The sequence below is a fragment of the Pyrus communis genome, chromosome 8 (genome assembly GCF_041283825.1).
Source record: "Pyrus communis isolate YQ-2024b chromosome 8, ASM4128382v1, whole genome shotgun sequence".
In the NCBI taxonomy this organism is placed as follows: domain Eukaryota; kingdom Viridiplantae; phylum Streptophyta; class Magnoliopsida; order Rosales; family Rosaceae; genus Pyrus; species Pyrus communis.
The window spans coordinates 10,850-126,502 of record NC_142572.1 but is presented as its reverse complement, the minus strand read 5'-3'; the positions used below and the strand labels follow the sequence as shown (position 1 = coordinate 126,502).

Genomic DNA, 115,653 nt, shown 5'->3' with positions numbered 1-115,653 from the left:
GAAACCCAAACCTTATAGGGCCTCATCGCCTCTCTGTTTTCATCGTCTTCCTTACATCTGTCAGATCCGTCCTCGTCGTCGGTGTCGGAGTTGTCTTTGTGCATGGAGCCTTTAAGGTTCCCTAAGACCTCTTCCTTGACGAGCAAGAGCCTTCCGCCTCCACTAACTTCATTTCCTTCCTCAACAGTGTCGCACCCCATGTTGTTTTCAGCACATCCTCAGCCGTTGTCGCCGCTCGCGGTTGAACCTATCTACCTCCCCCACATCGTAATTAGATCGTGCACTAGGCGAAGATGGTATAATAAATTTGAAGTTTTTGTCATATAAATATATGTAGGGTGGATTTTCTTGGTAAATTTGTATGGATTTGGTGTACCTTCTTCGTTTTGATTTAGATAGAAAAATTCATGGTTCTTGGTATATCTATAAATCAAACTTATGTCCCTTCATTTCTTCATTAAGTCATGTAGCATATTGGGGTCGAGCCCGGGGTACATCATTGAAGAAATCTGGGGCTAGGGTAGGTGGCGGTGCGGCGGCAACTATAGTTGTGGTGGGGAAAATGGTATTGGCACCACTGTGGTTTAGGAGGAAGGGGCTGGTGAAGTGAGGTAGGTCAGGAATGGAGGAGAGTGGAGTCGAAGAGGGAGGGAAGTGAAAAAAAATTTTAATTTTATAATATCCACGTGGACCCATATTAACACGTGACATCCAGTCATTGTCCACGTGAGCGTCACGTCACAAGTTAACGGCTCACTTAATACCTTAACAGAGGTATGAAATTGTCCCAAAATTATGACTTTAGGTACCACTCTGGGATGAAGAAAACTTGATGTATCAAATGTTGAAAACCAAGAAACTTTAAGATAGTAAGCTGAGATTAACCCTATTTTTTATTTTTTATTTTTTGTTGAAATTTTTAAGATTGAAAAATGATTTTGAATTTCATACCAAATAGTTTTTAGATTTTAAAATTACTAATTGAAAACATATATTTTTATAAAGAATAATAGTTTTCAAGTTAGAGTTTTTGAGTATACCAAACGGGCCATAATATTCTCGAGTTAGGGAATGAATCAGTTCTCAATTCTAGTTAGCAACTCTGAATTAAAATCAAGATTTGAGGAAACTAAGATTTAGACATGATGAGTATCTATTAATATTTTATCCAAACAAAACTATACATCGTCCGGAAAAAAGTTCATTCAGTTTTACGTACCCTATGAAACACATAAGTATAAATACACAATACATGTTGTTTGTACCATACTTGACTAATCCCGAAACTACCAAGCACGGGTCAACTTCATACATTCAAGAACCCAGTGAGGGGTCCATACTGAGGCACCCTTGCCGAATCACAAGAGTTTCCCTCTACCTAGGAGGTCAATCACAACACGACACGTGTCACCATTAGAATAAAGCTCCTAGAGTCCCACATCGACTGCGCATGAAAGTCGGAGATTGTCCTCAACTATAAAAGAAGATCATTTCTCCCTCAATTAATAACTAATGTCATTATTGTACTTAAACTAGTCATTAGAACCCACTAATGATGATTATACTTGAACCTATGTATTTGTGTAAACCCTTCACTATTAATGAGAACTCCTCTACTTCGTGGACATAACCAAACTTACTGTGAACCACGTACATCTTGTGTTTGCTTCCCTATCTCTATCTCTTTACATATTATTATCACTAGGTGACCGGAGGAATCGAGCGAAGGTCACAAACTTGACACTTTACATTATTCCAAAGTCTCGCTGATTTTATGCATCAACACAAGTAATTAAGTCTTACATTCTAAAAAAAATCAGCCATCATACTCTATGTTGAGTAAAAATTGCAAAATATTTCTTGAATGAGCCTTCACCCAATATAATTCTAGTCTTGTTTGTTATAGTCTTATTGACTCAAGTTTTTAATAATTTTAGGCACGACTTATTCAAGATACTGTGTTTCTCAATTACAATTACTTGTTAAAAGGGAACATGCTTTGATTCTCCTTTTTCCTAGTTAGAAATACCCTTTGATTCCAAGTATGAATAAAATGTAAGTAGGGGTTTGGGTGCTTATTTAATTTTGTGGTTGAACTTAGGTCGAATCTTAGGTTGTTTACGTATCTCTTCTAAGTTTGAGGGATCAAACCACTCGTACTTCTTGAATGTTTAATTTGGGATTTTCAGTGAATGAGTGGTCCACTACAAAGAAGAAATTTGTGGAGAATTTATTTAGATGGGTATTTGGATGAAATTGGTTAAATAAACCAAGAATTCAATTTGTTATTGTGAGTGCATCTAGATTGAGTCTTTAGGTTGCCTACATGCCCTTTGCTGGGCCGAACCTTCGTTAACTTGAAATTTGTTTGGGATTCATCTGAAAGGGTTTTTTTTATTTTTTATTTTTTTTGTTTTATTTAAATTTAGGCCCTATCAAAGGTATGAAATCAATTTTATTAGCCACCCATATCATAGGTGTGATATCAATTTGCTATCTTCTGAACAAGATGTGTGTGATACATCATCAACCATATAAAAATTAAATGTAAGGAATGCTTTACTTGATGTCGAGACCCACACCGCAAAAGGGATCTAAGTTGGAAATGTTGGAGTAGAGCAAATGATGTGGCAACACGTCCATGGTTATTCGTGACAATCAAATATCGAGTCATTTATGACAAGGGCAAGTGAGAACATCCATTAATTCAGCACGTGACCTAATAGCGGATTAAGAAGGTTCATTTTTTATTATGGTGAGTCTGAGGAATACCTTCAGTTGTAGGGATGGGATAGGACAAAAGTTTCAATCCTAAGATACGTACCCTGTGAATCTTAAGTCCTAAATTATGTACCTAGCCATATGATGACCAAACGGCAAACCGAACATCCGCAAAGGCCGGTTTATACTGTATTCAATAGTATGCGTCAGACTAAGCATGTAGCTAGTGATCACATAGAATCAGTGTCTAAAATATCCTGGAGACGCTCGATATTTCCACGGAAGTATCCAAAAATTCAAGGAATGATATGGAAAGAGGGTGTGAAGTCTAAACTTCACCCATATCTGCGATATTTCTGAAAATCAGTCAATTTCCTCGATATTTTCGATATTTTAAGGAAATATCGAGGGCCTGTAGACAATTTGCAAAAAGTTGCAGGAAATATCCATGGACCTATGCATTCTTTATTTTTTTAGTTTCTTTCTTTATGGTATTAGTTTACTTCAATAAAACTTGTGTTGCTTTCGTGACGAAAATTTCAATTAAGTTATGTATAATTTATTCTTTCTAGTGAAATGCTTTATTTTATTACATGTCATTAAAAGGAAGTTTTTCTTCTCACATATCACATACTTACTGTTTACACAATATCTAATAATTAATTCTTGATTCATACGTATGTTGTGGCTTCATATGACATTCCCTAAAAAATCATTTAAAATTAATTTTCATGTTTTTGAGCAAATTTTCATCATTTCTATTGAAGGCAATCGATATCGATATCAATATTTGACATATCCATTGATATTTCCACAAATTTGCCTATCGATATTTCCACCGATATCGATATTTAAACACTACCTAGAATAGATATAAAGGTGCTTATCTATGGGATCGAGTTCACTGAACGTTGACCAACCATAGAAGTGTTAGAATAGAAGATTACCTACTTGTCAATTGTACCACACTTCAAAGTTATGAATGTAACTAGTTCTTTGGCATAAGGTATAATTGGCTGTCTCATATTAATGAATATGATCTTTGGCCTCACTACAAAGCCCTCAAACGATAGTAGAGCCTTATAGTGTGAGGTTCAGTATCATGTACATTAATATGGAGATACGTGAATGCACAATAAGGAATATGTCACCTTCTAAGTAATCATGAAGGTAGATATTCATGTAGCCCCTTGACAATTTCAAAAGTCTTTGACCAAAGCAACGTACAAGAAATACATCAGGGTGATCATATCTATATGTAGAATTTGACAAATGTACCATGCTCTAAAGTATGTGATCAAAATATAGTAGACAGAAGAACTGAATAGCATTGTAACCATAACTAAGGTTCAAATATATGTGCATGAATTTAAACATATTTTAATTAATTTGGATAGTCAAAAGCCATTGCTAGATGTTACTATTCGGTTTGTGAATATTCTTATAAGGCTAAATTAGAATGGTTTCTAATTAAGTAAAAATTAGATTAAGCATGCATGCAAGGATTTACTTCAACATGCAATGCCAGTCTTGTAGAAAGACCCAAAGAGCGAAGAAGATCTCATTAGATCAGATTATGAAAAACGCTATTATATGAGGAGGGTAAACAACCGCTCAAACATTATGGAAGACCAAAGAAGGTTCAGACGCCTCATATCCCCCACCATGGCCCAAAGCACGAACAATAAAAAAAATCTACCAAGATTGTTAGCATCTCCTCCTCCTTCCATGGTAGAGCTTCCATACCAAGCCCAAGATCTACCGAAATGAACTAAGCCGACATAGAACTCCACACCATAAATCAATACCGGAATTAATTAGAAGAGGCTAGATGATGGAATCATCATAGATCCGACAAAAAGCGCCAAAGAGAGACCCTAAAACAACTATGGAACGAAAAGCAAAACCTAGCAAATGCAAGGAAAATGTAGAACTAGCCAAAAAGACTAGGGGAAAACCTCTCCACAGAATTTCAACTAAAATTCAGTCTCCAAATAAATTGACTGTATCCTAATTATCTGTTATGACTTAAATATGTTTTGATGTTGCAGTTCTAATGGCACAAAATTGGGTGTTTCTGTTGTCGTGACTTTTTAGCAACGTACAAAGAACTGGAGAGGCCAACAACTAACTAGGTCACATGAAGAACTAGAGAAGCATTGTATTTATATTTGCGCTGTGCATTGCTCACAGTAAGAGTAGTGTGCAATACCAGTACCAATCTAGCTAGCGTGGCTCTACCATCATATGCATGGATCTGTCTAAACTAGTCTCTCTAACAACAAGAGAAGAACTTGTATGGAGAGTGCTGGGCATTGCACACAGTTACAGTGGCTTTTCTGTGTCAATTATGCAATGATATGTGGAGAAAATTAACAAATTATTGTATTATTAATATAAGAAGCCATCATGAGTCCATGATGGTGTAGCCGGATATCATAAGTCTTTTTCCTCTAACAAATCCACGAAAGCCTAGCTCAGCATGATGCACATTCGCCCGCAAAGTTGCACTCACCTGCTAATTCACAGTTACACTGTAATATTCAGCTCTAGTAGTACTAGCTATAGTAGTCCAGTACACCACTGCGCCTAGACCAGATCCCAATGAGAATGCTGGCTACTGATGCCTATACCGGCCCTACCCCCTTCTCACATGCTTCGGATGTAGTGTACGTGTACGTGAGAGACGGCCTGAATCCAGCTTCCTCTATATATCACATGAAGAATAATACATCAATGAACACCCTAAAAATTAATTATAATATGACGAATATAGGAGGCTTGGAGTTGCACTAGAATGCAGGCCTCATCCATGCAACTCCGACCCATCAAATAATGTTTGATTTACATCTTCTCCTTACAATTTATATTCACACACACGCCCACGCACATGTATTATCACAGCACCGAGAATAAGTGAACCTTCTTATGTACAGTCACGGCTGCTGGATTTTTATAGCAACTCAAGTATCATGGCAGTGGCGGAGGCCATACGTGCTGGGTTAGTGGCCTGTGTGGAGTGGGGTTTCGATATGGTGGAGGAAAAGACATACGCAAGGGCGGTGATAGATATGTTAACGTCAGCGGGACTACGGAGATGTGGGTGGAAAGCATTGTCCATGACATTCGTTTTCTAGCTAGCTTCCCTTTTGAGGTCCGTTGCACTTAGGTTCTATCCTCAGAAGTGTACAAAGTCGCCCCTAAGGTGGTTGCTTATGTTTTTAAAGAGAGTGGTGTGTTTCACTGGGATAATTGGAAGCCAATTTGGCTCTTTAATATCCTAGTTGTTGATGTTAATGTTTTGATTCGTATTTTATCATTAATAAATCAGTTTATCGTTTGGAAAAAAAATATCTCGGTAATATAAAAGTATTATAGTGTAATATAAACATTATCAACCCTGATATTAATCAATGTAATTTAAGATTGTCATCACGCCTCCATTTTCTGCTCGGCACTCAATAGCCAGAATACAAAGTATAGGTGTATCTCACATGTTTATATATATATAGTATGTATCATAATGCTTATAAACATACATATATATACCTATAATTTTCTTGTTTTTTTTTAATTATCGTCATTGGAAATAAACATTTACACTTTGAATTGTACACAATGTAACTTTTGATAAAACAAAGAAGTGATGTTGAGGAACTTAGAAAATAACACATGGATCGGGATCCCTAATCATCACTTGATCTCCAATTAACTTGTTCTTTATTTGTAGGAACTCTGAACTACTTGAAATCATAAAGAGAATAAAAGACGACGTTCACAAAAGGAAAAAGAAGATTCACCCATACGATTTACTTTGAAACCCTAATTAGTAATTAATTAAGCACCTTCACCAATGCATGCAGTAGTATGGTACTCATATATTAATTAATCCAAACACAGTTCTAAGGCTAGCGATATCACATATTATAGAGTAATGCTAGGGAGACCGACTATTTAGATCAAATTTATAAACTATATAACGTGGTTAGTGATGATTAATTGGATTATTACTCAATTGTTGATTAACGTGCTTATTTTTTTATTGGTGAAACAATACTGGTTTGCAAATTTAGTCTAAAAAGTTGGTCTACTTAGCATTACTCTTATATATATAGTGACATAAACAAAGGGCAGTTGTGAATTTAATACTTTAACCAAAAACCCTGAAGAGAAACAATGAAACATATTATATATATAAGTCATAACATTAAAAGAAAAAAATCAAGTATATATAAGCTTAATGAGCTAGAACATTAAGCAATTAGATTACTAGACCTAGAACTTATTAAGGGGCAAGCTAGCTAGCTAGCTAGATAAATCATTCATTAGAGTAGCTAGCTAATAGCATAACTAATTAAGAAGTTTATCGATGGAACTATTATGGATCTATATGTAAGAATATCCATGGTAATCAGTACTATAAATATGTACTGATATAATTGGATTACTTGAACAGATTGTTGTAGTCCGGCCGGGTTGGCTCTGATATTGGATTCCAGTCCCATAGGCGGTCAGAGAAAGCAGTCGGAAGTGTGTTGGAGGGGAGCTGCTGCTGCTGTGGCTGTATAGTTGATAGTGCTGCCGCTGCTGAAGGGAAATTTGTTGAGAACAGGTTGCTGGGTTGGGGATGATGATGATGATGATCATAGTATTGCACTAGATGATGATGTACATATTGTTGATGTTGGTGATGATTGGAAGCAGCCTGCTGCTGTACGTTTAGAGGTTGGTAATTCAAAAGTCTATGAAGATCATCAATCGCATTCATATTGGAAGACAAAACAGAAGAAGAACCACTCGTGAAGAGTGCTGCACATGAGTTGCCAGTACTCGAGATCACCGAAGAGCAATTAGCAGCAGATTGCTTTGAGTTTGCTGAGTGGTGCGAGAAAGCAGCCATCCCTTCTTCCTGATCCACAGGATGAGTTGGAGCACCCGGTTGTCCAAGTGCGGCAGCGGTACTACTCTCAATGTTGTGGTGCTGGTGGTGGCCCTGAGGGTACGCTTTATGCTTGGAAAGCCGCAAAACTGTTGTCACATCAGAATTTCTGCTGCTACCTTCAGTTTCGATGTTCATCTTTTGATCCATCTGATGTTCATGATCATGATGAATCTGCTGCGATTGGCCTTCATTAAAAGCTTGGAGTTTTTCAATCACACTATCAACTGTGTTGATATTATTGGTGTGCTGCTTTTTATTGTCTGACCTGGTCGTCGATTGAGCCACTAGTACTGATGATCTAGATGTGGATGCCCTGGATGCTGGGAGACAACGAGGGAGTGATGGGTGGTCTTCAACTCCGGCTCTCTTGTATACTCGGCATAGTGATATTTCTCCCTGATATTTTAATTTATGCAAATTAGACGTCGATCCACCCAAAGCAGAATCGAAGGATCAATCCATATATTGAATAATTAGGAAGCGATATTGATTTATTTGGAGAAAATACATGATGTATATCAAACTAGATCGTGCATGCTAAAATAATTAATTTATATAACAAATAAGGGAAGTGATGATCAATTTTGAGCTGTGTTCTTAGAAATTTTCTTATCTTGTTTCTTTGCTTGTAAGCTGTACCTCTTATGCCCAATTATCTGTGGTGTATATAAAAAAGAATTGGAATAAACTCAAGATCTATAATTTGGAGACTGAAAACTAGCTAATTATATTAATTAAGCTAGGCATATATATATATTGAGTAAACTGATCAAAGTTTAGGCTTAGTGAAGACAATATCTCTATGTAGGTAGGTATCTCTCATATATGTTGAAGATTGTGAGTTGAGGTATAACAAGGAGCAATCCTACTCGCTCACCATCAGTACTCGAGAAGTCCCAAAGGGTCTGTAGGTAAATCGAGAAAGAAGTCCCAAAGAGTAATCATTTCCAGATGAGTTTGGAAATTTAGTTTTAATCTATATGTATATATGTACCTTTTGATATCGTTCAGTTTCATGATGCGGCAAGCGATATTCGTTCATGATCCAACTAGTTCGAATGCCTTTGGGAGCTTTCCCGGAGTAAAAGACTAGGGTTTTCTTGAGGCCGATTGAGCGGAAGTTTTCGCTTCGAATCATGCGGTCGGCTCCAGTTGCCTTCCAATACCCAGAAGTAGTTACCCGGTTTGGCCTATCGCCGTTGCGGTACTTGCGGTCTCTTGGCACATAAAAGAACCATTCCTTCTCCCCAATTGCTGCCATAGCTGTACACAATCATTCATACAATTTAAATTACTGCAATAGCTGCACACAATCATTCATACAAGTTAAGATAAAATAAAATTATCTTAAAGAAGGTCAAGGTGTTGAATTTCACATATATGTACTGCTTTGTATATGGCGAATCCAAATGACTATTTGGATCGATCTGTGTGTGGTTTATACCTGGAAGTTCCCAAGGGTCATAGCGATAAAGATCGAGAAAAGTAATGAGTTCAACATTGAAGCGCTTGCCCTCAACCTTACGGCGAAGGTAGAACTCTACAAGTTCCTCCTCAGTAGGGTGGAAGCGAAAGCCCGGCATCACCATGTCGTGCTCATGTTCATCAACATACTCATCATGCTCATGCTCATGATCATGGTCGGCCTTGTTGGAGTCGTCGTGGCTCATTGTTGATGATGATGAGGTTGTTGTTGTTTCTGCAACTGCCATAAACTGATTAGAAACTAACTAACTAATTAAAGCTAGCCAGTTCGTAACTAATTAAAGCAAGCTAGTTCGTCAAGCACTCAGTACTAGTAATTCCTCCTATACCTAGATTGGGCATCCCGCTGCCCTCTTTATACCAAAAACTTTTGTACGAGTTATTAACTGGTATATGCAACTGCGCGCAAGTGGTAGGCGAGATAAGAGAGGTTAATATGTCATTCCATACCCTTAATTAAAAGTTTCTCTCTCTTTCTTTCTCTGTCTCTCTCTCTCTCCAGTTTAACAGGGTGAGGAAAGTAACAAGGAGGGAAATAAACTAGAGAGAGAAGCAGAAGAAGAAGAAGAAGGAAAAAGAGCGGAGTTAATTGAAATATCTACAAAGCTTTGAGGCCCTACATGGAAGATGTATGCGCTAAGGTGTTTAAGATGAGAAAGTGACATTTCAAAAACAAGACAGGGTGGCCACAGTCCCCTTAGCGGTGCCCCTGGACTTTTCCTTCATCGTCATTAGAAAATTGATTTTATATTTATAATTCCTTTCTTTTCTTATTATAATCTTCAACAAGCAGAGAGATTTGAGAGATTTTTTAATACTTACAATACAATACACCATATATTATTATATAAATAAAGAATTTTTTTTTTTAAGTATTTCTTTATATATGATGTACCGTCCCGTGTTTGTTATATTCTGAACAATCTCTCTAAAGCTAGGCCTATTTTTCACTCTGCACTTGAACATGCTCAAAGCGTAATGATGCGATGCTAGGGCGGTTTTACGAACAGGATCCTCTCCAGATTTTTTTTGGTGAGGATTATGGGGATCCGTGAATCGTATTCATTTATCGTACGATTAGTTTTTATCAAATACTATTTGTATTTAATTTTAAATAAAAATATTTAAAATGATTTTTGATGCACGATGCACGATGAACGAACACGACTCACAAATCCTCGAAATCCTCACAAAGAGGATCCGGATTCACGGTTTTATTCTCTATACATAGTGTCACGGTTGATGTGTATAAGAAAGTTACTGACTGACATAACTAACATGGTTATTTATATATATTTAAGATTACTGATTATTGAAAGGTCTGCAACAAAAATTCAATGCAGCACAAGATTTTAATGTGAATTTTTTTTATCCTACTCAGGAATAATAATCTAATTTACTTAATAAGGTCCAGAATGCAATATCTTCATGAATCATGCCAATGTTTTCCTGTCAAGGCCACGTAAAAAGTTGTAACCAGGATGTGATAATCTTTTTATGCCCATCATGACCCGCCACTAACATTATATATAAATACATTATTTTATTGTATTTTTGATGCGTTGTCACACAAAAAATCAAATGAGGATTCTTTTCGGATCCTCTTTGTGGGGATCCTAATAATCTTTTTTGTGAGGATCTTGAGGATCCTCCAATTACATCTGTTTATCGTATATCGTATATCGTGAGGTCAGAAATCATTATAAATCTTTTTATTTAAAATTAAATATAAATAATACCTAATGAAAATTGGCCGCAATGTACGATGAACGGAATCCTCACAAAGAGGATCCTCATTCCAAAAAATTAATTCTCACATCGAGAATTGGTCAAGTCATTATACTGGAACTAATATCAATTTTTTTGAGAGTCTAGTCAATATTTAGTCATAGAGTTAATGCCAATCTTTTTGAAGATGTGGTCATCTAGTAGCCTTAATTTGGACCTAGCACAACTTTTTCAAAAGTACAACTTAAGGAGATAAATTCAAACCCAGTAATTCAAGCTAGAACGTATCAAAGAAATAATCTGATCTGATACCATATAAATTTAGGCCCATCATTGTCTATCAATAACATCGTCAATGTTGTCTCAACTTAACCACATATTGCTAGGTGTTGGATTTTATCACAAAAGATATTAAGTATAAAATTTTCATTTTAAATTGCATATTATGTTTGTAACGTCCCACATCGCTCAGGGGAGTGATCCTTAAATGTATATTCTCATCCCTACCTAGCACGAGGCCTTTTGGGAACTCACTGGCTTCGGGTTCCATTGGAACTTCGAAGTTAAGCGAGAAGGGGGCTAAAGCAATCCCATGATGGGTGACCCACTGGGAAGTTGCTCGTGAGCTCCCAAAAACAAAACCGTGAGGGAATGGTAAGCTCAAAGCAGACAATATCGTGCTACGGTGGTGGAGCGGGCCCGGGAAGTGATCCGCCCCAGGCCGGGATGTGACAATTTGGTATCAGAGCCTAACCTGGTCGCGTGTGTGCCGACGAAGACGTCGAGCCCCTAAGGGGGGTGGATTGTAATATCCCACATCGCCCAAGGGAGTGATCCTTAAATGTATATTCTCATCCCTACCTAGCACGAGGCCTTTTGGGAGCTCACTGGCTTCGGGTTCCATCGGAACTTCGAAGTTAAGCGAGAAGGGGGTTAGAGCAATCCCATGATGGGTGACCCACTGGGAAGTTGCTCGTAAGTTCCCAAAAACAAAACCGCCAAGGGAGTGATCCTTAAATGTATATTCCCATCCCTACCTAGCACAAGGCCTTTTGGGAGCTTACTGGTTTCGGATTCCATCGGAACTTCGAAGTTAAGCGAGAAGGGGGCTAGAGCAATCCCATGATGGGTGACCCATTGGGAAATTGCTCGTGAGTTCCCAAAAACAAAACCGTGAGGGAATGGTAAGCCCAAAAAGGACAATATCGTGCTACGGTGGTGGAGCGGGCCCGGGAAGTAATCCGTCCTGGATCGGGATGTGACAATTTGGTATCAGAGCCTAACCCTGGTCGCGTGTGTGGCGACGAGGACGTCGGGCCCCTAAGGGGGGTGGATTGTAACATTCCACATCGCCCAGGAGAGTGATCCTTAAATGTATATTCCCATCCCTACCTAGCACGAGGCCTTTTGGGAGCTCACTGGCTTCGGGTTCCATCGGAACTTAGAAGTTAAGCGAGAAGGGGGCTATAGCAATCCCATGATAGGTGACCCATTGGGAAGTTGCTCGTGAGTTCCCAAAAACAAAACCGTGAGGGAATGGTAAGCCCAAAGCGGACAATATCGTGCTACGGTGGTGGAGCGGGCCTTGGAAGTGATCTGCCCCGAGCCGGGATGTGACAATGTTGTTATATTTTCGACTCTATTCTTTAACAGAAATTAAGTAACAAATATTATAGTTTTGTAAAAAACTTGGTGTTCCTTTTTTAGACCATCTCCAACTCTTGGGTTAAAACCTAATATTTTTAACCTAGAAATTTAGGTTTTAACCCAAAAATAGTTTTTTCTATAGAATTATAGGTTTTAACCCATAAATAGTTTTTCTGCTCTAACTGTTATGGGTTAAATTTTTAGCTTGAAATTATTAAAGAATGAATTTAAGATAATTTTTTTCTTAAAGTAACTTTTTTGTTAAAAAAAAATTATGTAGAATATCCTAATTTAATTTTATGAACATTTGAACTTAAAAATATTTAGATTTGGATAATTATTGAAAAATCACTAAACCGACACCATGAAACTCGTGGAACACTATTAAAAAATATGAAACACATGAAAGAATTTTTTTTTAATTACTTTAGTCGTTGAGTTTAAATTTGGACCATTAGATTCTCTCTTCATATACTGTTGGATTCAATGAATTTATAAATATAAAACAAAAAAAATACACATATATGATGGCTCAGCCCACTAACCAATAGGGGAATCATAGTCTAAATTTACCCAAGAAATGGGTTTTGGGTCAAAAGTCATATTTGCCCCAAGGGTTGAAGTAAGTTAGGGTGTGTTTAGAACCTAAAATTTGAGTTTTACTCCAAAGGTTGGAGTAGGTTCTACAAATGTTAATTGCTTGTATGAAAATTTCATGACGCTATTCGGCTAGCCATAATTTCGATTAATCAATAATTGTTAAAAAAAATCAAAAAATTTGTTAGGCGGTGCCTAGACGGGCACTTGACGAGCTAATCGGGCATGTCTTTGTCTCATCTATTTTATTATATAAAAAGTGAGTTAATGAATCAATTTTTCTTTGGGTTTCTTTTTCTCTTCTTCCCAGCCTCTCTCTCTCCTCACTCTTTTTTCTCTCATTCACAACCTATCTCTCTTAGTAATCAGCTTTTTTTTAATTTTCTAATTAATATACAAATTCTTTATATATCCTACTATTTTTTTTTTGTTTCCCAATACAACTATAATTTTTTGTTTGAAATATAAGTAGACATTTATTTATGGATGATTTTGTATAAAATCTGTGGATGCAAATTTTCACCTTCTTCCTCTCGGACGAAAATGCACTTGCAAAAAAAATTAACACCTTAGGTCAAGGCTAAGAGTCTCACGCACCCATGATTAATGGGGGGGTGCTTTGGGCGAAGAACCTCCAATGCCAAAGTTAGAATTTGAGGGAAAAGTGTTTAGATAAATTTAGAGAATTTTGCAAGAGAGTTGGAATTAGGTTTTTGGGAGAAATGTGAGCTATTTATAGGGGTGTGGCCGCTATTTGGAGAAAAGGGGTACAACCACTTATGGTGGTTTTTGGGTGTAATTGCAAGATATTATGTCAAAATAATATCTTGCAATCAATTAGAAAATTAATTAATTAAGAAATTAATCAATTAATTTAGGTAATTAATGCTATTTTGAATGAATAATTTGTGGGGAGGATTTGATGAGGATGAATGAAATAGGTTTTGAATAAATACCTATTTTGATCACATTTGACCTTGATTGAGTTGTGATTGTTTGTTGCTTGTGCGTAGGAGTTCCGGTGTTCCTCAAAGGTAATTTTGTCTTTTTAACTCAATAATTCAAGCGTCGCCTTCATATTTTTCTCGATTATTTTTTGCTCCACAAAATCAATTAAAAGTCACAATATTACAATATCTCAACAATATTTATATTAATTATAAATAGGTCAATCATGTATTGTGATACCTAAATGCCTTTAAAATAAACAAAAATTACAAAATCTACCACTACAAATGGCACCCACCTCAACTGACACTTGTTTCTCATAGTTTTTATATTTTGGAATAAGTCAATACGGATCAGACACTGCAATGATTCTGTTTTGTACATTTAGATTCAAACACTGTGTTGCATTGTCCATTTTCTGATTTCATTTTCCATCACTCACACACCTCCATGTCCTTTTTTACATTTGGATTCAGATACTACAATGCAATGTCTGTTTCCTGGTTCAGTCTTTTACTGTTGGATTCAAACGTTGCGTTGCAGTGTTCATTTCCTAGTGTGTTTTTTTTTTCTTTCTTTCCATCACTTACACATCTCCTACACTTCATATCTCGCGCAACTCTTGATTTTTACATTTGGATTCAGACATTGTAATGCAGTGTCAATTCCTAGCTCTATTTTTTACATTTTGATTTAGACACTGTAATGCAGTGTCATTTCCTTTTTCTTTTTCTTTTTTTGTCTGAAAAATGGAATTTATTAGATTCTAATTGAAATGTTTACATCTTCGCTATGATATTGAAAATAAAATGTGGGCCAATACAATACCATAAATGGACACTTCCATCCTTAGAGACATAAGAGGCAACAGCACGAGCAGCGTGGTTGCACTCCCGATGGGCATACGTCAACGTTGCATTTTGGAATGTTTGAGCGAGTTTCCAGATGTCATGAATGATATCCTCCAAAGATGCTTCTGTTCCAGTTTCCTTATTGATCATCTGCATGATTGTCTTTGCATCAGTTTCAATCTCAATAGAATGGATGTCTTTCTTTGCACACTCCTGCAGCGCTGCCCTCAACGCGGTAGCTTCAACAATTTCAACGGAACGGTGCAGATTTTCCCATCCTCCTGCAGAGTGCAGCAGGCCGGCAAAGTTCCTTATAACCCATCCCACACCACCTTTGTGTGATTGTGGATTCCAAGCTGCATCACAATTCACCTTAAGTGTCCCAAACTGTGGTATTTTCCATGTCACCTTTCTTCCTGCAAATTCCAGTTTATTGGTTCCTTCAATTGCATTTATGGTTGTTCTGCTTCCCCGTTGTGCTTCCTTACACTTAGACATTTGGATTCAGTTTTTCACATTTGGGTTGAGTAGGCTCTTCCATGTAAACAAAAGGGGGGGGGGGGGAGAGAGTGGTAGAATATTCATGTTCTAACTAATTATAATAGTTTAAAGCCTACATTACATTCATAGAGAGAGACAAAAAGATATAAGAGTCAAGTACTAAACATTTGCAAGTGACTCTTTACCACAATGGTAAAAAGGTGTTGAGCCATGCATGACGGCGTGGGTTCAACCTTATTAGTAGCTAATATAACATTTAATTTTGTGAAGGGAATTTCTCCTTAAAACACTTTCGTAGGCAATTTATGGAATTTTGTGATTGTGATTATAACAGCTTATATTTTAAATCATTATTTAAATATTATTTTTGTAAAAAAATTGATAAATATGAGATATTTTAGTTATCGAATTGTATAAAGTAGATGGTCAAAATCAGTAAAAACTTTCAGAACCATTTACTTATATGCTACAGTTTATTAAATAAATGTATAACCTTAGTTAAATTAATTTTTCGTAAAGATAATATTTACATAATCTTTTATTATGTGAACAGACAATTTTGTTCCTAGGTATAGAGTTTTGTAAATCGATCATGAAGTGTTTTGAAGGAGAATTCACTTACAATTTTTTTTTTAGTCCAGCATTTTCAAAAAAATATGCTTTTGACTCACGTGCACAACTTAAACCATGAGCGTTACTCGTTAAAAAGTAGGATTTCCACTCCTAATTTTTTTTTTTTTTGTGCACTTTTGCTTTTAACTTTATATTTTGACTCACCTTTCATTCATTGATTTTCAAAGTTAAGAAAAATAAGGCTACGAGTGCACGGAAAGAAATAGAAACAGATTACAAAAGTCACATCACAATGCGAAAACACACATAATGTCCCACATCTATAAATTGAATAACTCCTCAAGCTTAGTTATTATCATTATCTTTTCTGTTTATGTGTAACGTTATTTTTCTTTTACCATTTTCTTTATGGAACATTGTCGTATCTTTTTATCTTCATCAACAAGGGTGGGGCATTAGAGCTTGGTATGGGAATATAAATTGCCAAATCAAGAACTAATTGATTACAAATGTTGTAACTGAAACTGCTTCCAATTTCAATAAGAGAAATATGATTGTAAGTTAATTATTGACTATGTGAATTATGCAATGTAATAAACTTACAAAACATTATTATTCTGTTTAACGGGTAACATAAGAGTTAAATTTGAGATCTCTTACAAAATGAGTAGAAAAACCAACATAATTAAGAACAAGTTAGCAAGTTACTAAGCATTTATGCATATTTACTAAATGGCTATACTCACACGTATACTCATGAACCCGTGAGTATAAAGGGCTATACTCACACATGTACTCATGAAGTAGGAAGATGCATATATACATGTTAAGAATAATCAAGGAATATATCTCGTTTCTTGCATCCAAACTTGTCTGAAAGTAATTGGCTGGGAGGTGGTGATGTGGGGCTGGAGAGGAGTAACGCATGCATAAGCATTATGCATAGGTTGGGGATGGGACATGTACATATAAGGAGGTTCATAATGTGGGATAACTTTCATATATTCCGGGCGTCAAAATATTTGGCGTTGTGGGTAATAACATATCTCAATTTTATTACTGTTTATAGATTGAAAGAAAGTTGAGGTTTTATTAATTAGAAATTGAGAGTAGTTTAACTGTTTATAAGCATATGTAAGGTTCTGTTTTATTTTTTTGATATGGGAGTCATAGTCTCAACATACATCCTCACGTATGTTGAATTTTCAAGCTTAATACGTAGACAACACTAATTGGGTAACTTGAAGCACGTGTAGCTGTTAAGCTTACACATGAGACAATTTACTTTGATACTATAAAAAAAATTGAGGTTCTACCATTAAACTAATTGGTTATACACGGTTAGAGACTTGGAGTGGGTCTTATGTGGTCATATATATGTTTTATTATACGTAATTGTGATGATATGCTGAGTGCATATATGTGAGTCAAGCGAAACGCGTGACCATTCTCTTTTTCCTTATGTCTGATAATAACATACGGTATTCAGATATCGAAATTACAGTATATTATCTAATAGTAATAATTTCTCAAATAAAAATCTAATAATAATCGAGTCATAACCACAACAGTATTAACCTCTGTGCTCGAGTTATATATAAACTTCAAATTCCTCTCCTTTACTATCATTTGTAGGCCGTTTAGTACTACAATTTAGTGGTATTCATTTTCATTTGTAAGTGAGAGGTCTTAGATTCGATTCTCGCCAAAAACGAATTTGAACCACATTATTATGGCTCATCTATTGTGAGGCTTAGCCCACTCTTCCACTCCTTATCAGCTCATTGTGAGGCTTAACCCACTCCCCCATCTCCTTAGTATAGATAATATCGCTTGTTAAAAAAAAAAATGTTTGTAAAGATATTTATAATAAAGTTATAGAGTCATATTTTCCGATCCCACAATTACTTTGAGAGTTCTCATATCTCATATGATCTTGCAACACTAAATTTCCGCCTCTTTCATTTTCTTGCTATATCTGATATGGGTATGTTAAGAAGACTAAATTTGAAGATAAAATTTACAAACTAAATGATGTGTCACCAATAGAAATGAGCACGTTTACTAACTTTTAAGTAATAAACTAATTATCAACTTCTATGTCTTTTAGTTTTCAAAATTTAGTTTATAAATTCAGTCTTCCTAGCATTACTCATGATATTATCATCGTATAGTTTCACATCTTTATTTGCAGGTTCCTATTGGGTCATGTTCTTCATTTTGTGCCATTTTCATGAATGAAATAAAAAGGCCAGAGTCATCTAATTATTGTCATTAAAATTATTTTTATGAAAGACATGATGTCTTTATATGGGGTTATATTAGCAATGTTGTAAAGAGTATTAGGCAGTAATCGGGCGGCGAGTAGAGGCCTAACACCTAGGGCCCAAACTCTTTTCTAAAAAATGGCTTAAATAACCGCTTAGGCGTTAGATTCCTAAAAGGTGGGCAACTGCCGCAATTAAGTCTAATCAGGCCAAGCGCCTAAGCGGTAGTCAGGCAGCAAATAAATAAAAGTATATAACTCGGGAGAGTACGTAAGTTTGTTTCGAAGGCATAGCGAGGACAAATCCCTCTTCAGACTTAGCAAGGTCTGAACTAGATCAAGAATCATCCCACAAGATCAGTAATGAGATAACAATATATCTGATCTTCGTTATGGCGATCATCCACCATTGGAACTCTTATTGGCATCATTCATCACGTTTTTTCTAATCAAACAGCTAATTGACTTGATGGGCGAGATATAACTGATTTTAAACTATTCAATCATAGTATACGACGCGTGCCCAAATGAATCATCTTCAAGCTTAATCATATCAGCATATATTATATATAATTACATGGCCTCTGACCATGAGAGGTAACTGTTACTCTATTAAGATACTCAAGTTCTTAAATTCTCATTCATTCTCTAAGTCTAACTTAAACATCAAAGAACCCTTGAATCACGTGACAACAATGTGACAAGGTCTATAAGTCTACTGCTTTCTTAGTTGTAGAGATATTCAAGTAATTCAACGCTTGTGTAAAATTCATGCCCCGGCCATAATATATACTTCATCGAGTTTTTTATGTTAAACGAGATCTAAAATTGGAAACCACACAACATGTGATGGGAAATTCAACAAATAACTGTAGGAAAAAAAAATCAATGAATAAGATTTTGACAGACAAATGTAGGGAATGTAGTAGTGGTCACATACTTTAATACCGACCATTTGTTCGCCTAAGTCCAAAAATTTGTTAAATTAATATTGGACTAAGGGCATGTTTACTTAACCGTAATCAAAATTAAAAGGAGAAGTTGAATTTCGATTACGAAATATTCCCGTATTTACTAAATAATAGGAAATAAAAAAGGTGGTGGAATTCATATGGATTTTGAAATTGAATTCCTCATTTAGGAGTATTTGATCTCCCTAAATATAGGTGGTAACCCTATTCCGGCGGATGTGGAGATACGGAATGGAAGCCTTTTACGCTCACTCGACTTTTAAAACTCCAAAATGCCACTTAGTGCTATGGTCTAGTGATACTCCTCTTCACTTCTAAATGAGAGATCTTAGGTTCAATTCTCGCCAAAGGCGAATTTGAACCACATTATTACTAGCCCATTGTAAAACTAAGCTCACCCCACCGCCGCAGCCCAGCGACACCCCTGCCTTTCCCTGACCACCGCAGCCACCCTAGTCACTTCTGCTCCTGCACATGCCCAACACCGCAGCCACCTATTCATGGTTGACAAACCTGTAATTGTATATTCGCATTGGCTTGGATTACTTTATCTTATTTGTTTGTTTATTTACTAATTTATTTAAATTTTTTATAAAAAAATTAGGTCTACGTACATGTTATTTTGGAAATTAAAATGCATTAACTAACACAAAAATGAACTTATTTAGAACATGGACAGTTTAGTAATTAAATTAGTTTTAATTCCAATTCAAGGTGTTTGATAAACAGCTTGTATGGAAGCAACATCATTTTTACTTCAATTTCAAACAATTTAGTAAACAACTTCAATTAGAAGTTAATTTTGATTCATCATCAATTTAACTACTCCTCAATTCAATTGCTTCTCATTTTGATGACGGGTTTGTTAACGTGCCGCCCTAAAGCTAACCTTAATTTGTTGACAAGTTATGAATTCACTGCAATGACCACTTGCATGATGATGAGTCCTCGTCCTCATCCTATCCTGTCCTGTCATCATCAACATCACCATCTCTCTTTCTTTCTCCAGTGGATGCATCCAGTCATTTACAATTAAGTTTGGTAAACAAAACTTTTTGGGTTTTTGTTTTTAGCCTTTCTATGTAAAAGCCAAACCGTGTCGTATTAGAGGACTAAATACATCATAAAATGGGTCCGGAGGAATCCAAGAAAAAAGAAGAAAGGGCAAATTATAAGCTAAGGCTACTCTGGATATCTTAGTAGTGATCGATTTTCTCATAGCTAGCTAACTAGCTAGCTACAAAGTAGACACCCAACAATTTTGATATTTGAACGCGTAAAGAAGAAGTGAAGAAATCTTGGAATTAGAGGGGTGGTTATGAGTTATCTCATCTGCAACAATGGAACAAGCGAAATGAATTTTGTCCTTTTCTTTCCAAGTCGCAAATGGGTTGAAAGAAAATAACGATGCCTGCCTTCCAGAAAGATCACTTGACTCTTTCACCGTGGGATCCTAGGAAGCTGCAATGTACATGCATGTACGGTACCTTAGAAAGAAAACATATATATACCAGCACCCTTTAATTTGAACGATGACAATCACATCTACATACTATAAAATCTCTATACAATCATATTGAGACCAAATCAACTTTCTTATCATTCGGAGGTCATCACTTAATTTTAGTTCTTTACTTAATTATTCTTATGAAAATTTTATGGATGCAAAGCACTACATCAATAATTAATGAAGCACACCAATTTTTGAAATGTAACTTTGCAAAAATAGAGACACCTAATCTTTAAAGGCATACCAAAAGTTACATACCAAAGAATTTGTGAACATACTTGAACCGTTGGAAACATTTTAACTTCAACAAAAAGATATTCATGTTGACAAGGTATTATGTACCTGCAAGCTCAAGGACGTAAGATCAACTCTTAAACAATAAAGCATTATCCCAACAAAATTTAGAAAAAGTATTTTGGTTATCTAAAACTTTTATTTGTGACGTTACATACTTTTGGACTTATTGACAATTATTACTGTGGAGGCAAGTTTCCTTAAGATGTGATGTAGAAAAATTATAACTTATTACGATGTGGAGTTTATTACTATATATAACTTGCCCAAGTTGGGACTAGAATTTTTTATGATTATTAGGTGGTTATTCATTTAGAGTATCACTATAAAGATGTTTTACTGTATAATATCTTACTTTGTTAGTCCCTTTACAATGTAAACACCAACTTTGTCATAATAATACCTATGTAATTTTTTTTATTAACTATAACCCTATTATTAATATGTTGCCTTGGACTATGAACTTTGTATGTGACAGTGTAACGTTACACGTTGTATTTAGTGTGAAGTTAGGAAGCCCAAAAGTGAATAAAGATGATCCATGATTCTATGACATCCACTAACAATAATAATTTACGTATGCATTGTAACAAGATGAAGATATCCCTGGCATAATGATCAACAACATTGGCAGTGTAATACATTTTGTCGCCTAGCCATTATTATCTAATATGTGAGACAATAAACTTTGACGATTATAAGATAATCTTATGTTTGACAATACATTTTGCCAACTCCTTGTTTAATTTAAAGAAGCAAAGCTTAATATACAAGGTTTGTGGCATTCTTTTATTGTTCATCTGAGGTTTGTGGCATTTGGCTATGTACTTTCTTATTTATTAGAAAATATGCAATCTAAGTTTTTTTTTTAGTTTTTTTTTTTTAATAAATGATGGATCAGGCGAGTCGAGCTTCACAAAAAGCTAGGGCATCAGTTTATTATTGCCACACCCCAATTTTGGGACATGACTAAAAACAAACCATTAGTTCAACAATGTAATAACATTTTATTTTATTTTATTTCATTATATGGCTGCACCTAACCTTCGGGTTAGATTGCCTATGTACTATGTGAATATATCAAGCCAATCATAGTTCTCTATTTTGTTAAGCATAAGAAAAAAAAATCAATCTTGTATTTGAAATGACTTCCAAATTTCTCATGACATTAACTAGCAGGAAAACATAGAGTTCTAGAATCACTCAATGGAACTTAACAAGCATGATTCATTAGACTCTAGACTACTCAACGAAACCATCTAACAACTAGGATTCCAAACGAACTCAATGGAATCCCAAGAATATAGAGTTCAGAACCAACTCAACGAAACCATGCACAAAATAGGATCTACACCAACTCAATGGAATCCAAAGAATAGAGGGTTTCAGACCAACTCAACTGACCTATGCACGAAGTAGGATCCCATACCAATTTAGAAATCCAAAGAATATGATGTTTCGGGTCAACTCAACGAAACCATGCAGGAAGTAGGATTCCAATTTCCAGACCAACTTAATGGAATCCAAAGAATATAGGGTTCCGGACCAACTCAATGAAACCATGCATGAAGTAGGATTATAGACCAACTCAACGGACTCCAAAGAATATAAGGTTTTGGAACAATGTAACTGAACCATGCACGAATTAGGAATCCAAACCAACTTAATTGAATCCAAAGAATATATAGTTCTAGACCAACTCAATGAAACTATGCACAAAGTAGGATTCCATACCAACTTAAATGAATCCAAGGAATATAGAGTTCTAGACCAACTCGACGGAATTATGCACGAAGTAGGATTTTAGACCAACTCAATGGAATCCAAAGAATATAGGGTTCCAAACCAACTCAACTAAACCATATTTGAAGTAAGATTCCAGATCAACTCAGTGGAATCTAAAGAATATAGGATTCTGGATAAACTTAAGGAAACCACTCCTAGAATGCGTATAGGCCCCCAATGTGGATTAACTGAACATGACCATAGACATAAGTACAATAGTGTGGTCCTCTAATGCATATTAACCAAGCGAGACCATCCATGTACCACATTGCTACATGCAGTCTTATTATCACGCGTCATACATTAAACATCAACCCACAAGGTTTGCATGATAAACAGTTACCCTATCATACACATGACAAACAAATATATGGTCACACAGACGTGTAAGTTATATGGAATAATTCTATTATGATCCCTTCTCATCTCATCATACTAGCAATTGTGCAATATCATTACTCTCATTTAGAAGCCTAATAAACATGTAAATCCCAATAAAGTGCCAGTTGTACGCAAACTAAGGTGCACGTCCCTTGGATGGCACACTGACCAAGGTAGTAGGTCTTTAAAAATGCTTGCTAACCTTAGCATTTTTAGAATGATTCAGAACATGTTGACAAAAAGTCAATCCTCAATTAAAGTGATTTCCGCTAAGGTCAACCCTCCTAATTATTCTCATTCGTAAGATTCGCACATCGGACTTCTGAACCACAAGTTCCTAAGAGCAACACATTGTTTACACAACAACATACTAAAATTCATAACAATCCAACGATCGGATCTCCGCCTACCACAGAGGTCAAATAGTAGTCATTTAGGAAACTAGGCCCAAATAATGGAATCACATCAAATGGATTCAAGGCATCAATATTAGCTTAGAAACACAAGGTTGAGTCACTGGCCACACAGCGCCACCACATGTCACTGCACGTTGTGATTGGTGGCCGAGCCTCGATGCAATTTCCGACCAACTCCAAAATGGCTTGAGTTTCACCAGAAGATTGATTACAATGAGTGGAGTAACTTTCATACATTCGATAGAGCCTTGTTGTGGATGAAAGACAGTGAAAACCGTTGTGAAAGTCACGGATCGTCAGAACTTCGTGGCCTTACCTCACTGTCGTTGTTGCACCGATAAGTGATCGGGACCCAATGATCTCCTACTGGGTTACTAGGTTGTCAACTGATGGTGGTGTTGACATCGGGGTGGCCAAAGACGAGCAGTTTGCCTTTGAGGAGCTCGGACACCCTTTGAGTTTGACTCACTAGAAAAATGTCCAAACGGGGGCAAGGTTAGGTGGAAAAGAAAGCTGGAATGATGCTAAGTCGATCTAGGGTGGTGGGTAGGTTCATCATCATCGAAAATCACCGAAATCGGCGTCGAACAAACTCTAGGAACGAGTCATGTTTACGGGTCAAGTACAGGTATCGAGGTCGCTTTTCCAGAAATAGAAAGGTTGCTCCAACTTTGCAGCTTTGTTGGGGCCTTCTATTTATGGCAGTCCAATGATGAAACTGCACATGCCTTTGCTTGCTTATTTCTCTTTCATTATAACTTCGTTTCGCCAACAGTTTTTGTGTACGCGCATGTAGGATTGAGCTGTATTGGAAAATACCAGGATTGACCTTGAAAGGTTTACAAATTTTTCATGGATAACCAAGAAAAATCGAATTCAACTAACTAATGAAAAAAACCAAAAGTTATTGAAAAATAATAATAATTCCCCAAAAATATGAAATTGGAAAAATTGAATAGTGAAATCTGAGGACTGGATTTCACAACCATAGTAGCCATATTCTCCAAATCACACAAGAGAGAAAGAACCAAGACCTCGAGGTTTAGCTATCAACTATAAAATAAACTGCTTCCTTCCCGCTTAGAGCAATTAGAAATGGCTGACTCTCCAATAGAACGGCCCTCCTATCCTCTATCTACGTAATTTTTTATTACATAATAATAAGCAATAATAAACAAATAGAAGCCGGCCATACCGAATAGCATTTATATGAAGAGCAAGACTGACCAATTTTATTGAACTGCCCTCGAAAAAACCAAGTTCACTCAAACCTTGCTTCGCTCTTCCATCACAAAAATTGTATCTTTACTAATTTAATAAAATTTGAATGTTTTCCACCAAAACACAAAGAAGTAGAGCCCAGCAGCGTACATAATTAGTAAGAAGATGAAACTATAAATATTGATTATTATTATTGTATACTGTACTGGAATAAGCTGAAACCTAGCTAACGAATCAGCAAGAAATCAGTGGTAAGAGGCCTATATATTTTTCTAACTAGAATCCATAGGTATAGAGATTTGGTTACCAATTTGGTGATATAATTGGCTATCAAATTGCAGGTAGGTGATGAGCTTAATTTAACAAAAATGAAGAAAGTTAGGCTTATAATTTTCACCCACTTCCAATGTCATATGCATCACCAAGCCGATCAACATTGACTTTATCTTAATGCCACGAATTATTATATATACTTAACCTAATACCATAGTCTATATAAATAAATAATACACACACACACACACACACACACATATATATATGCACTCGAGTCCTTTTCAGGGTGGACCGACCATTTGGCCCCCCTACTCAGATACAGATAAATCTTACATTCTGTTATATGTATGAAATCTTGTCCTGTTTAGTCCTCACTGGAAAGTTGTAGCGCTAGCTGCCCACTTGTTTAATTTCTTCCAGATCCAGGCCATTGACCTCGCATTTTCTCACCATTTTGTTTATATATGTTTAACTTTATTTTGATGATTCTCTCTTTTCCTTTTAACGTTTTAGATATTTCACATACACATGCATATAGGATATTGACTTCATCTACATGCATGATGGATGGAAACACCAAGTCAGAAGGCTTATCATCATGATTTAACATTACTTTGGGATTTAACAGTATTTTCAATTTGTCATTTTATGAATTTACACCTTCTTGATTAATATATATATATATATATATATGCATATATAAATACAATTTAAAATATGTTTGGTGAATTCTTCTTGTACTTGGTATAGAGTTGAATTGCATGTGGCCTTTAATTTAAATTTAGATAGGTAATTGCAAGTCATGAGCTCGTTACGTAAAAGTATAAATATTATTGTAAAACTAAATGAGAGTAAGTAGCTAGATTTCTCTCATCTTCCAGACATATGATATACTTATGATCCTAGCTTAATTAGGGTTAGGTTTAGCCAGGGATGCGCCTGCGCTCTCTTGCAACTAGCTGATGCTTATTTATGGGGCCGCCCTTCTAGCAAGATATATATACGGAGTATGGACCCATTTGGGTTCATTCTTGGGACTTACTATTGACGACTGAGGATACATTATTAATAATTTTCAACACCACAGGCATCTCGTGGCTTGGACCAGTTTGGCGGTTGTCAACCCACTTCTTTGGATGGGCATGTCACCAATGTGACTGAGACTGACCGAGATTCTAAGAGCCATGCATATTTCATATATGTACAAACTATACAAACCACAACTTGATCTTGATGTATATATCTCTATATATGTACATATAACTAATTCTAATAATGTCATAAAAATAAATGAATAATGAAAGTTAAACGCATCAATCACCGACCATATATATATGAGAATGAAAACGCATGCATGGCGCTGCATGTCTTTTCTAGGGTTTTGGCTTTAAACCGTCTGCCCAATCTGCTTTTGTAAAGGACGCTCATGATCCTGTCAGCCACACGATAAAACAAACAAAACCAAAACCACTATAGTACTGTTTTCTTCTTTCTCTTCAAATCAAGATCACAGGAGTTTAAGTGTGAATCTACCCTTTTTTTTCAAACTTGATAACTTTCGTTAATTAAAAAAGTTAGTACACGAGATAGAAAGTTAAAAGGCAAACCAAATACAAGTATGACCTAAAAGAAATTACAACAAAAAGCCCAAAGAGGCAACCCCGACAATAAAAGCTCTAAATTTGGGATCAGAATCCTCTCCTGAGCTAAGGGTGAGGATCTTTCTGAGCAAGCCCATGGGGCCGTTCAAATTTTATTCAATGGTTACAATTATTATAACTTTTAGAGGGACCCCATGTTTGTAGTCGTTAAATAAAATTTGAACGGCCTAATGAGCTTGCTCAGAAGGATCCTCACCCTTAGCTCAGGAGAGGATCTTGATCCCTAAATTTGGAAGACAACTGCCACCACCATAGCAGATGTGTCGCCGTCACAGATGTGCCCCCACCATCAAGAGGAGGGACCCACAAACAAACTGGATGAACGAAAAATGGGGGTTAACGAGCCACCCGCTCAAACAATGCTCATAGTCCTACCAAATAGTGTGAATAGTACTTTAATAACCATCCAACACCAAAGAGCGCCACCGAGAGGAGACACACAATGAGCCAAGTAGCAAAAGTCGGTGGCGAAGGACTGACCACGGGAAGACACATCTGAGGAAGCAAGGGGCATGAAAGCCCAAATTTGAGACAAGTTCAGGAAGTTGAGACAAAGGATCAAAGAACACTAGAAATTGAGGATCAAAAGGAATAGAAATGCAGAAGGCAAGGGAGAAGAGGAAGAGCCGAAGAGGTAGCTGGGATTGTCATTAAAAAGGGGGGGCTGCCACCGACCCCCACCCAAGAGCAGGAGTCGGCGGCGAGAGGGGAGCTTAGGGTTTTTTGGCTATCGCGGAGAGAGTTTTCTGACTTTAGTTAATTGTGGTTAAGTGTGAATCTACCCTAAGTTATATATATCTACCACTGCGTTTAAAGTTTAACAACTACATGATAATGCATGTCAAAAAGCTCCCAACGAGAGGGCTAAGACGCGCGTTTGACAACATGATAATATATGCATTTCATGCACCTTTTAGGGTTTAGGGTTACAGCATGAGTTAATACTAAGCTTCACCGTGAGAGACCTCCACAATTTTAGGTAAAATATACGCACAATGTAGTGATTAAGTGCTACAATTTTGGCTCCCTTCACGATACACTTTAAGATCCAAACTATTTATGTTTCTTAGGTCCTTGCTGAAAGATTATTACTGCATAGATTCACTACAAGACAGCACCACATTTATCACAGTTAATTCACCACGGACATAAAAGACTTGTTGTAGAATATCCAATATTACCAAGGACATTTAATGTCCGTTGTGAGTAAATGGTTTTAACAACGGGCAAAACTGGCCCGTAATAGAACATGTTAGAATAATAACGCGCAAGTAAAGCTCGTTGTAGTTAATTTATATGACCACGAGAGTAGCCCATTGTTGAAATAAATTTAATCACAGCGCCTTCTTGAAATCAATCACGGTATATGAATGTTGTAGGTTAATTTATTTAATATTACTCTCAAATTTGTTATCAGAACCAACTCTATCTTAAACCCAATCTATATACCAATTCCAGATCTGATAACACCAACCACCCAGTCTCACCCATTCGCTTCCTTCGGCGGTTTCTCTGAAATCTCCAAACTACTCATTTCTCTCTGCAAAGCCCTGCCCCCCTCTTCTTCGAAATCGCAACCGTCTTATGCAATTAAAGTGTAATTATGAATAAGTATGTTTTTTTTACAATTCGATTTTGGCTAAATGTGATAAAGATTAAAGCTTTACTTAGTTTTGGTTCAATACGATAAGGTGCAAGAGAAAGGGATATGTTGATAACTAGGAGGCAAGCATGCCTTCTCCAAGCATAGAACGAGCAGTGTGAAATTTTTCGGGGTCGAATTGTGCCCTGACAATGTGGCTGTTGTCATGGTATTCTGTTCAAGGTGTCCTAGGCCTTGCAGGGCTTGCTGTCAGTTTTTAACTTTCCATTTAAAAGATGATTTGCATCTCGACCTGACTGAGGTACATTTACATTCACACTTTCTGTTGTTTTTCGGAACTGGTTTGTTATTAAAAGTGGCATTCTTGATGAATTGTGAACTTAAATTGACGTTGGTATGCACTGATTGGTAAAGAATTTGCTTTGAGGATTCTGATTAGTATGAAAATGGTGCTAACCGGGGTACGATAATGGGATTCTAGCTTTGAATTACTGATGTGAGACATTGTTTTTCTTTGATAAGTGAATTGTTTGTATAGTTTTGGTTTCTGACAAATTTATATGTGAAGGATCTCCCTCAATTTGTCCCGCTCTCATTTTCAATTTTGATGTCCTCGAAGACTCAACGATGCTATCTTTGAACCTATTTTTGTTTGTTCCTAATTTTTTGGCCTTTTGTAGGCGAACTGCTATTATAGTGACTAATAGAAGTAGAAAGAAGGAAAAAGGGGTTGAAATTTGGCTAATTCTGCCAATATAGATGTTTTGCAAGTGGCTGGGTTTTGCTAGTTTAAAGGTCTTAATGCTTCTTTTTCTTTTACTGTTGCTTTTGTTAATTCAGGGTTATTACAATTTGCAAGTTACTCTTGAATTATTAAGCTTTCATTTAAAAAAATAAATAAAACAAGGAAGGAAAAACAATGAATTGAGGTATATTTGATATGTATGCTATTTTGCACTACAGTGAATCATATAGATCAATTAAATTTTGGGCGGCGAATCTTCACCATTGATGAAATTGTGATTCTATGTTTAACTTCTACAAGTGCGTCCTTTGTATATTTCTATAATTTCAATTTCTCAATTTGCTATTGTTTATTAGATTTTACTTTCGATATGGTTATGGTTTATAAAAAAAATCTTTGTTTATGGCATTGGTTGGTTAATCTTGTATAGTATATATTTGTAGAATTATACGTAGTGGCTTTATTTAGTAGGTTCATAATCTAATCATGTGTTTATCTTTTCTCAAGGGACTCCTCTTATTATAATTTTGTAAGAGTTCAATTGCAATGGAATGCATGAGTAGAAAGGTTTAGAGGCAGAAACTCTATTGACTTTTTTGATTGAGATCAAATGTACATTTCCACCTATACGAGTACAACATTTTTTTTCTTGTGATCCATATGCTTATGTCCATGCAAATAGAGAGAGGCAGCAATTGTTGAGGCTCAAGTATTAGTGGCAGTAGTTCACTCTCAAGGTCCTTTGTTTGGTGATGTTGAAAGAAATCTGAAGTCTTCAAGTGTTCTTGTTATTGGAGGCCTATTTGATACTTTGTGGATAGTTTGATATCTCTAGTATATAACTCATCGTTAGCTTTAGTGTGCAGTTTGTAATATTTAATTTTGTGATTTGTTTATGTAATTATTATAGTGTAGTAAATTTGTTTATATATTATATGATTTATTATTATTATTATTTTTGGAAATTTTTTTATGACGGTCAATCTACCACGGGCACAATCTATGTTTATCTCATATTTGACAACTGGCATAGTCCGTGGTAGAAACTAAGACTTTTTATCACATCCAAATTACTAAGGGCACAGTGCCCGTGGTGGATTGCAATCTATCACGGGTATTGACTGTGGTAGATGAACTTTTTTCTAATAGTGATTCACCAAAATTGAAATAATATATGTAGTTATGGACGTATGTACTTGTAACCAAATAAGTGGAGAAACAATTCCAATATATAGAATGAACTAGTGATACTATAATAAAATGGCTAAGTATTGTTTTTTGCAAGGATTATCTTGACTGAGGACATATAGAAAATGAATTATGGAGTGGTTCATTGTCCAAAAAGAAGATTGTGAAGTTGATGAAAATGAAGTGATATGTACGTTTTAATTGTAACTTACTAACTAGTCTGTATTTGTGCACTACAACATACACATAATTAGTATATGACCACAACTTAATTGTTATGTATATGAAGATCTTTCCTACTTTTTTCGTTTGTTTTGCGTGCTAGATCGTTCCTCTTTTTTTTTCTTTTTTTCTTTTTTTCTTTTTATTTCGTTTATATCCGATAACTTGTGGTCACGCATATATTTATAGATTCATCTTATTTCTATTAAGAAAATCCGCTTTTCAAACACCTCTTTTTTCAAAGTTACAAATGTATATGTAGCTACATCAAGATAAAAGAAGACAATAAATAGAACGAGAATCAAATAATAAACAATAATGTTTCATTTGAAAAGAGAAAACTTTTCCCACCACTCATTCTCTCTTCTTTAATGGCATATCCATTTATTTAGAGAAATTTTTTTTTGTATTCGTAACACAAATGGTACACCACATGTTATTATATAAGTGGTGAAAATTTTTATTTTTTATGTTACTAATATTTTAACACAAAAATCTTACCACTTGTATAAAGACACGTGGTGTACCATCCTGTCTTCTGGTTGCATTGAAAAATCTTTCATTTACGAGGAATGAGTTCGAGAAGTATGGTATCATTTTATTGACATCTTGCATTCACTAGCACGCAAAAATTGTAAAAGTAAATAAGTCTCATGTTAAAATTAGTTATGCGACATCCAATTTTAATCCTGTATCATTATCAAGAGGGGTTTATCCCATACCTGAGAAACTATAGGTATCATTCTCATACATTAGAAAATAAGTAAACATGCTCTTAACTTTTCCAGTAGAGATAGAAAGTTCAAAGCATCTTTAATCATACTTTCTATTTTAAGTCAAAATTTAGTTAAAAATACTAAAAATTTTAGGAGCTCTCTAAAAATTTTCTACTCCAACCATACTTTGTAAACTAGGTAGTCATAGTAGTTAACCGACAGAAATTAAGTTCTTATTTAAAATATTATTGAAACATTCATAACTAATGCTAAAAGCTTATTTCTCAGTCCTTAAATTTGGGAGCTCCTAAATGTTTTCCTATCCTTCGACCAAAAAAAATGTTTTCCTATCCTAGGAGCATAATAGAGAATATGATATGAGATGAAATTTTTAACTTCTATTGTGATTAAGGAGTCATGCTAGGGAGACTAAATTTAATAAACCAAATGATATGAAAGTTGATGATCAAGTTATTACTTAAGTGTTAATTAATGCTTATTTCTTATTAGTGACACATCATTTAGTTTACAAATTTATACATTTTTCGATTAATTGAAAACAACAACCTTGCACAAATAAAAGAGAGATTTCCTTACCACTTAGTACTACGGTCTATTGGTATTCCATTTTACTTGTAACTTGTACGTGAGAGGTTTTAGGTTCGATTCATGCCACAGCCGAATTTGAACCAAATTACTGCTAGCTCATTTTGTGAGGCTTAGTTCACTCCCCACCCATCTAGTGTAGATAATATAGATTGTTCAAAAAAAGAAGAAGAGAGATTTCCTTATATGCAAAGCTATGCAAAGCCAACCTAAGCACGCGCCTAAGGCTGTTTACAATTTAGGCAACCAATCTCTCATGAACACCTCATGTATAACAGGATAACTGCTATTGTGGCAATCCTATCATTTTACAAACAACCAATGACAAACAGACACTTGTAAATATGTTAACAACCCCCCCCCCCCCTCTCAATCGTAACTAGAGTAACCTAGCTTAAGATTGGAACATTGTTTAGCAAAAACATGGCTGTGAAGTCCTTTGGTAAGAACATATGCAATCCACTCTAAAGTAGCAAAAATTGAACCACTAAATTTCACCTTTTTGTACTCTTTCCCTGATAAAATTTTAATCACAATCCAAGTGTTTAATGTATTGAATTTCAATTTTCACGTATCCTTAAGCTTAAACACCTCATTGAGATTTTGGATAACTATCTGCACTTTGGAAGAATTGGAACTTGCCAGTATAATAACATCAACATATATTAATGGCACTACCAGATTATCACCATCATATTTGACAAATAGACTAGAATCTGATTGAGAAGCCTGAAAATCAAGAGAGGGTAAATGACTAGTAAACTAGGAATTCCAAGCATTGGTGCTTGTTTAAGTCCATAAAGTGATTCGACTAACTTACACTCGTGATTTGGATGTTGATAGCATTGACAAAACTTTGTGGTTGCCTCATATAAACTTCCTGTTGTAATTCACCAGGTAAGAAGCATATGTGAAGATTCTATAGAGACGAAGAACATCGACATCGTCCCCCAACTCACATATGACCACATGCACAACAGTACATGTGTAGAATTTCATCAAAATGGTATCAAAAGTGAAATTATTCATTATATATATGTATTTATTTATTTATTATGCGAGGTTTTTTTTATTCTTCAACATATGCATTGTGGTTAATCATATTTTAAGAGAAGCTAACATGACCACATATGCATAATTTTGGTAATTAATTTGACACACAATTATAGCCAAAATTGTATTTGGTTTGATAATTTTCATCACAAATTGTTTTTACTTCCTAGGTTACATTTTGACAATATGATTTATAGAGAGTCCTCTATGTAAGAATTTTTTTTTCTTAAAAAAAATACAGAGCCTACAAAGAAAATGAGCAAAAAACAGTGCGGGAGAAATTATTTTGTTCTTTATTTTATGTTATAAGACCATTTCCAACTCTTGAGTTAAAATATAAAATTTTTAACCTAAAAACAGCTTTTTTGCTCTAACCCTTATGTGTAAATTTTTAGTACAAGATTATTAAAGAATGAATTTAGGATAATTTTTTTTTCTTAAAGTAGCTTTAAAAAAAGTAAAAAAATGATGTAGACTATCCTAATTTAATTTTATGAACATTTTAATTTAAAAATATTTAGATTCTGATAAATATTGAAAAACACTAAACCGACACTATGAAAAAATTTATTTTAATTTTTTTAACCGTTGGATTTAAATTTGAAATAAATCTATGTGGGGATGCACATCCCTGTAGTAATAGCCAACATCATTACATCAATGCAGTCAAAGTAAGAGGTGGAAGTATGGTTGTCCTCGCAGTATTTTAGATATTAAAGATTGTACAAGCTTTGCTAGGGGAAGGGATCGGTGAAGTTTGGTAGTATCATAATGGCACTTAATATATCAAAGTTTGGTAGTTCACTTCTAATCCCAGTCGTCTAAGACCACAGCTTGGAGCCAATTAATCACAATCCAAACGCGGTGACGAGAACCCCACCAGGAAGACCAGACCTGACTGTTGAAATAAATGTGTGCGCAATCCATGCACATATGCCCAACAAAACTGCAGAATTGGAAAACAAAAGGACTTGTCAGTTACAAAATCACTACCATATATATTTGTACGCACAACTTCCTCGTCATATATATATGTGTGTACACACACTGACACACGCATGAAGTAGAGGAAAAAGAGGAAGCATTCTGTAGTACAATAGTAGTTATCTCCTCTCTTTGAGATATGTCATTGTACGTACGCAGAGGCGTAGCTCTACAAAATTATAATAATAATAACTTTATCATATATCTGCCGACTAATAACTAGTGCACCTCTGCAAATGGACTGCATTGATTTTGTGCGGTGACCAGTGGAGTGGGGGTTGCGATTAGATACCCTGTCCCTGTTGTTGCCATTTTATACATACATACACTGATACACAACCCGATCGAACAGAAAGATGCGAGGACAAAAAACAAAAGACCGGGAAGGTGACTTGACAGGTTATGATCGCGATCAAGAGAACATGGGAGGGTCCACAGGCACCGTTTGATTTATCCATCTATCCATCCAACCATCCATTCATCCATTCATTTATTGGGTATTTATAGACTTAATTAATTAAACAGTCAAGTGCTTGTTTGACCATCTGACCAGAGCCAGACCCTGATCTCGTGTTGACTTTCTGACAAACCATTTAAAGTTGTTGTTTGGGCTAAAAAAAGGTGCAAGCAACCTAACTAAGCAGGCCGAGGATCGATATCAATCTTCTTGCTTTTTCGGAACCATTGTAAGTATTGAGAAATTACCGGAGGGAGCGATCGGTGGCCTCTTTCGGTTGTTTGTTTTGTTAATAATATATGCAGGTAGGATTCCCGTGAGTTTTATTTACAGCTTTATGTTAGGATTTTTTTTATTTATATATTTTATGGATTAGGGTTTCTCTACTAGAATGAAATATGACATCTTCCTTTTTTCTATTTGAGTTTAGGCTTGCTTATCCGTTTTTCTTCTATTTTTTTATTTTTAGAATCAGGTCTTTATAAAAACACTTTTTGCAACTCTGAAGTAAAAAAGTACTGACAAAATGCAATCTTTTTGTAATATATCATGCGATGAACAAATTTTGTACAAGGGTAGATTACTATTGGGTACCCCTTACACCAAGAAAGAAAAGACAAAGTCTTGTCACATTGAGAAGCTATGAATTTCTTGGTTAAGGAACGTTATCCCGCATGAGGGACACCATTAGGTGAGGCGTGGAAAACACGCTAACCTAATAAAGGTGTAACCTTTGTTGAGCGTAATTTACGGAGAGACGTCCTCTCGCATTTAATGATCAACCAACACAATGATTAAATGCTAACGAAACCCTATAAATAATTTTGTTAACTAGGTCTGCTTCAGTACTCGTGGCCTCTCCTCTTATACCAGTAAAAGTTGGTTACCACTATTGGTCTTAGCAGATACATAATATTCTTCCTTCATTTGTGTCAACAGAAGAATAATTTATAGTTTGTAATCAATTTTTTAACACTTGACACTGCTATACCGCTGCATTGCTTGGCTTCCTCCTTTTTTGCCAATTATACTCCATCGGTATCATGTCTTTTCTCATGATGCAAAGTGTGATTAATTTGTACTAGCAATGTCAACTTGACAGAAAATGTCATATTTAAATCCAAAAATCTGGAGCTGATGATGAACTGACTTACCCTCTAGGCAGTTTGTTTAGCCAGGTTTGTGTTGATTATATGTATACAAAGCAATTAATTACTTTTGTAGGAACGTAACTACTGCTTTTTGTAGAAGATCGAGTAAAAAAGATGATTGTGTTGATATGTATACATCATGCCATCACCACCAGAACACACTCAATAATGAAATGTTTTCTTATTACAATCAAAATAAAATTTTAATTTGAACAGAAGTATTGACATGCAATATAAAAAAGAAAGAAATAGTTGAGAGCCATCGTGGTTGAGTTGAGAAATCTTTCAACTAATTAGTTTACTGGTTAGTGCCCTTAAAAGTTTATGTAACTTTGATCGTTTTTAAATGTACGTATATATACGTAGTCTCTTAAGTCAGCAGCTTAATCTGCATGCAGTGAGTAGAGAAAGAGGATGGTGCTGATTAATGCAATGCCGTTTCATCCTTAGATATTGTTGGTAAGCATCGATCCTGATGATGCTGATGATTCATAAATGGTTGAATCATCAGCGGTAGTATAGAAAAACTTCACAATTGCAAATTGAATACAAAGCATACCTGGTTTGACAGCCAAAAAGAAGCATTCATGAATTCTCCTAGCAGCGGTGGTGGTAGTTTCTCCTCTTAAATTAATGGGCCTAACTTGCGATGTGAGGGACTAGCAGTGTGTTTTTACTTTTCTATATAAAGTTCATTAATTATTGGTGGTCGAGACAATAATACTTGACAACCATTTAAAAGGTGAAGCCAATAGTTTTTTTCTTATATAATAATCTGTACAAGAAAGTGGAGATATATGCTAAAGTTATACGTGAGAGTCTAACATAAGATTTCTCATTTATAAGTGGAGGAGGATCATTTTAGTGCTAATGACATGGTTAGTCTCACACGTGGAGTATATGTCCCGATCAACCAAAAAAAGTGAAATTGGTCAAATAGCAGTTTTGGTTGTTGATAGGATTTTTACCACCTGCAAAAGTAGAGATAAAAACACTTAAAAATACTTGTAAGAGTACAAGGTAGTTGTAGTATAAACGGCTAATTAAGGTCGTTTTCCACAGGGATTGAATGAATAATTTGTGTTTAAAACCAACTCTTAATTAATTATTTAAAACAAAGTTTGGAAAATATTACTTTTGAGATTTAAAATAATAAAAACGAATTTAAATAAAATAAAATAAATCAACTAGAAACCAATTTAAAGAAACACTAGGGTTCCGCCGTCACCTTAACAATTTACTTATGAATTATCCATGCATATTTGAAGATCAGGTTTTCCTAATACATGTCCTACTTGGAACCTCTAACATAGAACGTATATCTAACATGCAATCCGTCCGGACGTTCAGATCAAATATGAACATGAAGGACTCATTAAATTTTATGAAAACTCTTTGAAAAACCATGCAACCCTTAAGACGTGGTGTTCATCCTAAGTGAAATTACAATTATTAACCACAAGAAGCCAGCGTCAATTTCAGGGAACCTTCCGACCAAAATTGCATCAAATTATTTTTCTAAATATCCTAATGGTCGCAAATCACTAAGACACTTAGATAGTTTAAAACGGTGATTAATAATTCAAAACATGCATGCATAATATCATAAGCAAATTAAAAAGAAACTAGTTACGAACAATCATAAAACAAAATATTATTAAGAACATGGAAAGAAAACACCTTGAAAATAAACTTCAATCGTCAATCCAAAATACTGTGTGTGTTATCCTCCTCTCCTTCTTTAAAAACCTAATGGCTAAATATCTTTATTTATACTACTACAAAATAAAACCCTAAAAGATCTTCTAAAAACTAGGAAACATAATAGAATAAGATAACTAGGAAATACATTCCTATACTAACTTTGGAAAATCTACCCAGCCACAAAGAATTCCACGTTTCTGGATCTTTAGGGCTCCAAAACAGGCCCAAAATGGCTAGAATTAAAACTTAAGATGTCCCGAACATAATTTGCAAAAGGCCTCGAACACAAAAGACATCATCATGGATGCTAGAAAGCTCAAAACGTCACTTTGACAACATTGCGCATTGCTCATTTATTTCATCGCCATAATTAAACCGCTTAATATAAAAGTCTGAAACTTTGACACAAACACGTTGAAGGACTAACGAATATCCTCCAATTGGAATCACTCCAAAATTCATCTGTTTGAATGCTTTATGCTCAAGAGGAAATCGAATGTCCTACATTGGAAATATAATTCAAGGTATCAAAATTTACACAAAATAACCAATAAAATAATATTAAAATTAGGGTAAAATATATAATAAAATATTGACTCATCCGTTGTTCTAGAACACGTGTACTTATGTGATAACTATATGCCCCTCCGCTTCAATTTACTAACTAATATATTGTAGAGAAGACATGAACAAATCTTACAAATAGAAATAAGCAATTGTTGCTAGAACTTCAAAATAGTCATTTGCACGTCTTTTTGGTCATTATTACTTTTCAGACCAGGAAGGAGTTTGGTGACAATAATAACTCCCGAAAAACAAAGAAAATAGAGTGATTCAATTTTGATATGAAATGATGCAATCTCAAGCATCAAGCATGGTGTAAAAAATGGAAAAATGATGCATTTTTGGGAATTTTGGATTGCTCGAGAAATTTTCAGGCAAAGATGATCTTTAGCAAGATCTAGATTTGATTCTGTTCATGAGATATATTTTTGGGGTTTCATGTTTAAGTCAACTTTTTTTTTTATTTCCAGACAATATTACTAGCACATCTTATTACCCAATCGGGGGATGCAAGTTTTACCCATTCGGGAAAAGAACAGAATATTAGAGAGGGATGAGCCAACGGGAGGATACCGATTGAATTTTCCCTTCACCAAAATCCTGAAGGATCCTTTTACGTTAGTTGTTCTGGCCCCTTTGTCCGGTCCGCCTTAGATTCACACCGTTTTGGTCTTGTTTTTGTTCATTCCTGGCGACGTTGGGCCTCAAATGAAGTTTTCTCCGACCCAAAGATTCTATTCATCTATCTTCGGAGCAAGAGAATAATGCAACTTCCAAAACTAGTCATTAAATAAGGGACAAGTTTACTTGGTACCTAATCAATAACCATCTTCCAACTTGTACAAAACAAAAATTTCCATGTTTTTTCCGAGAATGTGTAGAGAGCACGACCAATAACGAATGCTTGAGACGATATTTTTCAGACAAACTGGAGATCTTGAGATCCTACATATGGTTGCTTTCCAGCCAAATGCGTTCAACTGAGACCGCAACAACTATAGCAAAGGATTTTCCCATCCAATGAGTCAAACTGTTTAACACAACTAACCCAAACGTTTCGACCCTCGTCATCCAACAAAACACATTGGATAAACGCTTGATAGCATTATTTCCCAAGTCTAAAATCAATTCACAGAGCCTTTCTCAAATTTTTACCAATGCCACTAGATTTGTGTGGTTTCAATCAAACTTAATGGCAGTCTTGGCAGAGCATTCAAAGTGACGTCCCTACGAGTTTACATCCCAATTCAAAGCTATTGCACATACTGTACCGCTGTCAAAAAGAGAAAGATGATGAAGGAATCAACAAGGGGAATTTTACCGACAAACATAAACATGCAAAAGGTCAGTCGATGTTAAGATTTCCATAAACTAGGGCAGATCACTACACATAACTGCAGGTTAGGGTCACAAATGATAGTTTCCTAGAGTGGGGAGTCGAGACATCATGGCAACAAATACTACTAGTCTGCTACCACTTTCACCTCTGTAAATGTCTCAGGAATAAAGAAAGAGGTAATGACATCCCACGAAGATACCTGGAGGTTTGGAAGGCCTGTCGACCCATCCTGATTAACTTATGCAATTTCTGACTAGAGAGAGGACTTAGATCGGAGAGCAGCAGCTCTTTTCTTTTTAACAAAAAGCAGTGATGAATGGGACAGAGCTGCTACAATAGCTTCAAGCTGGAGCTGCTTTATGTATTGGAGCAGAGGTGGCATTTCAGATAGCAGCAGGAGCCGGACCAGCAATTACAGAAGAAAAAAAATAAAAAATAAAAAAAAACTAGAAACCATTACATTCCAAATCATCCAACGTAGTCAAGCTTTGATTCTTTCACAAAAGTCATCGCAGAACTTTTCTAAACATGTTTTACAGCAAATCTTGTTGAATCTAAAAAATATATATAAACCATTAGAAAGAAACAAACATTTTTAATACATAAACTAGGATTACATATGTGTGTGTCTGCATGTATGTATCAGGAGGACCATTGCTATCACATACATACAGAAAACATATCAATACTACAAACACAAATCACCATATGACTCCTTATTGTTGTTCTTTTCATCCCTTGTTCTTAAAGCCAGTATCCGATAATATATCACTCTGTTCAAACTGGTTGAACTCTTTAATAATCAGATGCACTGTAATTAGATCCTTTTCGAACTATAATCCGGTAACTGCAAGCCAATTAAGAATATTTATACAATTTAGGAACATCTGAGGTGTGTGCAGCAAGTATAGAGGCGTAGTATATGCCAACACATTACATGCTAAGGTTTAACTTTAAATTAAAGTACCCATACTACTCTGCAGCTGCTAAAAGCTCAAAAAAGTTAAACTAGAGGTGTCTCATAGAACGTGTATTATAAAAATAAAAGAAGAAAGTACAAACCTCATTGTACAAACCCTAAACCACAACATCAAACAGCAGCACCACAAAAAGACTACTCAACATAACAATTAACAGAAAACTAGAGCACTGATCAGCTAATAGAAGCTTAGATTGAGAGTCTGAGACATAGACTGACTAAAGAAGCCGAAAATCCTACGATACCCCCACAAATCTTTACTCACTTGGCTCTTTATCTTACTTTAAGCCTTTAAATTTCGTTTGTCATAATATAATTTTGACATAAAAACAAAACATATTTAACTTGTATGAGTAAGACTAGTAGTATCTGCTAAAACTTCGCTCCTGGTCATTCCTAGTGATGAGGTAGTATAAACATATTCAAAACATTGATAATCATGCACTGTACTTTCAACCTTTTGCTACATTTAAAAACTGCATAAGCTCCTCTATTATGAAGACATCCAAAAAAATCACAGCACACTCAAAACATTGATAATCATGCATGCATGTTAGGTTGGATTATAAGCACAAAAACAGGGCATTTCAATGAAAACTGGGCAATGTTCAAAATCATTGGTACTATAATAGCAAGATGTACTAATACAACCTAGTAACTGGTGTGAATCCAACTGCAAAACTAAGATGACAAATCAAAAAGTTAGAGTTTGCAATACCATTCCCTACAGCAGATATTCCGGCTTCCAAAGACGAGCTGAAAAAAGTATGACAAGTTAATTTTTAGTTCTCGAACCAAGGTTAGGCAAGCTGCATTACAACCTAATGCATCAGCTCCATTCTCAGCCCGGAGCCGCCACAAACCTTCAACTCTTCAAAGGCCTTTACCAAACTCAGCGTCTCCTTGTAAGTGAATTTTTGTGCATGTCCAGCAACCTTTCAAGGGATGCAAGGGACCAAGTTTCCTCTGTTTGGGCATATACCTTTTGATTTAGAGAGTCAACTATTATGCTTACATTACCAAAGCCATACATCTGATGACCATTATGCATCCTCCCAGGCTTAGGCCTAAATAGCAGGCCATGCTGCTGCGCATGGGCTTCAATAACATCTTTCAAACTCATCTCGTGACCAATGCCATCCATTTGAGCAGTACCACCCAAGTTTGCCTGTGCTGCTGCTGCTGCTGCTTTCTGATGTGCCTCAAATTGCCTTTGCTCAAGCACCCTAAAGTAGCTAATATTCTCCTTCAAACCAGGTTGGACCACCTCCATACCCTCAACAGCCCGATTCATCATGTCAAGACCACAATTAAGCTGATACCGGATACTTTCATTAGCATGAAGCTCCTCAGGAATGAGTTCCTTCCAACCTTTATACCAATTTAAAACCTCTTCAAAGTTCGGGTTCGAACATAACCAGTGATACAAAACCTGTAGCCACTTGGTGAAGAAAAATTTCTCCATCATATCTACCATTAGATGAATTGGAATGGCAGAAGCCCAACTCATCACCCAATTATATTGATCAAGCGTCTGATCTGCAGGGTTCACTTGGAATTCTTGTAAGACAAGCTGCAACTTGGGCACTATAAATCTATACATAAGCTGTTCCCAACTTGCGGCATCAAACACCTTCTTCCACGGTGAGAGTATAGTATAGGCAGATCCATCACTTGGGTGCCAAGCACCCAGAACATTACTCAACTTGAATCGTATTGTGTGATATAAGTCTTCCAACTTGTGTCCCAAGAATGGTAGCCACGGATGCACCCACACATGGATGGGAACAGTGTCCCGGTGAGGTTCCCACAAGTCAACTGCGTCCTTCAATTTAGGAAAGATTACCATATCCAATAAGGAATCAAGGACAGAAGGAGGCAGCAATTTCTCCCAGGACTCCAGAAAGCGAAGCATGGGTTCAGGGTCCTTGGGCTGCCATGTATTCACGCCAGCAATCCTAACGGCAGGTACTACAACCTCGGAAAGCAATTGGGTGTAAGGGGACATTGCGTTATCCCAAATATCCAAGTACTGTTCTCTCTCCCCCTCTCCATGAAGCAAAGCCTTCCAAGAAGATACTAAATCCAACCCATGCGAGGGGTTTCTAAGAGGATTCCAGCCCTGAAACATCCTAATAAATAGAGGCAGAGCAAAGGAGCAGGCAATGCAAGACAAGTTACATAACTTATAGTCATCAGCGTATCTCTTCTGCAGGTCACCAAAGCCCTTTGTCAGGGAGTCCAGCGTCAACGTTCCCATGCTATTCTCTTCTCCCAGTCGATCCAAGACGGTCCTAATATCCTCCAAGCTATCCAGGTATTGCTTCTGCCTGGCCACCTCCGTCTTCAACCTCTCTTTCTCCTGGTTCAAGCTGATGGCCGTGTCCCGCTCAATCCTCAGGTCCCTATCAATCTTCTGGATATCAAGCTCAGCTAAGTCCAGAATCAACCTGACGTTGTGCTGTAGCTCGGGCATGGGAACGTCCTCTTCCCTGGCTTTCTCTTCGGCATTCAAATTCTCCAGATTGGTCAAGACTCGAACCTGAGGTCCTCGCATATCAACCACCTTGTGCACAAGGACCTCGGTGCCCTCTTCCTGCTTCTGGGCTAACAACTCCTTGGCAGAGACATAATGGTCCTTGTCAGTCTTGTCGGCAGCGGCCCTCTTCTTCCAGGAAGGCTTCTTTTTGGCGGAGGTCGCATCCGGCAAAGGCTTGCTCGGCTTTTCAGTTTCCAATTCTTGCAAGCTAGGCCGCTTGACTTCCGTCTCCTTGTAATCATTGAAACCCATGCCCATATTCTTTGGCCTCAACTTGGCTTCAATAGGAGCGAGAATGCCTTGCTCGTTCTTCCCAAGTCCGCCTCCTTTGTAGCCCATGTTCTTAAGCATCTTCATTCCAATGCCCTTGGTGTGCTTCTCGAAGGCCCCCAAACCCCCATCCCCGCCGCCCTTTGCTCCTAATCCTGCAAATTGGCCTTCTTCAGAACCTCCTCGACCCTGAGACTGACTACTAGTCTGCTTGAGCAATTTCAGCTTTTCCCTCTCCTTGTGTCTCCTCTCCGCTCCCTCCTTTATCTTCTTCCCAAACGCTGTCGGCAAAAAACTCTGCTCGTCGTCGTCATCCTCCTCCTCGCCCCCCAACGGATCCAAATTCGGAACTTTAAAACCTAAACCGGAACCGGTAGCGGCACCAAAGCCGAGGCCAATGGTGGCGCCGAGGCCAGGCCGGTTATCATCGTTTTGCTGCTTTGAATTGTCGTCGACCTCCTGGTTGGGCATGACGATTCCGGTGGGGATGAAACTGACGGGCTTGGTGAGGTCGACCTTTCGGTCTTTCCTGCGTTTTCTGGGGCCGTCGTTGTCATCGTCGTTGTCGGAATCGGCAGTGAATATGCCGTAGAGGACGTCGTCTTTGGTTTGGACGCGCTTGTCCTTGCGCTTGCGGTAATAGAACTCCCCGCCGATCCACTGGCCGTCCTCGTAATCCTTCTCCATTCCAAACCTCTCCATCTCCTGATAATCATCCATCACCCTCCCTGCCCTAAAATTGTACCTCTGATTTCGATCACCAAAACCCTAACACTGGTGATTGGGGAATCAAATCATAATAAATTTTGACCAAAAAATAAAAATAAATCCGAATAAATTGGAATAAAAGTGTAAATTCAAAGAAAATTATGGATGCAGTGATTTAGGGTGGAAGCATAGAAGTTTCGGTGGCAGTCTCGGCCGTTCTTAAGAGATCCCCAGAGACATTAGGCTATGTTTGCTGATTACACCAACTTGTCGCCGTTTTTCCTTTTGTTTTTTTATTTATTTATAAAAAAACTACAAGATTTTCAGAATGAAAACTTTTATTTGAGCCCCGTAGACCTTTTTTTTTTCACATTCAATTTAAATTTAAAATATAAATTATTTTTTTTATCTTAACTTATAATTTACAGCCAGTATAATATGACATTACTACCAATTAAAAAAAATATATTAATAAATTCATTTTCATGCTAAAACGTTAAAATAAAACTCCACTAAAACTCCATCTAACTTCACAAACCTTCAAAATGACGATTGAATGCAACTCCTAAGTTAATGAATATTGCTCGTTGTGATTTAACTATTGGATTAACAAGTTTACAGAATTCTGTTGTTATCTTTCAAAACAAAGCAACTCCAATTTCAAAGTATGACATTCCACATCGCCTAGGGGAGTGATCCTTATATGTATATTTTCTTTCCTACCTAGTACGAGATCTTTTGAGAGCTCACTAGCTTCGGGTTATGTAGGAACTCCAAAGTTAAGCGAGTAGCGCGCGAGAGCATTCTCAGGATGGGTGATCCATTCCGAAGTTCTCGTGTGAGTTCCCAAAAACAAAACAGTGAGGGCGTGGTTGGGGCCCAAAGCGGACAATATCGTGCTACGGCGGTGGAGTCGGGCCTGGGAAGTGGTCCCGCCCGGATCGGGATGTGACAATTTAGTATCAGAGCCTAACCCTGGCTGTGATGTGCCGACGAGGACGTCGGGCCCCTAAAGGGGGTGGATTGTGACATTCCACATCGTCCAGGGGAGTGATCCTTATATGTATATTCTCATCCCTACCTAGCACGAGGCCTTTTAGGAGCTCACTGGCTTCGAGTTCCGTAGGAACTCCGAAGTTAAGTGAGTAGCGCGCGAGAGCAATCCCATGATGGGTGACCTACTGGGAAGTTCTCGTGTGAGTTTCCAGAAACAAAACCGTGAGGGCGTGGTCAAGGCCCAAAACGGACAATATCGTACTACGGTAGTAGAGCGAGCTCGGGAAGTGATCCGCCCCAGGGCGGGATGTGACAATTTCGTATCAGAGCCTAACCCTGACTGTGGTGTGCCGACGAGGACGTCGGGCCTCTAAGGGGGGTAGATTGTGACATCCCACATCGCCCAAGGGAGTGATCCTTATATGTACATTCTCATCCCTACCTAGCACGAGGTCTTTTGGGAGCAAGCTCACTGGCTTCGGGTTCCATGGGAACTCCGAAGTTAAGCGAGTAGCGCGTGAGAGCAATCCCATGATGGGTGACCCACTGGGAAGTTCTCGTGTGAGTTTCCAGAAACAAAACCGTGAGGGCGTGGTCGGGGCCCAAATCGGACAATATCGTGCTACTGTGGTGGAGTGGGGCCGAAAAGTGATCCGCCTGAGCGGGGATGTGACACAAAGAATGTGCTCCATGTACAATGAGACGAAAGGATGCAATTCTAGAATTCTTTTGTTTAGTTATTCATGTGTTCTGTGGCTGTCGAATCTACACATCTCAAATATAATGGCTACAAATGGAGCAATCATGGAAAAATAGTTATACAACAAATGTTCTCGAGAATGATAATAGAAAAGCAAAATCATAGTTTACCATGTTTAGACCACATCCAAGTTTTAACCTAAAATCTAAAATTTTTAGCTTAGAAAATTTAGGTTTTAACCCATAAACAGTTTTTCTGATCCAACCCTTATGACCTAAATTTTTTAGTTTGAGATTATTAAAGAATAAATTTAGGCTAATTTTTTCTTTTAAGTAATTAAAAAAATTATGTACACTATACTAATTTAAATTTATGAACATTTTAACCCAAAAATATTTAGATTCCGATAAGTATTGAAAAATCACTAAATTTGGGTGAATTTTGAGTTAAATAATTTTTTTAATTATTTTAGCTGTTGTATTTAAATTTGGGTAGTTAGATTTTTTTTTTATTGTTAAATTTGATTATATTCGACCACAGCCGTTGGATTCAATAAATCCTACGGGACATGCCCACATGGATAGGATCCTATAACATCTCACATCGCCCAGGGGAGTGATCCTTAAATGTATATTCCCATCCCTACTTAGCACGAGGCCTTTTGGGAGCTCACTGGCTTCGGGTTCCGTAGGAACTCCGAAGTTAAGCGAGAAGGGGGCTAGAGCAATCCCATGATGGGTGACCCATTGGGAAGTTACTCGTGAGTTCCCAAAAACAAAACCATGAGGGAATGGTAAGCCCAAAGCGGACAATATCGTGCTACGGTGGTGGAGCGGGCCCGGGAAGTAATCCGCCCCAGGTCGGGATGTGACAATTTGGTATCAGAGCCTAACCCTGGCCGTGGTGTGCCAACGAGGACGTCGGGCCCCTAAGGGGGGGTGGATTATAACATCCCACATCGCCCAGGGGAGTGATCCTTAAATGTATATTCCCATCCCTACTTAGCACAAGGCCTTTTGGGAGCTCACTGGCTTCGGGTTCCGTAGGAACTCCGAAGTTAAGCGAGAAGGAGGCTAGAACAATCCCATGATGGGTGACCCACTGGGAAGTTGCTTGTGAGTTCCCAAAAACAAAACCGTGAGGGAATGGTAAGCCCAAAGCGGACAATATCGTGCTACGGTGGTGGAGCGGGCCCGGGAAGTGATTCGTCCCGGGCCGGGATGTGACAGATCCCGCTGGTGGTGCCCACATCATTTTCTGGGCTAAATCCTGGGCTATTTTTTAGTTTATTTTGGGTTATAGGTTTTAGGTTCAATTTTCCACTTGGGTTGGGTTGGATTTGGGAGGAATATAAGGGGAAAAATAGGTTATAGGTCAGGATTGGAGTTGATCTTATAATCAATTCTCATTTAATAAAATTTTGAAAATGACAAGGATAATCCTTTATATTTTACAAATTATATATTTTTTGTCCCTATATATTATCTTTGATAATTATTATATCACATTAAATATAATTTTTTTATTTTTGTTATTTAACATATTCACAACGGTTTATATAAAATTTATCAAATACTTACACACTTTTATTTTATTTAAAAAAAAATACACTTTTACAAGAAAACATTTTGCCAAACACTCAATAATAATTTTATTTTAGAACTGTTTATCTTCGTTGTGCGTCAGAAACAATTTTTTAAAAAAGCACCGAATACCAAATTAGCCTATTTTCAATCAAATCCCAAAAGAGAGAGAAACACGATCCAAGCAAATGAAAAGAAAAGGATGATTACGTTGCATTAATTAACCTCTCACTCTCGCATCAATAGGCATAGATTTCAGAAATTCGGATCTTGCTGTATCCATTCACTGCTTCAACTTGACGCCAAATCCAGTTGCTACTTCCATTTCATAGAGAATTGGATCTGTAGGTGAAACTTGAAACTAGGTTTGGCTTCGGGACATGTTTATAGCTGGGCTTGTTGTGTTGGTGGTCATGCAAGAAAGATGGAATTTAGATTTGAAGTAGAGATTTGGAGAAATTGTTGGATTTTGTGCGTGTTCGATTTTGATGGGACTTGAGATTTGATTCTGAGGTGAGGTGTGGTGTGGTGATTATTTCGGTTCCAAAGGCTCCGAGTCGGAGGACAACATGTTCTGGAGGGACCGTGACCGTGAGAGGGACAACAAAGACCAAAACGGTGGCGGCGGTCCGCCTTGTGGCCAGGTTCGGGTGCTGGTTGTCGGCGACTCTGGTATCTTTTTCTTTTTCTAACTTTTGATTTTCTTTTAATTTCTTTTGTGTTTTGGTTTTCCTAAATTTTGATTGATTGCTTTCTCCTTGATCGTGCTGTATGTGCTCGTATCCTATCGGTGTCATGATGTTTGTAATTAGGAGGAATATGGATCGTGACAATAAAGTTTCGTTACAACTTTGGTACCAAATTGTTGTAGATATGAGTTTGGAGACAGGACAGTTCTGACCACAGTGGTTACTTCTCTTCAATTAGTTCGTTACAGAATTATTCGATTAAAAGTTTCTTGTAGCGGTGTACCAAAGCAATTTGAACTCGGAGGCTTAAGTGACACGCGAGAGTGACTTTGTCATGGAATTTTTGGAACTTGATTAGTAGATATCTACACATTTCATTTTTGCATTCTGGCTTGAGAAAGGTCTGTGCATCTTTATATTTTGGAAATAGGTTGGCCAGGTTTAATGAAACCTTTACCTGTTTTGATCTTGAACCAGTAGGTAATGTTGTGATGCTTACTCAATCATGGAGTGGTTCTACACATGTTAGTTTCAAGTAGTTGTGTCAAGTTCAATTCTGATGTGCTTGATTGTTAAAATATATTATCTAAGCTTGCTAGAAGTGTAATGCCTTTAATGTTTATGATATTGCATTGCTCAAATTAATTTTTGGTAGGCAGAATTGGAATCCTCTAAACCTGTAATTTGACATCTGCACATGTGCGCGAAAAACAATTGTTTAATGCATTAGGGAGTATTTTACTTATCCAATCTCTTTTGTTGTACATTACATCTCGTAACTTCAGTTTTATTATCAAACTTCATCGTTATATTGTGATGTATTCGTAGGTGTTGGAAAAACTGCTCTTGTTCATCTGATTGTCAAAGGTTCTTCCATCACGCGTCCTCCTCAGACAGTAGGGTGTACAGTAGGTGTAAAGGTGAGAATTATCAGTACTTTGATTCTGATGGGATATTGAGAACTATTTCTGAACTTCAAGTCACAATAATTGTTTACTGTTTTTCTATCCAGCATACTACTTATGGAAACTTGGGTAGCTCGTCAAGCAGTATTAAAGGTGACGCTGAGAGAGATTTCTTTATTGAACTCTGGGATGTGTCTGGACATGATAGATACAAAGAATGCCGATCTCTTTTTTATTCCCAAATTAATGGCAAGTTTGGGACCTCTCTCCCTCTATAAACATTTTATTCTCCTGGTAAATAGTATGCATGTTAATACAAGGTAGAGACAAAGGCCGTGAAGTAAAGAAAGTCTAAGGGACAATTTAATTGAGTATTTACCGTTAATTTAGAAATCAACAGCCTTCTTGGGCTTGTAAGTGCTTAAATTTAACCATTTTTGCATCTCTTGTTGCATCCATGTTCTATAATAATGATGGAAAAAAAAGCATGATAGGTGTTGACAAAATTTTAGTGGTAGGTCATGGTGGTATTCAGCTATGATCAATACGATTGTACACAATTTATTTCCTATAAAAACTATGGAACCAGCATGTTGCAGCCGGATTTAGATTTTTCAGCTCATGATACACTTTGACATTCATATGCAGGTGTAATCTTTGTTCATGATCTCTCCCAGAGGAGGACAAAAACTGGCTTACAGAAGTGGGCAGCTGAGATTGCTGCAACTGGGACATTTTCGGCTCCTCTAGGATCTGGAGGTCCTGGTGGCCTTCCTGTCCCATATATTGTTATAGGTAACAAAGCTGATATTGCTTCAAAAGAGGGTACAAGGGGAAGCAGTGGCAATCTTGTTGACGTAGCTCGACAGTGGGTTGAGAAACAAGGTTTGCTTCCATCCAGTGAAGAACTTCCACTGACTGAGAGTTTCCCTGGTGCTGGAGGCCTTATTGCGGTAAGCAGCAGGTTTTTTATTCTTGTTTTTCTTGCTACCCTTTTTCCCTTCTCTATTGACGCTGTAGACATTATATCAATGAAAATGAAATTAGTATATGGTAACTTAGCATTCAATGAATGTGGTTGTGGTTGCATGAGACATGTTTGTAGGCAACTGACCTTGTTTTGCTGTCTCATTGGGTAAAATGCCTCACCTTAGAAAACGACATTTGGGAAGGATTTCTTTTAATAGCTGCTACTATGCTCTCTTTTTTGTTGACTTGGATAGTTTGCAATTTTCGAGCTGCCATGGAACTTTGTACTTGACGTAGAAAGTGACAAAGGGAGGAAACTTCACACGTGTATCAAAATGCTGTTAGATTCTAAGAGCATCTCCAATGGGCTCTCTATATGAGCTCCTAACTAGAATTTAGGGAGGATTTCAAAAAATCAACTCCAATAATGCTCCCTATCCACCTCCTCCTAAGATAGGGATTGATCTAGGAGATCCTAAATATAGGGAGGGAAAAAGGAGCTCCTATTGGCTCTTTATAATTAATGCTAACTGTTTCAATATTATTTCAAATAAATAATTAATTCCTATTGGCTAATTATTGACGCATAGTCATTATGACTCTAAAGTAGGGAGTACGGAGGGGGCTCCTAAAATAACTTTTTGATAGTTTTAGCTAAAACTTTGCTACAAAATAGAAAGCATGATTGGAGATGCTCTAAGTAGACAGAATTTTAATTAAGTTCTATGACACAAAAGTAAAATAAAGGAGGAGAGATTCACTCCGGACTTTGGTGTCACAGAGGTTTTCTTGAAAAAACTCCACAGAAGCTAGACTGTTTTGGCGCACCGGCCTTCGGCATCACAAGAAAGTGTCTTGCACACAAGCCAAGTCAACTCATGCTTCACAAATGAGCAGGAAATCACAAGAACTGTGATTCCTTTCATATTAACGTTAAAGGCTTGAAGTAGCCTTTTTTTTCTTTTTTTTTATAGCACCATGTGTACAGAATCACTGAAAATACGTGTAAAAGACATATTTTACCACACTTAAATCCTAAACATGATCATGTAACATACGGATAATCCAAGATCATTAATATGACATGTAGAGTACATGTGTGAATTACATTCATTGCAACAAAAAAGTGTAAAAGCTCTTATATTCTGCTTGTTAGTGGGATGCCCTTATTTTTTAAGCTTTAAGGTTTCTGCCTGCTACTTGGTTTGTTTATTTCTTTTATTCGTACATATACGGGGAAAGTGTTATCTTTCTAAGCTGGCTGATTATCTTTTTAGATTGTGAATCTGGGTAATTGCTCAAATCAATACTTGTGTGCATCCAAATTCACCACATAAGTCTGGTGAGAGAACACCGTAGGTTCAGCCATGCATTTGGTAGATGTTTATGATCACTAAGAATTCATTTTCTGCACATGTGAACACTAAGAATTCATTTTTTGTTGTTAGTTGTTGTTGTAGACATGCAAAGGATTTTCCTATTTACAGTTGTATCCATGACATTTGGTAGATGTTAATGATTGCTATTTTATTTAATAAATAAGAGAAGAGGATATTAAATATGGAAGCGGGTAGGTACTGGTACTTGAATAAGTATTTTCACAAGTTCACAACTGTAACTCTTTGTTTAGATGCTTGGGTTGCAAGGTCAGAATAGGTTCTTGTTTTCTGTCCCATTTACATGTCATTTACTCGGGAATGAGGTTGCTTATGTTATTCGAAATTGGTGCCATAAACCCACAGAAAATCTTTGCATTATATTCATATCTAATAAATTGGTCTTAAGTTTGGTGCTCTGTGATTAGAGAGAAGTTCAATTCTGGATGTAATAGGCTAAATTTAGTTTGACTAGATTGTGGATCTGCTGTCATGGCCAGGCAAAAGTTTTTCAAACTTTTCACTTTGATCAATAAAGTCGTCTTTTTCTGTGTACAAAAATGAAATGATTTAATTTCTGTTGGAGAATATGATTGCCATGTTGAGGAATCATTGGTAATGTGGAATTACATATGGTTGTTGATCAATTATTACAGCTGTAGTTATTCTACATTCTAATATATGTGGGTCTATTAAACCTTGACAGGCTGCCAAAGAAGCAAGATATGACAAGGAAGCTGTGATGAAATTTTTCCGTGTGGTCTGTGTTCATGCTCGTTGTTAGCTTTTTCTTTTTGCCTTATGAAAGATTCCAACTTTTGTCTCGGTTGTTTCAGTTGATCAAAAGAAGATATTTTTCCGATGATTTACCTGCACAGAATCCATGGTCTAGTTCTCAAGTACAAAGACCTGCACAGACTGTAGATGAAAATTGGAGTGACGAGGATCATTCCTACAGGAATGCCAGGTAGGTTCAGCTAGTTACATTGTTCTCCTTAACTTGTTATATTTATCACCATTAATAAATAATTTATGGCGGGTATGCTGGCTCACAAGTGAGATGGTCTTCGTGTGATAAAATGCAAAACAGCGATTCATTGCATTTTGGTGTTCAGATGCGTAAGTGTTGCAGGTCCTACTCTATAACTGTTTCGAATGCTAATCTATAAGTAACCATGGGCATGCCAGTTATATGACAACCCAAGTCATGATGTTTTGAATACTAACCCGTGACTGTTTATTCACCATCATCTCTCTCCTCACAATAGGCTGTTTTACTATGACTGGACGAGTGATGTTTCTTTTTCTTTGTTGGCAGCTTGCGTGCTGATCCTTACAAGTACAACACGCTCCCTCCTCTTCCAGCGCAACGCAATCTGACACCACCTCCGACACTTTATCCTCAGCAACCAGTTTCGGTTTCTGAAAACTACAGACTTCCTAGGTTTTCCCATAATAGTTACTCAGAAATCAGCAGTGCAGCTAGATCAAAGCGCTCCGATATTAATGTGTAATTGTCATTGCCTCTGGTTAATGTGATTATGTTTTTGCATGAATGAATTCTAGTGTATGCGGCCAAAGTTCATACCATTTTGTTTTCCTGTAACACCATTGATTATTTTACTCTATAGGTTATCATTGTAAGTGGCTTTTGTTTTAGGTTAAGTATATATTGATTGATTCATCGACCTGAGTAAGTACAGGCAATTCTTTCATCAACTTCTCTTTGTTTGCAATTTCTTGTTAATTATATAGTGTTGAGGACATTTTTGTCATCTTCTCTATTCGAAGTTCTCTTTAACTGGCTGGTAAGATACAATGAAATATGTCACGTATATTTTGTATGCATCACACTTATGTCACCCAATTCTACAAAAGTCTGCAGATTTATCATATATCACTCAAAAAATAATTCATTCGTGTCACCAAAGTTTTACGCGTTGCCTCACTCACTGGACCACAAGCGCCTTGCCTACACTACTACTTGACTGAACTGCAACTACGAGGCAACAAAGGTAAATTCAAAAGAATTTTAACGAAAAGCTTTAGGTATTATTTATTTTAACGAAAAATCATATTTTTACACTAAAAATTTAATCTTGGTACTATTCATTTTATTCTTTATTTTGTCATTATAGTTAAAACTTAAAATTTTTAAACTATTTTCATTAGTTTTCTTGAAATTCAAAACAATATCGTTATAAATTAAAATAGTAATATCGCATATATTGAAAATCTTAATAAGTACTAAGACATGCCTTCAGTTTTCTTAACCTGAGCTTATTATTATTTCATCGATACGAGGGAACTGAAATTCATACAAGGACAAATGATCCAAACAATTTTAATTGTTCAGTTTCAGAAGAGTATTTAATATTTATACTCCGTAGATTACGTAGAGAGGTTATTGCTGTTGTGGATAATCCGAACCCTCGAATTGAATGAATCGAAGAATGGGTTCCAGTTCATCCATTAATAATAATAAATCGGAGTGAGCGTTCTGAGTGGCCGGTGGAAGGAAGCTTCAAAGTCTCGTACAAGAAACAATTAATGGATGAAAAGAAAAAGGAGGAGGCGGTGTGCGTGACTGGAGCCAATGGCTTCATAGGGTCGTGGTTGGTCAAGACATTACTGGAAGAGGGCTACACCCGCATCCACGCCTCCATCTTCCCTGCCTCCGATCCCTCCCACCTCTTCTCCCTCCCCGGCGCCGACTGCCACACTATCACGGTCTTTGAGGCCGACCTCCTAGACGCCGACGCCGTCGCCAGGGCCGTCCAGCACTGCCAGGGTGTCTTCCACGTGGCTTCCCCCTGCACCCTCGACGACCCCACCGACCCCCAGGCTGAGCTGGTGTTGCCCGCCGTGCAGGGCACCCTCAATGTACTCCAAGCCGCCTCGAAGTTCGGAGTGAGGCGCGTCGTCCTCACCTCCTCAATCTCTGCCATGGTCCCCAACCCCTCTTGGCCTCCTCACAAGCCCTTCGACGAGTCCTCTTGGACCAACCTCGACTACTGCAAAGCCCGCCAGGTAGTAACTGTGCCCCTAATTAATTCATCATCCCTAATGCTAATTAAGTTACTTTACTTATCATTTATCATCATCATCATCATCATCATCATCCCCAACCCAAATTAAGTTACTTGATGATGATATCATTCATTATCATCATCATCATATATAATTACTTATGCGTAAGAAGAGAAGATGAACAATGAACATCGACATTTTATCCATAATAGTAGTTAACAGTAATAATCTATTAATCTTGGACAGAAATGGTATCCGGTGTCGAAGACAGAGGCAGAGAAAGCAGCTTGGGAGTTTGCAGAGAAGCATGGACTGGATGTGGTAGCCATCCATCCGGCCACATGTCTTGGGCCTCTCCTGCAGCCTAGCCTCAATGCAAGCTCTGCTGTTTTGCTCAACTTGCTCCACGGATCCAACGACACCCAAGAGCATCACTGGTTGGGGGCTGTCCATGTCCAAGATGTCGCCAAGGCACAAGTTTTGCTCTTTGAGTCTCGTGCTGCTTCTGGCAGGTACCTCTGCACCAATGGCATCTTCCAATTCGCTAACTTTGCCCTCACTGTCTCCAAACTCTTCCCTCAGTTTACCATTCACAGGTAGGTTTGCTGCTTCTAGTTTATTTATTTGCTACATTTTATCCCTTGTGCGTAGACTTTCTTTTTGGATGCCAAAAGGAACACAAAAGAATTTTTGTGGAGGGAAATGGGACTCATAATCATAAATGTGATTGTGTTATATTTTATGGAAGTATTATTTTGCTAGCACTTTGAACTATTATTACCATATACATGCGAAGGCAACAATCTCATTCACTCTGGCGCAACTCATAGAAGATAATCAAACACTTTCGATACCTGTAATTTTATCTTGTTGCCTCATGTAGTTTATGATTACTTGGTTATTCTTTTCTCTCCTTTTTACAAATCAAATTTTAAGTGAACGCCCAGAGGTCCATGAAATCAAATATAAACAAAACTAAAGTTATCATCAGTCAATTTGGACTTGCCTGAGTACAGTTTGAGTTTGTGAACAATATAGACATGTACTGATTAAGATAATGTTTATTCGTGTCGGTTGAATTACTAGTATCGTTATTGTTTTCCTGTCTGTCTGGTTGGCTTGTTCCTTAGAGAAGTAGAAGTAGAAGTAGATGGTAATGTTTGACTTGAACGAAATCCGTACAGGTTTAGCGGGGAAACCCAGCCAGGGCTAAAGGAATGCAAGGATGCCGCAAAGCGATTAATTGAGCTGGGGTTGGTGTTCAAACCAGTTGAAGATGCTGTGCAGGACACAGTGGAGAGCCTCAAAGCGAAAGGCTTTTTGAAGCCGGAAATATCACCATCAAACTCAAAATAGAGATGGCAGCGAACATAATAATAATAATAATAATAATAATAATAATAATAACTTAGTACTATTTCTCTCTAGTTATGACTTTTATGATTGGTTTATGTTTTGTTTGATAATTGTGATTTATAATATATTTAAAAGTATTGATGAGGGTCAGGTCAGTTGAGTTGGTTGTAAATATGGTTATTGTTTGTTTTGGTTTAGGGAATGAGATGAGTAGCCATTGCCCATTGGCAATTTGATTGCTAAAACGACACTGATGATGTAGAGAGCATGGCATTGGCCAATGGCCACATACAAATACAATCCAATTGCAGATGAATGAGAATGAATAAATAGCAGGACAATGAGCTAGGCACGTCACGTGGATTGGGATCCGTTCTAATGTCGTACTAATGCAAAGCAGATTGTATTGTATTGTATTTGTATTTGTATTGTATTGTATTGTATTGTATTGTATATTTGTATTTGATTTGGATTGCCTGGCGCTCTGGCCTTTAGTTTAGTGTTAAGCCTACCTGTCTCCTCTTGCAATGAATTATGCATTTTTATGTATTATTATTGTTTGATAAAAGTGACCACCCAACACTCCATGTGCATCATCTTCCCTACCCCTTACCCTTTACCCTTCACCCACTACCCCTCTATCCTTGTTCTGACAGTGACTTCTTTTTTCATAACAAAGGAATCAATCCATCTGCTATATATTCTTGTATTTTTCTATTTCTTTTTCTGATTTTTTAGGGGGGAGAGAGAGAGAGACGTGCAAGTGCAGGTGCACTTCAATCATGTCATGGTGGAGGTCTCGGTTGGTTCCTCTCCTCTGGCATTTGCATGTGCCCCTAACCAAAAGGCCCACTCGCCAACTTTCTTCCACTGCATTTCATTCCATTCCATGTTTTTCCTTTAAGTTAAGCTGCTTCAGCTTGAATTAATGTGAGAAAATAAGCCTCCGTCCACAACCACCAAAGACACAAGATCGATGACCACTACCAGTCCAGCACCTTGCAGCAGCACCACCCGTTCCTGGTGTGGCTACTTACTGTTTTATAATATCCATGACTCTGTTTCTAGCTAGTTCCTACTTACTCACATGATACCTGACTCACTCGATCCATTTCCATTTTTTGAATTGATAGGTCCATAAGTGAGGACTCGCTTAAAAGGTATGTGCAGTTTGCAAGCGAAAGCTGCATTCAAGAATTACTGTCTGCTTCTGACTCCAACAGACCCAACGACGGCTGGAAACCCCTCCTTACTCTTGGCAACGGAGTTGAGATCTCCAAACGCAGGTCTGGATCCTTTCACACCTTCCGCAGCCGCTGCCTCCTCACTTCTCTGTCACCCCAGCAATTCATTACCGTTGCAAACGCCATCGATGCTGCCAAGCAATGGGATCCTCATCTTGTAGAAGCAAGGTACATAAAAGATCTTGGAGATAACCTCAGCATCATCCGTCTCAGGTTTGGAGATCATTCAAAGCCCCTCTTTCGAAACAGAGAATTCGTAGTCTACGAGCGACGTGAAACCATGGAAGATGGCACACTGGTGGTAGCAGTTGCTTCACTTCCAAAGGAGATAGCTGCCGGATTGGAACCAAAGCAAAATAACGCCATCAGGGGGCTGCTGCTGCAATCAGGATGGGTTGTTGATAAGCTTCAAGGTCACTCCTGCATGGTTACCTATGTTGTTCAGGTCGCCTCCTTATTTATTTTTTTCCTTTTGAATTTGCAGTTTGCAGAGTATGAATGAATGTTATGAAAACCTTGATCAATTGTTAGTCATATAACTGTAACAGGTTTTCTTGTCATTGTTGAATGAAAATGCAGTTAGATCCTGCCGGATGGATGCCGAGGTGCTTTGTCAATCGACTTAACAACAGACTCGTTATGATCATTGAAAATCTAAAGAAACTGGCACAAGCCTCTCCTCCTACTGATGCCCAAACATCCTGTGATCACAACTACCTACATTGTACAAACTACAAAGTGGAGGAGAAACTTAATCTCCCCTAGTTATCCTTTATTTTGGCATACCCTAATTAGCCTAGTTAATAATTATGACGTTGCCAATTATCTGATCCATTCTCTCTCTCTCTCTCAATTAAAGTTTCATTTGAAGGGGGAAAAGGAAAGAGAGAAAACAGTCGACCTCTCTTCTTTTTCTCTCTTGTTTCTTAGCTCTTAAGAGAGGATTAATGTTTAGGCGTCCAAGGTTTCTCGGATTGTATCACACTGATGCCTTGCATACTCTCTCTACTCCTACCCAACCCATCTTCTCTCTTCTTGCCGGAAGTGATAGTTGCAGCACCGCAATCCCTCCCCATCCACCAGATTTCTTATGTACCAATCTATACCGGACTTTTAATCCTGGCCGTTCAAAGAAATCCAGTGATCACTGTCTTTCGTGTTTTGGTAACTTAGTCTTCCATCACCACTTCGACCCTCTCCATTGTGCCATGGCTTCCGTCTGCCCACCTCATTCATTCAATCCCTTCTCCCCCGTCATCAACGTTCCTACTCTCTAGAGCTTCAGTTACGCGTGTTCCACATTGCTTCCATTAACTAATAATTTGAATTTTAGCTTAGCTAAACTTTTATGAAGATTGATCTTGTAAGATCCCACATCGCCCAGGGGAATGATCCTTATATGTATATTCTCATCCTTACCTAGCACGAGGCTTTTTGGAAGCTCACTGGCTTCGGGTTCCATAGGAACTCCGAAGTTAAGCGAGTAGCGCACGAGAGCATTCTCAGGATGGGTGACCCACTGGGAAGTTCTCGTGTGAGTTCCCAAAAACAAAACCGTGAGGGCATGGTCGGGGCCCAAAGCGGACAATAACCGTGAGGGCGTGATCGGAGCCCAAAGCGGACAATAACCGTGAGGGCGTGATCGGAGCCCAAAGCGGACAATATCGTGCTAAGGTGGTGGAGCGGGCCCGGGATGTAGTGGACCCCGGGCCGGGATGTGACAGATCTAACGTGCTGCCTGCCTACTTTCTGAAGGTATTTCCATCACTCATTTTTCTCCTCTATTAAACTTGAGATAATTCTCCGCTATCACTACACAATACTGAACAACGGCATTGGCAGCAGTATTCCCCCCATGGGACACAACGACACAAACTGAAATATAATTCAAGTACCAATGAGTTCTCACCTCACTCCAGAACACCGAGTGAAGGACAAATTGGAAAAACTCCATTTCATCCTGGGTTGGATTCGTGTAGTTGGGAATTCTTCTCTTGTTAAGAATACACACACAAAATCATATAGCCAACATGTGTGTGTGTGTGTGTAATAAACCCGATTGCTAGGCAACTGATAAGTCATTGTATCGACAATACAGGAAGCTGTATCCTCCAAGTACACAGGATGTGTACTTCAAATGACTATTTTGACAGACATTCCAAACCATTACATCACTCAACAATTCAACCACAACATTCTACAGATTCATCATTATTCCATCATGGGATAACCCTTATTTGGACGGACCAACACCTGAGTGCTTTACAAGATTACAAATGCTTCAGCTCAGACCATAATTGTCGACCCTTTATTTTGCACTTTGGGATGGATACGCTTCATCTGAATTAAAAAAGGGAGTTTCAGAAGAATGGAACTGACGAATTCAAATAGGGTCCCTGAAGCACCAATCAACACAAAAGCAACAATAGGCATTTCTTTCGTATGGTGCCTCACGTATTTGTCAAATGCCAGATTTAACCAGAATATTAGATATCTGCTTTTACTTTAACCAAGAGAGTAACTTATGAAACTTTAATTCAAACCTCTTTAACCCAATTGTTTAACTATGAAGAAGGAGCATCCGGCTGCTTTTCTGGTAAAGCATCTAGGAATGCTGGTATCTTATTGTATGCCTCATGCAACCTGGCCAAAAGGGGAAACTGAGTCTGCACAAACATTGAGTGAAAAGAGATTAATCAGAAGATACAGATGGAGAAAGCCACTTGAAAGTTAGACCATAAATTCTTAAAAAACTGAAAACCCTCGGCTCTAACAAGCTTAGTAAGAGATGAACAGAGGTTCACTACACTGAACACATTGAATAGACTTCAAACGTCAACCTAGGCCTTGAACTAGTACAATTGAGTTCTTCGCACCACCCCACCTCCTAAATAACTAGGAAATGATACAAAGTCCCATATCAGGAAGAGATGTGGTTATTCTAAGTTTACATTTCGAGGAAAAAATAAAGTTTTATTATGAAGGAAAGAGACGTTTGGTGCACTCTCTGCATATATCTTTTCTTAACCGAGTCCCAGTAAGTACCTTATTTATGGTAAACCTACCATGATATAAACCCCTAATTAATGACCACTATAATTTCCACATCAATGTGAAAAGCTACCATTCGTATCATAAGAACAGATGTGCAGATCAAAAACGAGCAGTGACTGATTCTTATGATAAAAATTATAGCTAGAATAAAAGAGACAGGTTGCTCCTGAAAGTTGAATCAGATAGGAACTTGATTTCTGACCTAAAAGGGACAACAACTTGATCATGTGATGGAAACATTACAACACCACAAAATTGGATTAGTTTCCATCATCACGCGAAAAGGGCAAAAAAAAAAAAAAAAAAAAAAGAAGAAGAAAATTGTTATGATATAAATCAGATAAATTTAACATTACACAATCAAGTGAATAAATGTTCATTTGCTAGAGTTGTAACTTGCACAAGAATCGATTGATAAGTACCATGTCTAGCTGGAACCTTGTAATGGCTGCACAAAGCTGCGGTGCCAGAAACAAATCTGCCTGCAAATATTTGTCAATATTTTAGAGATAAAGAATTTCACACTAACACTTGTTCTGTGGAACATTATGAAGTGACAATGCCGTGCAAACATGCTACTCAAATTTTAGAGTTCATGTAAGGACTTTTTGAAAATCTAAATCACAAAACTTCCACAGATTTTCCAAAAATCTTGATTGAATACCACAAGACTTGTATGGAATCTCTAAAAATTCTAGAAATTGTAATTGAATACCACAAAACTACTGACTCTTCAATAGTCTACATCATAGATACACCTAAACTTCTTAACTCCACAAACTTTTTTGTAAAATCCATCAATTTCCATATAATCTCATACTTAATGAGACTCTTAGTACTTCTAGGAGTGTTTGGCAGTCCTATTTAGAGTTGGCAAATCAACCCGTTGGATTGTTAATGGGTACCCATTATGACTCATTTAGTTTGATTTTACCTCACGTCATCATCAGCACTACCAGTCTCATCCTTATATTGTGGTGATATCAAATTAAATGGATCTTGACGGATACCCCATTAACAACCCAAAAGGTTAATTTGCCACCTCTAGTCCTATTAGAAGCCTATAAATATGTATATCTTTTGGTGCCTTGGCATGTCCCTTCTTCTCTCTTCACTCCTATTATTCTTTTTTTTTTTTTTTTAGTATATCGATATTTTTACACTAAGGGCAGGAGGAGTTCGGCTAAGCCACACAATGGATAGTCTAATTTGGTATCGAATTTACCATCCACGAGATTCGAACCTAACCTCCTATTATTCTTTATTTCTCTAAAATCATAGAAACCCAAAACATTCATTTCCCTTAAAACTTTCTATATCCCCAAATTTCCGTCAATCCATAACATACCATAATCAAGAAATCCAGTAACCTTAAACCTGCCTCATAAATGGTTTCTTTTCTGGTTATTGACTCTAGTTTTTGGGTCATATTATTTCAAAAGGTTTCTAAAAGTGTTCTTATTTTCCAACATAGAAAAGGATTGCGAGTCTTTTTTTTTCTTTCTGAAAAGGGAGAATAAAAAAAAGAGGACAAAATGAGCAAACAGACCATGTAAACTTCATCTCCAGTTGCATATTTTCCTGCATGGTTGTTCAGCAGTTCTTCAAGTGCTGAAAGACATGAAAATAGCAGATAATTAAGCCTACAACCATCCCTAGAAAAGAACAACTGTAGACAGGAGTTTCATATATTGTAGGATTTTCCACAGAAAATAAAATTGTGGTTTGACAAATCACACATTTGGGATGAGTTGAGGCATAGAGACGCAAGTTTGAGGTGGAAATATCATTATATCTTTTCTAGGGTATAGAAACTTTGGGCGAGAGTAAGAACATAGACTAAGGCAAGAGACACGGGTCTTAGATAATAAATTCGGGTTTATGTCAGGACGCTCAACTACGGAGGCAATTTATCTCTTACGGAGATCATTTGAACGACATAGGGATATGCAAAAGGATTTGCACATGGTCTTTATAGATATGGAAAAAGTGTTTGACAGGGTCCCAAGAGAAATTATTTGGAATCCAGAGAAATTATTTGGAGGATTCTAGAGAAGAAAGGAGTACGAGTAGCATATATCCATGCAATAAGGGATATGTGTGAAGGAGCAAAGACTCCAGTAAGAACTCATGAAAGACAAATTGAAAGCTTTCCCATAACCATAGGATTACACCAAGGCCTAGCTTTAAATCGTTACCTATTTGCATTGGTGATGGATGAGTTAACGAGACATATTTAAGATGATATCTATAGGTGTATGTTTTTTACAGAAAATATAGGGTTGATAGATGAAATGCAAGAGGTAGTAGATGCGAAGCTTAATGTTTGCGGGAAGTGTTGGAATCTAAAGGTCTTCGACTAAGTAGGTCAAAAGACAGAGCATATAAAGTGCAAGTTTAGTGGGAATAGGGGTCCAAATGAGATAGGAGTGAGGATTGAATAACAGGAAGTACCAAAGAGTGAATGCTTTCATTATCTTGGATCTATCTTTCAAAAGAACGGAGAATTGGATGGATATCTTAACCATTGAATACAAGTTGGATGGATGAAGTGAAATAGTGTGACCATCTTATGCCACTAAAGCTTAAGGAAAAGTTTTATAAGATGACAATAAGAGCAGGGCGGTCAAGCAAACGTGCAAAAAATGAGTGTAAAGGAGATAAGAATGTTTCGTTGGATGTGTTGCAACACAAGAAAGGACATGATTAAGAATGAGGATATCCGAGGTAAAGTAGGAGGGGTTGCAATTGAAGATAAGATGAGAGAAAATTGGTTAAGGTGGTTTAGATGTATGAACCCAAGACCTACAGATGCTCCAATTAGAAGATGTGATTATGAGACATGGTCAGGGCAAAAGGGATAGAGAAAGACTAGGAAGACTTGGCAAGAAATTGAGCACAGTAGCGTTCTAGCATTCATGTAGCCGACTTCACTTAGTGGGATAAAGCTTTGTTGTTGTTTGTTGTTGTTGTAGAGTATAAGAACTTTAAAATGAAAAAGGTGTCGTTATTTTTAAAAGTGTGGCATCATCTGCGAAAAATCCTTATTTAACTTTTAATGCTTTCTTGAGATTCTCTTTTTCAGGGGAGGGATGGACCATTAGCTTTTTAAATCTTACCTAAAAAGCCTTTTCCAATATGAAATTGAACCCATTCAAGTTTCTCAACGGGCCTAACTTTTTCTTCAATGTACTTCTGTAAATTGGAAAAGCAGCAAAACAAGATCCATATCATTTAGGTTATAAAATAGTATCATGAGAAGTAAAGTCAATATTATATTCAGCTAATTACCAGGACAGTCAGATTCTGTAGAGGTTGTATGCTTGAGGAAACAATATTTGCAGCCTGCATATCAGATGAGGAGGGACAAGCTAATAGCATAAGAATTTTGAACATACATTTAAAATCTTACATATTTTAGATAAATTTACGAATACTTTTCTTTTTTGTTTTGGGTCAGAACGGATCAGAACATGTTCCACAGTTACACTTGGAAACTTAAACTACTAATACTATATCATACTTTCTTCCTTGGTTGAATTAGCATCACTCAGCGTTTTAAACACAATATAGTAAGCACCAATACAGGTGAAACTAATTTTTCCATTCCTCATAATCACAATAAAGCAACTGATCCACATCATGTGTGTAGGCCATCACATACTCATTAATGCAGTTCTGGGTAAGTTGCACATGTTTTGCAGCGCAATTACTTGTATTGCACCAAGAAATTGAGTCACTCCGCCAATTTTGAAGGCATTGAGTGCACGATCCGCTCAATTAGTTCTACATGGAAAAACACAATATAACGGGAGGGGAGTTTTCAAGGACTATATGCATACATCTTTTTTTGTTTGGTAACTTTGGTTTCTTTCTCTGTTGCATTTTTGGTTTCTTTCTCTGTTGCATCGGTAATACTAATAGTTGAGAAAAGGAATGAATAATTAGAAAGAGAAGAGAGAAAGAAGCAGTTAGACCTGACCTGGTAATTGATAGCCTTTTTCTGAAGATCTGGTGGTAACAATGGATGCTGCGGGTACTTTTCTTCTAAATACTAGACATAAAGAAGAAGATTAATGCAATGCAATGGAATATTAGGTATTTGGATGGAGGAGAAGCAATCAACAAGTGTAATAAGAAGATAGAGGAGAAAGTAGAAAGAAGAGGGTACCAATTACCAGTAGGATGGCAAATGAGTCAGCAACAACGGTGTCCCCATCCACAAGCACAGGCACATACCCCATCGGATTTAGCTTTCTGAACTCTGCTTTATCCAAATTACAATAAAAAACATGGACAAAATTGCAATAAATGATTTAGTTGTTTGTCAATTGTCAATGGAGGGAGGGACTAGACTAAACTAACCGGGACTGAATTGCTCTCCCTTCACCAGAGCTTTGTACTCGTATTTCAGCCCTAATTATTATTAATTCAATACATATTAAATTATTACATGAATGAACCAACAAATAAACGAATATTTACTTCTTTAGAAAGAAAAAAAAAAAAAGGAAAATTGACCCTTCAAGTTGAGAGCAATTCGGACACGGAAGGAGCAAGAGCTCATCCAGTAGGAATAAAGCTTGAGTTGTTGTTGGCCACTTTCAGTCGCCGCCTGCGCGTCCACCTCCTGTGCTTCCATCTTATCATTTGTTATCGTTATCTATCAAATCAAACAAATCAATCAACCGAATATTAATCGAACACAGAAAAGAAATTCACTCACTATTTAATTACTTAAACGCAGCAGAGCAGCATCAGCCTCGGCCAGCCCAGCAGTTTTCAACTTTTGATGTTTGACAGACAGATTATTCGATTACTGAGTTTTGAGTTTTGACAGATAATTCTACTTTGTTTGACTTACATTGGTTTCTTGCCGTTTGCGCAATTTTTTTTCTTTTTATTTATGGGATGTGCTTCTCGCACACTCATTTTTATTTATGGGATAGCAAGCAACTATTTATAAAAACGCGAGTCACGACAGTGTTTCAAGTTTGAAGATTCTACGCAATTAAAAATGATTGTTTTACCGATACTTCACGTATTGTTCAATGGATAATGTTAAGGAAATTAATTTTTAAATTAAATTATGTGTCATCATTAAAAAATAAACACATTAATTGATACTTAAATAATAATTCAATCATCTACAATCATATTATTTGGTATGCAAGTTTGATTTAAAAAAAATTAGTTTTTACCTTATCACAAAGTTCCTAAAATTGACCTACCCTATCAAAATGGTCTAATAAAATTGAAAATTGATCAATGTAATTCTTGAAAATGTGTCCAGCAAATCAATTTAGTACTTTAGGAATAATTCTGTAAAAGTTTATGTTATGTGTTGGTGTGGCGCATAATTAGATCCCATAACTTTAACTTATAAATAAAAAAAATCTTTTATTTTTATATAATTAAAAACTTAAAAAAAAAAAAATATATATATATATAATGATGAACTGGGAACTCTGCAGCTCGACTGCCTCGACAACAATGGCGGAAATCTCCACTTTCAGATATTCCAGACGTAAAAAAAAATGCCGATGCGAAGGCCATTATTCAAATTCTGTAAAAAACCTGAATTAACTTTTCTTATTTTATATAACTTTTCTTTCTTTTTCCAAAGATTTTTCATTCCTTCTGCTTTCCACTTTCCCTCTTCGTACAAAAATGGCAGCAACATCGGGTTCTTTCAAGTCCAATTTCCAGGAGAAGAGAGCGGTTGCTCTCTGCCCAGAAGGGCTACTCCTACTCCGAGCTGGGTGGCTTCCCCACATCGAAGAGTAAGACGCCGTTGGGGTCTCCCCGCTGTTGCACTTATCGATCAGTTGGGCACGAGAGTGGTTATTCGCCTGCCACGTCAGTAGTTATATATTAACAGATTTTTTAATGGAGGTCTAACGTTCAACAAATTCATAAGACAAGGCTATTGTAATTTTTAAGCATGAGATATGAGATTGTTCTCGCAGTTAAGTTAAGGTAGTTTTGTATAATTTTTTTATTTATTTAAATATTTTTATCTTATTTATAGGACCCAATTACGTGCCATGTCAACACATAACGAAAGTTTTGATAGATTATTTGCAAATGGATTACATTAGTCAATTTTCAATATAAAAAATGAGGTGGATAAATTTCAAAGACCAATTATGATAAAAAATTATTTAGAAGGTTTTCTATTTTGTTTCTTATGATGAGTACTGGGGTGCAATTTCATGCAAGCATATATGATTGCAGAAATGAGAAGCTGGAAGGGCACATTCAACCAGCAGACTCCTCTGCTTTGTAATTGCTAAATTGTTGCCCTATCATGAATTATGATTATTTCCCGGGTAACCTTGACTCAGACAAAGAAATCGGATGACAAAATGAGGATAACTAATTTTTTAGGGTTCCTTTTGAAGAGCTGATACAAAAATTCCACAAGAACTCCAAAAAAACATAATATGAATGTTGATGTAGGACAAATTTTCAACCTTGAAGCAAACACAATTTCAAACTTAACCACTTACATTCTATTTGGATGAAGAAATTTAAGTTTACTATGGAATTATAAAATGAGGGAAATTGAAATGACATAAATTTATTTTGTAAAATTTGTTAAGTTTCTTGTTTAGTTAATCTAAAAGAACAATGGAATTGGATACGGAATTTGTTATTTTTAAACTCTTGCTCATGGAAATTGAGAAATGACACCTATTTACATAAAATTTAAACTTGGAATTAGAGGTCTCAAATTTCAAGTTTTTATTTTCCAACGTGCAAGTTCTAAATTTCTATGTTTATGAATCTAAATAACGGAATTGGTTCATGTCAATTTATAAATTCTAACTTTTGTCAAAATTTTAAGTTTATTTTTCTCGTCCAAACATAATATTAAAGTTTTTGAAAATTTCTACACAACCAGACAACATATGAAGTGGCATGCAGAATTATGCACGGCGTGTTTGTGGTAAAGACAAAGGTTTGGAATTTTTTCTGACCACAGGAAAACTTGAGATTGGTTTGGCGTGTAAGGTGTGTGGAGAATGTGATGTATGAGGGTTGTTTTGGTAAGCAAGTGGGGGTGTATTTAGATTATTTTTTAATTTAAAAAAATAAGTGTGGAGGGTTTTAAGCAAGTGAAGTTTATTCAACAATATGTGAGGAATGCTAAAAAAAAAAAAATTAGAAAAAAAAAATCATTATAAAAAGTGTTTTTTTCCCTATATAATCCACTGGCACAAAGTAATTGAATTGTTGGGGTCATTAGCGAATTCATATCAGCAAAAAAAAAAAAAGAAGCTTGGACGAAATCCTAACACGGAATGGCACTGATGTTAGGGTAAATTATACAAAATTGCCTTAATTATGGATCACACAATAATTTTATATCTCATATTTTAAATATTATAATGTCATATCTCAATTTATAAATTCGTTGTAATGTCAGACCACTATTAATTAATCTATCAAATGAACTGTTAAGTAATGACGTGATAAATGTAAGATCCATATTTTTCTGACATGAAAGACCATGTAGATAAAAATAAAATTATAAAATAAATCAATTTAAAAAAATAATTTTATGCCCAAAAAATTAAACAAAGAGGAGTGGGACCCACCCCAACAAACCATCCATCTTCGCCGTTCTTCCCCTCCATCCGCCCTCACTTTCCTTCCTTCACGACCAAAACCACAGCCCCGCGCCTCCTCCGACACCCCTCCTCCTCTTGTATTCCAATTCCAACCAAAACCCACAATTCAGATTCATGATTTTACTTCGATTTTGAATTTCATTTAAAAAAAAGCATAAACAAAGTTTACTCAGATGGTGCTTGGTCCTCTCGACGAGGGTTTTGCCATCCTCACCCTTCTTCCCCCTCTATTCCTGAGTGCATGCCGCACCCCACCATCCCCTTTCTTCCCTCACACTTATTTTTCTCTCTCGCCACGCCAGCACCCAGAACCACCATCCCACCTCGATGAATCCCGCCGCAATTGAAGCTAGAGCCGCCAACATAGTCACCATCGCGGCAGCTACGATCTCGAAAGGTTGACGACGATGGTGCTCAGGAAGAAGATGGACATGGTTTTGGAGGTGGGCGTGGAGGTCTGGACGAGAAGAGATCGTTGTCGGCGAGAGAAGTTGTCTTCGCACGCTACCGCAAAACTCTGGTTGAGAGGGTCAAGCACCACCTGGTAAGTTTCGTTTCTGCATTTTTTTAATGAAATTTGAAACCGAAGCAAAAATTTTGAATCTGAATTGTGGGTTTTAGTTGCATTGGAATTGCAGGAAGATGAGAGGTGTCGGAGGAGGAGCAAAGCTGTGGTTTTAGTGGTGAAGGAAGGAATGAGGGGTATATGGAGGGGGAAGAAGGGCGAGGATGGATGGTTTGGTTGGGGTGGGCCCCACTCATTTTTATTTAATTTTTAGACAAAAATTATTATTTTTGTAAACTGATTTTATTTTATAATTTTATTTTCTTATCTATGTGGTCTTCTACGTCAGAAAAATATAGACCTTGCATTTGCCACTTCATCATTAACGACCAATTTGACGGATTGATTAACGAAGGTCTGACATTACAACGAATTCATAAATTGAGGTATGATATTACAATGTTTAAAATATGAGGTATGAAATTGTGATGCGATCGATAGTTGAGGTAGTTAAGTGTAATTTACCCTTAATGTTATAATGGATCAAGGTTGACAATGTGCTACCATAATAATTTGGTTTGAAGTTGTATTTGGTGAGAATCGGATATAAGACTTCTCATTTACAAGTAAAAAAAGAATTATCACTAAATCATATTATTAAATGTTAGATACTCATATTCAAGGATGACAATGATCGAAATTGAAATGGCTTATTTACTCCAACACCCCCTAAAACTCAACCTTCCACTCATTGTCCCAAGAAATTCAAAATTTCTCACTTGACCCCGTAAGTGTATGTGTCGCACTTTGCCCATACTGTCATGTTAAAATTTTCATTAGTGTGCTGACATGATGTGCTAGTGACCCATACATCCAAAAAGACAGCACCCGATAGATATAATGAGACAATTTGTAAAACTATAAAAAAAAAATGGAACTAAAAGCAAAAAAAAATTTGTAAACAAACAAACTAGTGTTGTAAACATTCATAGTTTAAGTGTGATTGTGTAAATCCTAAATTAGATTTGATTCTAGTTAGGAAGGATTCATCAATGGAACCATTAAAAAGCCTGAGTCGGCATCCACAATTGAATCCCAACAGTGGACTCGTTGCAACAACCTCGTGAAATCCTGGCTGCTCAACTCTGTCTCCAAAGATATCGGAGCAAGTGTCATCTACAACAATGTTGCAGCTGATATTTGGAATGAGTTAAAGGAACGTTTCTCTCACACATATAGTGTACATCTTTTCCATATCGAACAAGAGGTACATGGAAGTGTTCAAGGAAATTTGAGCATTGGTGCATATTATACCAAACTGAAAAGCTTTTGGGATGAACGTGATGCCCTGTGCGCTCTCCCAACCTGTGCATGTGGAGCTGCGAAAGAATTGATGCAGTTTCAGCAAAGTCAGAAAACCATGAAGTTTCTCATGGGTCTGAATGAATCCTAGGCTGCAGTTCGTGGGCAACTTTTACTTATGGATCCCCTCCCTGCTGTCAACAAAGCTTTCTCACTCATTATTCAAGATGAGAAGCACATAGCAGTTTCAATACATGCCCCTGGAAGGTCTTCAGTCATCGATGCTGCAGCTTTCGCCGTGCGGGACAACATGCGAAACTCTAGTAGGAATTTTTCTCCTAGAAATCCCTATCTAAAATGTGATCATTGTGATGCAACCAGACACACTTCAGAGACCTGTCATGCACACCTCAAGTGCGATTACTGTAATTGGAGAGGTCACACCATTGATCAATGCCGCAAACTGAAAAAGGCAAAGGACAACAACGATAGGGGAGATTATCAAAATCGCAGGGGTTCCAACTCCAAGGCTAATCATGTTGACACCAAGCCAACGCCTCCAGCAACATCTCCTCCTTTCTACAGCCTCACTTCCGAGCAATATCACAACCTGCTTGCACTCCTTGATAAGAGCCAATCCAACTCCACAACTAATCATGTCGATACCACCTCTACTATGAATGATTTATCAGGTAGAGTTTTTGGTGCTTCTGCTCTCAATAAGGGAAGGACCTGGATTTTCGATACTGGCGCCACAGACCACATGGTCTGCTCACCAAGTTTAATGACCACAAGCGTTCCGGTATACAATCGATAAGTGCACCTACCCAATCATGCACTCGCTGATGTCACACATATCGGCACAGTTCGTCTCTCGATGATCTCGTCCTTCAGAACGTGCTTTGTGTTCCATCATTTAAACTGAATTTAATTTCTGTCAGCAAAACCACTAATACCTCATCTTGCTTTGTCATCTTCACTGATAAAATGTGTCTACTTCAGGGCCAACGATCGAGGAAGATGATTGGGACGGGAACTGAACGAGAAGGACTCTACTACCTTGATAATGTGACGAAAACCAGGTGCAATTCAGTGTCAGTTGTTGCTCCTTCTTCTTCTCAGCTTTGGCATCAACGCCTTGGCCACCTTTCCAACAAGACCTTACGGGATATCTCTCCTTGCATTAAAAACTTGAATTTTTGTAGCATTGATGATTGTTTGATCTGTCCATTAGCCAAACAAACACGTGTTCCTTTTCCATTGAGTTTTATTAATACAAAAGCTCCTTTTGAGTTAATTCATGTTGACATTTGGGGAGGTTACCATGTTCCCAGCATCACAGGGGCACAATATTTCTTAATTATTGTGGATGATTTCTCACGGTGCACATGGGTTTATTTAATGAATCAAAAAACAGATGCACGATCCTATCTCATCACATTCATCTACCTTGTTGAAACACAATTTTCCACACGAGTTAAGGTTCTTCGTAGTGATAACGGTCCAGAATTTTTTATGACACATTTTTTTCCAGATAAGGGCATCCTACATCAAACAAGTTGTGTCTCTACTCCCCAACAAAATGGGGTAGCAGAGCGCAAACGCCGCCACTTACTCAATATCGCTAGAGCCTTACTTTTTCAATCTCATCTTCCCAAGAAATTTTGGGGTCATGCAATCCTCACTGCCACTTATCTCATAAATAGGACTCCCACTCCTCTTCTTCACGGCAAATCACCCTATGAAATACTTCATCACAAACAGCCAGCCTATGCAGAGAGAAAAATACCTTGCCCTGGTGTATGCTTGACGTATCGTAAGACTCGGTGGGCTGCCTCCAAGTGTGGAAGTCGAGGCATCTCCATAAATTGACTAAGAATGTGGACAACATAGACCAAATTAGGGCGCGTGATTGTCAGGTAGATTAGTCTCCCAACAAGCCGTCGATAAGAAGAAGGATTAGTAATGCATTGTCCTTCGTCCTTTCTGAGTGATAAGTTTTGCTTCATATGAGAGGTGGCTGGTTTTGCGCCAAGGGAGCCTGCATCCTCAAGTATTTCAAGGGCATATTTTCGCTGTGAAAGAGTGATCCCCTTGCTAGAGCGAGCAATTTCGATGCCCAAAAAATATTTTAATTGGCCAAGGTGTTTCAACTTGAATTGCTTCATAAGAAAAGACTTGGTATCTTCAATTGCTTGCATGTTATTCCCTGCCAAGATAATATCATCAACATAGACAAGGAGGGCAGTGAATTTACCATCATGGTTTCGGATGAACAATGAATAGTCTGCTTTGGATTGTTGATAACCGGCTTTTCTAAGAGCACAAGAGAGTTTGATAAACCATTGACGAGAGGCTTGCTTAAGCCCATACAAAGATTTATGAAGTTTACAAACTCGTGTCTCCCCCGTTTGTCCAAAACCAGAAGGCAAGGACATGTAGACATCTTCTTCAAGATCACCATGGAGAAAGGCGTTGCTAACGTCAAGTTGGTGGAGGTGCCATTGTTGGACGGAGGCAACGGCAAGGAGAATGCAGACTGTTGTCAGTTTTGCAACCGGAGCAAAAGTCTCACGATAGTCTAAGCCTTCAATTTGGCTATAACCTTTGGCAACCAAACGTGCTTTATATCGCTCAATGGATCCATCGGATCGAAATTTTATTTTGTAGACCCACTTACATCCAACCGGCTTCTTTCCAGGGAGCAACGGTTGAAGAGACCATGTCCTATTCGCAGCAAGGGTTGCCAGTTCTTCTTCCATGGCTAAACGCCATTGGGGGTCGCATATGGCCTGTGAGAATGAACTGGGTTCTATGGCAGCTGAAATGGAAGTGGTGAAAGCACGATGTCGAGCAGATAAACGATCATATGTGAGTACATCAGACAAAGGGTAAGAAGTACCTGTCACTTTGGTCAACGCCGAGTGAGATGAAGGGATAGACCGAGAATGAAGGTTGATGTCAACATGATATTGTTGAAGATAACCAGGTGCATGAGTGGGTTATTTAAGACGGGGTGGGGATGTGGAAATAAAGGGAGAGGGAATGGAAACAGGACTCACCAACGAAGACGAGGATAGGTCGACTGAATCTTGCTCCAGTGGAATGGGCGGATGAATGATGGTGTCATCACAATCAGTATCTTGAGTATGTGGAAACACAACAGGTGAAACTGCAGCGGAAGATGAAAAAGGAAACACATTTTCATGAAAAATAACATCACGTGAAATAAAGATTTTACTCGTTTGAAGGTCGTAAACTTGATACCCCTTTGTGCCGTATGGATAGCCAAGAAAAAGACAACGTGTGGCTCTTGCATCAAATTTGGTAGGACGATGGTGGTGTGTGGAAGAGAAACATAAACATCCAATCAAGTTATATTGCGATAATCAAGCAGCACTTCACATCGCTTCGAATCCGGTCTTTCACGAAAGAACCAAACATATAGAAATTGACTGCCACCTTGTACGAGAAAAGGTTCAAAGTGGAATGATCAGGACATCTCACATTTCAACCATGAAGCAACCAGCCGACATCTTCACAAAGCCACTGAGCTTATATCAATTTACAACTTTGCTTTGCAAGTTGGGAATAATCAACATCCATTCCAACTTGAGGGGGAGTGTTGAGTAAACCAAAGTCTGTCATTTGTCCCTTGATTTAAGGAGTCCATTTCCTTGATTACTGTACAGTCATCTCAGAATGCTTTTCGTCTACTTAGGAGTCTAACTCACGTAATAGCTTGTATAGGCCTTAATTTCAGGATCTTGATTGATCCATGTATCTGTATAAATCTCTCTTTGTACCAATTACTTTTAAACTCAATTAATGAAAACAAGTTACAAAGCAGGTTTTCACAGGATCAAATTCAGAACAATGCGAGGGTTGTTAAACCAAAAGTGTTTGTCTGAAGGCTTCACTGTTGCAGCTGCTTCATGATCATCCTGTGTTGTCGTCCCTTGCGTAACCTCCTGAGCCAAACAGATAATTATGTGTTCCAGCTTAGCGCCCACAAGAAGCAGAAGCTGTCATCCCATATCAAACATCAATCATTTTACATGCGATCATCTCCTCAAAGTCACTCAACAAGATTAATAGGAAATTATTGATTTCCAGTTCCACTTAAAATTAAGGGACCTTAAGGCAATACTCACAATCAGCGGCAAAAACGCTAACCAAAAATAGGTATGCCATCCTGCACATTCGAAGATATAGATTGTCGAGTACTTCACTCAGATATTTAATTCAGCTCAAATTGAGATTTTATTACAAGAGCTTACCTTCCACGTTCAGCAACAAAAATTGCACAACGAAGAGCCATAGGTACCAGCTACATACATACACACATATATACGGTTGAATGAATATGTATTACTATATTAGTCGACAATCAAATTCCATCTAATCTTAATGCACAGCTCCGGCCACAAAAGGATCTTCATACATATACGCAGCTGAGCTGCTTAACAAGAACAACAACAAAACCTCAACAGCCAGGCATTACCTTATCCCAACAATTTTTCTAAAATCAATTTCAAGTGTCCGCATCATGTATTTGTGAAAATCAAATCGAGGATTCTGAGGGAAGTTCTCCTGAAACGAAACCAAGTCAGTCCCATACATTTTTTGTAATGACATGCCCACGGGAGAAACTTTAACCTTGATATGTGAACCACATAGAAACAAGAAGGAGATATTAACCTTGATAAACCCTTGTCGCAATGCAATGTAGTCCGACTTAGTGACAGAACCATAAAATTGTTTGAAGAATGATATCTAGGAAAGTACATTAAACTGAGTGTTATCAGATATCTTAATCCTTCATATTATATAGGAAATAATATAAAGCAACAAGGAATTTTCAGAACCGTGCATGTAGAGTCCATAATCTCCAACAACAAAACTATAGCAAACTCACCACCAAACCTATGATAGCTGCTCTTCGCCAATATCCTACTCCTCGTTTACTGAAGAATTCATGATGTTGGCATTGAGCATGCACATTTTCACGACTAGTTGGATCTGCATAGGATAGCATATATTCAATCATACAAAGCGGATACAAGCACTTGGATTGGCTAAAATATACTTGCAAATCCAATTTCATATTTACCCATCCCAGATTTTGTAATATCCTACCTAACAGAATCCTCCCAGTGCTTCCATTGACGTACCTACATATGATAAACCGTATGTGTTACAACGTAGAGATACAAACCATAATCATTGCAGCACTATACAAACTGCAAGGTCCCAAACCATAAAGAGGTGGAATAGGACACCATGTTGTATCAAACATGTTGGGGAAAATTTAGAGTACACAACTCTAACACAAGTGTTGGAGAGACAATACAAGTAAACAAATTACTTGTATTACACAAACAAATATTACAACACTCTCAAAGACACTTTAGAAGCAATGACACTCACTCACTTTCTAGAGACAAACTCTAGAGCACTCACACTCTTACAAGACTACTTACAAGGCTTCCGACTCTCTTACTTAGCTCTTCTTAATTGATTGGTTGGTTGTTGATTTGTTGATTTTGTTGATACAAATGGTGTGGATGCCTTCTCCTTTTATAGGCATTGATGGAACCTTGGAGAAGCATGGACACACCATGCTAGAGATATCTAGATAATTCCACTAACTTCCTAAGCTAGAATTATCTACACTAATCTTGCATGTTGGTGGAAACCTCACCATTCTTCTAGACTCTTCCACCAACTCAAGAAACAACATTCTAGTCGTTTCTACAAAGTACTACTTTAACTTGGATAATCTAGCTAACCAACCTTAGTGAATGTTCTAGAATTCTTTATTCTAGATTTGTGTAGGTTCTTTAATGAGATGGGGTTGATTTCTTTAACAAAACATATTTAGATAATCATCCAAATAGTAAAAAGATTCTGAAGAAGCATTACCCTTGCCCCTCCAAGAACCATAGTAGTGACACAAAAGATCACATGAACAACTGCCAATACAAAGATGAAGATGTGTAGATGATGTAGTGCTTCCAATGATAACAATGGAGCCTTCCCCTAAGGAAATAGAAAAAAGCAAGCATTGTCCTGTAACTTGTTCCGTCAAAAAAGGGGAATGCGCACGCACACACCCACACCAAACTCATATCACAAGCATTGTAAGTGGTGGTAAAATATATAAGGTACTAACAATACAGTACCTTTTGCAGACAATGGTCTGAATTTGTATCTGCAGACAAAAGCCGCCGCCGGTTGTTTATAGATTGATCAAGAGAGTAATGTGCGTTATTGTTTCCCTCAGAAGTTTCCCTCTTGCACGGAAGCATGTGATTTGCTAGATTAGAAGGGATGCATATGCGGATTATGGAACGCTGAGATACAGTTAGTAGAAGGGAAATGAACCCTAAAAGCATCAACTCTGTTTCAACGATAGGAAACACAATGATTAGCGTTAGTAAAGTATATAGGCATTCTTAATTTATGATCCATCCATCTAATTGGTCAAGATACAAGAAGCAAATGATATGTTGGGAGAGAGAGAGAGACCTTCTTTTAGTTTCTGTAGGGCTTCAAACAGCGCATCTTGTTCCTCATGCCTTAAGTACTGAATTTCCAGACAAAAAAAACATTAAACCAAACAGCAAACTAGTTGAAATTTTTTTGATGTCCCCAAATAACCCCTTGAAGAATTGTCCTATAGATAAGTTCAACTTTCCAAAAACAGAGTTAAGAGTACGATGGGACTCAGTCCGTCAATAATTTGAAAGTAGGAAAAATCCTCGGTTTTCAAGATTTTGGACATGTCTCGTAGCTTATCAATGCTACGTGCATCTTTTGTGACTGAGACATCTAAATTTCTGATAAGCTCCAGAATTTATTTCCTACAATTTTCTTACAAAATTGTGATTACAAGATTCGTTTCCCTGCCTTGGAACTATTTGAATCTCAACAGTATCAATTTCTGACAAATATTTATTGATTAAATAAGTTCCCGCCCTGCGTATATGCATTGCATTTATCACCTGTCAATACATTCCTCCTTATTCACATTTTTCCATATTCACCAGCTGCTAAGAATTCTATAGATTGAATAAGGAGCAGTATGGTGATGACTGTAGTCGATTAAGAACTAGCCTACTGTTATTACTTATTATTGTGGAACTGATGACAAAGGGTTATTTTTCTCCAAGTACCGATGAGGGAACAATGAAAGACAAACTCCATCCACCGCTACTGCGAGGGATCACTTAAGTTAAATCTAATTTATCAGTGTTCTATTACTTCTTTTGACCCATTACCTATGGTCCTTACCCAGGGGCCTGATTCAAGCTGTCAACACTTGTAGAATTCTAGCAATGTTGAGCTTTTTACGTAGGTGGTGTTAGCACTACATCTTCTGAATCATCATCATCGTCATGAACCTTGTGATCAAACTGATCCCTCTACAAAAGGATCTAGGCTAATTCAGTTATCAGATTTGTTAATGATTGTATTTGCTAATATTGTTTCGGGAACAGTTGGTGATGCTAGATTTGTTGTGAACAGTTTAGGTGAGGTGAAGGTGACATGCCGGGGGAATGGGGAGTGGAAAGCATTTCCCAGCATGGGAGGGAGAAAAAGCAAAAAGATTTCAAGTGTTATAATGACTGCAAATATGATAAGAGAGGGGGGAACAATGTCTGGATACCTTTCCGAGTTTATGAAGAGCGCGCTCGGCACAAAGAGAGAGCAGAACAATGACAAAGCAAACAAGTGCAACCACCCATGTCGGTGTATACTCTAAAGAGCTGTTGACTTCTTCTTGTGCCATAGCTTGGTCACACCAAAATGAACAATCCACCAACAAAGATTGCCGTGGTGAGCATATTAGATTGGGACGGAAATGAATGTTGTTTTAATTGATTGCGAACTTTAAAATATTTAAGTATAGGGAAACCTTGATTCTGGGGACAAAGAATACCCTTTTCCAAGGAAAAAGAAGAGAATAAGGGGAGAAGAAGCAAATAAATTAGGGGTACACATATTCGAGGTGGCCGTGGAATTCAAGTTATGTGCAGAATTTTACCGAGTAAATGAGGAAAGGAAGGTTCCCACTACAAGATCTACATCAACGAAAGTAGAAAGAGTTCCTTATCCAACTCACCAAAACTCTGCGCTGCGGCTACCAGAAAAATATATGAAAATATAAAGCAGATCGATGTAAAGTAAGAAGCTGAGTCGGGTCGAATCGGAGTATACAACTCAATGCTCATAACAGCATTAGCATGACAGGAGCATGACACATTCCTGTCAAAACACAAATTCAGGGGCGGTAGAGGAGCGAGAAAAAAAATATATGACTGACATGCAAAATTCAAATTTAAAATCTGTCAACCAAATTCAAATTGTTCACTTTCCATGTTTCAAAGAATACTGGATTTGTTCCATACATATACACTGTATATATCACAAAATTCAATCAAAGACATTTTTATCAATTCTTCGCGACGCTATTTAGCCCCAGCCCAGCCCAACAATCTCTCAATGTCTTGTCCATTACTTCCTTGCGCCCATCCTCTCGATCTTCATGTTACTGAGTTACTGTTTATGTCAACGAGATATAAGCTTCAAAGTCTATTACTGCAGCGAAATCATCTACCCATAAGTCGCACACATATTAAAACAACAGTGACCGCTTTAGCATCTCATGGTTTCCAGGGTGCCGGAGGTGGTGGTGGAGTGGGGAACATTGGAGGAATCGCAGAGAAAACCGTATTTTTGTCAATTCCAACAGATTTTTCTCCAGACAAAGCAACGAGTGCTGCTACCAAACCTGCATTTCCTGCGAGAGTCGGCTCTGTGTAGTTGTAATTAGAACGAACATCACGGAAACCATCATGTTTGTCAGGGCCAGCAACCATGGCCCCATTAATCGTGTTTGGATTTGCCTTTGAAGTGTCCCTCCATTTCCATCCCCCTTTACAACTGTATTTGATTTTGTTTTTTGGAATAGATGCGCCTCTGTGGTGGACATGTTTTGGGTAATGATTCCCAAAGCCCACGATATAACTCATTTTTTTAGGATTCTTGCCAAGAATGTAATCAATCTGCCAAAGCAGAGGGGGAAGAAAGAAGAAGTATTGGCCATCAAGTCTCAACATGAGTCTCTTCACATGTATGGGGAGTTCGAGCCCCATAAGCAACATTACTAAAAAAAAAAAATTAAAGGAAAGAAAGAAAATGAATACTATATACCTGAGTTTTGGCAAATTCTCGCAACACGTCAGTAGAGTAGAAGTTGGGTCCACAATACCACCCAGGTGTATCAGCAGCATCAAGATAATCACTATACAGCGTAGCTAAGAAGGCTGCATTGACTACATATTGAAGAGGTTGTGGCCTTCCATGATTCAACTGGATCAAGCCTCCTGCAGCAGGTCAGTAAGATGTTAGATCCCATACTTGTGGACCCCATTGAGGTCAATTAAGTCCACAACAAAAACAATTATGCATTAGGAAACCTCGTACCTTTGGTTCTGTTAAAGGTTGTAAAAACAGGCAAGTATGAGCACATGATTATGCTAGTCTGGTTCTGAAATGTCCTCAAAATTTCTTCATACGGATACCCAGGGCTCAAGAATAACCTCAAACGGCTCAGAAGCACCTAGTACAAAGAATTTAAAGATTGTGTTGGCAATGAAAAATATGAAGGGACTAAAATTGTGAAGGTCGTAACCCGAATTTGATCTGATATTAGATAAAGACCTGATTAATGAACATAGAACTATCTGAAGATAAGACAGTACAAATGGCTTTTAGAAAATTTTATGCATCATATCAAAACATGAATTCTTCCGTTAGCTTACCTGAGCTCCAGCAAGCTTGTTGTCCCAGCTCAATACTCCATAATCAGGTCCTCCCCAGAAAGCACCGGCATGTTTAGCAAGACCTGGAGTTGTTGCAAGCTGAAGATAAGAGGAATTTCCAGTAGCATAATACATCCAAGCTCCACCCCATACGAACTCATCCCAATAACTGGTGGAATTGTAGAAGGTTGCCGCATCTGTACTACCACCAGCACTATATCTGCCTCTCTGCTCCCTTGAAAACCTGAAGAGTGTTGTTGCACCATGGACAAGTTTCTGAGAGTATGCCTTATTATCTTTGAAAACTATGGACGAAGCAGCTAGAGCCGCGGCCATTTCCGCAGCTAGATCAGAGCAACTGTGGCACTCAGACACAGGACGCGGGTAATCAATATCCTCAGGACGCATCCAGCAATAATGATCATTAGGAGTAGTACTTCCTCCGGCAGTAGATCCTACCCCAACCTGTCAGATTAGCAAAGTAGCAGATTAGGAAATTAGCGCACTGAAAAGTAAACATAAAAAAAATAAATAAATAAATAAAGGGGCTAAGTATACCTGGGCAACAAGTTTGTCAATGGAATCGGCAGAATGGTTGAAGGTCTTCAGAAAATAATCGGATCCCCATTTAATGATTTCTTTAACATGGGAGAGTTCCCCGGCAGCTTCATACTTAGCACTGTATTCGATGACGCTCCAGCTGAGCATGGTCATGGCGAAGGAGGCGGGGAAGTTGAACTTGATAGCATCTCCGGCGTCATAAAAGCCACCGGCAAGATCTTTGAAAGTGGTGGAGGGATCATTGCCATCCTTTAAGCACGAATTACCCCTCCACGACACATTGTTATGCTTTGGGAGTTTTCCGGCTGCCATATAAAATAGGAAATTAACATGAATGAAATTATTATTGAATGAATGACAAACAAATTAGTGATGACAGGATCTGAGGAAGCCAAATTAACCAAAAACAAACAACAAATATGATCCAGATTTGACAGTTACACTTTATGATTTTGAGGAGTATTGAGTGAGTCTTGAGACATAATTTCTGTAAAAATAAAAAATAAAAATAAAAAAGCACCAACCAAAAATAGAAGGAAGGGAAAAAGAAACATACATCGCTGGGCATTGAAGAACATTAGGGACTTGCGAAGCGCCAAAGTGTAGTTGTCGGGGGGAGGGCGGGCGTGGCGGTGACGCGGCACAGTCTTGACGATGAGAGTGATGAAGCCCGCCAAGAGGGCCGAGACCAGCAGCGTCCCGACCGTCCACACAAAGATCTTACGGCTAACGATGATGCATCCCAGATCCACATACTTCTTCTTCTTCTGCTCGCCGGAGGGCCCCAGAAGCCAGCTCTGCTGAGTCTCGTCCAGCGGCCGCGACGACAGCGCCGCCCTGTCCAGATCCTGCAGGTTCCGGCTGCGGTCGTCGTCGGTGGCAGAGTCAGCCGTGTTTATCTCCAGCGGCCCCCCCCAGGGGTCCCTACCGTACATGCTCATAGCTCTGATAGAATGCCCGCCGACCGACAGATGTTATTGAGTTTCCCACGGACACCGACACCAAAAGCAAAGCACCACCGGATCAGATCTGATGAGTAATGAATGAACTGAATTCACAAAAACAAACAAGCCAGTTGCTTTTGCTCGCTGTTGCTGGTAATAAATAGGAAATGTGGACTAAATTTGGACTTTTTCTGGTGTATTATCTATTAATTTATTCAATAATTGGGAAGGGTTGGGTCTCTCTGTTGGGTAGGTTGAACTTGGATGGGTGACGGTGGGAGAGGTTTTATTTTTCGACCCAATAGCAGATCACAGTTGTATTGAAAATACCTCATGTATTCTTCATATCACGTGGCTTTCAGACTTACAGTTGTTGTGGTGGGATGGGATGGGATTCTTTTTCTTCCTTCCCCTAATTATTTTTCTTTTTAATTTTGTTGATCAAGTCTAAGCAATATAATCAATTTAACATTTATTTGGTTGATGACACTGACCACTCCACTACTACGACAACGACACCCCGTCTAATTTTTCCTAGCCCTCGCCACGCGCCTAATAAGTAATGCCATACCAAACTGCTTTGCTTTGTTTACACTTCACCACTGCTGCTATTCCAATTTCCATCAATCCACCCACAAGTTACAAACCCAAGCCAACCCACTTTAGATCGAAATTCAATTTTTCCACGCGTCCACATTGGTTAAGAACGTCCCTCTTCCCCTAAACAACCATTTGGTAGTTCTTTACAGCTCACTCCTTTCCAATTCAAGCTCTCATTTTAGTACAATTTAAAATAGTAATATTGCTCGTAGTAAAATATAAAATAAAATTTATTGGACATTTTAATGAAAAACTTTTAATGTTGTTCATTTAAACGAAAAATCATATTTTTACATTAAAAAATCAACCATGTATCATTCACTTTATCCTTTATTTTGTCTTTATCGTTAAAACTCAAAGTTTTCAAATCATTTTCATTAGTTTTACTTAAATCAAAAGGGATTGAATAAACACAACAAAGATGTATTTAAAGTCAATCATATAACTTTGTGGACTAGATGTTAAACGGATCTTTTTTCAGTAACTAACAAATTTGAGATTAGGGCTGGTTTGGTATTGCTGTGTTTTGAAAAAAAGTTGCTTCTGCTGTGCTGTAAGAATAAGCAGCTGTGAAATAAAGCAGTAGAGTGTTTGGTAAACTTTTTTGTAAAAGTGCTTTTGAAAAAAAAAAAAAAAAGCGGTATTATAGTGTTTGGTAAACTTTTATGTAAAACAGATGTAAAAAAAACCGGTTTTTCAAAGCTAGGTTTTGCAGCTTCTTGTTTTTGGCTTTTTTTCACCCAAAACTGTGAAAAAAAGCTAAAGCTGAATGTTTACCAAACACAAAAACAGCTCCCAGCTTTTTTCAGAATCATCTCAGTACCAAACCAGGCCTAAATAAAATTGCATCAGGAAGAGATTATGAGTTTTGCAGCTCATTAGTTAAAGTATGCAAGTAAAAGCTTTTGTACGACACATTATATTTTTGTATGGTAGTTGATAGATATTTATTTTCTATCTGAGATTTCTTATTGTTGTATTTATGTTAAGAATTCTTTTGCTGATTGATATTTTTCTATTTATACATTCTCTTTTTTGGTGAACACCATTTGTACATTCTTTACATGCAATTTAATCTGTATATTCATGTTTTCATAAATTGATGAAATTTAGATTTTGGTTGAGCAACTTTCTAACAAAATGGAAATAGTCCAAATCGACGTTTTGCAAGCTTTTAGAATAAGGGCCCAGGCGTGTAGTGTGTGGAGAAGGTAAAGCAGGTAAATTTAAAAAACTCATGTTTGTACAAGCTGTTATATTTTGAACAACTCTATAGGTGTCTATAGAGTTGTCAACAACTACTATATATTTTTTGTGCATACTTTTTATATTTTATGTAAATAGTTTTTTTAACATATCTACGATTGTGCTTACAACTTCACAGGTCACAACTCATTTAATCTCTTATTCTAACACTTTTATACAACTTATAATTCATTTGATATTCCTGCGGCAACGCGCAGGTACTAAAGCTCTAGTCTATATCTATATACATGTTTGTGTACAATCATATAAATAAACAAGTTGTGGAGTAGGAGGCTACAGATCAAAACTATGGCTGTTGAAATGGAAGATAGGATGGTCCAACTGTCTCCTCAAGTTGTGCGACCTGATCTCTTTCGCAACACTTGATTGAAGAGTTGGAGGACCACACACAATGACACCCACATCAACATGGCCCCAATTCTTCGATACGCTTTCAAATATTTCTGCACTAACAAGAAAGCATGTATTAACTTAACTGTAAGCAATGGAAATTATTACGTACCCAAAGGACCTAATTTTCTTCTATAATAATTGGTCAAAGGATCAGTCTCTCTGGTTCTTCATTATTATGTGGCAATGAAATCAAATGGAGCTTTGCAGAACAAGAATCCACCACCATCACAAGCTAATAAGATATTTTTCTCTAGATTGTTACCGGGCAAACAAAAGAGGACAACAGAAAGTAGAAGCCGATACAAAATGGTATGCTGCCACCTCAAAAATATGAAGCTACCAAGAAGAAATTATAGTTGTTTCATTTCAAACTTCTTCAAAATATCAATGAACAAGTTTCACTTGTATATGTGGCATGCCATTATCTTCAGTTATCAACTAGCTTTTTAACTATCTACATTCTCATTAACTTCATGTATTGTGTATTAGAACAGAAATAGACATGTAGGGAGGCATACCTTTGAAGTTTGGTCTTGCACCATAACGAATGCCAGTTAGCTTCGCAAGAACTTTCTGGTGCGAATCCTTGTGAGCTACAGTTTCTCCATGCCCTGCCTTATCTGCATTTAGCTTAGCATCCTCAAATTGTTCTTTTTCTGAAATTCTTCTTTCCCAAAGATGCCATAAACCAACCACAAGACCCCCAAAGATAAAGACACTAAACACCATACAGGCAATGAAAAGAAGCCCTTTGTACCACCATGAAGATATGCGAAACGGGTTTATGTAGAAGGTATCCAATAAACCCATTAAGATAACAAAGCCAACCGTAGATGAGATTATATACAGTCCAGACCATACATTATGTCCAGTACCAACCAAAACAGACATGCCGCACCTATTCGATGTAGGACAAAGAGAAAAATCCAGAGTGTTCTGAACTTGACCTTCTTCCTGAAAATAAAAAGCACTCAAGCTCCTAAAACTGGAAATGATAACAGTAAAAAAAACAAAAAATTATGCAGAAGTTCGGAAAATGTGTCAAAACGCAACCAAACATACCAATGGAGGTTCAGATTCTCGAGTGACGTAAATACGAATCTCAATATTTAGTTTATTAGAGAAAGATGGACAAATTGACTCCATGTCAATTGTTGAAAGAAGTGGAAGCTCATCTGATCTTTTGACAGCCCAAACAATTAAAATATTTCTTGGTATACAAGGTCTCCCTTCCCTAACGCAATGGAGAATGTCACTCAAGACGGCCAGGAAAGGTGAAATCCCAATGCCACCAGCTACTAAGATAAGATTTCCATACCTGAGATAAATTATATAAACTCATATAGTTAGATACAGAAAGAAAAATTCATTATTGAGCTAGATGTCTGGTAAATTCTCCTCTATTGATCCCAAAATAAGGAACATTAAACAATAGCCTGTATCAGATACAATTCCTTGCCAAAATGTTATGATAGTTGATATTTATTATTCTTTTTTCCTTTTTTTTTTGGGAGATTTGGAGGGGGATTGTGGAGAGTGGACAAAATAGCTTATCTTTCTTTCTAGAGGAATAAGGAATAGAGTACGTACATCAAGTGGTACGGTATCTCATGCCCATAAGGCCCCTCAACAGAAGCTGTTATCTTAGCACGAGGAGTCCAAGGTAGCTCTTTTTGGTGTTCTGCCTCTGAGTTTTTCAAGATATTTCCTCTCAGTTTTTCTGTCCATTTCCCTAGAACCTTTATGAGGACGGCAATATGATATTTACCATCCAAAGGACTGGATGAAACACTGAAAGGATGCCACTGCAACCATGATAATTCCCGAACTTGAAGAAAAATAAAACTGAGGGCATTGTACCGCAGACCTAAATGAGTCATGAGCTAGCAGTCACTCATTTGGTAACAGAAAATGATAAATGAAATAAAAAAATGTGTGAAGAATTTTTTTTTACATTTTGGTTTTGCGAGGACCAATTCTACAGTTCCACATGGAAGGCATTTCGCTGAAATGATATCCACAACCCTTCGAGATTGGCAGAATCTCAGAAAACGATCAAGAATAAAAATGAATATTCCTCCAGCGGCCATCGTGAAAATGAAATCACCAACGTGCAAAGCCAAGAAGACAACGAAGATGACATATAGTTGATGAGTGTAGAAGAACAACTCAAAATTCAGCTTTCTTACTGGAGGAAGTGATGTGACCCACATCAACAGACCTGCGATAAGGCTGATCAATCCTGGAAGATTGGCAATACCAATATCCTTCCAATCCAACATCTGCATCAAACAATTAAATATAAGTAATAAGTAGTTCGGCATCGTTATCTGAGTCTACACCTCCCCGTAGCAAGGCTCTTCCAAGTTATACTACTAGAGATGAGAGATACATGTACACTAATATATTTAATACACTTATAAGCAGTAAGTATTTCAGAACATTGAGGTATCCTGACGGATTGGAATGCATGGTCCATTGAGAAAAAAAAAATGTCATAATGGTAAAAGGGAGGAAGTAGCTGTATTCTCTAAATTATCCCCTAATTTTAGCTAACAGCTAAGAGCTATGAACAACAACTAGGATTACTTAGAAGCAAATATGTATATCCAGCTTGAGTACTCACTTCATGGAGGAGACGGCCCTCAACCGTCCATGCCACTACATAACACAGTCCATGGATGGTAAAGAGCATCATGGTGAGATGTCCCAGCCATACATGATATCTTGTAGCATGCTCAAAAGGTATATTTATAAGTCGAAGAAGAACTGATCCCCTTGCAACCGGTAGGAACAAAAGTGCCAGGCAAAACATCCCAATTGAGCCTAAACGAAGTCCCAATATTTCCAGGAACAAACAACTGACAAGTTCAAGTACAAGGTAACTCAGGTAATGAAACCAAACTCAAACTGAAGATAGGGTTGCCACCTTAGAAGATTAGATTCTCAACCATTTAAATTAATTAACTTTACTGAGAGGCGTTTCGGCTTAAAAAGCCTGAATACCTAGATGAATGAATGTGCATCAATTTGGAACTTTAACTAAAACAGTAAAACCCAGACAAATCTTATGATGGCTTAAATATTGTTTTTTTTATTGATTAAACAAAGCTTTCAATGAAGCAATAAAGACCGTCCATGGATAGTAACAACAACAAAGTGTAAAAGTCATTAAATTGGATAACTTTCTAGGGATAAACAATATACCTTTGCACTTTAAAAGTTAACTGATCAGACATGGAGCTGAGAATACTCGTGATATAACTGTAGACAGCCCAGATAACATACACAACAAAGAGTAATATCCCGATAAACTCGGCAGCAGAAACAACCCCAAATGGTCCATCCACAAGAACTGGGAACGTCCATAAGCGGAAACTCGGACATTTTGAAGTCTTGTTCCTACACTCATAAATTAATTACATACAAAGATCTTATGATCAAAACATGAATGAAAAGACGCATATTCAATCTATAGGATAGGTAAAGAATATGAATATTTTCCAACTTAAAAATAGACATACTCGTGGAGCTGCTCTTCGCCAGAGATAATAAGAAATGCTATAGAAAGCAGTGCAATAGTGAGAATTGGGCTACTGAAAACCAGGAATAGGCTTCCTGCATATATAACAAGAGAACTCTAAGTCAGAGAGAGAGAGAAAGAAGAATCATGTAAAAAAGAAGTTGAAACGCTGCCCACCTGTGATCCCAAAAACAGTTCCTTGAGTGGCTTGGATCGATTTGTGAAATAATTTCTGCATGAAATCTGATGGGAACAGAAACATTAGAGCAACCCATGAAATGAAAAGCACCCACATGGCAATCTTGAGGATCCATTTTGCAAAGGTTACAGAAAGAGATGTCTTCCTGAGATTGACATAATAATTAACATGTCCTCCAAATCCTTGGCTCAGAAGAAGGGGTTGCTTGTTATCCATGGCCCAAATTAATTTATTTCTTTCTCAAACTTGCTTAATGCTCCCGACTAAAGCTTTCCAGCAACCTCAGTCTGTCCACTGAGCGAACCCAGAAGGCCATAGGCCTGCCAATATATATACATGGGATTCACAACATTGAACACATTGCACAGAGAGAGAGAGAGAGAGAGAGAGAAAGAGAGGGGGGGGGGGGGGGTAAGAGAGGTGGGAAGCATCCAAAGTTGTGGACCGCGTTGTCATATGAACCAGGTATTTTTTAAAGGATATTTTCAACAAATGAGAAAATGATGCAACTATAGAAATTTGTGGACTACTAATGCTTCTACTCTGTCTGATATTATTTACTGGTAATGCTAAGTAGTAAAGTTTATGAATAAAATTTGTAAACTAAAAGATATGTCATTAATAGAAAATTAACACGTTTATTAATATTTAAATAATAATTTAATTGTCAACTTCTATATTATTTATTTTATAACATTTTATTTATAAATTTAATCTCTTTAACAATATCCTTATTTACTCGGTAGGGAGGAAGCGAATGCTTCCCACAAATATGAAACTGAGAAAAAAAATAGCGAAATGATGAAAATAGTGGCATGTAAGTTGCAACTAGTCGCGTACTTGTATGTACTCCCGTAGGCTTGTAGCACTGACAACTGATGCTGCAAGTGTTAATATTTAGGGTAAAGTACAAAAAACTCCCTCAATTATTGATGTCACGACACTTTCATACCTCATCTTTTAAAATTGATAATGTCAAACCTCATTTTACGAAATTGTGCCAATGTTATACCTTCCATTAGCTTGGCTTGAATTTCTCAGTTAAATGCTGATGTGGCTTGATTCAGGATCCACTTTTTATTAAAAAAAAAGTAATAAAATACTATTAAAAACTAAAAAAAAATCATTTAGTATTTTTAAATATTAAAATAATAAAGAAAAGTAAAAAAACAAAACAAAACAAAACAACCCTTTCCCTCCCTCCATCCCTCCCCCTACTGCAAGCCTGCAACCCAGAAAACAAAAGAAGAAAAAGAAAAAAAAAAAAAAAACTTCATCCCTTCCCAACGGCCCCCACCCCCCCCCCCCCCCCCAGCGTCCTTCTTTCTTCTCCCCCATCCCCCCACCCGAGCCCCTAACTGCAATCCAGGAAAAAAAAAAAAAAAAAAAAAATCTCAATTCGTCTTCTCCTCACATGCACCCTCCGCACCCACCCCTCGCAAAATCCGCGAACGGGATTTGGGTTTTTTTTTTTTTCCTTCTTCTTCCTCTTCCTCCTCCTTTTTCTTTCTGGGTTGGCAGGGGGTTGGATTTGTTTTGGGAGGGGACGAACTGGGTTTGTGTTTTTTTTTTTTGGGGGGGGGGGGGGGTATAGGGATGAATTGGGTTGGGGTTTTTTTTTTTCCTTCTTCTTCTTCTTCTTCTTCCGGGGGGGGGGGGGGGGGGTTTGGGGGTTGATGGGTTTTCAAAAGTTTTTTTTTTTTTTTTGGTTGAATCACGCAGGGAAGAAGATGATGGGGAGAGAGAGAAGGGGGAAAGGCGGTGGATGGGATGAAAGGTTTTGATTTTTTTTATTTTTTTTGTTTTAACTTTTTTTATTATTTTAATATTTAAAAATATTAAATGATTTTTTTTAATTAATTTAATAGAAAATAGGGTATGGATTAAGCCACATCAGCATTTAACTGACAAATTAACGGTAGACTAACGGAAGGTATAACATTGGCACAATTTCGTAAGATGAGGTATGACATTGTCAATTTTAAAAGATGATGTATGAAAGTGTCATGACACCAATAGTTGAGGTAGTTTTTTGTACTTTACCCTAATATTTATTATTTACCAGTACCACTTAGCAGGATTTTCTTCTTTTATTTTCTCATCATCTTCCCTCCTCTCTTTTTACATATTTATTTCTGTCTTATTGTCTTTTAAAAAAAAATCAATATAAGACGTTAACGTAACTTAATCTTGATCGTTCAAATAGGAGAAGATGAAAGAGAAAATAGATTAAGAGGAAAGAGAATCGTCCTCCTATAATACCACTTCAGACTTCTCGGTAATAATCAAGAATAATAATGTGAAAAAAGAAAACGGCAGGGGAGTTGAGGATTTTTAATATCCTGCCACTCCGTAGTCCACACACTAGAGTCTACCACACTAAAGTGAGTCTGTCTAGCATGGAAACCCTGGAGCAGAGCACCATCAATTTTCGGTAACTAGCAAGGATGAATGGCTGATGTTCGCAACTCAAAGATACCCACACAAAAAGAAATAACGAAACAAACAAACAGATATTCCCTTAAATTTTCATTTTCTCTATACTAATTAGTTGTTGTAAGGATATAATTAAGCAAGGAAGCATATGATTCTAAAACCAACAACCACTCAAATATGAAATATTATGTGTACCTTACTTTTGTTGTGGATCAGGATAGTAACACTTGAGATCGAGGTGAGAGCAGAGATCCTGTGGTTGGCGGCTGGCCTCGTATTTCCTTTGTCTCCTTCCTAGCTACCTGATTTTTTGGCACTGCAGTCCCCAATCCCCCATCAACTTATTAACTCCCAACGGACCCAATTAATCCTACAGCCTAAAGCCTACACGTGTCCAATCCAAATATTGATTGTCAAAGAAGAGCCCACGAAGAAACCAGCCTGCCGCGAGGACCACCACCATTCTCACCCTTGAGTCATGAGTCCTCGAGTATCAAGAGTTTCTCAGGGCTAGCTCAACGGAAGGGGGAAAAGAGAGAGGGATAGAGGACATGGAGGGAAGGAGGCCGTTGGATTTTTTTCACGGCTTTGGGACCTCTGGGTTGGGATTGCTTTTTATTTTGTATGCTTTTTACCACATGGTCTTTGAAATTGACCACCTACTCAATTTTAGTCACTAAATATTGACCATGTATCTCACTGAAACTCAACCTTCTCTCAATTTTATTTTTTATTTAGCTTTTTTGCTATTAAGTTATGTTAAATTTTCAATTAATGTGCTGACATGGTTTTTATGTGAGGTCCCTACAACTAAAGACATATTGTCACGTGGATAAACACAAGCTAAAACAAAATTAAAAAAAAAAAAAATTATCAGCAGCAAATACAGACGCCACAACTAACGCCCAACCAATGCATCCTTCGTCACATCCAAACCCTCTACTCTTTCTCAAAGTAAAGAGAAAAATTTCATACTTGTCTTTTGTTTTTATTAATTTCATGTTTGTTTTTGTGGTCTATTTTATCTGACAAGGTTATGGTGGCCGGCGGCAAGGAGAAGAGAGTGAGAGAGAGATGTGTTTGTAGAATTGTAGGGGAATGTGTATTGTTATCCCTCCTACATTGTGCCTTTATTTATAGTAGTAAAAGGAGAGAAGATATTCCTTCATTCCCAAGGAATACAAGATACAATGCATTTAGGGCCATGGCCATGGCTCGGCTCCAAGTGGAGTAATTTTCGTCATTCAACGGTTGTGTGACGAGAATTGCTCTAGGCTGATCGGAGTTATGAAGATAAAAGGGATCGCTGGGATCTTCGTATTTGGTGTGTTTGCTGGAAGAGTCGGTTGCCATGTCGACGAGGAGTGGAATGCTATAACTTCTTGGTGTGTTTGAACGCCAAGGATTTTAGGTTATCAGGTTATCAAAGAGGCTGTGCTCTGATACCATGTGAAAACTTGCTTTGTAACTTGTTTTCATTAATTGAGTTTAAAAGTAATTGGTACAAAGAGAGATTTATACAGATACATGGATCAATCAAGATCCTGAAATTAAGGCCTACACAAGCTACTACGTGAGTTAGACTCCCAAGTAGATGAAAAACATTCTGAGATGACTGTACAGTAATCAAGGAAATGGTCTCCTTAAATCAAGGGACAAATGACAGACTTTGGTTTACTCAACAGATCCACTTCATATTGTTCCAGAATTCATTTGAGATTGCATTCTTCTTCTGGATCTGGGTATGTGTGCACTATGCAATGCATATATCTTACAATTCTTCCAGATTTGGATATGCGTATGACTAACAGTCAAGATTCACTTGTTTGCAGACCACGTATGGATTTCATTCATGCATCATGGAGAAGTTGGGGTACATCGTGCCGAGACTTATTATGGGGTAATGAAATTATGTAAGGAAACAATTCGACATAATATAGCAACTTGTGTACTTAATTACTCTCATCTCATGGTTCCATCATCGTATGTAGTGTGATTGTTCAAGTGCTTTGCAGTTACAGCACACTACCCTTGTATGTAATTGTCAGCCAGGTAAGCTCTCTCTTGGTCTCTCTCTCACTGCTTGTTTTGTTTTTCCTTGTCTTTTTCATTTCATTTGTACAGTAAATAATTTCTTCCATTTGGATGATTCAGATGGGTAGCATGTACAAGGAAGGAATATTTGATCAAAAAGTACAACAATATATCGGTTCGTGGGTGGGAGATGCAAAAGGCAAACAAGATAAAACAGATAACGACGGATCTCTATCAAAGAGAACACAAACACACAACATGATGAATACAGAGTTATCTCAAATTGATATGGTACAACAAGAAACAGCTGCCAACGAAACAACTATAACTTCGCCAGTTTCATCCTCTCAACTTTGTTCATGATTTTTTATAATTACCTTTTTTGTTCATTTAATTTGCATGTAACCATATACTTAACTATGTGTACAAACAACATATTTCATTGTCGAAATTTACTTCTACGTACAAATAAATATTTCATCCTCTTTGTTGCAGTTAATGTTTAGTTAAATATGTGTTCATGTAAATCCTTAGATTAAGTATAGTATTGCTAGAGATCTAGAAGATCTTTCTTTGCAAAACGTTGCTTTTAGTTCTTGATATGATAAGAACAAATTTTCAAACACTGTAGTTGCTAAAAAATCAGTTCGGAATGAAAGGCTAAAACAAAACAGTGCTCTTTTCTTCTTTTTTTTTTTTTTTTTTTTTTTTTGTTTTGTTTTTTTTTTGTGTAAAAGCTTATAAAGTCTTAAACTGGGTCAGATTATGCTCGATTAAAGCATATCAGGGTTGGAACATGTTTATATCAGGCGGAATAAGATAATTTTATCAAGTTTGAAGAAGCTCTGGGTAAGTTCTGCTAATTAGGAAGTTTCAGCTAATGTTGAGTGATTACTGGTACTGTTGCAACTCCAAAAGATTCCAGGTAAGTTTTTATCGAGTCAGATTGGAGTTATCGTGTGTGCACTTGGTGGCATTTGACCAGAAGTACATTGGGGCTGTGTAGATAACTCAATTTTTTTATGTTTAGTTGATCAACCAGTACTTGGATCTAACGGAGGTATGACACAGAACTGAGCCCAATGACATTCTAAGATTCATATAGCTGACTCTACTTAGTGGGAAAAGACTTCGTTGTTGTTGTTGTTGTTGTTGTTGTAGTTGATCAAACAGTGGTGAGACTGAGACTGGTGGTTTTTGATAGTTTGTGCCACAATTGTCTTGAGTTCATTGGCGTGCATAACAAAACAGTCACAGATGATCGACAAAAGAGCTGATGGCTTGGTTATGGTGTATGGGGCCACACTTGTTATGGCGTAGATTTGTCACAGGGGCCTCACACATGGTCAACATGCTCGCAAGGATGACAGTGAGAGTTGAGATTGAAGTTTGCTTAATTAATATAGGACAAAGAGGGGGTAAGACAAGAAGTTAAAAAAAGATCGAGGAGGATGAGGAAACGCTGTATAAACTCAAGACTCAATCCCTTTATTTTATTTTTGAGTACATTGATATTTTAACACTAATAGGAGGGGAAGCTTGGTAAAGTCACACAATAGACATTCTAATTTGGTATAAAATTTACCATCCACGAGATTCGAACCTAAGACCTCTTACTTTCAAGTAAAAATAAATACCACTAGACCGCCTATCATTTAAACAATCGATATAATAAGTAAGATTTTGAAATAACAAGGTAATTAAGTCCTAATAAACTCCAAACTATAATTCTAATAGATAAAATCTAAGATATAATAAGTGCAGAGTTCCTTATTGCATTGGTCCCTTGTGGAATTCTCATAGAATATTGTGTTAATTACTGCTTAATATGGGGATTACTTATAGGAGCATATTTATGTGATTTTGTTAGCATATTTCCTTACATTTACTTAGTTAGTTTATATTTATTAGAGTGTTTTATGCTATTTTCGTGTGTTTGTAGGTTCAAATGGCAAAAGTGGTAAGAAAAGGCAATTTGGAGCATTTTAGAGCAGTTTTGGGTTTGGAATGGATAGCACATGCATGGAGAGAGGTGGATGGACGTTTTTGAAGATCAAAAGAGACTAGGAATGTGCTAAAGAGTTGAAGAAATTAATTGAAGACATAAAAGATAAGGAATCAGCTAAAGAGAAGGAATATTATCCAAAACCTTATCTTATCTTATCCTAACCTTATCCTAATCCTATTGTACCTAAATTCCAGCTGCAAGGGGGAGTTATTTCATATTAGGACATCTAAAAAACCTGATTTCTAGAAGGCCTTACCTTTTCCTAAAATGGTGTCGCATACCTTATCCCTTGTCCTTGTTGGTTTGTGCTGTGCAATCCTTTTCCAACACAACCTTTGGAGTGCCAAATCTTTCTCCAAAACTACCTTGTGCCGTGTGCCCTCAACCTATAAATACACCACAATGCCGCACCATTCAGATCACCACACACAAGAGCCTAAAAATCAGAAAAAACACACTTGTGTTGCAATTTTGCAAGGAAGAAGAAGAAGAAGCTTGGAGCCGTGCTTGCCATTCAAGACCTTTGGATTGCTGGAGCGTTTTTAGGTGTATTCTATCCTTAGTTTTAGTTTAATGTTTATTTTAATTTGGTTTTCAATTATGATGAACATGAGGAACTAATTTCGTTTTAGCTAGAGGTGAATTCAAAGCTATGAACATATATGTGATATGAATTGATTACATCTAGTTATTGTTTCATAAATTGTGAATGCAATTTACTTAACTGTTTGATTGATAACTTATTCCTGTGTGTTGATTAAAGGGGCCCACTTAGTTTGCATACTTGAATTTGATGCTAAAAATATAAGGGAGTTTCACCTAATAGTTATGAACTTATATTTCAAAGTAGTAGAGGTTGCTAGTCACAATCGCGTTAAGTAAATTCCTGGCAGGACTATCATGCAGTTCATAGTTACGAATGTCATGTCAATGCTTATGATTTTCATAGAACTTAATGATCTTTGATATGTATCTCTATTATACAGTTCATATAGGGAACTTGATAAGAATAATTTGGTTGCGTCGCTGAGTCCAATTCAATGAATTTAGAAAAATCTGAGAGTTAATTTGTGCTGTTCACGGTTAACTTGGGGCATTGTCATTCATGGTTTATAGGAATGATAACTGGAAATCGATTTGTATGCATATGGTTCATGTGTGGAGAAGAATCCTCTAGCTAGCCTTTCACCCCCTTAAGTCACCTTAATTTCGTGCAACCTTTACTTAGTTCTGCAACTTATTAGTTTTAAGTCAATTTTCGTCCAAACAAACCCCCCTTTCATGTTTTGAGTCAATTTAGTTAGATTTTCGTCCAAATCACCCCTAAGTGCTTGTTTTGAGTTATTTGAGTCAGTTTAGCTTAGTTTTATGTTTTTGAGTCTAATTAGTGTAGATTAGCATCCCTCCTGATCCCCGGCCTAGAACGATCCCTACTTTCATATACTACAACTATCAAAAAGAGGGTTTAAGTTTGTGTGCTATTTTTTATCACATCAAGTTTTTGGCGCTGTTGCCGGGGAATTAGCAAAATTGCTAATCTCCCTTTTGTTTCTGTTTTTGCTTTTCTTGTGTTTTTGTTTTAGTTTTGTTGAATTTTCTTTGTTTTAGGTATTAGTTTATGACTCGAAGTTCTCAACTTGTTTGTGAGCATATATTGGAGTTTGACGACGATTTTGAACGAACTTTGAGAAGGAAGAGGAAGGAGCCAGAGCCCAACCCACCTAGTTCTAGCTTTGAATCCGAGTTTGAAGAAGAAGAGGAAGAGGAACAAGACATGGCTATGGAATATTGAACAATCAAGGAACTTTTAGCCTCGGGATTAGACAATGCCGTCCCTCTTTGCATTCAATACCCTAGGGCAGCTCAAGGGAAGACCAATGAATTTGAATTGAAGTCTAGTTTGCTGCATCACATTCCCAAATACCATGGGCTGTCCATGGAAAATCCGAACAAGCATCTTAAGGAATTTGAAGTGGTGTGCTTGAGCATGAAACCAATCAACGTGGATGAGAATATTTAAAAAATGAAAGCCTTTTCATTCTCTCTTATGGACAAGGCTAAAGATTGGTTCTATGAACTAGCACCTGGAACCATTACTTCTTGGGAAAGCATGAAGAAAGCATTCTTAGAGAAATTCTTCCCAACTTCAAGAGTCATTGGTTGTAGTTTCTGAATTTCCTTCCATCATAGTCATGGATCTACGAGCAAAGGAAGTTGAAAGCTAGAATCTTCTTCAAGTCTTCGAATCAGAGCCACTCATGGTGAGGAAACCCTAAGGCAAGAGGCCCTAGGATAGTATTTTATGTGAGAATATTCAAGATATTTGTGTAAATAAATATCTTGGAGTAATTAGGTAAATAAATTGAATTAGGATTACTTACTTCAAAGAAGTCCTCTCTGCTTATGAATGTATTTATGATATGAATAAGGAATTATTCTATCATAAATACCTTTGACTTTTCCTATGGGCAGGGGTGCCTTGAGTAATCGTTGATCTTTGCCTATTTTATCTCAACTGCGCGTGGTGAATGAGAATGCTCCCTGCTCATTTAACAAGGGCAGTCTTGTCCTTCTTGGGAAATAGTCCACATTTCAGCTTCATAATTTTTGGGATTATTTTTTGCTCCACGACTGTCATTTGAAAGTGATGAGCAAGAATATTCCCAACTTGCATTGGCCAAGACACCAGTCCTGGTAAACTTATTCCACCTACTTTCCTAGGTCATTGATGACTCTTGTTGCAGATTTTCATTATGTTCAGTAGATTCTGTTGGACATTTCAATCGCACCGTGTAGCTGTGTAAGCATGAATCGAATGGATGGCCTTTTTAGTGAATCACCATCCGTTCGGGCTTTTCTTTATAATTCTTCTGTTTTTATTTTTTTTATTTTCTTTTCCTTTTTTTATTTAATGCTTATGCGGCAAATCCTTACTGGCTGGTGCCTTACATGCTGAAATAGGTCGAGGGCAACTCCTAAATTTATTTCCCCTAAATGAAAGTAACAATGTCCCAAAAGGGAAGTAACCACCAAGAAACATTGACAATTAGATTTTTCGGGAATCTCATCTTCAAACGAACGGAAAACAAGAAATTAATAAAAATAGAAAATAAAAAGGTTGTACAGCAGAAATTTCATTTAAAGAAAAAAAAAACTAATCTTGTACATCAGTAAGGGAAGAAAAACAAAATATGCAAATTAGCCAGTGCTGCCAGATACATCTCCAGAAATTGCACTTCCATATGAAGCTGATCCAGTCTGTGAAGTGGTAATGCGAGCCTTCTGGATCTGCCGTATCCTGAAAGCATCTCTTGGGAGCGGGTGACTCTGGACCGTCATTTCGTCGTCCTCCTGGCCTATCAATCATAAGATAATTTGTTACCATGAGATATCAACTAGTCCAGAAGCTTGGGTTAGATTTATACGATCTTTCTGGAATCGTATAGTAGCACGCACACCTATATCTCAACAAAGAAAGGATATACGTACTATCTAAATGTTTCCTTTTCCCCCTGCTTGGCTTGAAAGATGACCCACTTAGGATGGGATGAGACTTGCTTGAAACAGAAAGATCACTCGTAGAAGGGACGGGTATAGATGCCAATGGCATTGGAGCAGTCCCTGACTTCCCAGGTTGTGGTGTTGGTACATCATTTTGCAAACAAATCGATAACACGACATCAACATCTGGTGTTGGACCTGAAAATTTATAAGAATAAAATTTCCATTCAGCAAAAGCATAAACTAAAAAAGAAATCACATTGCATTTAACTGAAAGAAACTTAAAAAGTTACCCTCAACGACTGGCAAATTTGCTAAGAACGCTACCAAAGCAGGTGGCGTAGCTTTTAATATTTCATCAAATGCACTGATTGTTTGACCACACACTGCTGCAATCATGGGATTTGATGTGGATTTAGACGCAGTGGGAACTCCAGCTGCTGTTGTGGTTTGAAAATTTTCTGCCCCTGCAGTAAAAAATTAACAGATACAGTTCAGCCATTTGAGCATAAGCTACATAACCCCAAGAATATATCAAGCTCATGCTACAATTAACAGATAAAAGTTCCGATGCTTTTTCCTTTATTATTTGTCCAATTTAGTTGTTCTAGATCTCTTTACCATATACAAGGCATTCAGAAGTTCTCAAACCCATTCCATTTCACAAGGTGTTTGGCAAGTAGCTATTAGTGTAAATGTGCACTGCACCCCATATTGCTTAAAACATACAAAAGAGGTAATATATTATTGCCTACCAGGTTTTTGCCTTGGATCATAGATAACCATTTGGTTAGTATCGGGATAAACTACTTGTGATGACGCCGCTAAATTGCTTATCAGGCTTGCAGAACCCTCTTCTACACAAAAAAGGCCACAAATTATTAAGTAAAAAGCAAACAGTAGCAACAGATCTGATATATGACAATCGAGGTACCTGCAAACCCAGGTGCATTCAACATACTTGACTTCTCCACTTTTTTATTGATATTTTTAGCAAGCCACTGAAAGATCAGAAACAAAGAAAGGTACTAATCAATAGAGGAACAAAGAGACTTGATGTAGAAGCCAAAAGGCACACCCAGTGGAGTGCATCCTTTGTAAATTTGAAGTGTTTTTGTAGCAATGTTACAATTGACCTGGCAGCGAGCGGTAGTCCATTAGTGGGAGATACTTTTCTGCACTTATTTTATAAGTTGTTTTATCATGACAGCCTGTAGGGATCCTAATACATTGGCCCATCCCCCCCACACCCCACAAGCAAACTTGTAAGTAGCATGTTTAATGAAGAAACGAGGAGAAAAGCTCCAGGTGCAGACACTGGACAACTCTTTGCCACAGAGAAAAGAGGCAAAAATTCAGGTGAGACAAGATTCAGTGGCGACTGCCACTATTGTGGGAAAAAGGGTCACATGAAGAAGCATTGTCGTAAATGGAAAAAGGAACAAAAGAATGAGAACAATACTGTAGTTGTTGTGACTTACGTTGAAGAGCTTCTTAATGTAGATGATCGACGTTTTCTGGCAAAGAAGTCTATAGTTGCCTTTACCAATGAAGATGAGTAGTTCTATCAGGGGGAGCTTGGTCATGAGTATTTCAATAAGGGGGAGCCTGGTCATGAGAAGTTCGATCAATGGGAGTTTGATCAATAGGAGCAATCATATTTTGGTATACTTTCCTCATGGTCTGGAGGGGCAGATTGTTGGGTTTTTCCAGCCCATGATGAGTTGTCCTAAGGCTATTGGGAAATGTCTTAGAGGATTAAATTGTTTTCCCAATTGAAGTTAGTTACCCAATTGGAATTGGGAAAACCAAATGGATTTGTTTACCTAATTGGAGTTGGTTTCTCAATTGGAGAAAGATTGATAACTAGATTCCTATTAGTATTAGTAATCCTTATTGAATAAGACCTTTATTATGTCTACATAAAGGGGATATTGTACTAGTTTTGAATTGGAGCAAAACAATAAATTGTATACCACTCAAGGACTTAAGAGTGAGAGAATATTGTAAAGGCAAAGTGTGTGCGAGAGAAAAGAAAAGAGATAGAGTGTATTTTTTATTCTTGTTCTTTCAGGTTTCTCGTCAAGTCTTAATTCTAGAGACTTGGCAAGATTATCCGTTGTACTTATTATTGATATCTGAAAGATTGTTGTTGCTGTCCCATGGACATAGACACATATAGCCAAACCATGTTAATTCTTGGTGTGTTTATCTTGATTACTTTGCTTTTCAATTTCCTGAGTTTGTTCTGATTTTCCCATTCTTAAACGCGATATTCACAACAAAAAAATGTTTGATCTCAAAGCTGCAAATCTTATGGCAACTGATCAAAAGAGAGCCAAGACAGTGAAACTAATGAGCTGCATCCAGTTGCAGCGAAAGTACCAGCAGCCGCAGAATACATTTCCACAATAAGCTTCATAATGCCCTTGTCCATGCCAAGGGCTAGAGCTTACTAGTGTCTAGGGGTTTACTCTACACATAAGCTAGTACTATTCCACTTTGGATGGTGAATGAATACTGATTCAACATTAAATTAAACTGTCCCCTTTACATATTTCATTCTTATGATTTTAGTGTTTTCGGTAGCATGAAGAAAATGTAAAATAAATAAATAAATATAATCTCTTAGACGTCAGCTTTTTGAATAGATGGCAGTATGGGGCATGTGTACATACTACGAAAAAGGAAAAGGCTGATGACAAAGATGTTCATGGTGGAAATGGACATACTAGCATAACATTTTCACTAAAGGTACCTCTTGTCGGGCTAAATGATCCAAGTCCTTTGAAGAGCAGGGCCAGAGATCCATGAAACTATATCGTGATGCAACATCTTGCAATGAACTTTCCAATGATGAAGGTCCCTCTTCACCTGCTCCGGCAAGTGCTGCTTTTTTCCTTTGTTCAACCTATATGAATCATGAATTCAACAGATTACTGCTTGTGTAAGACGAGGATCAAAATTAGCAACAATAATCCAGCACTAGCTTTTTGTAAAATTTATATTTAGACAAACAAGTAATGTTTATAGCTTTAGTATCCCAAGTAATGTTTATTCCCGAACCCTATATAGCTGATGAGGATCTCAAGTCTTCTATCAAATTAAATTGCACAACAACTTGCAAGTGGCCCTCTACCACAGTGGTGGAGAGGAGTGTTGTCCTTGCACCACGGCATGGGTTCGAACCAATGTTTTAAAAGGCTCGCCTCAGGGCATGCCTAGGCATCCTCTGAGGCTGGGCTTGAGGGTTGACGCCTCTGTTTTGAGGGAGTGGGCGGAAGGCGTTGCCGGAGCCGCCTAGGCAAGCCTCAGGAGATTTATTTTTTAAATACTCCCAAACCCAAATTTTGGGTAGGGTTTTAACCACCTCATACCTCTTCCTTGCACTATCATTTCTCTGCCTTGTTTTCTAATTTTTATTTTTTATATAAAGGATGTGTGTGCCGTCTACGTGCATTGTTATATGTGTGCTCATTGTGCTTTTCATCCTCTATTTTATATATATAATATATGTATATATATGTGTGTATATGTATTTATAATATGTGTGTGCTCAGGATGATTATTGATTAATAATCTTTTTTTTTTTTTTTAATATAATATATGTGTATGCTCAGTGTATATATTAAAAAATTTAGGTCTCGTGACGCCTAGGCTGGGCTATCCCTCGGATGCCTCGCCCACGCCTCGCGCTTTTAATATATTGGTTCGAACCCCACTCCCTAATCTGACATCTAATTTAACAAATCTATCGTTGGACAAAAATAAATTGCACAGCTACTTCAAATTGACCAATGAACCATCAACCATTGTGTGTCATCTTATAATAAGATATCATATATAGAACCAGCACAACAGAGTAAAATAAAACCACAGTACTGTTCCCTACGATATATATTTACAGCAGTATATACTGTGCTGATATTTCCTGAGGTGCAAAAGGAATTCCGACACATGAATTCCCAAGAGTCAACAATCAACGTGTGCTCATCTTTGTGTAAATACCACTTATGTAGTTGATTTAATCCCCTTTATTTGATCTTGTTTGTCTACAGTCTTTACGCACACTTATAAGATGATGCTAGCGAATGTATGAACAACAAAGTAAACACGCCACACACAAACACAAACAATTTAGCGAGGTTTAGCAAACTTTGCCTACTCATGTGATCTCTCTTGAGAAATCACCTACACTATGGAGAACAACAACTCGGTTAGAAGAACTTATTCAAAACCCTTATGCTAAACCCCAAAACCTTGCTTTATCTCTCTCTATCACTCTTGGCTCTCTACCCTTGCAGTTCTCTGATGTTCATGTGAATACAGCCCCCAACAAGGCTATTTATAGTACATAGACCGATGATTACATGCCTTACAAGTATAGGATTCCTAATTCCTTCTAAAATAGGGAAAACTAACCTATTTCCTAATCCTAAACTGGTTGGGATTACAAAGAAAACCTATTTCCCAGTTCTTATGAGAGATAATTTCTGCACTTTCCTTTCTCCTTTCCCAACACCATTTAGAAACCTAAACCTATTTGGCCTCAGTATTTTGACGAGCCAAATCACAACAATCTCCACCTTAGTGAGTCAAAACCAAGAAATAATTGTTGCGCCCCAGAATATCTTCGAACTTCTTGAAGTAACTCTGGAAACCTTCAAGAACTTTCACCTTGGCAAAAATCTTCTTGCCTCAACAAGTGAGAAGGTGCTCCATCCAATCCTTAGCATGTTGTAAGATTGAGCAAGTTCAAGCAATAGTTGAACCTCTCTGTTGTAACCGGTTTAGTCAAGTAATCTAAAATGTTCTCCGGTGTATGAACCTTCTAGGTTATAACTTCCTTCGATTCTACCTAGTCCCTAATCCGGTGATATCGAGCTTCAATATGCTTCGATTTCCCACAAAACACTTCGATTCTTTGCTAAGTAAATAGCACTATGACTGTCACATCTAATCACCGTGGAACTTTTGAGTAATTCCAAACTCTCTTGTTAAACCGTTAATCCAAACTGCTTTCTTTCCAGCTTCTGCTACTGCAATATACTCGGCTTCAGTAGTAGACAATGTTGTAATTGACTGTAGTAGCTCTCCAATTGATTGATCCTCCACCACAAACAAAAATGTAACTTGTAGTGAACCTTTTTTTTTGTCTAATCTCCCGCATAGTTAGCATCTACATAACCCAGCCCACATGCTTCCTCTTCTCGTTTTTAAACAAGATTCTCAGACTCTTTGTACCTTTTCTAGTAATAGAGAATCCGTTTAACCGCAGATCAATGCTCCTTTCCTGGATTTGCCATATACTCTGGAACAACAGTTAATGCTTGAGCTAGGTCATGTCTTGTGCAAACCATTGCATGCATGAGACATCCTACTACACTTGCATAAGGCACTTTTCTCATCGCTTCCAACTCTTTCTGTACTTGGACATTGTTGCGCACTCAACTGATAGTTTGCTGTCAATGGAGTAGACACGGGCTTCGCTCCATCCATATTGAAACACTCCAATATATTATGAATATATTTTTCCTGTGACAGCCACATCTTACCCTCTTCTCTGTCCCTCCTAATTTGCATTCTAAGGATCTGTTGTGCAGCCCCTAGATCCTTTATGTCGAATTCCTTACTCAGTTGCGTCTTTAATTCTTGAATTCTAGACACATCCTCACATGCAATCAACATGCCATCTATGTAAAGCAGCAATAGTATAACCGTACCATCCTTGAACACATGGTAGTAAATGCAGCAATCATATAAGCATCTTCTAAAATTAATATACAACATGTATGAGTCGAAACGCCTGCTCCATTGCCTTGGAGATTGCTTTAGCCCATAAAAAGACTTCTCCAATTGACAAACCAGATTTTCATTTCCTGTTTCGACAAAACCTTCACCTGCTCTATTTCCATATCCTGTTGAGCTGCTATTGATAACAGAATTCTTATAGAAGTATGCTTAACCACTGGAGAAAATATCTCGTCATAATCTAACTACATCCTTTTGCGAATTTTGCCACTAACCGAGCTTTATATCTCATGGCATTGTCTTCATGTGTTCCTTGTTTTTTTCAAAACTCCTACTCACGGCCTACAATCCTTTGCTCCTTTGGTTTAGAAACTAGCTCCGAAATAGAGTTCTTACAAAAGAGATTTCATCAGTTCAGACATAGCAACCAACCAACTTTCCCAATCATTATTTGCTATAGCTACTTGATACATGGTTGGATCTTCCTTACTAACACTTAGAGCATAATTGACTTGATCTTGATCAAATCCATACCTGTCAGGTGATTGAGGAACCCGGAAGTCTTGGTTCCACAATGGTGATAGCTCCACCTGAGCCTAAACTGGTGATTGTTGTTGTTGCTCTACTTCTTCTCCATTAACTCCATTGTCATGCTCCGCTTGCTCGTGTTCGACCTGAGCTGGATTCCATGACCCATTTGGTTATAAGAAATTCAGTTGCTTCTTCTACAACATCAGTCTTCTTCTCCTCATTTGTCTTGACTTTATTTAGCAGCGTAGTCTTTTTGTCGAATATGACATCCGTACTTAAAACCTTCTTTTGTTGATACGATCCCATAACTTGGAGCCCTTCATTCCTTTCTCAAAGTCAATGAATATGCATTCAAGAGATTTTGGTTTGAGTTTGGTCCTCACATTGCTTGGAATATGAGCATATGCGCTACAAAAGCGCAACCAAAAACTCTTTAGTTTGGAAAAATCAACAAGTTTACCAAGCCATACCTCTACTGCACACTTGAAGTCAAGAACAATTGAGGGTTATTGATTAACAAGTAGCAAGCATGGTTAACCGCTTCTATGCAAAACGCGTCAAGCAATCCCGCATGAAACTGCATGCTTCTCTCTCTTTCCAAGAAAGTTCTATTCATCTTCTCTGGAGCTCTGTTTTGTTGAGGGGTTTTCTCCACCGTAAAGTGTATTGTGATGCCTTCTTCCTTGCAAAACTGGAAGAATTTCTTTTCTCTATACCCCCGTTGTCGCTTCTTAAATATCTGATTTTCCTACCTGTCATCTATTCTACTTCTGTTTTCCACTCCGTGAACTTGGCAAAGACCTCGGATTTCTCCATCATGAAGTACACCCAAACTTTCTTGAAATATCATCTAGAAAAGTAACAAAGTATCTGGAGCCTCCTTTGCACCTTGTTGGAGCTAAACCCCATACATGTGTATGGTACAGCAAATCCTAACTTCTTTTCTCAGAGTCTGCTACCTTGAATGACATCTTTGTATGCTTCCCAAGAGTACAATACATGCAGAAATCCAGTCTGCAATAACTAACACCTTCTAGCAAATTTTTCTATTGTAGTTCTTGCAATCCTATTTGACTCATATGCCCTAGCCTATGGTGCCAAAGCTCAGTCTTCTTCTCTGAACCAACCTCAGTAGATATTGAGGCTCCACCTATTATTGTAGCTCAATGTTACTGCAAGGAATTCGCCGTCACTTTCCTCTGAAATAACCACACTAACTGTATTTGAATTCACTGTCATTGCCTTTGCTTTCTTCTCTTTCCATATTTTGCAATTTCTTTTCCAGTGGTCGGAAGCACCACAATGGAAGTAACATTTCTTTTCTTTTCCTTTGGATTTTAGATTTTGATCTACCCCTGTCACCAGATTTATCACCCTTGTTCTGTGACCGACCCCTCTCTTTACCTTTCGCATAAAGACCATGTGCTTAAGAGCTTTGGTGTTCTCATCCATCTTGACGTAAGTGTTGTTCTGAGTATCCTTACCCAACATGAATGTTGTTCTGAAGTGCTTGAACAAAGGCAGTAGAGATCTTAACAGTAAGAGCGCCTTGCCATCATCTTCATACTTCACATCCATCTTTGATATGGTAACACTTTTCTGAAATTTGCTCATATGATCTTACAGATCTCCACCTTCTTCTAACCAAAGACCGAGAAGTTCATCTTTCAAGAAAAGTTTGCTGTATAAAGTCTTACCCCTGTAAAATTTCTCAAGTTACTCCCATGTTTCTTTAGAGCTCATATCCTCATCGAGACAACACATCACGTTGTCAGCAAGATGTAGCACGAAACAGCTCTTCGCCCTTCTGTCCAACTTCTTTCACTACGCATCTGTGGTTCTTTGTGACTTATTCTCCATTCTGAGAATAGCGTCTTGCAGATCTTGTTGAATCAGGAAATTCTTCATCTTCCACAGCCACAACGTGAAGTTATCCTCTCCATCAAACGCCTTGATCATGGGCCTCACATCATCACTTGAGCTTGCCTTACAAGACCGATATCTATATATAATAAATATATTTAAATATATATTATCTGCAAATGTCCAACTTGAAATCTATCTGCAAATGGCGTTTACCGCAGTGGCGGTAAGTAATTAAGTCTGTGTATTATGATGCAGGTTCAATCTTCACCAATTTTCCTTCTTTCTAACAACTAAAGCTTTAAAGATCATATGAGCAAATTTCAGACAAGGCGCTCTATTGAATAGTTTCTGAGTTGAATTTCTTTGTCATTTCACCAGTTTGAGTTCTTTGGTTTGTGATAAAAGGTTGTTTTCTCTCAACTTCATTTCTTTCAAGAAAAGGAGAGAGAAGTTCATCTTTCAAGAAAAGTTTTCTGTATAAAGTCTTACCCCTGTAAAATTTCTCAAGCTACTCCCATGTTTCTTTAGCGCTCATATCCTCGTCGAGACGACACATCTTGTCAGCAAGATGTAGCTGGAAAATTGGTGAAGATTGAACCCTCATCATAATACATAGACTTAGTTACTTACTGCCACTGCGATAAACGCCATTTGCAGATAGATTTCAAGTTGGACATTAGATTTCTTTTCATATTCTACTCAATACTTTGAAGGTGAAAAGGAAGTGGGTTACATGCCTTAAAAGTATAGGATTCCTAAATCCTTCTAAAATAGGAAAAACTAACTTATTTCCTAATCTAAACTGGTTGGGATTACAAAGAAAACCTACTTCCCAATTCTTATGGGAAATGTTTTGTGCACATTCCTTTTCACCTTCACAACACCAATTGGAAACCTAAACCTTTTTGGCCTTGGTATTTTGATGAGCCAAATCACAACATATATTAAATCATTACGAACTTAAAATCAATGTTTTAAAAGACGAGCCCCGAGGCGCGCCTAGACGGCTTTGGAGGCGGGCCTGGAGTGATAATGCCTCTGCCCAGTGGGAGTGAGCGAAAACTCGCCGAGGCGTGGTTGAGGCGAGCCTAGGCAGTTGAGGCGCGTCTAAAGGCGGTTGGCAGGCGTTCCCAAATCCATCCATGACCCAAAATCGAAGTCAAATGCTCTGTTGTCAGGCTCTACCATCTGGGTTTAGGGTTGCAGGGTGTGCGGTGTCTTCGTGAGAAAGACAACCGCAAAGAAGAAGAGGAGGGATTTTTTTTTTTTTTTTTTTTAAAGACTTGGTCCAAAATGATGTCGTTTTGGCCAAGTCTTTAATTTTTTTTAAAGGACTTGGCCCAAAACAACGTTGTTTTGGCCAAGTCTTTTTTTCTTTTATTTTTAAAACCCCAAGAGTCCCCTGTTTCCTCTGTTTTTCTCAGCAGTCCCCTATTATTTAAGGTCCCATAAGGCTTCGCCTCACGCCTTACGCCTAGGCCAGGCTATCCCTCGGACGCCTCGCCCACACCTCACACTTTTAATACATTGCTTAAAATACAGAGCAGCTTTCTTGACAAAACTACATAACACTTATACACTATTTCCAAACTAATAGGAAATTATTTCTAAAATCAAAGAGTATTATTCAGGTACAAATTTATCGAACAAGCAAAGGGTTGAATAAACTTGTTTTACCAAATCCATAAACAAATTTCACAATTATTACTAAGCAGAGAAACTCACTGTTTTCACCAGCTTAGGGGAGCCTGTTGGCATAAGTTCTACTAACGGCAATGAGCCAAAATCAACTCAAGCAAAAACGAGTGTAAAATAATCAAATAGGAAAAAACTTTAAAATTAATTTTTTTTTTTTTTTTTTTTTTAAATTAAGATTTGGAATGGGATAATGCATTGCAAACTAAAAGGAAAGATCATATGTAGTACTACCTTCAACATACTAGCCAAATCTCCATAAGTTTGCTCAAAAATGGTGAATCGCTTCCATACCTAAGAAGGAATATCCATCAGAATCTGGTATTCAATATTTGAAAAAAAAAAAAAAAAACAAAAGTTTGGAGAAGTGTGCAATAATCAGTAATGCAGATGACTATAGTACTTAATCATAAAAAAGCATCGGTTAAGAAATAAATAACCCACCACATAATAAAAATAGAGCTAATACAAACACGAGCAAACATGTATACTTATGTGAATGGCATTAGGTGTCTACCTCAACAGATTCCTCTGATGGTAATGAGCTTAATGCCCTCTCAAATAAGGCCCGAATATTTCTATCATCATTCAAACGAGTTAAAAAGTCTGCATATCTGCAACATTAAGGACACGATAACCAATAAGAAAAACACAAAGAGATACTTCACAACCCAAAATACTTGAATGACTAATATTATGAAATACAAAATAGGGTTGCCAGTAACATAAAAAATCTGCCTCAAAGCCACTACTTGGCCAACCCATAAGTTAGAGCCACACAACACAATGCAGCCACAGGTGGAATCCTTTATGCCAAGAAGGTGCTCACTTTGTGGAGATGTGCCCTCTCACTTTGGTGGTGTGTTTGGATGAACAAGAACAAGAGAACTTTTGACAGTAAGGAGAAGGAAGTGGGTGCAATGTGGGATAGAGTCATATTACTTCTCTGGGAATCTCGGTCAAAATGTCTAAAACATTCCTTTTTGTGTGATTTTTCTTGATAGGATTGGTCCTTTGTATAGGAAACTTTCTGGGATGGAGTTATGCCTGTTGGTTTAGGCTTTCTCCTTGGGTTTTTGTGTTTCCTCTGTTGTTTTTTTGTTTCTTGGACCACTTGTCCATGCTTGTATTCCTTGTGTTTTCTCTTTATAAATCTTGTATCTTATACCATAAAATCAAATAAGATTTGATGCCACAACAGTAGATTGCACGTGGAAAACATAGAGAGCTCTTCAATTCACCCAAAGAAAGCCCGTAAAGAATTCCTTTTCCCTCATATGCCTAGAGGATCCTTTTCCTAAGTGTACTGGACATGCATATATCATTTCACATAGAAAACCCAGAACAAAAATCACCAAATAAATTTAGTATTCTGAACAAGAACATGAACTCACTCAAGAATGTAAACAGGCTCATGCATAAACCGTTTCAACCCAGCTTCAAAAACATTGTGTGCCATCTGCATGAATGTAAAGAAGTGGTAAATGCTTGTTCCTCTACCTTGTGAATGCCCATTCCGTTGTTTGGGGAAAGTAGTAGAGCATTGCCAAAGTAAATATGTGAACCAATCAATCAAATAGGCATTCCATAATATTCATTCCAATGCAGATTAAATTCTACTCCTTGAAGCCAAACATCACCTTACACTTTACCATGGCTTTCTTTAACAACCAGGAGAAGAAAAGAACTGAAGAATTTCTTCTGGTAAATCTATGTGAGAAAATTGTATAGGCTATATATATGACCCAAACACCAATAAATCCTATCCAACAATTTCAGCACCAAGTACTGCTCATCATGAAAATTTTGATTTTAACTAAAATAACCTTTGGATCCTTGTCAAGACAGAAAGCCATCATCGCATAAGCAACATAAACATGGTACGTGCAGTTTGGAGATTTGCGCGCATCTAAAAAGTACTTGCGAGCTGCTTCAACTCCTTCAGTTCTCCTTAAAAAGCGAATAAACTGCAGTGAAATACACAAGCATGAGATTTTTCCAAAGCATGGTCAAAATGAGGATGTAAAGAAGTATAGGGCCTCCTCTTTTGAAGCATATCAAACGTATTGGTTTTACCATGAACCACCAGTCAAGCAAAAAATTGAACTTTAGTGGGTGCACCAGTCTTACAAAATTAAATCATTGCAACCAATGGTACGCTGACTGAGATTATCTAGACACAGAAAGAAGAATAGACTTGCCAGGAAAAAGAGAAAAACCCCCTGAGTCAAGCATATTACACGACAAAAGGAGGATCATATTCACTAAAAGATCCAAAAGAAAATTCCTACCTGTATATGAGCAAGTGCTGATGTGTTAATACCATCTCCCAAAAGGCCTTCATATATTTTCTTTGTGGGCTTCATGAAAGCGGTAGCACATTTAAAAATCAAGAACCAATAAGTCCAGCTCAACTGCAACGCAACGAAGCCTTAAGAGCCAAAAATCTTAATACCTGAATTGCTCCACAGGATTCTTCCAGCTCTGCATAAGCATATCTAAGCATCTCCGAGTCTGATAAGGAGAGGGAGAGAGAGAGAGAGAGATAGAGAGAGAGACATGTAAGCAACTTCAAGCTATCCATAGAAAATTTCATAGGAGCACTACATTCATGCTTATTAAACAGTCAAGCCAAAGTAGCAAGATAAAAGAAATAAGAAAACAGAAGTTCTTAAATCCTTACAAGCAAAGCTTCTAAAACAGAAACAAACAGAGAACTTTAAAAAGCAAGAGACAATAAAGGATAGAGAAAAAAAAAATACCAGGAAGAACCTTCAATGCTCTTTGAAATACTTTAATTGCAGTATCTACAGAACCACTTTTTGCATGCCACATGGCATAGTCATACCATAAATCAGGATAATGGTATAGATACATTAGACACTGGAAACCAAGGGAACGCAGTATGGAAGTCAGAAATAAAAATTTAAACAAACAGTTAACAATTGCATAAATAAATTAAAATAAATGCACACAATTTTAAGTGCATAATCCCCTTATGTGCACGCATAATTTAGTATATTTATTTAATCAACTACACGTAGAAATATGTTCTTCATGATGGTTGGGTAAATAACAAAAGTCAAGAAGAGAAAATCAGATCGAGAATAGGACTCCATGAATGTGCAGACACTAATTAAAATCATACGCAAGAATATAGGGGAGAAAACATAACCTAATGTAAAGAAATACTAAATGAAACACAGGAATTGCTAACTTTCATAACAGCATTATTCACAAGATTACATTTTTGTGCTACTGAATTACTTGCATCTGTAATTGACACATAACTTAGATCATATTATTTAACCAGCAATTATCCCCATCATACAATTGAGGATTACAAAGACACAAGGTGACATTCAAAATTAAAATCTGTTCAAGCCAGAAGAAAAGGACCGTGAAGTTGCATTTGTTCAGCCATGCATCAACAGATACAATATAGAATATCATCTACTAATTGTATGAATTAAAAGGAGAAAAATATATATTTTCCTTACCTGCTCATAAGTGAAAATGATTCGCTTGTTGGATGATCCATTGTCTATCCTTTGTGGGTTTCCTCTGCAATGCAATTACAAGGTATTGGCTTGAAGAATGCAATATTCTCAAACAAAGCGTGACAAGAGATTGAAAAACCAATAATAATAATGAGTATCCAAATATGGGGCAAGTTATTCATTCTAATTTTTAACCATTTGTCAAAAGTCAATGCAGCCTCATAGACTTAATCAACTTGACTTCATAATTTATTTACATTATTGGTTCATTCCCTGACTGAGTTCTTCGGCCATATGGTTTTCTAACTGGGTATCAGAGTCTTCTTTGCAAGTGGTCACGAACTTGCTCCTTGTTCCGTACTTCTTAGTTGGTTTGTAGGTTGCAGGGTGGGGCTACACCTATATGCTTGTTTCTCTCCCCTTATCAGTCTGCGTCCACATACAGGATGGGCTGTGCGTGGAACATCCAACGCTTGCCCATAGAGATAATCTGTATGGTTCTATATAAAGGTGGCTGTGAAGAACTCTCCCCTCGTAGTTATCTAATCTGTGTACTTTCTAACTCATGCACTCGCTGAGCAGGAATGATCAATCATATCTTTTTCACATTTGACATATGAGGACATTCTAAGAAGTACAAAATATCTGAAAAGGGTAAATTTGCACAAAAGAGTACTCAGATAATATATTTTTCACATTGATCCCTACAAGCATCTCATTCTTAAGTTCATATGCCAAATAATTGCAGATAAATAAATTAAGCAGGAAGGTTGTGCAACCCCAGTAAATTCAAAGCTATAAATGCATAACCACTAAATAAGGTTATGAAACCCCAGTAAATTCATAGTCTATAAATGCATAACCACTAAAGAAAAAGAACGCATGGCAGTAACTTACTTTTCGAAAGCTATAAATGCATAACCACTAAATAAGGTTAAGCAAAAGGTAAATTCATAGTCTATAAATGCATAACCACTAAAGCAAAAGAAAGGATGGCAGTAACATACTTTTCGAAAGCTAATAACTTTTTCCATGCCATCCATTGTAGTTCTTCCTGTAAGAGCACAATACATGATTAGCATTTTCCATTACAAAATATGTGGGAAGAACTTCCAATCTCTCTCATACAAGGAACCTTACTGCAAACCAAATATGTCCTTGTTCCCATGCAACCCATTTATACAGGCAAGTCGGTAAATGTCAAAGAGTGCATATATTACAATATACCTAGAAAATCAAGACAAAATCATATACCATGGGTCGACGCTCAGATTAACCCGAAATTAAATAGGTGGAATCCATGCAGGGGGGAATGAACATTTAATTTCAAGTAAATTTTTTGTTTCCAAAGCAAGGGGAAGCAACCTTGATTGCATGTTTGGATAACAGAAACCAGCTAAGATAAAATAAAATAACATAAACATCTGCGAGCCAACAAACCAGAGTACAGCACAATAAGATGCAAAATTACCTTATAAGAGCCATTTGGTGGTACAGCAAGCATATTCCAGTCAATTTCATCAACATACTTCTTCCGCTCCCTATAAACGGCCCTGGCGCTGTTAAATTTGGGTTGATATTCAGATAACAGTCCTTTTGCCTGCTTAATGTAATAACATCAGTTTGACAATCTTTTAGGTGTATTTCATTACTAAGAAAAAAAAAACTAATGCACGTACTGAGACAGTCTGTACATATATGTTTTATACTGGTTTATTTTAAGTTTGCATTCCAGAACTAAAATGTTACCAGTTGACGGCTGACAGAATTTTCAAAATTTTCATAATCCTTCCAGAGTTGTTCGATGTGATGGGTAGGAGTAACAATGGCTTTCTGGTATACTTTTCGCACAGCAGTCATGCGCTGTGACTCTTCCTGTGTGTTTAAAGCCTGCAACAACACGTTTTGAAAATAACTTCCCTTGACATGAAAAAACAATCAACAACAGCTACACAGTTTCTGAGGCATGCAACAAAAATACAAGCAGCCTATGCGACCCCCATCTTCTTCTCCCCACCCGCCTTTACTTACTTCAAATTATCCCCATATAAAATTATTTGTAACTAAAAAAAAACTTCTGAAAATTCAAAAACCTTGCAAAAATGTCCATGGCAGCAAGACAAGGCCATGGAAATACCATGGACTGGTAGAGACAGGCTAGGGTTGGAGTTTAGAGCATTCCCTCGTAATGGGTATGGGAAAAGTCAGTGGTGTGGTGTGAAGGGGCATGGTAAATTGGCAATGCCAATGCTACCTTAAAAATAGGGCTGCAAATTCTGGTTAATTAGTTTTAGTATGAGACGTAGCAAATGGAACAACATCTTGTGATATTCAATTCTCATAAGTAAACACTCAAATCCACAATTAAGGTCTTTCTTAGATTGCAGGTTTAATTTTTTGATCCAACAATTGGTGTAAATTCCCTGGTCCGCTGCAGAAATAACTGACTCTCTTCTTCTTCTATTTACATCAAGTGGTACCAGAGCCACTTGATCAAACCAGTGAATTTACCAGATCTCGGTACCGATTGTTCAGTTACTTTCCAGTATTCTCTCAAAACTCTTAGTAACTTCCTGAGTTATGCTTCAGAGATCACCCCTAACAAAATCTCGGTCAAACATTGCTGGATAAAAATCAACTCTTGCTCTATTGTCTGAAGTAGATGATATCCTTTTTTCTGTTTGTATCCATTAGAATTCATATTAAAAGAAAACATAAAGGAAGAAATAACAGACCGGCAAAGACTTTAAAAAGGTGAGGTACTCCATCCACACAGGCCCAGATGCTATATCTGCTCCTGGTAGCACATGCAAAAAATAAAAACAAAACACATTAAACCACACAGAATTAAGAGCATGTTTCAATTAACTAAATGGACTAATATATTATATAATGCAAGTATAAGTAGTAAATTCTTAGTTAAAAAATACATTCCTCGGTTTTAGAAACAAAATATTTCATAACATATCATAACTATGTCAGATAAAATATAACCTTACGTATTAATGTGAAAAAAATTAGACCCTTCAAAAATTGGTAAAAGAATCAAATCTAAAAAACTTGTCATGGACTGTAATGTCTGAAACTTCCAAACTTGTTTGAATGTATCAACATGTCAGCTTAGCACCCATCTCCTCATGTTTAAAACCACACCATTCAAACGGAAAACCTTGTCATTCGAAGGAACTTCATTTTTGTTCTACATTTTTCACCAATTACGAGATGGTTTATTTCCTAAAGCTACTATCTTCAGAACCTAGGTTTTAGGGTCTAAATGCCCTCAACCATAGAGCTTAAACCATAAACCCTAAGCCCTGAAGAGGATATTTCAAAAAATGATTGCCAATCATTTGCACAGAAAAGGATTCCCAAACATGAGATCCCACTCGTCTAGCAGCTGCTTGTGTGTGTGTGTGTGTGTGTGTGTGTGTTTCTGTTTCAATTTTGAAGTTATCCTTTACAGTCCCTTTATTTCTCATCATATAGCAGATCAAGATGAAACACTTCAGTAATATTTTTTCTTTACCTACAGGTGAGAGATAACCTATCAAAACTTGAAGTGTGTAAATTATTAAATAAAGTTAAAAGAACATACCAACATAACTGAGCATAAAATCAAAAGCTTTTCTAGTCTCTTCCTGACCCTCTACCCCCTTCTTGTCATTGACCTTTCTGATGAAACGAATGTAGCATCGCCTACAAAGCCAATACAAGCAAGACAATGGAGAACTTTAAATAAATAATAGGAGAAAGACATTTCCAAATATGGAAAAAATTGGATAAGTTGTGAGGAAAAGATCGTATGAAGGAATGAAGTTTTAGAAGAAAACAAGAAAACATGGTTATTTCTGTTCTTTTGAATGGATGATGGGGTGGGTTCAAGAAATAAATAATCCAAATGTTAGAATCATGGTAATTGCTTGTCACATCTGACTATATCAACAAAAAATATAAAAATAATTTGACCTCGATTCCCTATTCAGAAACCAAGCATATGACATCATAATATTGAATCACCAAAAAAAGTAATCAATAAAATAGTTTCCTATAAATCGCTTATCTATGAAATTAGGTAAACTTCAACTAAAAGCAACCAAGATATTGCTGACAGCATTTTGGCTGTAGACTGCAATATACCAAAGAGGAATTTGCAGACAATTCAACAGACACCGGCTAAATATCTGTTTTGTGGCATCATCATTATTTACAGCCATTTGCGCCTCCACATATTGCTTCCAATATTTTGCCTGGAAAGAAAATAAATATATGTAAATCAATCAAATACAAAGAAAAATTTCCAGATATGAGAGAGACAAATTGCATCTCCAAATGTTAATAATATGGCACACTTCTGTGCCCTGTGTCCAGTGATACTTTAAACGCTCAACATAAGCTAAATAAAACAGTTTAAAGGGGAGTAATCGATCTAGAATTCTAAGACTTTGCCAATGTTTTGAAGTGAAACTGTTATAGACAATATAGAGTTTTCATGACTTATTCAACATCCGTATTGTACTATTATCCAAGTAGAAATGGAATTGCACTGAAGAATAGAATGATCTAAAAAGACAAAGCCACAAGATAAAAAGTTAATTATCTGTCCAGATATACAGCGATTAGAAGGAACTCACCGCAGTGGGAAACACCGTTAAAAGCTGCTCGTATATTGGTGCTGCCTCTGTAATAGGCAAACGCTAAGTGGAAAGATATTAACAATAATTAGGGTACATTCTATTCCTCCAAAATTCCAAATAAACTGTCCCCAGAAAAAGTTGAAACTAAGGCAGAGTTGCAGTGTCATACTAGTGCCTCATTGGCTTGATTTTCGCTGGCTTCAACACTGTACTTATCATCGATGAATTTGTGAGCTGAAAAGTTGTGAAAATTCCATCAGCATATGAGGTCTTGGGTCTAGATCAACACAAATAAAGCCTTAAAATTGTCAATCAAAAATCAAACGGCCTATATAGCAAAAACTCACCGTGATCTCCAACTTTTCGAGACTCGGGTTCCATATTCCAATGGAATTATAGTTCTAGGGCTGCATTACAAACCGAATTTTTTTAACATAATTGCAGAGTTGAAAGTGCAAACATCTATTTCATGTGATTTAATAACTAACGGAATTGAAATTTCAACAAAACAATTTGTACGAACATCAAAACAATTTGCCATCTTCTTTCTAGTTCAAAATTACCAACATACTATAGATTGAAAAACTCTAAACCTTATTGATAAGGAGAAGAACAAAATGCACCACTATAAGATTAGCGAGAACCCCCTGAAAAGAAAATCCATGATAAAAGAAGCCAGTTATTACCCAATAGTATTAGCAAATTAAAAAAGAAGTGATAAATAAATTGAATTACACAAACCTCTTTAATTGAAGAAAATAATGAAGCAGAAAACCAACCAGCCGAAGAAACATTACAGAAGAAGTAGAGGGGGAAGAGAAGAGAACGAGAACTAAAGTTGGAGGGGAATTGGCACTGTTCAAGGACAATTGTTTGCCCCTCGATTTCACGCTATCTACAACAAAACCATCAGATTTGAGATGGGTTGGGAAGGTAATTCTTAAAAGTTAGGGGGTAATTGTGTCCTTATGTTTGAGCCAAATTTCACTTTATTTACAAAATTGCCACCGCCCTATCTTTCCCTCTCTCTCCCTACTCTCTCCCAACTCTCGATAACCATCCATCATATCCTCCGTCCTCCCTTCTCTCACTCTGAGCTCATTTCCTACAACCCTAGCATCGTTTCTCTCTCATTTCCTATCATCAAATTTGAAAGACTTCTCTCCCCATTTCTCTCAACCTAGCCCCAGCGCTGCTCACCCCGTCCTCTTCATCATCTCAGTTAAATCCGTTGAACAATCACTGATGCACCTCCACACGAACCCATATCGAATTTTCCTCCTGCCCACGAACCAACCTCCATTTCGTGGATCCACCGTCCTTGCAAGTCGCCGACACCCACAAATGAACTCAGATACGACCATCAAAAGTAGGGCGGAGCTCTCGAAGATGTCAGATTTGGGAAGGGAAAAGGTAAAGTTTCGTAGTTTAGT

General features: G+C 37.4%; 10 protein-coding genes, 3 long non-coding RNA genes and 1 pseudogene across 32 annotated transcripts in view; 6 read left to right on the top strand and 8 right to left on the bottom strand.

Moving 5' to 3' along the window:
- Positions 1-6,885: 6,885 nt before the first annotated feature.
- Positions 6,886-9,729, bottom strand: LOC137718633 (uncharacterized). Of its 2 annotated transcripts, none has more exons than XM_068458181.2 (4): positions 9,478-9,729; positions 9,108-9,368; positions 8,658-8,926; positions 6,886-8,059 (listed from the first exon to the last, which is right to left on the bottom strand). In XM_068458181.2, exons 1-4 carry the CDS (start codon positions 9,488-9,490, stop codon positions 7,166-7,168), a joined length of 1,437 nt encoding a protein of 478 aa, XP_068314282.2. In that variant the 5' UTR covers positions 9,491-9,729; the 3' UTR covers positions 6,886-7,165. The 2 variants fall into 2 exon arrangements, with proteins under 2 accessions (XP_068314282.2, XP_088554276.1); XM_088698150.1 differs by having other exon boundaries at positions 9,108-9,362; positions 9,478-9,640.
- A 5,118-nt stretch (positions 9,730-14,847) lies between these two features.
- Positions 14,848-15,417, bottom strand: LOC137717226 (uncharacterized). The gene has a single exon (XM_068456519.2). It carries the CDS (start codon positions 15,415-15,417, stop codon positions 14,848-14,850), a length of 570 nt encoding a protein of 189 aa, XP_068312620.2.
- Positions 15,418-38,569: 23,152 nt separating this feature from the next.
- On the bottom strand, positions 38,570-43,901 carry LOC137717253 (septin and tuftelin-interacting protein 1 homolog 1). 6 transcript variants are annotated; one of them, XM_088698580.1, is made up of 4 exons: positions 40,804-43,871; positions 39,567-39,660; positions 39,306-39,461; positions 38,570-39,040 (listed from the first exon to the last, which is right to left on the bottom strand). In XM_088698580.1, exon 1 carries the CDS (start codon positions 43,612-43,614, stop codon positions 40,978-40,980), a length of 2,637 nt encoding a protein of 878 aa, XP_088554706.1. In that variant the 5' UTR covers positions 43,615-43,871; the 3' UTR covers positions 38,570-39,040; positions 39,306-39,461; positions 39,567-39,660; positions 40,804-40,977. The 6 variants fall into 6 exon arrangements, with proteins under 6 accessions (XP_088554706.1, XP_088554705.1, XP_068312659.2 ...); XM_088698579.1 differs by having other exon boundaries at positions 39,306-39,458; XM_068456558.2 differs by having other exon boundaries at positions 39,306-39,953; positions 40,804-43,901.
- A 3,041-nt stretch (positions 43,902-46,942) lies between these two features.
- Positions 46,943-52,539, top strand: LOC137717256 (small GTPase LIP1). The gene is made up of 7 exons (XM_068456559.2): positions 46,943-47,553; positions 48,399-48,490; positions 48,583-48,724; positions 49,124-49,428; positions 51,527-51,580; positions 51,657-51,787; positions 52,139-52,539. Exons 1-7 carry the CDS (start codon positions 47,451-47,453, stop codon positions 52,332-52,334), a joined length of 1,023 nt encoding a protein of 340 aa, XP_068312660.2. The 5' UTR covers positions 46,943-47,450; the 3' UTR covers positions 52,335-52,539.
- Positions 52,540-53,091: 552 nt separating this feature from the next.
- Positions 53,092-55,356, top strand: LOC137717257 (NAD(P)-binding Rossmann-fold superfamily protein). The gene is made up of 3 exons (XM_068456560.2): positions 53,092-53,850; positions 54,097-54,446; positions 55,035-55,356. Exons 1-3 carry the CDS (start codon positions 53,371-53,373, stop codon positions 55,204-55,206), a joined length of 1,002 nt encoding a protein of 333 aa, XP_068312661.2. The 5' UTR covers positions 53,092-53,370; the 3' UTR covers positions 55,207-55,356.
- Positions 55,357-55,934: 578 nt separating this feature from the next.
- Positions 55,935-57,280, top strand: LOC137717258 (Polyketide cyclase/dehydrase and lipid transport superfamily protein). 2 transcript variants are annotated; one of them, XM_068456561.2, is made up of 3 exons: positions 55,935-56,229; positions 56,340-56,895; positions 57,030-57,280. In XM_068456561.2, the coding sequence occupies exons 1-3, from the start codon at positions 56,183-56,185 to the stop codon at positions 57,213-57,215; spliced, it is 789 nt and encodes a 262-aa protein (XP_068312662.2). In that variant the 5' UTR covers positions 55,935-56,182; the 3' UTR covers positions 57,216-57,280. The 2 variants fall into 2 exon arrangements, with proteins under 2 accessions (XP_068312662.2, XP_088554204.1); XM_088698078.1 differs by having other exon boundaries at positions 55,943-56,229; positions 56,999-57,280.
- Positions 57,281-58,509: 1,229 nt separating this feature from the next.
- LOC137717259 (glutathione S-transferase zeta class) lies at positions 58,510-64,434 on the bottom strand. 8 transcript variants are annotated; one of them, XM_068456562.2, is made up of 11 exons: positions 64,231-64,434; positions 64,026-64,167; positions 63,870-63,920; positions 63,683-63,768; positions 63,487-63,558; positions 62,796-62,849; positions 62,624-62,699; positions 61,054-61,115; positions 59,927-59,986; positions 58,994-59,116; positions 58,510-58,790 (listed from the first exon to the last, which is right to left on the bottom strand). In XM_068456562.2, exons 2-10 carry the CDS (start codon positions 64,144-64,146, stop codon positions 59,015-59,017), a joined length of 684 nt encoding a protein of 227 aa, XP_068312663.2. In that variant the 5' UTR covers positions 64,147-64,167; positions 64,231-64,434; the 3' UTR covers positions 58,510-58,790; positions 58,994-59,014. The 8 variants fall into 8 exon arrangements, 7 of the variants coding, with proteins under 7 accessions (XP_068312663.2, XP_068312664.2, XP_068312666.2 ...); XM_068456563.2 differs by having other exon boundaries at positions 64,026-64,146; XM_068456565.2 differs by having other exon boundaries at positions 64,026-64,134; positions 64,231-64,428.
- Positions 64,435-67,085: 2,651 nt separating this feature from the next.
- On the top strand, positions 67,086-67,975 carry LOC148694550 (uncharacterized). Of its 2 annotated transcripts, none has more exons than XR_015965162.1 (2): positions 67,086-67,685; positions 67,780-67,975. It is a non-coding gene; the product is annotated as an uncharacterized LOC148694550 (long non-coding RNA). The 2 variants fall into 2 exon arrangements; XR_015965161.1 differs by having other exon boundaries at positions 67,763-67,975.
- Positions 67,976-72,733: 4,758 nt separating this feature from the next.
- On the bottom strand, positions 72,734-77,152 carry LOC148694549 (MLO-like protein 13; annotated as a pseudogene). Its single transcript, XR_015965160.1, has 11 exons — positions 76,621-77,152; positions 75,480-75,537; positions 75,134-75,351; positions 74,874-74,990; positions 74,062-74,122; positions 73,867-73,970; positions 73,650-73,724; positions 73,453-73,541; positions 73,229-73,278; positions 73,103-73,143; positions 72,734-72,973 (listed from the first exon to the last, which is right to left on the bottom strand). The product of XR_015965160.1 is annotated as an MLO-like protein 13 (transcript).
- A 139-nt stretch (positions 77,153-77,291) lies between these two features.
- On the bottom strand, positions 77,292-80,865 carry LOC137717463 (endoglucanase 25). The gene is made up of 6 exons (XM_068456847.2): positions 79,896-80,865; positions 79,337-79,644; positions 78,779-79,243; positions 78,441-78,576; positions 78,168-78,340; positions 77,292-78,019 (listed from the first exon to the last, which is right to left on the bottom strand). The coding sequence occupies exons 1-6, from the start codon at positions 80,278-80,280 to the stop codon at positions 77,618-77,620; spliced, it is 1,869 nt and encodes a 622-aa protein (XP_068312948.2). The 5' UTR covers positions 80,281-80,865; the 3' UTR covers positions 77,292-77,617.
- Positions 80,866-82,205: 1,340 nt separating this feature from the next.
- On the bottom strand, positions 82,206-89,285 carry LOC137717509 (ferric reduction oxidase 6). Of its 2 annotated transcripts, none has more exons than XM_088698381.1 (10): positions 88,901-89,285; positions 86,243-86,584; positions 86,067-86,160; positions 85,750-85,944; positions 85,169-85,403; positions 84,497-84,824; positions 84,133-84,409; positions 83,605-83,860; positions 83,061-83,496; positions 82,206-82,592 (listed from the first exon to the last, which is right to left on the bottom strand). In XM_088698381.1, exons 2-10 carry the CDS (start codon positions 86,478-86,480, stop codon positions 82,423-82,425), a joined length of 2,229 nt encoding a protein of 742 aa, XP_088554507.1. In that variant the 5' UTR covers positions 86,481-86,584; positions 88,901-89,285; the 3' UTR covers positions 82,206-82,422. The 2 variants fall into 2 exon arrangements, with proteins under 2 accessions (XP_088554507.1, XP_088554506.1); XM_088698380.1 differs by having other exon boundaries at positions 88,896-89,282.
- Positions 89,286-90,384: 1,099 nt separating this feature from the next.
- On the top strand, positions 90,385-91,207 carry LOC148694548 (uncharacterized). Its single transcript, XR_015965155.1, has 4 exons — positions 90,385-90,442; positions 90,533-90,600; positions 90,692-90,752; positions 90,855-91,207. It is a non-coding gene; the product is annotated as an uncharacterized LOC148694548 (long non-coding RNA).
- Positions 91,208-95,765: 4,558 nt separating this feature from the next.
- CSTF77 (Tetratricopeptide repeat (TPR)-like superfamily protein) lies at positions 95,766-115,099 on the bottom strand. Of its 3 annotated transcripts, none has more exons than XM_088699136.1 (25): positions 114,962-115,099; positions 114,814-114,867; positions 114,568-114,627; positions 114,390-114,454; positions 114,218-114,280; positions 113,724-113,833; positions 113,182-113,282; positions 112,322-112,383; positions 111,336-111,476; positions 111,058-111,186; positions 110,594-110,640; positions 109,587-109,650; positions 108,849-108,969; positions 108,542-108,600; positions 108,378-108,446; positions 107,913-108,053; positions 107,481-107,545; positions 106,604-106,700; positions 106,321-106,380; positions 99,002-99,154; positions 97,178-97,244; positions 96,999-97,100; positions 96,537-96,710; positions 96,232-96,441; positions 95,766-96,098 (listed from the first exon to the last, which is right to left on the bottom strand). In XM_088699136.1, exons 3-25 carry the CDS (start codon positions 114,599-114,601, stop codon positions 95,941-95,943), a joined length of 2,292 nt encoding a protein of 763 aa, XP_088555262.1. In that variant the 5' UTR covers positions 114,602-114,627; positions 114,814-114,867; positions 114,962-115,099; the 3' UTR covers positions 95,766-95,940. The 3 variants fall into 3 exon arrangements, with proteins under 3 accessions (XP_088555262.1, XP_088555263.1, XP_088555264.1); XM_088699137.1 differs by having other exon boundaries at positions 96,999-97,097; positions 114,962-115,092; XM_088699138.1 differs by having other exon boundaries at positions 114,218-114,264; positions 114,962-115,090.
- Positions 115,100-115,314: 215 nt separating this feature from the next.
- The window catches only part of LOC137718737 (uncharacterized), a 3,718-nt gene continuing 3,379 nt past the window's right edge, over positions 115,315-115,653 (top strand). The window contains exon 1 of the long non-coding RNA XR_015965661.1: positions 115,315-115,633. This is a non-coding gene — a long non-coding RNA (uncharacterized LOC137718737). The remainder of the gene's footprint in view (positions 115,634-115,653) is intronic.

Bases quoted from the DNA above. Each gene is read 5' to 3' on its own strand.
- CSTF77 (XM_088699136.1), bottom strand. From the start codon at position 114,601: ATGGAACCCGAGTCTCGAAAAGTTGGAGATCACG. The intron at 109,651-110,593 runs GTATGTTACTGC...ATTGCATTGCAG, and splicing joins AAGTTATTAGCTTTCGAAAA to AGGAAACCCACAAAGGATAG. The intron at 97,101-97,177 runs GTACCTCGATTG...TTTTTTGTGTAG, and splicing joins GAATGCACCTGGGTTTGCAG to AAGAGGGTTCTGCAAGCCTG.
- LOC137717509 (XM_088698381.1), bottom strand. From the start codon at position 86,480: ATGGATAACAAGCAACCCCTTCTTCTGAGCCAAGGATTTGGAGGACAT. The intron at 86,161-86,242 runs GTGGGCAGCGTT...TTATATATGCAG, and splicing joins AACTGTTTTTGGGATCACAG to GAAGCCTATTCCTGGTTTTC. The intron at 85,945-86,066 runs GTATGTCTATTT...TTATGAGTGTAG, and splicing joins GGCGAAGAGCAGCTCCACGA to GAACAAGACTTCAAAATGTC.
- LOC137717259 (XM_068456562.2), bottom strand. From the start codon at position 64,146: ATGGAAGCACAGGAGGTGGACGCGCAGGCGGCGACTGAAAGTGGCCAA. The intron at 63,921-64,025 runs GTCAATTTTCCT...AATAATAATTAG, and splicing joins AATTGCTCTCAACTTGAAGG to GGCTGAAATACGAGTACAAA. The intron at 59,987-61,053 runs GTCTGTTTGCTC...AAATATTTGCAG, and splicing joins CTGGAGATGAAGTTTACATG to GCAGATTTGTTTCTGGCACC.
- LOC137717257 (XM_068456560.2), top strand. From the start codon at position 53,371: ATGGATGAAAAGAAAAAGGAGGAGGCGGTGTGCGTGACTGGAGCCAAT. The intron at 53,851-54,096 runs GTAGTAACTGTG...AATCTTGGACAG, and splicing joins ACTACTGCAAAGCCCGCCAG to AAATGGTATCCGGTGTCGAA. The intron at 54,447-55,034 runs GTAGGTTTGCTG...AAATCCGTACAG, and splicing joins CCTCAGTTTACCATTCACAG to GTTTAGCGGGGAAACCCAGC.
- LOC137717463 (XM_068456847.2), bottom strand. From the start codon at position 80,280: ATGAGCATGTACGGTAGGGACCCCTGGGGGGGGCCGCTGGAGATAAAC. The intron at 79,244-79,336 runs GTATACTTAGCC...CTAATCTGACAG, and splicing joins TTGACAAACTTGTTGCCCAG to GTTGGGGTAGGATCTACTGC. The intron at 78,577-78,778 runs GTAAGCTAACGG...TCTTTGTACTAG, and splicing joins ACAAGCTTGCTGGAGCTCAG to GTGCTTCTGAGCCGTTTGAG.
- LOC137717258 (XM_068456561.2), top strand. From the start codon at position 56,183: ATGACCACTACCAGTCCAGCACCTTGCAGCAGCACCACCCGTTCCTG. The intron at 56,230-56,339 runs GTGTGGCTACTT...TTGAATTGATAG, and splicing joins AGCAGCACCACCCGTTCCTG to GTCCATAAGTGAGGACTCGC. The intron at 56,896-57,029 runs GTCGCCTCCTTA...ATGAAAATGCAG, and splicing joins TGGTTACCTATGTTGTTCAG to TTAGATCCTGCCGGATGGAT.
- LOC137717226 (XM_068456519.2), bottom strand. From the start codon at position 15,417: ATGTCTAAGTGTAAGGAAGCACAACGGGGAAGCAGAACAACCATAAAT.
- LOC137717253 (XM_068456558.2), bottom strand. From the start codon at position 43,614: ATGGATGATTATCAGGAGATGGAGAGGTTTGGAATGGAGAAGGATTAC.
- LOC137717256 (XM_068456559.2), top strand. From the start codon at position 47,451: ATGTTCTGGAGGGACCGTGACCGTGAGAGGGACAACAAAGACCAAAAC. The intron at 49,429-51,526 runs GTAAGCAGCAGG...AAACCTTGACAG, and splicing joins GTGCTGGAGGCCTTATTGCG to GCTGCCAAAGAAGCAAGATA. The intron at 51,788-52,138 runs GTAGGTTCAGCT...CTTTGTTGGCAG, and splicing joins CATTCCTACAGGAATGCCAG to CTTGCGTGCTGATCCTTACA.
- LOC137718633 (XM_068458181.2), bottom strand. The intron at 8,927-9,107 runs GTATAAACCACA...GATTGTGTACAG, and splicing joins TGACCCTTGGGAACTTCCAG to CTATGGCAGCAATTGGGGAG. The intron at 8,060-8,657 runs GTACATATATAC...TTAAAATATCAG, and splicing joins AAACTGAACGATATCAAAAG to GGAGAAATATCACTATGCCG.